The following is a 122648-nucleotide window of genomic DNA, read 5'->3' as shown; positions in this document are numbered from 1 at the left end:
TCCTGGATCCTGTATTCACCCACCCAAAACTGCGCTATCGCATAAAAGTGTAATATGTGGGGCTCTAGTGCTGTATAATAAAAAAAATAAAAGAAATAAGAATGTATTGTATTATCCCCAACGATATCTCTGCTATTGATAGAATTGACCACGAGACTTTTTATATAAAACGTTTTAAGATAGAAAGAAAGAAAAGATTTTATTATTGCACACAAACAGTATAACGTGCACATAGTAACAAATAAAGAATAAAAACATAAAATTAAAAAGAAATATATTATACCTATTGTGCCAACAATGGGAACAATCATTCAGCTTTTTACTGCAGTACCAGCCTGATACCGCAGCGCTGATTTTCAATGAGGCACCCCGGGTGACGTACGGACACTAAGTAGGTGTATTACGCAAGTAAAGATAAAATATAAATACGTATACAAACATAACATAAACAACAAATACAAGTGAAACGAACAATTCAGAACAAGTCATGAATGCTCATTCAGATCATTATGATGGCTTGTTTTGCCACATCGTTTTCATGACGTCACTTGTCTAATATCAATATCAAAATAATATAATAATCTCGAATAAAACCTATCGACCCAAATAGACTACACAGTAAGACTAAATTATAAAACACATACAACATTAAATTGCTTTCCACGCTTGTGTAAAAAATCGAAATCTATTTTCTAATCCATCTGGACTTGACTCGTTCTTATAGAGCGTCAGACGTTACCTGCACTGACGAGGTGCGTCGGCGCCTGCACTCCGTCACTGGTTGCTTTTAGACGGAGGAGTTATAGACGTCAAATTTGACGTCTTTATGACAGATTATACTAATATATCTTGATGTTTTAAACTAGGAGAAAAAACCTTGCCGCTTCTTGTTAAAAGAATCAGTTTAAATGTATTTAGGGGGGCTAAGTTCATGTTATATATGTGACTGGCAGGTTTAGACCTGTCACAATAAAGACGTCAGTGCCAAAGAGAATATAATCACTACGTTTTAAGAGACAGGACTTAATACAAAGAAATAAAATCGAATTTACATGGCGTATCAATACCAATATCACGGAAGAATACGTCAGGAACGTCAAATAACAATACTACCAACTGAACAAAATACATAGTAGTGAGCACTTTTATCGATATCGATAAATTCTACTGGGTGGCAATCGACGCTAATGCTACTTTGATAAAATTCATATAATGTATTTTCGAGTCCATATTATCAATCCAACTCACAATATACAGTGAACATTTTAGCACTATAATTACAAGGCTGGACTAAAATGAGGACTCGAAATAAAATGAAAAGCTTTCACATGTTGAATAATAATTGTATTTTAAAATAAAATCCTTTATTCACCATGTAGGCGAATATAGTTGCACTTATGATAGGTCAAGGTACAATGAGAATATTTAATTATAAAGTCAAAGGATGGTGACACTTCTTTATCGCACTTCTCTTGAAAGATATTATCATTTGTGCAATAATTGTTTATAAAAACATGGCACGGAAATTCAAACAACATTTCATCAGGAAGTGGATCAGCTTTCAAATTTTTCGATGGTATAGCTGACTTTCTAAGGCGATTGTTCTTTTATTAAAATCTTTGTTATTAAAGTGAGAACCACACACATATTTCAAAGTATGCAGCTTTTCTATGGGAACATATATCAAATCTTCTTTTCCCACAATCTGAACTCACTTTCGGCATCTGGAAATATTTTTTAATTGTAAATAAATTGCTTATTAAATTATATTTAAGCCTAAAATCATAAACAGTGACCAGGCACATTGATTGCTCAACGCATTTTTAAGTACACACACACACCAGACACACACACACACACCGACACATACACGACTTTAGTATTTTTTGTCCTGATGATCAGTCATCGTCTTACTAATATTATAAAGCGTGTGCATGCAATTGTATGTTTATTATTCGTACCCGCAAAAAATCTAAAATGATTGCGATTAAACTTGGTATGTAGATAGTTAGAATTACTACTTTTATCACTATGTTCCCACAGAATCTGGACCTAAATGAGTGAAACTACGGAGGGCAAATCGATTAATAAATTTAAACAGGTATCGATATCGATAATCATAACAACATCACTAGTAACATAATGGTAATTAGAAAATGAGAATTTTTATTATTTCTAAGCTACTTTATTTGCGCGATGACTAAAAACATCTAATTAATGCTTACCTGACGTCATCCAATGGAAATTTCGCCATATACATTCTGCTTTTGTGATTTATTCGACTGGCTCGATCTCCACAAATTTCACACGTAATGAAACGTTTTTTTGGTGGCATGTCTTTAAAACGTATTCACTTACACCAACAAAAACACTTTTTGGTATATTTTTACTTGTTTGAATAACAAATAATACAAACATAAATCAATAAACACAAATGTATTCAAAAACGTCAGGAAATAAACAAACAATAATAATGGCGGTGAGGAATAGAAAGAGAAACTGTACTGAGAGAGAGAGATAGCAGTATCCGCCATTAAATGCCATGTCAATTCCATACAAAAGATTTTTTGTTCCTTGTTGCGCTAGGCTGGTCAGTGCGTTTTTAACTGTCAACGAGTTTGCATTACATAATTACATATTTAACAGTTCAGCAGTGGGCTTCTTTGGCTGATGATGATTAGGTAGTGAGAGAGTGGCCGAGATCTTACACGTCAGACCAAAATGATATTGATGTGCACTTTGTTTGATTTAAATACAACTAAATCAACTGCCTCAAAAGGAAGTAGAAAGGAAGTAGACATGTTATTCATAGTGTGTTAGCTGAAGAAATCAAAAGGTGTGGAAATAGTTCCAGAACTCTTCATTGAAGCCTTCTGAGATAGAATAAACGAGATCTTACAAAATAAGGCAGTTACAAAAATACCTATGTGAATTGAAAGCGGTAGTCATTCAATAGACGTAATATATTATGTCTACAGCATGAATAGGGCGCGCAGATTCAATCGGAATGGGTAAGGTCATGGGCCTCATTTCATCTACGGGGGCATATCCGTCTTCTTGCGATTCTAATCTACGGGCATTCTAATCAAAGAACAACTTCTATAGCCGTATAGGTAGAAGAGTAAAAAATCGCCTTTTAACATATTACACCGCTACCAAAGTGTCCTCCGATTAGAAACCCCGCAATTGCAAAAGACGGATTCGTCCCCGTAGACTGGATAGGGCCGCCTGTCTTCCAAAATTACTGGTTTATAGAAAACCAACACGAACCGAGATTTTGGCGGCACATATATACCTCTGTCTATCTCTAATGTAGGATATTTATCTATAACTCCGGAGCATCTATGATTCCAGTATGAGTATTGGTATGACTCAACTTATTGGTTAATAAAAACCGATACGAAGTGAGATTTTTAAGGCACATTCTATCTATCTCTAATGTAGATTTTTTTTCTATAAATCCAGAGCATCTAAGGTTCCAATATGAGCATTGACAGTGGATCTTCTATTAGTGACATGCTCCATTTATCGTCTATAAAAAACTATAATAATCAGTTAACTAGAAATAGAGGTGCAACATCTCTGTAAAACATATTGCGTTAAACTAAATACTTGGCGCACGTTGTTTTTTTAAGCGGAACATGGCGTTTTGTATGATATTTTTAGCGTCCAACGCTTGTTAAATTTTTGTTACGATCGTTCTGTTGCTTATTTATTGGTGTTAGTTAATGTTTTTATTTCCAGAAGCACATTAAGTTGTGATTGTATCAGCTTCCTAAATATCTGTATTAGGATGTCTGAATAACCAATCTTACTCAGTTTAGTTTTAAACGGATTTATTTAGAATCCATTTATTTTAGAACATTATATTCTATAATGTAATATTAACATTTAAATATGATAGTAGCAAGGCATTTATGCTTTATGTTATTTTTGCAGTATGTGTAATGCAATATGTTTAAGGAATTAATTAGAGTATTTATTGTCTGCAATTTGAAAATTAATGTTTTGTTGGTTAAATTTGTCTTTTACTTATATAAATATAAATATTTCATGTGATAATAAGCCTTAATTAGTATTCGAATTAGTTGACTATAATTATTTTTTTTTGCTTTGAATGACAAGACGAGCTTGCCATTCCCCTGATGGTAAGCGATACGACCGCCAATAAAAAGTAGAAACACCATACAACATCTTGAATAACCAAGTTTTTGTTTGTTTGGAATTCCACTGCGCTCGCCATCCTGAGACATGAGGTGTTAAGTCTTATTATATCCAGCAATTAGTATAACCTCTAAAAATTCATCTTCTATAAAAGCCCCGCGAAATTACATAATGATAATTCTTGATGAAACTCCCAAATTCCCGACCCTAAGGGTTGACTCATTTCCCGCTCTATAATTAGACCATAAGCGTCATTCGCCGCGTCAAAACCGGGCACTTGCCAAATTTAGGTATTACCACTGACCCGGTTCCTATCGAAAATGAGAATAACAAAATATAGATGCTGGAATAGGTCGCGTTCGGGGAAGAGTTTAATGATTGCTGGAGTTTGCTGCTCCTAGACATGATTTCAATAACATAGGTAATCTTTTATATATTTTTAAGCTTTAATCTTAGTTGGAGAAACCTTATGGTGCTTAAAAGGAGTAATATGGAAAATATTAGTTTAAATTATCAATATACTTTGCCCGAATACATATTTATCTGAAATTCTGTGAATGTATGGTATTACATCTCCAAAATTTATGTATAACAAAAATAGTTTTCTCGTTGCAAAAATTCAATCTGTAGGCGTACGTCTATGACGATTTTCACACTGTTCTTATTACGGTAAAATAATAATATAATAGCTGCGATAGCATTGTTGGGCGTGGAACGGATTGCCGAGACGAATGTCCGCAGGTTCAAACCCAAGGGCACATACCTTTGACTCTTCTAAAATTATGTGTGTATTTTTTATAAATTATCGCTTGTTTTAACGGTGAAGGATAACATCGTGAGGAAACCTATATTCCTGAGCATGTAGGTTTCTCAGGAATGTGGGATAGAAGTTCTCTATAGGATTTTCGAGGGTATGTAAAGTCTACCAATCCGGATTAAGCCAGCGTGGTGGACTAAAGCCTAACCCCGCTCAGTAGCAGAGGAGGCCCTTGCCCAACAGTGGGACAGTGATACAGGGCCGATATTATTATTATATTATAACAATATAATCTTGTTTTAAATAGTAACGATTAAGCTTTTATAATTCTCTATCGTATTGCCGGCCTAAAGGTCAAGCACATGATCCTTGACTCCCCACAAGGTCTCTCTGTGGTGAGGAAATAGATGCCATTCAGATTGAGTCCTAGAATTATAAACATGACTACATAGTGAATAAGATTTAGTTTTGACATTGTGTTGTTTATTCTATTTTGCAATTAGTACCTACCTCTAAAGGGACTAGATGTTAAGGCGGAGGTAGATATGTCAGCAGATATTCTTGCACGTGCCACCTACTGTCATGTGTATACGCTAATGCGCATGCTTAAACTTTTTTTATACAAGTACGGCAGAGGCATCTGATGGTCAGTCGAGTGGGGTCCAATAGAATGTCGTCTGGCGAGGGATGGCTACCCCTCGGCATTCGACACAATTATGGCCTTTTGGAACTGGATATAAAGAGGCTGATCCCGGAACACGACACACTTACGTGGGGCATTATGGCGGGCTTTAACACCTTGTGTACGGTGGTCGCTATGCAAGCGGATATAAAATATATCTTACCACTGTCAAAGTTGATATGCATACTACATTTCAATTTATACTATCTTTTACTATAGGAAAGTATTATGCCACTCACACGCCTCTTGTATTCTCGAATATGTAAGCAGAGGCAGAACTGGTGCACCCACTTTTCGCTGTGCCTTGAATTCCTGAATATGAAGGCATAGGCACAACTAGTGCACCCACTTTTCGCTGTGCGTATTCCGTCCCATGATGTGATAGGGGGCGAGCCTATCGTCATATCGGGCACGAATTTCAGACTCCAGTCTAGAGTAGAAATACTCAACATTACTTTCAGACCCCGAGAATGGACCCGAGACCTCAGCACAGTCGTACCGAATAGTACTATGGACACCCACAACAACAAAAGCAAATAAAATAGCAAACATTTCACATTTTCCGAAATTCATTTATCACTTCAGAACAAAATAGTATCATGTCTAGTCTAAATTATGTTCTAAATTCTTCCTGTAAATATAATCGATCGATTTCTCCGATATTAATGTAAACACACAGATCTCAACATTGAGACATCGTATTTATTATTACAATTAAGTTTGCTCATAACATTTGCCATCGAAACTCAAGATTGATTTATAAAAAACATTCCGCGATACCATTTGTATGACTCAAATATTATGAGCATAAATATTTTTATTTTAGGATGTTTTTTCAGGTTACACAAATGAAAGACGAGACTAGCAAGGGTCTGGCTTGATGGTAACCAGCATAATGGCAACATAGAGACACATTCTATTGTAAATTATCTAAATTCAATAATTAATATAAGTAGCACTAATTAAAATATGTATTGACCGTGTCTTTATTTACCAAATATATATCATGAGAACACAATTGGCGACATTAACTATTAACCCAATGCAATAGCCTAGTTGGGTGTGGAACGGACTGCCGAGACGAATGTCCGCAGGTTCAAAACCCAAACACACTCGGATTTTTATCTGTTATGTGTGTATTCTTAGTAAATTTTGGCTTGCTTTAATGGTGAAGAAAGACATCGTCAGGAAACCTTCATACCTGAGAAGTTCTCCATAATAATAACGAAGGTATGTGAAGTCTACCAACTCGCATTAGACCAGCGTGATAGACTAAGCCCTAATCCCTGTCGATAATAGAGGAGGCCGTGCCCTATAGTAGGACAGTATACTATATATGTCTGATATTATATATTATTTATATAGAACCCATTAAGGGTACAAGGATAATTCTATTTTTATAGAAATTCAGAATTTGAACATCTCTAAGCATACTAAACAGAAAACACAACAAAGTCGCTGCTGTTATCTACGAATTGTTTCTATCGAACAAGGAATTGACAGTAATAAATAAATGACCAAACACATTAAGGGATCACCTGTATTACTCACAACAGAACTTTGCCAATAAGCCAGTGCCAGCGGTACTATGATGACTATTATATGAGAAATGTCACCTGTACTTTACGTATAACTAGATTTAACCAGCAACTCCGCCAGTATTAATATCCATTCCTAGGTTATGAAAAAAAAACACATGATAATAAAACAGAATTGGAATAGTTTCAGAGGTTATAACAATCTACATACTATATTTTTTTGATTACGATAAATTTTACAAAGAAACTTTGACTCAATATAAATGATTCATAAAAACTTCTATTTTCACACTCCAAGATTCACAAGTTAACCTCTGAAATACGAATTCCGTCCACAGCAACGGATTATGCAATTATGTTAACGGTTAATGAATTGCTATCGTCAATAGCATATCTGCCAAACAGGCATCCCGCCAATACGAGAGGAGCAATACGCTCGCAAAAATTCTAATGGGCCTATTTAGATCTTAATCGATTATTGGGATTCATTATGCTGTGACAATGTATCTGTTGCTATAATAGACACGATTAAATAGGTTGATTGGGGCTTATCGGACTTAAAATAAATTCTGAACGTAAATGCTAAACGTAGTCCAGTCCAGTGCTATGTATATACGGTTTTAACGGGTCGGCATAATTGATCGATTTCTTCTTCTTCTTTAGGTGCCTCTCCATTACTGAAGGTTGGCAGTCAGTTCCTTGAACCTTTCCTTGTTCATGGCTAGACGAAACAGTTCTTCGACTGTTTTTATAGTCCACTCCCGTATATAGCGCAGCCACGACTGACGAGGGGTAATCATCTCTCATCAGTCGACATTCTACACTACACTTACCATCAGGTGCAGAGGGATCACTTTGTCGTGTTAGTATAAAAAAAATCTACCACCATATCGTGCACTAATTCTATGTCCAGATAACTCAAGTTTTTATCGCATTTAAAACCTCGGAAGCATTTGCATTGACAGTCAACATATGTTATATTAGATCAATGAGGTGATCAAATGCAGTATCGGTATTTACTGTCTTCAGAATTATAAGTACACAACACGATAAGCTAGTCCCAGAAAACGGCTCACTAGATGCAGAAAAAAATCATAATTTTATTTAGAATGATGGTAATCTAATACAAATATATCTGGTGTCGTCGCACCATAATATTATTGTTTATTAAAGCCGCGCTGCATATAGGCTTGTTGCTCGTAGTCTGAAGTTGGCTTTACCAAAAGATATCACTCGGAAAATCATCATTTCGTGCATGTCAAAATCGGCATTGCATCCTCAATTCCTTTGCCAGTTTTAATATTCATAAGCAGTGACACTAAAAGGTGACCCATGTACATACGTATGCTTTCGCTAATTTTGGAACTATTTATTGTTACTGGTTTATTTTATTTCTGCACTATATATACATATGTATATCGGCAGACTTAATGCCAAAAGCATTCTCTCCCAGGCAATCTAAGGGTGGTGCAAAGATAAATAAGATAACATGGGGATGATCATGTAATATAACGTAATTAGCTTGTAGTTTTTAACACTATAGACTCTAATTCCCTATGTTATACGTTATTTTGTCAATTTATAAAAAGCACGTAACACGTTCATTATAAATTGGCGTACAGAATACCTCGACTGCCTCGTTGGCATAGTTGTATTGCATGCGCGGTACGGCAGCGCTCTAAAGCCCTGGGTTGGAATCCTGGGTCGGGTACAGTGATATTTGGGTTTTTCTGCTTATTATTATGCCGTAGTCTGGAATTTGTGCCCGATACGACGATAGGCTCGCCCCATGTCACATCATGGAAAGGAATATATTTGGCGAAAAGTGGGTGCCCTAGTTGCGCGTCCGCATACCTCTTTGGGGATAAATGCGTGATGTGTGTGTGTGTGTACAGACTACTATTCCAGATAACGTAACTCGACCGCGATATGAGCTTACACTGTCATAAAGAATGGCGCTTCAGCATTCATTTATTGAGAAATCCAGTAGCTGTGATTTGACTATTCTTTTCTAGCGATATCCCAAATCTCCAAGATTAAATACTAAGCAAAACTCATTTACTCATGTGGCAAAACGTCGCGGGCCGAAAGGCCGACAAAAATAAACGCAATGAAAAGTAACGTTGGGTAACAATCAGAACATTCTTGGCAACCTGCGGCGTTTAATGTTTTCTTTATGCCGTGCAGTTGCGGTTGCGATGGCGACTGTGCTGACTTTGCGATTATTCAAATAGTTTTTGGGATATAGAACGGTGTCGTATCGAAAATCGTTTAGGAATATGGGAACTGGTACAATTTTTCTTTTGTTTTTTTTCGCTTTGTAAGACGAGACGAGCTTGCCGTTCGCCTGATGGTAAGCAATACGAGCATCCATAAACAGTAGAAACACCATCCAACACCTTGAATTACAAAGTATTGTTTGGTATTCCACTGCGCTCGCCATCCTGAGACGTGAGTTGCTAAGTCTCATTATATCCAGTAGTTACACTGGCTACAATGTCCTTCAAACCGGAACACAACAGTAACTACACACTGCTGCTTGGCGGCAGAAATAGTCAATGCGGTTAATTAAAGGTAGTTAACACAAAGCACAAAAGCGGTGTATTTCATTCAATAATCGGGAGTAGTTTTCAAATGAATAGTATTATTACCGGCCACAGTATTACACCTACGTGAGGTTACAGCATACTGTTTAATAAAGCTGTTACAGATAAAGGCGAAATATTTATTCCTTTTGCCTGTTTGACATCAATTCCCCGCGGAAAAGGATGTTTTTTTTTTTTATTATGGCACAAAAACGCCACTACACCTAATGGTAAGTGGCCAGATAGAAAATCGACAACACGCAATTATACCTGATAGAAATCAAATACATACTGTGATCCCGGAATGCAACACTTACGTGCGCCAGTATGGCGGGTTTTTGCACCTTATACACTATGGAGACTTTCCCGCCCTCACAACCAAACTTTACAATTCCTGGAAGCCAGGATTAGCAGTGGCACGCATTTTATGACACCGAGCAGTAAAGCTCGGTCTGTTTTTTTTTTGCTTTGAGTGACGGGAACTCCATCCAACACCTTGAATTATAAAATATTTTTTGGTATTCCATTGCGCTCGCCAACCTGAGACATGAGATGTTAAGTCTCATTATGTCCAGTAATTACACTGGCTACAATGTCATTCAAACCGGAACACAACAGTGACTACACACTGCTGCTTGGCGGCTGAAATAGACATTCGGGTGTTACCTACACAGGCGGACTCTTATATATGAGAGACCTACCATCAGTAAAAGTAGTCAGTACCACCAGTAAAGAGTCTCCGGGAACATAAATTTGTCTTAATCCCGCAATGAAATTAATTAAATAGAACGATAGAAAAGAGGTGGAAATATCATACCTTTTGTACTGTGGTTGCTGTCCAGGCGGATACAAACATCCTACCACCAGCTTCCTTCCATATCACAAGCACGTAATTCATTCATATGTCGACCTCTTTTATGCAACTTTGTTACTAACGATAAATATACAATGCTGTCCTATTATTAATCTAAATGTGGGCCATTTGGTCTGGTTTTTGGTGAATGTTCCAGTGCATGCAATGTTAGGCGCCGTGCGGGCTGGAATCCTCGTACAAGTTTATAGAAAAGCATAACAGTAGTTTATTCGTAGCATTTTAACTTGCGAAGACATTTAATGATGAAATTATTGAAGAAGTCTCATGTACAAAATTTCTTGGCTTAACAATAGACAATAAATTAACCTGGAAAGAGCATTCGTTAAACTTAATCAAGAAACTAAATAAATTTTCTTTTGCTCTTTACAAACTTAATAAAGTAGTCAACCAAGCCGTCGTAGTTACTGCCTATTATGGGTATGTTGACTCAATACTGCGTTATGGAGTTATTTTCTGGGCTAACTCGTGTGAAAAAGAATCCATCTTTAAAGCTCAAAAAAGGTGCGTTCGAAGCATATGTGGACTTAAATCAACCGAAACATGTAAACCATACTTTAAATCGCTTAAAATATTAACTTTACCCTGTCTTTACATATATGAGATCGCACTGTTTATAAAGAAAAACAACAACATGTTTAAAAAAGCATCAGAACAACGTCAAAAAGTCAAAGATCCAATTATCAATATAATTTTGCCTTTAAGAGAGTCTAAAACTGCTCTGTTGCATAAAAGCGTCCTCTGCATGGCTCCAAAGATTTATAATAAATTACCATATAACATAAAAAAAATAAATATAATACAATTCAAAAGACAATTGCATAATTTATTAATAAACAAGTGCTACTATACAATTGACGAATTCCTTGCTGATAACTTTAAGGCAAAATAATTAATACTAATTACATTTGAAATGAATAATATTATTGTAAAATTCCATTATTATAACACAGTGTACTTGTAGCACTAATGTAGATATTATATAGTGTTACATAAAATTGAGCTATTTTGGGCATGTGTAATACCTTTGTCACTGTGTGTATGGAATAATTGTGTACACCCGTGGGGGTCAATTTTTGTAGATCTGAATTATAATGATACCAACTACTGTACCAAGAATCACACAATAAAGATTTGATTTGATTTGATTTGAAGATAATGTCCAAAATCAATAAGAAATGTTTATTGGGTTATTGTACACACACACTCACGCCTTAACCCCAAAGGGATAGACAATGATGTGATAGAGGGCGAGCCTATCGCCTTATCGGCAAAAATTCCAGATTCCGAGCTAATACCAAGTGTAAAACATAATATCACTATCGACCCGAGGATCGCTCCAAAACCTTACTGCAGTCTTACCATAGTAAAACTACACCAAACAGGCAGAATGTTTAGTATAAGAAGAAAGCAAAGGACTTCCACGCAGACGCTACCGCGAGCAAAACCCAACGATGCATAATTTTAGATAATTTAATTGCAAGCAAACCTGACTCACAGCACTCCAGTAATCTATTCCATTTGAAGTACACTCGAGCTCCAGACATCTATCATGCGTATCTGATGCTTAATGAAGGTACCGGAGACTGCCTGGCGGCGTGCCAGCGACGGACAAATGACGTGTCACCTACTGGATATCATAGACTACTGCTCAAATAGATTGACTGTCAAACAACGTGACAAATCTTTGAGATACGGTTACGAGTCTTTGATAGTCATTTTAGCTAAGGTAGAAGACCAATATTTTATAAGCAGTGTCATTAGTTTAGGGGCAGCATGGGCTGTGGACTAGAAGGCCGTAGATTCGAATCTCAAGTTGGTCAACGAGAAGTTGTTTTGATGATTGAAATAATTATGTCAGTTCTATTGGATGTTATACGACGACACCGAAATAGGAGACTACAAATAAGTCTCTATTAGCTTTTTACTGGTTACTATCCAATAAGATTCAAAATACAATATTTTAGCAGTGCATATTTGATATTATATTATTTATCGTTGTACTTAATTTATTCATTGAACTTTTTACCTTCCTATCATTTACTTTTCGATGCATACGTTTAAGCAATAAAGGCTATGGTTGCAGATTTTAGATAGCAACATAGCTCACATTGTTACTCGGAGAGAATATGTATTGTATAAATATTTGGCATCGGAAACAACAAACAAGTGACATTTTTAATTTCAACGTTCGGGCAGGCAGTTAAAATAGATATTTTTTTCTGATTGAACATTATTTGTACTGGTCAACACAAATATCAAAAAACCCACCATACCTTGGCCCAAAGGGATAAACAAAGGCGCAAATAGAGCACCCACTTCGGCGTAAATATGTATGGGGCGAACCTATCGACATATCGGGCACAAATTCCAGACTAGATGCACACTAATAAAGAAAAACCCAATATCACTTTCTGAACTGCGATTTGAATCCAAAACCTCGGAGTTGACTACGTCACTGACGCAGCTTACGGAGTAGTTATGCTGCTATAATTGTGGCATATAATTAAAACAAAATGCTGACGCCACTCTCATTTTTAATCCTAATTTTAATGATATTTATTTATACATGAGAACTGACCCAACTACTAGATTTCTTTCTCACTTAAATACTGAATACCTCTTGTTTGATAAATAAAATGGCGAACCAATAATAATATTATAAACGAGAAATTAAGCCTATCAGATAACTATTACGATTTTTCGACCGAAACACTGAACCGATTTAGATGACTTTCGGTACAAAGTAAGCTTCCCAAGAAAGGACATAGATTGCTAATTAATATTTACCACAAACTAAATTCCATACGAAACGATCAAGGAAACAATACCAATCTAATGTCTAATAAGTATTTTATAGTAACACATCAAAATATGACCTACACTTCGTACGAAGTTGTTTCCACATGCAATAAAAGCTATACAGTGAAACATATTTTTTATTCGTTTTATAATGTCCAGGAATGCTTGCTGAGATATGTTGTTCCATTCACCTCGCCGTCCTTTCGGCCAGGTGGGCGAGTTCCAGCGAAAATAAATATGCATCTTGTTCTTTGACGTTGGCAATTATTATATGCGAAAGTGACTTTGTTTATAAGACTTATAACTCAATGAGGTATGTAGAATGTGTTAAAAAGACTAGACAGGTGCTTGGTAGTGTAATTCTTGCCGTTTTTGATAATAAAGCAAGTCGCTTAACTCGTGAAAAGCGTCACGCTGTTCATAGCACAATACTAAATGATATTGAATTCGCTTGAACACCACCATGATGTTTGATGGTGCATCTCACAGTACTGTAATTTATTTTCCCCTTCGAAAAAGCGGCGTTAGACAAAATATCTGTACCAACTCCAATGAAACTGAAAATGGTTCGCCTTCAATAACTAAAATATTAATGTGAGATGTATTTACTCATGAATTCATGCTTTCCGAGTAATTTGCTTTTACGACAGCTGAATGAACGATGCGACGGTATTTCGAAGTCGCGGATATTCTTACCATGTTACTCATTCTAATTAAATGTCCGTAAAAATATTGATTATATGGAGTTTTCAGTTAGCAACATGATTTTTTTAATAATATTACTACGGACCTAGTATTTCTGTTAGAATTTGTATGAGGTTTTGACATTCCTTGTGGTGTAGCGGGTGACAAACAGGCTGCAAGCAAAAGAAAACATTATTATGTTTGCAACAAAATCGTTTTAACTCTAGATTAGCTAAGTTATCTTAATAAAAATTAATGTGATACGTAATGTCTACCTGGTTATATTTGCGATCGCTCGAGCCTCAAACTCCTTTCAAAATAGTCAGTGGACTCCAAAAATAACCCCATTTATCCCACAATCTGGCGGACAAACAAATCAAATATATCAGAAAGGATGTTTTCCCGATGAATCATGTTTGTTATGCCCTTGTTTATTTATAATTCATAACGTAAAGGATACGTGCGTAAGGCATGGCGAACCATCTTGGAAATTTTGAATGCAATCGTTATTATAAATTGGACATGGAGAAACATAATTTTGTTATTACAATGAGAACGTAAGGTGAACGCTTTTAACATAGAGTTGACTTAAGATAGATTTAGAGGCATCGGAAATAACATGAAATATCTTTATTACCCGCCCAAAAAACCTGATTATGATTATACAACCTAGCAGATTATAATAAGAAAGTTCTGCATGATTATATTCCTTGAACTAGAACAATAATATGTGGAATAATTATTCTTGGACGACACGAGCATAGTTATTCCTAGTGCATTTTATATTTTTTTTACAAATAATAAATTCATACTGGCCGTTAAAAAGATTGACGAAAAAGGTTTGAGGTTGAATTTGTCAATATTAAATCTTAATTTTTAAAAATCATGTGCTGCTAACTGGCCACATTAAAAATAAAATCATTATTCTACATAATTTGGCGGGAATTTTGAAATATTAGCGCGCAAATATTTTCATTGATATACTATTTTCCATGCTTCTTGGCAAAACAGTAATAATTTAAACAAGCAAATGGTAAGATCTCTTGCTACTGAATGGAAACACCGGGCAAATGACTCAGTGGTCGTAGGTATGTTACATAAAACAAGGTTTTATTTATACATTAAAGTACACGAGAAATTCTGTTATGAAACTGTTTACATTATCTGTGTGTTTGATGATTATTGCATGAGATATGGATCATATATTGAAAAATAATAATTTGCAAAACTATTAGGAGTGTTGTATAGATATTTTTTTACGATTTTTCAAACTTTAGCGCAGTTTATTAAGGCCCTTCGCTGACCTAACGGTTTTGAGGGATTCGTGCTATTCTTAGCGGCGCGCAGATTACGGGTTATGCAACGTTTTACAAATAATTTTATTTAAAAATTTTACATTAGGTATTTTTGAAAATTTTATACTACCAAAATATTTCATATCAAATTATCTATCTAACAGTCTTTATTGTTAATTAAAATGATGTTTGATTTCGGTGAAGATGTACGGAGTCAAAAATGTTACAAATATTTTCATTATGTTAAGTTATTTAAACAATATCCACATTTTATAGTAAAAATGACATTTAGTAGAAATATATAATATGATGTTCATTTTTAATTTCTATGTGTATTATACATTTCGAATAGATAACTTCTACATTACGGCTAGCGCGCCGTTTTACGTGCATCGAGCATTATTGCAATTCCTTCGAGCCAAAATCGGCAAAGACATGTATTTAGTTAACCCCAAACTATGGAGCTTGATAAATATTTATAAACCTCTAAATTGTCTTTCACTCGCAGTGAATTAATCAGCAAATTATAAATGGATAGGAGGAGTTGTGAATGAGTTACAGTCTACCTTCCTCCGCAATTAAGTGGGAGGGAATATGATGAACTTAAGAGTTAATAAATATCAAAGACACATTTAGATAATACACACTTAAGAAGCTACGACAGCCTAATTGGGAGCGAAGCGGACTGCCAGATAAAAGGTCGCAGATTCAAAACCCAAGGGCACGCAACTCTGACTTTTCTAAAGTTGTGTGTGTATTTTTTCTAAATTGACGCTTGCTTTACGGTAAATGAAAACATCGTGAAGAAACCTGTATAACTGAAAAATTCTGTATTAGAATTTTGAGGGTTTATGAACTCTGCCAATCCGCACTAGGCCTGCCTGTCAAAGTTCGAGTTTAGTAAACGGAAAAAAGGGACAAATGGGAAGTCGTATCCATCTGTGATCATCTGATAATAAAGGTCCTTCCGCAAATGAGCACCCGCTCTGTCAGACTAATAACTATGAGCGTTGCAAACATATAAGAAGACGAATAATGATTGGAAACCTATTTGTTTAGATTCGACGTAAAACAAAAAGCAACAACGGTTATAGTAGCGACATCAGTGACATTCTAATACAGCCCTTCAAACTCTAGACAAAATTGTCTTTATTTTGTGCGGGCATGAGAAACTGACTCAATTACACCTGATGGTAAATGTAGTAGGATCCAATAGAATGTAGGTATAATATATGTATATGAGAGATGATTATCCCCTGGCAGTCGACAAAATTATGCCGGCCTATTGGAACTGGATATGTCCATTGACCTTCTTAAATCAATTTCTCTTACCAAAACATGTTATAAATTGTAAGAATGGTATAAATTCCAAATTAATGGAAGGTAAATTCTTATATGCAGACTTCAAAACAATCTTAATCGTATACGTGATATTTGTAAGATGTCAAATAGACAGGCCCACATATTTCTGTAAATATTAGTGTTATGACGAAGCGTCTGGTTAATGTATGGAGCTATATTTTTCGACAAATGGGTTCGCTGGAGCTGAATGTCTCTAATATTGAAACTGCATGAGAGTTTCGAGACAAATGTAAGTATTTAACAACTTTATGTAATATGAGGTATAATTTGCTCATTTTATTTTATTTTAAAGTTTTTTTTTTAATTATACATATATACTCTTTAATAAAAAACATGCAAATAAAAATATTAAAAAATGTATGACCCTCCAATGTCGAAGCTCAAAACCCAAGCCACTGACAGTTACAGGATTCAAATTGATTCATTAATTTTATAATTGTAATTACAGAAGCAGCTGCCTTGGTGACGTGGAACACTGCGGCGAATTTCACACCTTGTTTACGATAATCGGTTTTCACTAGCAAACCCTTTATTCGCACTATGGATAGCTTTATAGTCGTTAACAATCAGAACTAAAACCAGAACTATTCCAATAACAGGCAAATTATGTATGACATAGATTTCTTCGAAGTCTTGACATCTCCTGTCAAGCACTCATGCTGAAGAAAACTAAAGTCAATAAATGGCTTTATCAGATGATTCATCGTGCATTGTTCTTGAAAATTTAAGGTCATTAAACCAAGAATACTGAGGTTTAAGAACCTACACTCCATATCCTGATCAAAATACATCCACAAAGTATTATAATATAAAGTTCTAGGCGTCAGTGCGATATCCTGACAGTAGGCTGGCTTATGTCCACGAGATTAAATGAATGATCAGTCATCCGCCAAGCTCCGCAATTGATCTCTCTAAATCAGCGGCCAAAATTCTTGGGTCATCGCCCCGAGGAGAAAAATTTACAAGACTTTCTACACCTATATTTTATGAAGCTTCCATCCTTCTCAGGCTAGCCAGAAAGCAATTGGTATATTGAAGGATATAATTCCTAGCTTTTTGCTATACGATGCATGTCGTTTGTTCTACGAAAAACAAAAAAAAATAATTGTCATTGGAATAGAGCCTAAGTCGTCAAAATTCACAAGCCGCAATGTGCGGAGACGAGTCTGGCGAATTCAGATGCATCAACAATCCTTCGGAACGGTCTCACGCGCAAAATAGCAAGCCATGACAGGATTTAGTGTCTGTGTATCAGGAACCATAAGAGATAATAGGCCGCACATCATAAAACCCAGTAACATTGTCAAAAGACAAAAAATGTTTTTACCTTATGACAATTTTATATATGTCCTTTTCTTCGTTGATGTAGTTTGCCATAAACCATTGGGAAATGCGTTGCTTGTAGTTTTGCCATGTATGAATTGTATTATCAAAACTGGACAAAATGCCAAAGTGAGATTTTTTTTTAATTTATACGCTAGGAGTGAAACGTCGGATTGCAGGAATCGTACTGAGTTTATTTGTTATATGACACGATATTTATAACAGCGAGTGGATGAAACCACCCGCATAATGTATAACAGGGTGATAGCGTTTCTTCATCTTTCATATTATCGGTTACAAAGCCTTTAGGTGCTGTAATTTAGTTCGGCTCACATCCATTGTTTCTCTGATTCGACAGCTCCATTTAAATAAACATTTCTCTCATGTTAACAGGTATTGATTTTACATCGGTACTAAACCGTTTACTATGACTTTTATTTGGTATAAAATTGTAATTAAATATACAAACGATTTAAAATAAAACTGTTGTATGTATTGATTATGTTTAACAGAAAGATGAAATAAAATTATATTAGAATCAGAATATCATTTATAAGTTCCTATATATTCTGCCAGATGATGTGCAAATATAAATCTTTGTAAATTTATAATATAAGTCAGTTTACAAAATCTTAAAGAAGATATTCTTTATTTAGTTCTCTTGTCTTCCCTAAGTATCATATAGTTTTATTAAAAAATGTTGTCTAGTCATAACATAATCCAATAAAAAATTATGTGACAATAATTATATGTTTATTACTAGTAGTACTAGGGATAGTGAAGTCTATTGGTTGAAGAATTTTAACAATCATTTCCAGATATCAATACAACTCAACCAAGAAACTTTTACTCGTATTTAATATTTAAATAGAGAAAACAATGAAATTTAATGACAATTAAAGTATAATAAATAAATAAATTAAAAAAAGCCTTTTATTTCTTTTCACAAAAGTTACAGATTTGAAAATATTATTTACAAATCCAATTTAATATAAAAAAAATATGAAATAGTTTACCTAGACTCTAAAGTATTAGTAACTATTAATTCCATAGCATTTGCTACACTCGCAATGATCGATAGGTTTCTGTTTCCAGAGAATACACCAAAATAATTAATACATTTAGTTACCTCTCGAGCAGTATCCAATTACATATTTCATATCCCGCATGTATTTATACTTGATATTACTCCTCAAATCTATTAGCGAAAGATAACTGGAAATGATTCCCGAACCGCACAGTCTTGACCTTCCCAGATAATGGGACTACATTCCTATATACGCCCTCGAGTTTACGAAATTAGCCAAACGGATGCTTATTCTGTATTATTCTATACATGAATATAGTATTCCTTGTTGTATCTGAAGGAGATATCAACGGAAATTCCCATCTAAATATTAAATACATTATGCAATAAATTAGCAGCATTTAAGACAATAGTAATTATTGTATCCAGTAATAATAAATCCAGTTTCGCAGTGTAAGAATGGTATTTTATATTTATAACTCGATATATCCATTTAAATAATAGATTAAACATAATAAAACACAGCCGATGATCATCTCATCCAACGATTTCGGAACCAAACATACGAGTCTACGGCGAAAATTATTACAAACTAACATGTGACGAAAAGCTTTAGCCGCATAAAATACTTAATTTCGACATAATTATATAATAACTATCAAATTATACGGTCGTAACGCGTCCCGATGTTTATTATCATTCGCACATCTCTCACTGATTTAATGGAAGATCTGCTTCCAGTAACCGTTGGTGATTTCCAGCGGTGCGTTCCAGGTTTTATTTTGTAAACAGTCCGCAGCGGCGGCGACCCAGAGGATGGTCGCTAGAATGCATTGAATATTTTCCGTGGACGCCGGAGCGGGATGCGCGCCGCAGCGGCCGCCGGCCGAGTGAAAGCTAAGCTCGTCTGAAAGTGTAGCCGAGCCCCTGGCTGGCATCCGCCTAAAATGGGGTGATCGCGAGCGATGGTATCGTATTGCTGGTATAAAAAGCATCGAGGCTCCCCGCCGCCGGTCAGAACGGCTTCAAACGTGAGTACGCGCACACGTGCTCGGAGTGTGCGACTATTTGTGAAGTGCATCGCGAGTGCCCGTGCGCAGCCCCGCCAGTGCATACTACCGTGACGTTGCGAAGGACGCAGCCCGTTTATCGTGTCCCTTGGATTTGTTGTGAAGTGGTCTAGAGCCTGAGGGGCTGGTGGTGTCCGGTTCGTGGTTCACGTATGATTCATGATTGTTGGAACGCACTTACAGCGATATCGAAGTGACACAAGATCCGTCGGTAAAGCCTGATACTGATACTGATAAACTTTTGATAACTTGACTTTGTCTCAACTGATTTTTATGTCCCAATAAACAATACAAGTGATCATAAATAAATTGAAATTGATCAGAGAAATGTATTTGATTTTTTTTATGATAGAACGATAAATTGCAATTGAATATTATAAAATAGAAATTATAAGTTGAATAGAAAGTAATTAAGCGAAAACAATAAATAAAAGTAACAACAATCGAAATCATATTGACCCATCGACCAACACCATAAAAGACTATAAACAATCCAGTGACGGATAAATCGGTTGGCGTACTTCCAGGCTCACATTCCCGCGTGACGTAACATCCGCGAAGGGCCGTTCGGGATAAGCTAATAAAAACACGAGCATAAAAGTCGGTATTACGCAAACCGGCGGAGCTGGCAACGTTCCCAGACGGGCACTACTCGGGTTACAGCCACAAATAGGCGCACGCGCACCGAACTTATGTACCGCCGTCGCGACGTCGGCCGGCCAGTCGATCCTAACGCGCGTGTTGTGTTCGCAGGAAGGCTCCAGGGCTGTGTTCTCGTGTCTCGACTAGCCCAAAAGTCTCGTTAGCCCTCCGAAAATGCCGAAGCCAGTGGTCCAAGAGGGTGAGGACCCCGATCCGACCCCATACCTGTTCGTTTCTTTGGAACAGAAGCGTATCGACCAGAGCAAACCCTACGATGGCAAGAAGGCATGCTGGGTGCCTGACGAAAAGGAGGGCTTCGTGCAGGGCGAGATCAAGGCCACCAAGGGAGACCTGGTGACCGTCAACCTTCCCGGAGGCGAGGTAACTTATTGATTTCTGTTATCATTCAGATAATTGAAACAACTTAGGGAATAACTTAGATCCTTATCAAGTAAATGGATAAGGTAGGGATATATCCGCAATTAGTTAACAAATAAATAGCTTTTCAATTTAGTGTCAGAGAAGCAATAAGATCATAAAAAAAGTAAATATTTTAAGTTGTCAGAATGTAAATACCTGGACAGCTGATACAATAAATAATGACAGTAACCCCTGATGGAAAGGGAGTTTATGAAGAGTAACTCTTCAAGGATGATACTAACATGTGACTTTATGTAAGCATATACTTAACATTTCTATTAAATGAGCAGGAAAAGACACTTAAAAAGGAACTCCTCTCACAAGTAAACCCGCCGAAATTCGAGAAAGTCGAAGACATGGCAGATCTGACGTACCTTAACGAGGCTGCCGTCCTTCACAATCTACGACAACGATATTACGCGAAACTGATCTATGTAAGTTGGCGCGCCAAGCGCCTGTTCATTACTATAGCACTAACTTAACGATGTTTCCCGCAGACAAAAGACTTCAAGAAGGATCAGGTGGCCCAAGTCAACCCACCTAAGTACGAAAAATGCGAGGACATGTCCAACTTGACATACCTCAACGACGCTTCAGTGTTGTATAACTTGAAGCAGAGATATTACCATAAACTTATTTACGTAAGTGGGGACCCGCGAGTCAAGAGTTGGGGCCTTGGAGTGTGCATGTTCCTCACCTCTCCAATCTTTCATCGTGTAGACACATTTCTCGATACGCTTGGAACTAAACCAAGTTTTAAAGTACAAGACTTATCTATTAACGGCGCAATTAATCTTGGAATGATTTATCAATTTGTGATCTAAAATTAGACCGATCTGCACGCCAGATGTGTCTATTTCGGGACATTTTATTATAATTGGTATATTTTGGTATACAATCAAGAAGTTTCTCTCTCGTTGAAACTAATTGGGCCCGCATTCAATGATCAATCAAATCTTTCGGTCAATTAAATATTGGCAAATGAAATATTGATGATCTCTTTATTGATATATACACGAGTGCCGATGAATTACATGCATAGAAATAAATCATTTAATAAGAATCAACAACATTCGAAGTAAATGTGTCTACCCATCCAGTGCCCTCTTCCACTTTTTAAACCAATTTCCTTCTTAGAGACCGTACTTGAACCCTTCTACCAGGACAAGTCGGTGCAAAGGACCCTGCAACAACCAGGATGTTTCTTCTATCGTTTTAGCGTTCAGTCTTCGTGTTTAGAGATAGTTTTATGTTGTGTTTTAGTTTAAGAACAATACTTTCTCGGTTACGTTGAAAGTATCTTCTATCTTCTAGAGCAATAAGGGTATCGCTACTTTACCCCTGCTCTTCTTCTGTGTTGGACTCGAAAGTCCGTCTATTGTTTTAACAGGACATTTGTTTGTGATTTAACATCAGAGTTTTGTATAAATTGGCTTTAATTGATATAAATTGCATCGAAATTATTGAAAAAACAAAATATACAAAGTTCTGTTTGTTATGCAGAGATTCAAAGTACTTGTACAGTACTGTCTCTGCTTGTGTGCTTTAGTTTAAGTGTTATTGTTTTAATATCATTCATACCATACACACTTTTTTTCTGGGACCCTGTTTTTCAAAGTTGTTCCATTGTTTCCCTACATGTAAAATCCTACCTTATATTTTAGTAACCTACCCATATTTTTCTCACGGACCCAATTTTTCATACCCGTCTTTGTATTCGATATACAACTTCTATAAATATTTTTGGACCCTCATAATTTTAGTGACAAACCCTACATAAGCTCACGAAACCGATTTTAATAACCTGAAGTGGTTTAATTATCGTCTTTTTTTGTTGGCTTGTAGCTATAAAGAAAGGCCCTACGAGTCATTCAATTTTTTTTCACGGGCCCGATTTTTCATACCTTATAGGTTAGAATTAGACATTTTTTACGGACCCAATTTTTGATACACGATATATAAAACAGTTATATAGTCCCTCTAAGGATACTCTACGTAAAAGGCGGACCCTTTTTGATACAATATTAAATATGGGGTTCTTAATATCAGGGATAATCCTTGCAAAATACTTTATAGTCTCCCCGCAATAGTTACCACCTGCGTATTATATTTGTGACCCCTATTTTTCCAATCTCAAAATCCAACTACCCTTAAAATTCACGGACCCAATTTTTCAAACTATTATAGTTTTTTGTCACATTTTTTGTTTTTATCAGGAACCCAATTTTTGCAACCTACGACAATGTTTCCCACGGTCACTTAAACTACTCACACACGGACCCTGTTTTCGAAACCCAGTGTCCCTATGATCCGTCCCATCATTTCATTACAATCATCTACCCCATCAAGCAAAATCTCTTCATTATTTAACCGTGAGTTATTCAACAGACGTACTCGGGTCTCTTCTGTGTGGCCATCAACCCTTACAAGAGGTTCCCCGTGTACACGACACGATGCGCCAAACTGTACCGAGGCAAGCGTCGTTCGGAAGTGCCTCCTCACATCTTCGCCATTTCCGACGGTGCTTACGTCAACATGTTGACCAACCACGAGAATCAATCTATGTTGATTACGTAAGTATTGACTTCTAAACTCAAAAAGTTATTAGATATACTTAAAATAAAAATTCTAATTTGTCGACAGTAACGTCAAAAACAAAAAACTTTACTATGAAGTTTATAAAAAAAGTGGTTAAAGTGTGTAGTAAAAAGTTAGTACGATAACTAAAAACCTGTATGTAAAAGTCCTCGTAAGAAGTAATAGTGACCAGTAACATCAGATTAATCGGCGAAAAAATCTATGTATTTAGCGTCAAAAACAGAGACCGCAAAATCCGTAAGATGTTAACGAAACTTACTTTTAAACCAACAGCGGTGAGTCTGGTGCCGGAAAGACTGAGAACACGAAGAAGGTAATTGCTTACTTCGCCACCGTCGGTGCTTCTCAGAAGAAGGACCCCAGCCAGGAGAAGAAGGGCTCCCTGGAAGACCAGGTCGTCCAAACTAACCCTGTGCTTGAAGCCTTCGGTAACGCCAAGACTGTGCGTAACGACAACTCCTCGCGTTTCGTAAGTATCCAATTTTCATATTACTATACTTATCATTTAGCTTTGAAGTTATATGGAACTAAATATTTCTTTACAAACTATAAAAGACTTAATATTAACAAAGAATAGAGATTGATCATCTTAGTTCTCATTAATTTTCAAATTTAAAATCATAGTTTAGTTCAACAAGCATCTATATTTAAATTTACTTTTCAAAATAAATTTACTTTTTTTTCCTAACTCCCTGTAAATTGTAAATCACGATTCGCAGACTTTAATTTTTTTTCTACCACGATGACTCTACCTGTATTTTATCCTTCCCCAGGGTAAATTCATCCGTATCCACTTCGGTCCCTCCGGAAAACTGGCTGGTGCCGACATTGAAACCTGTAAGTATGTCTCCGACCACCAACTCTTAAAGAGTTTGACATGATGCTGACCTCATGATTCCTTGCAGATCTGCTTGAGAAGGCTCGTGTCATCTCCCAGCAGGCCCTCGAGCGTTCTTACCACATCTTCTACCAGATGATGTCTGGTTCCGTCGCTGGACTTAAGGGTGTGTACCAACACTTTACAACAAACCAACAAATAAATACAACATAATTATAAACATGATTTCATAATAATTTAAAGATGGTAAAAGAATCTAAAGGTATAATAATGACTGCTATTTTTTGAATTCCAGAAGGACAGTTGTTTAAAAACTTTGAATGATAGTTAAATATTCTGTTATTTTGTTAAATATTATGTTGATATAATAACTTTTTTCTTAATTGTTAAGTATGTTTAAGATAGGTTGTCAATTCATGTTTGATGGTACATTTTTAGTTCATTGACTTTAATATAAATATGATTTTTAACTTGACCTAAAATACTAAACATAACTTGACAACGCCACACGCCACACCACACAACACACGAAAAAAAGTTGAGAACACTCACGACGGTACAATGATGATCTAATTTGAACTTTTACTATCTAGAGATGTGTTTCCTGTCAAACGACATATATGACTATAACATCGTATCGCAAGGAAAGACCACCATCCCCAATGTAGACGATGGCGAGGAGTGTGTACTGACTGACGTAAGTTCAGCCTTTAGCGAGCAGAAGGCTGGTTTACTGTTTGTGCCCACGGGAGCCGTTCAGCACCTAACGGCGCACATCCCAACCATCTCGCCAAAATACCGGCTAGAGATACCCCTAGATATAGTCTTAGTTTTGTACCGCCCTACAAAGGTGTTGGCCCTGTTTGTACCTTTAGTATTAGTTGTAAGACACCAATTATAGCATATGACAATGGTTGGTGTTTGTAGCCCAATGCCTCTTGTCCAATGACGTCAACGACTACAACATCGTGTCTCAAGGCAAGACCGTCATTCCTGGCGTCGATGACGGCGAGGAAATGAAACTTACCGACGTGAGTCCAGATGCAGAAGGCTGGCTCATCTCATGTCTCTTCTTCACTGTCTTTCGCTATAATGCTTGCTTCGCTTGTGGCCGCGGCGACTCGGCCAGTGCATGCGTATGTCAGATATTTTGCTGTTTGCAGAGGTAACGATGCTAAGCAACCGCATCTCGGACTATCCCCTCGTAAGTCAAGGGAAGACGCGTATACCAGGAGTCAACGACGCGGAACAGTTCGAACTGACTGTAGTAAGTGCCGAGTCTGCGCATGGAGCGTGCGTCTCCACGTGTCCACGCAATCGGGCCTTTTAATGCAAAATTCTGACATACACATGATATGCCCGCTCCCTGCAACAGTTCCAAGGGCTTTCCGCACAGGTTTTTTGATCACGGAGCTACGACAATCCCGTTCCAGCACCAGCACAACCGCATATAAACTAATATGTGCACACACAACACACACATAGGGCGATCATTTCAGAGGGTTACCAGGAGAAGAGTATGGTATTAACTATGTGGTTTAATTGGCAGATATGTGTTTGTTGTCCAACGACATTTACGATTACTACGTCGTATCCCAGGGTAAGATTACCATCCCCAACGTCGATGACGGTGAAGAATGTCTGTTGACTGACGTAAGTGGTAAAATTGGAAATATGGGTGGAAAGAATCAACTATTATGACATGGACGATAATGGTTATTCTGTAGAAAAAAAAGATTGTAAATCTGTTTGCAGCAATTTGAACTTTGCAGGCAATCAGATATCAAAAAAGCTTTATAAATATCCAATGATCGGATACGTAAGGGCAGCACTTAGACAACACGAAGAACAAATTCGTTTCTCGACATATTGGGAACTTCCCTGTGCACTGAGTGGATACAATAACTGTCTCCTGCTTTAAAATATCTAACGCTTTCTTTTTCATCATACTAACACTTGCTATATCATCGTTTTTCTGGTTTTCATATTTTAAGCTTTTTCCACATAAAAGAATTGAAAATTAACGCATAATTTTTCTTGCAAAATTTTAAAGTAAAATTTCATTATATTTGAACACTAACTTATTGTCCCAAAAAATTATTTAACAAAAAATATTTGGTAAATCCCGATATTAATTAACGTAAACTACCTTTACTCTCAGTATATTTTGGTACAGTAAAATCTCACTATTGTACAAGTTATTTAACCCTTCTTTTAACCTCAATTTTCTTCTTGAAAACTTACCATCTCAGCATCAATAACCCATGGTAATACGTATTTATAACATTATAGCAAGCCTTCGACATCCTCGGCTTCACCCAAGAGGAGAAGGACAACGTATACAAGATCACCGCCGCCGTCATGCACATGGGTTGCATGAAGTTCAAGCAGAGGGGTCGTGAGGAACAGGCTGAGGCCGACGGCACTGAGGTTCGCATCCTTGTATCTAGTAAATCCAAAACAATAAAAGTTAAATAAATTTTTTCGACTTCAAACATTAGTTTAGAATCTTTGATTAGAATAAAAAGTTATTCAAAAATTATGATACGGAGAAAAAAATGTAAAAAGAAATACTAATAAAATATTGCCTGCTCTTTTACAGGAGGGTGACAAGGTTGCCAAGCTCCTCGGTGTTGACTGCGCTGACCTGTACAAGAACTTGTTGAAGCCCCGCATCAAGGTCGGAAACGAGTTCGTCACCCAGGGTCGTAACAAGGACCAGGTCACCAACTCCGTCGGTGCCCTCTGCAAGGGTATCTTCGATCGTCTCTTCAAGTGGCTCGTCAAGAAGTGTAACGAGACCCTAGACACCAAGCAGAAGAGGCAGCACTTCATCGGTGTACTGGATATTGCCGGTTTCGAGATCTTCGACGTGAGTATCGGGACTTAGGAGTGAGGGTAATAAAATGTTACTGAGATTATCAGTTCACTTTAAAATAGTGAATAATGCAAAAGTATTCAATAGAACTAAAGTATTTTAGAGTAGTCAATCAGTATTTCGTATGATATTAATGCGAATTTACTTTCTTAGTACAATGGGTTTGAACAACTTTGCATTAACTTCACCAATGAGAAACTACAACAATTCTTCAACCATCACATGTTTGTGTTGGAACAAGAGGAATACACCAAGGAAGGCATTCACTGGGAATTTATTGACTTTGGAATGGACTTAGTCGCCTGCATAGATCTTATCGAAAAGGTACACCGAGTGTGCGTTAAGCTCGGTTGAAAAGTTCCCAGTTCTAAATGTGTTTAAACTATTGTGCCCCCAACTAATGGTGATTATAGATTAGCGTACATCATTAACTGTATAGACATATCCATTCACGTTGTTTTCCTATTCTTATAAAAGTTCAACGGTTTCGAGCAACTCTGCATTAACTTCACCAACGAGAAGCTCCAACAATTCTTTAACCACCACATGTTCGTACTTGAGCAAGAAGAGTACAAGAAGGAAGGCATCAACTGGACCTTTATCGATTTCGGAATGGACTTGCTCGCTTGTATCGATCTTATCGAGAAGGTAATTTTCGGGTTAGGCATGGTCGATACACCCGTCGGAGGCAGGGAGCTCTCGTGGCGGGATAACATTTGGTCGGACATCCAAGTCTATGGGACGGACTTGGTCTCTTCTCTAGGTTTTCCAAAACGGCGGAACGAAATCCGCAGTAACGCCTTCGAACCTAACTAAACAACCCCATTAATATCCCTGCAGTTCAACGGTTTTGAGCAACTCTGCATTAACTTCACAAACGAGAAACTGCAGCAGTTCTTTAACCATCACATGTTCGTACTGGAGCAAGAAGAGTACCAGCGCGAAGGCATCGAATGGACTTTCATTGACTTTGGCATGGATCTCCAACATTGCATTGACCTTATTGAAAAGGTAGATGGCGTAAACGCAACACGGAACGCTTGCCGCACGCCACACGGGCCCTCGAATATTGTCGACTAAATTTACAAATTTTCTATCTTTTATGATATCAAAATTTCCAATCGGCTTCAGAACCAAAGACCCTATTCGAGCGACTCAGTCAATGCTGTTTGCCCTTTGTGTTTTTATGTGTGTTTTCTGTGTGTTTTTTCTATCAGAACTTCGTCCCACTAGGCAGACCAAATCAACGCGAACACTTACAAAGCCAATTCAAAGTTATTAATCAAAAATATAACAATTATCTTTTCATGTCTCGTCGCGACCAGATGAACGGATTTAATCAGCTATGTATTAACTTTACGAACGAGAAATTACAACAATATTTTAACCATTTCATGTTCGTCCTAGAACAAGAAGAATACGAAAGGGAAGGGATACAATGGACTTTTATAGATTTTGGTATGGATCTCCAAGCGACAATAAATTTAATAGAAAAGGTATTAGAAAATGTTTAAAGCTTGAAGGTAGGCGCGGCTAGAAGAGCTTCAGGCTATTAAGTCATCGCCTGCAACGCAAAACTGGCTGTCTGTCCCTTGCCCCGCGGTAATGTTCTATCCAAAACGTCGCTTGAACCGCACATGCTATAAAGCAAGCGAATTCACTGCATTCGACAAGTAATGGTCATAAATTCATAGTCATCTCTTCCCGTAAATATATCGACACCGCTGTAAGGTCGCGCACAAATTCCATAATCTTATTGCTAAAATCTAAATTATGAAGTAAATAACATATCTAATTTCAGTATACTTTACTATATTGGTATTATTTTAACCGCTTTTCGTCTATGTATTGAATAATTAAATCTACATGACTATAATTGGCTTATTTTACCAACACAACGCTGTTACACTTTTCACTATTGCATGACGCTTGTATGATAACGCAAAACTTAACAACTCTTATTGTAAAAATCCTTAAATCAAAAACACACTTTTATAAATTTTCTTTTCAGTAAGTAAATTGATTACACAGTTTCTTATTTTGTTAATAAACATTATTATTGCAGTTATCATGTTCCTCCATATTAGTACAAAGCCCAGAGACGCGCCGCTACACAATGTTCGCGGTCTAACTTCACCGGTCCGTTTTCAGCCTATGGGTATCCTCTCCATCCTTGAGGAAGAGTCTATGTTCCCGAAAGCCACTGACCAGACCTTCATTGAGAAGTTGAACAACAACCACTTGGGCAAATCTGCTCCTTACCTGAAGCCCAAGCCCCCCAAGCCTGGTTGCCAGGCCGCTCACTTCGCCATTGGTCACTACGCCGGTAACGTAAGTATCGACTACCTACGAGTTAACTCTCTAGGACTTCTTACCAGGTTGCATACTAATAAAAATCTTCTTGGAATAGGTCGGCTACAACATCACCGGATGGCTTGAGAAGAACAAGGACCCCCTCAACGACACTGTCGTTGACCAGTTCAAGAAGGGCGCCAACAAGTTGTTGGTTGAGATCTTCGCTGACCATCCTGGTCAGTCTGGTGACGCTGGTGGCGGCGGTGGCAAGGGTATGTATCATTTTAATACGTGATTAGGGATAAACAATGAAATTGAAATGTAATATTACTTTGATAATCCATACTTTGATCAAATAGCCCTTTATTATACAAGCAACGTGGAAGATGACCAGGTATCATGAGCTGTAAACTACTCCTGTGAACTTGCATCCATCAACAACGACATATGGCTATCTATGAACACCTCAAGACTATTTCATCTGATACCAATACCAAGATTGCGATGATACTTCGGCTCTCTTGGTCCATTACGTATACTGCTAATTTCATTTTTTCCTATTTACTGATGCATATCATCATAGATACCGAAACACCCTTTTATTCCATTCTGACATTTTATTTTAACTGAAATAGGCGCTGGTGGCAAGCGCGCTAAGGGTTCCGCCTTCCAGACCGTATCTTCACTCTACAGGGTAAAAAAAATACGACATACGAGATTTGCTTCTGTGGCTCCTCGTGGCTTAACTGTTATCGTCCGTCTATATGTTTAGGGCTGGCGTCTATTGTTCGGAGCATATGTTATGCATCTAGGCTCTCGTACGATAGCGCCGGCCCAGCACGCTTATCATTAATACCACGTTAGTCAATGTATAGTTTACAGCACAGCTCATGTCGCCGCCACTGTGTCCCAGGTGTTTGTCGTCGGGTGTCCCACTGTCCAAATGTCTATTATTGTGATTGTGATTGTCCTGCACTAATTCATTGCTTGTTTAATATACGTCCATAGGCGGTCGCGGTAAGAAGGGTGGTGGTTTCGCTACTGTCTCCTCCGCCTACAGGGTATACATATGTTTCAAATTTTATCTAGATTATATTTTTTGTTGCTGTTATCATAAAAGATGTAGATACCTACTTGGGTGTAGCTCTACATCGCGTTGTGTTGTTTTACTTGTAGGGAATCATCAAAAACCTTCATTGAAAGGGTACTTTACCAGCATATCATTCATTATGGTACATACTACGTCAAATGCACCATCATTCATATTAGATGCACTATTTTGGTCGTTTGAAAGAAAAATACAAATTCAAAACGAAAATTCAGCAGCAAAATAGTTTACTTAAAAAACGTACGATGCTACGTTTGCCGCTGATCATACTAATGTGTCCGTGTTGTATGTCCTAACATTGTGTGTTGTGACCATCTCATTATATGTACTTCTTTGTTTGTCACGTCCATGTGTGTCGCTTTTAAATGTTCACCAAAGATTGTTTCAAATACATTGAAATAGTCTTTTTGCAACTCTTAGCTGTAGGCTCTATGTCGCTTATTGTGAAATTTGACGACTTAAATGTTAAATGTTTTGTGGTTTGCAAAACCGATGGCTTACCGTTCCCCGCTGACTCGTGAACTCTCCACAGGAACAACTTAACAACCTGATGACAACGCTGAGGTCGACACAACCTCACTTCGTGCGTTGTATCATCCCCAACGAATTGAAGCAGCCTGGTGAGTTACATTTCTGAACACCTATATAACAAAGGATTTTTTTCACCAATATAAGAATTACCCTTTTAGATAAATTCAATGTTTCATTTTTATTACTTTAAAACATGTATAGCAAAGAAACATAAATAGGAAAAAGTAAAGAAATTAATCATACCAATTTAATTATAGTATTTTTTTTTTGCCTTTCATAATAATTGATAGCTAATAAATGGACCGTAAGAATGAAAATCAACGCTAAACCATATAAATTATATCCAAAAACCACTAACACGTAGTTCTAGAGACCGTTGAAATGTAACTAGCCCGTAAGTTGTACTCGGCGATGTCCTGTACCGTTCCCTCGCCCTCCAGGTCTCATCGACTCCCACCTTGTGATGCACCAGCTGACCTGTAACGGTGTGCTTGAGGGCATCCGTATTTGCCGTAAAGGTTTCCCCAACAGGATGGTCTACCCAGACTTCAAGCTCCGGTAAGATCAACACTAAAATAACTCTTGAAATCATTCCAATAGCCGAAACCACTCACGCGGCAAATATTCGAGCCATCGTATAACATTTTTGATGTCATTGGATTAAATTTATTTTGATACATCATATTTTGTGTTGGAGTCTAAACAAAATTCTTCTCTGGAACGATCGAGTTATTCTCGTACGGTTGCCGTGTCGTTTGCGTCATGCCAACCCTGAGTAATATTTTCTAAAAATGTTTCGATGACTCTTCACACTTCAATTTATTTTGAGTCCAGGTGTTAATGTACAGTGACACATTGTAGACTAGTTTATTTATAAGTGAATCTTTATAAAGCTTATATTTGATGAACAGTTATATGATTCTTGCGCCAGTCGCGATGTCGAAGGAAAAAGATCCTAAAGAAGCCTGTAGAAAATGTCTGGAGGAAGTGGGACTCGACCCCGAAAGCTATCGTATTGGCCACACAAAGGCAAGCCTTGATAATGGAATGGAAACGCATGTTAAAATTGTGGACGAAACCTGAACAAGAGATACATTGTAGTTTGAATTAGTTTACGTCCACTAGATTTGTTAATAATTTAGCTGCACTTTGTGACATCATCTTATACGATGTACCATGTGGTAATCAAGCCCATTTGTATCCATGTTTTGAAGTAGTTACCAGACACATGCTCACGGCAGATGCGTAGATGTTTGATACCCCAGTTATCCTCATGTTACCTTGTGATACCCAACACGTATTATATAGAGTATGTTTTAAGGCATTTTATATAGACATGATCCCTCATTGTGTGCCCATGTATTTTGATAATGTAGCTACAAGATCCTGGCACCTCAAGCCGTCGAAAAAGAGTCCGATCCTAAGAAAATCGCCCAAGTGATCCTGGAGGCTACCGGTTTGGATGTCGAGTCATACCGTCTCGGTCACACCAAGGCATGTCTCGGAACTAGTATTGTAGTTAGCAGCTGAAGGTCCCAGAGCGACCCGTAGACGGGGTCGCCGGGCTTACGCTTGTCGAATTACTAGCACCTTATGAGACAGGTGTCGTAGTTTGGCTAAACTGTACCCGCTTACCTCATGGAGTCCTAGTTACTTAGACTCTATATCCTTATCCTGACACGAACATGTACATAAATACAGTGTTTATTATTATTATGTGTGCTCCCCAAACGCAGATACAAAATTCTGTGCCCGAACCTCGTCAAAGAACCAATTACACCGGAGAAAGCCACAGAGAAAATTCTCGAACATACCGGTCTGGATTCGGAGTCTTTCAGGCTCGGAAAGACCAAGGTATCGCCACACGCATGAACACACTACACCGCACTCAATCTGTCTATCCTTATGCATGAAACTGTAAAAATGTAACCTGCATAATATATTTATCTTTCTTGTGTGTTATTTAATACTTTATTTTAAGAATCTGTTACTAATACTACTCGATGTTCAATCTTAGCGTGTATTCTTTCTTCGATTACAAAAATCTCTTCCTCTGAATCTATTTTTGCACCAGTTATTAATACTGGAGTTTTGGAATTTTGATGAGTTATAAATTTGGCTCGCCCTACATTCCGACACGTGTGTGACACATAATGTATGGAAACAGGTGTTCTTCCGCGCTGGTGTCCTGGGTCAGATGGAAGAGTTGCGTGACGACAGGCTCGCCAAGATCGTCTCGTGGCTCCAGGCCTACATCCGTGGTTACCTGTCCCGTAAGGAGTACAAGAAGCTGCAGGAACAGAGGTAATTACAATCCAGTGACTTGCAACTTAGCCACTCCATATTTGGCCACCGAGGCTACAAAATTTTTTTGTCCTTAGGTTGGCTCTCCAAGTTGTCCAGCGCAACTTGCGCAAGTACCTGCAACTCCGCACCTGGCCCTGGTGGAAGCTGTGGCAGAAGGTCAAGCCCCTCCTCAACGTCACCCGCATCGAGGATGAGATGGCGGTGAGTATCAATCATCGACGTCATTAAAATGATTGAGCACTCTGACCCAATATGAACAAGTTTGGCACCGGTGATTCACATCAACGCAAATAGAACCGACCGCGCCCACCTGTCGGTTACGCGACACCGCACCACCTGCGCCCATTTCTGGACTCCGCTGCCCCCTCCCCTCCCCGCTCCCCGCTCCGGGCGGCCGCCGCCCGCGCGTTTTTTCCATGCGCTGTTCCGTGCGGGGGCGGCCCGGCGCTCCGCCGCCCGCTGGAAAACTCCAGCGGCGGTCAGTACCGGAGCGGTCGGCGGCGCGCGCACCAACCCTTCCGAATATCTCGAACGAACCGAACACTATTGCATTCCTATTTTTTATATTTGATGTTTTAACTAATTAAAAATCAACAATGGCCGACGTGGTTCATAAATCCGAGTGGAACGGGAACGGTGTGGATAAAAGTGCTGAAATATTACAGAAACTTGAGGAGAAGGCACAGAAGGCCCAGGAGGCTTTCGAGAGGGAAGAGAAACTCCGCAAGGAAGTCGAGGCCCTCAACGCCAAGCTTCTGGAGGAGAAGACCGCCCTGCTCGCCAACCTTGAGGGAGAGAAGGGCTCTCTGTCCGAGACCCAGGAGCGCGCCAACAAGCTCCAGGCGCAGAAGGCTGACCTCGAGAACCAGCTTAGGGTGAGTAACTTACAATATCAGTTTAACATATTAAACCTTTCATCGCCACTTATAATTTTAGTAGTCGTAAAGTATCAAGTGTTTAGTTTTCCGGGATGTGTAATGCGAACTGAAATAGTCGAGATTTAGGTTGCGATTTCATGTTTACTCCTAATTAGTTTAATTAGTTTTGATATAATCTCATTTCTTGGAAGAACATCACACGCCGCTCACCAAATATGTTTATGCACACACAGTTGCGCACTCCATCGCGAAGTTGCCTTACGTGATTCTTTAAATAAACATCGGGTTTGTTTAGATGGGAAATAGCTCGTTGAGGTTTAAAAATATTCTTTACGTCTACAAAGTTTTATTGCAAACAATTAATTGCGCTTTTATACGTCGGCATACGAAAACCAGATGCAATCGATAAACGATTATTTTAAATAAACACCCAGTTAATGTAATGCAATAACATAACTTAACTTTTATCGTAGGACACCCAAGACCGCCTCACTCAGGAGGAGGATGCCCGCAACCAGCTCTTCCAAGCCAAGAAGAAGCTCGAGCAGGAAGTCTCTGGCCTCAAGAAGGATGTCGAGGACTTGGAACTGTCCGTGCAGAAGGCCGAACAGGACAAGGCCACCAAGGACCACCAGATCCGCAACTTGAACGACGAGATCGCCCACCAGGACGAGCTCATCAACAAGTTGAACAAGGAGAAGAAACTCCAGGGCGAATCTAACCAGAAGACCTCTGAGGAGCTCCAGGCCGCCGAAGACAAGGTCAACCACCTCAACAAGGTCAAGCAGAAGCTCGAACAGACCCTCGACGAGCTTGAGGACTCCCTTGAGCGCGAGAAGAAGCTGCGCGCCGACGTTGAGAAGCAGAGGAGGAAGGTTGAGGGCGACCTCAAGCTTACCCAGGAAGCCGTCGCCGACCTCGAGCGCAACAAGAAGGAGCTCGAGCAGACCATCCAGCGCAAGGACAAGGAGATCTCCTCCCTTACCGCCAAGCTCGAGGACGAGCAGTCCCTTGTCAGCAAGCTCCAGAAACAGATCAAGGAGCTCCAAGGACGCATCGAGGAGCTCGAGGAGGAAGTCGAGTCCGAGCGCCAGGCCCGCGCTAAGGCTGAGAAGCAGCGCGCCGACCTCGCCCGTGAACTCGAAGAGCTGGGTGAGCGTCTTGAGGAGGCCGGTGGTGCCACCTCCGCTCAGATTGAGCTGAACAAGAAGCGTGAGGCCGAGCTCAGCAAGCTGCGCCGTGACCTCGAGGAGGCCAACATCCAGCACGAGTCCACCCTCGCCAACCTCCGCAAGAAGCACAACGATGCCGTCGCCGAGATGGGTGAGCAGCTCGACCAGCTCAACAAGCTCAAGGCTAAGTGAGTATTTTCAGTATTTACAGTCGTCCATTAATGCTATCAAAATAGATTAACGATCGTAAATCTTTTATTGAGGGTGTAAAGTTTAGAACGCCTTTATTGAAACTTGATGCGAAATCCAGGGCAGAGCACGACCGTGCGTCCTGCTACAACGAGCTAAACAACACGCGCGCCGCGGTCGATCAAGTAGCGCGGGAGAAGGTAACATGTCATCAGTAGAGGCATGTGTACCGCCTGGGGTGTTCCCTGCATGGACCCACTACCTAAACACTTTACTCGACATACACTAGTGTCAACCGACACGCTCCTGTAATTGGTCAAGTATTATTCTAAATCTGTGTAATATTCTATCCATCAGGGCTGAGAAAGAGCGTGCTCAATACTTTAGCGAAGTCAATGACCTCCGTGCCGGTCTCGACCATTTGTCCAACGAAAAGGTACAAAATGAAAGATGAAATGCAAATGGAAAGATATTAAGCGCTTCGCAGCTTATTGACAAGAAAAAAATGTACACAAATACATCATACACTAAACTCATTGCAAATATTAACGATGTCCTTAACAATTCCATCGGACTATACAAACTCATAGCATGAAGCTGACCAGCTACAGCTTAACAACGAGTGGACACTAATTATAGATTAGATTATTGTTATTTGAATTAATTACCGTTAGAATTAATAAAAAAATAAAATAGCATGACTAGGTGATAATATAAAATAACTGTATGAGGTAGGTGGAACGTTTGAAAACTAACAAAAAATATAATATTTTCATCAACATTCTGAAATGACACTTCCAATACATAGTTTATTTATTATAGTATTATTTAAAACCAACAACCCCTTTCTACCATTAACCATACTAAACCATTATGAGACTAGCTAATAAATAAATTTGAACATAGGCTGCCCAAGAGAAGATCGTCAAGCAGCTGCAGCACCAGCTCAACGAAGTCCAGAGCAAGGCTGACGAGGCCAACCGTACTCTCAACGACCTGGATGCCGCTAAGAAGAAGCTGTCCATCGAGAACTCCGACCTGCTCCGCCAACTGGAGGAGGCCGAGTCCCAGGTGTCGCAGCTTTCCAAGATCAAGGTGTCGCTCACCACCCAACTGGAGGACACCAAGAGGCTCGCCGACGAGGAAGCCAGGGTATGTATAGTTTCAATATTAATTAACCTTTATTTAATTTTGAAAATAATAATATCAGGTACTTGGTAATTAAACAACAACCTCTATTATATTCACAATCTCAATTAAATTGTTAATCCCTATAGTCAAGTTTTGAGTGCCGATAAAGTACAGCTGTAAAATAAATAAGATAAAACAATTAATAATGATCTAAATTCCTTTGTCCACAGGAACGCGCCACCCTGCTTGGCAAGTTCCGCAACTTGGAGCACGACCTGGACAACATCCGCGAACAGGTCGAGGAGGAAGCCGAAGGCAAGGCTGACCTTCAGCGCCAGCTGTCCAAGGCCAACGCCGAGGCCCAACTGTGGCGCTCCAAGTACGAGTCCGAGGGCGTCGCCCGCTCCGAGGAACTCGAGGAGGCCAAGCGCAAGCTCCAGGCCCGCCTTGCCGAGGCCGAGGAGACCATTGAGTCCCTCAACCAGAAGGTTGTTGCCCTCGAAAAGACCAAGCAGCGCCTCGCCACCGAGGTCGAGGACCTGCAGCTCGAGGTCGACCGTGCCACCGCTATTGCCAACGCTGCCGAAAAGAAACAGAAGGCCTTCGACAAGATCATTGGCGAATGGAAGCTCAAGGTCGACGACCTCGCCGCCGAGCTCGACGCCAGCCAGAAGGAATGCCGCAACTACTCCACCGAACTGTTCCGCCTCAAGGGTGCCTACGAGGAAGGCCAGGAACAACTCGAGGCTGTCCGCCGCGAGAACAAGAACCTCGCCGACGAAGTCAAGGACCTCCTCGACCAGATCGGCGAAGGTGGCCGCAACATCCACGAGATCGAGAAGGCCAGGAAGCGCCTCGAGGCCGAGAAGGACGAGCTCCAGGCTGCCCTCGAGGAGGCCGAGGCCGCCCTCGAACAGGAGGAGAACAAGGTCCTGCGCGCTCAACTCGAGCTGTCCCAGGTCAGGCAGGAGATCGACAGGCGTATCCAGGAGAAGGAGGAGGAATTCGAGAACACACGCAAGAACCACCAGCGTGCCCTCGACTCCATGCAGGCTTCCCTCGAAGCCGAGGCTAAGGGCAAGGCTGAGGCCCTGCGCATGAAGAAGAAGCTCGAGGCTGACATCAACGAGCTCGAGATCGCCCTCGACCACGCCAACAAGGCTAACGCCGAGGCCCAGAAGAACATCAAGCGTTACCAGCAACAGATCAAGGACCTCCAGACCGCCCTCGAGGAGGAACAGCGCGCCCGCGACGACGCCCGCGAACAGCTCGGCATCTCGGAACGCCGCGCCAACGCTCTCCAGAACGAGCTGGAAGAGTCCCGCACTCTGCTGGAACAGGCCGACCGCGCCCGCCGCCAGGCCGAACAGGAACTCGGCGACGCTCACGAACAGCTCAACGAGCTCTCCGCACAAAACGCTTCCCTCTCTGCCGCCAAGAGGAAACTCGAGTCCGAGCTGCAGACCCTGCACTCCGACCTCGACGAGCTCCTCAACGAGGCTAAGAACTCCGAGGAGAAGGCTAAGAAGGCCATGGTCGACGCCGCTCGTCTCGCTGACGAACTCCGCGCCGAGCAGGAACACGCCCAGACTCAGGAGAAACTCCGCAAGGCCCTCGAGCAGCAGATCAAGGAACTGCAGGTCAGGCTGGACGAGGCCGAGGCCAACGCCCTCAAGGGAGGCAAGAAGGCCATCCAGAAACTGGAACAGAGGGTCAGGGAGCTCGAGAATGAGCTCGACGGCGAACAGAGGAGACACGCCGACGCACAGAAGAACCTCCGCAAGTCCGAGAGGCGCATCAAGGAGCTCACCTTCCAGGCCGAGGAGGACCGCAAGAACCACGAGCGCATGCAGGACCTTGTCGACAAACTGCAGCAGAAGATCAAGACATACAAGAGGCAGATCGAAGAGGCCGAAGAAATCGCCGCCCTCAACTTGGCTAAGTTCCGCAAGGCACAGCAGGAGTTGGAGGAGGCTGAAGAGAGGGCAGACCTCGCCGAGCAGGCCATCAGCAAATTCCGTGGCAAGGGACGCGCGGGATCCGCAGCGAGAGGAGTCAGTCCGGCGGTGAGTTCATAACTTTTATATAAACTATACAGGCCCGTAGCTAGGAATTGTACTGGGTGACCTTTAATAAATAAAAAATGCTTAACTTTAAATATTATATGAAATGAACAGGAAAATTAAGTGTACCTACATTGTTGATTGATTTTGTGAAAGCTTTATTATTTGAAAATTTTGGGGCTTTGATAATCTCACTGTGTACGGGCTTAATTATTTATTATTGATAGTATAATCTCACTAAACATATGCTCTTTGGTACAGGCGTCCGTTAAAGGGCGTCCATAGACAGCACTGGAGTATTATGTAAGTTGGCAACTATTGTTGCGCTCCCCCACGGCACTGAGGATCAGTGCTGGATTTAGACCTAGTCCCCTGACGTGGATCTTGCATGCCCCGGCATGTGTCCCGCATGACCCCCCGTGGGCCTGTGAGCGCAGATGATGACCTCTTGTTCTGTTACAGCCCCAGCGCTCGCGCCCCGCCCTGGCTGACGGATTCGGCACCTTCCCACCTAGGTTCGACCTGGCGCCCGAAGATTTCTAAACGTTCCACTACAAGAAACATTGACGGACTGTACAGATTTTTCGTTGAAATAATGTAACATTTTTATACATAGAATACGTGTTACTACCGCGTGTAACGGGAAACTGTTAAAAACAAAATGCACACATTTTTTGTAAGCCAAAAAAAAATATACAATCTAGTGATCTAATCTTTTTACGAAAGGATATTTTGTAATTTGTTGATATTTATTTATATTATTTATTGCCGTGGAGTATGTATCGTGGGGGCGCGGGCGGCGTGGCGGCGCCCGAGTACTCCGAGACACACCCGCCAGCCCCGCACCGCGCGCCGCACCGCCGCCCGCGCCCCAATTGACATCTAAATAAACGATATCGTTGTCATAAAATATTAACAAGGCATTTTATTTGATCTACCCCCGCTTCTACAAATCCTACACATTCTAAATATACACTTAAAATGTCTGAAAATCACATACCAAGTTTACACATACTTACTCATACACATATACTAAACACATAAACTCACGCCTGTCTCGCTGAAAGATTCGGCAGAGGTGCGAATTCTATTCTACGCTTTATAAAACTTATTTCTTTCCCAAGGGAATGAATTTACATAAGCCATATCATACAAATACTTACACATTCAAACACATTATGACGAAGAAACTTTACCTGATTCCTGTCATTTATTGATATTCACCTGAACATTAATTATAGCATCGTATTACCGACATATAATCAACAGTTAACACAATTCAATTGATATTTATAAAACAAAACAAGTAATAGATACAGGTTACTAAAATAGGTCGTGTATTAATGCTAATCCCAGCCAACTCAGGTGTTTAAAATACACACGAATATCCACCTCACCTGGATATTGAATCTAGAGCGCCACGGTACACAACCCACGTAGCTGGCATCAAACCAATGAGGTTACAAAAAAATGGAACCGTCACATTACCTGACACTATTTGACACACATTCTTTCACAATCTTCAAAATTAGGCCCAATTATAATATTATTGTACTTTGTTTCTTATAATACGATGTTCAACCGCTTTAGGAAAGCAGTGTTTGCTTTCGCTATGAACAATTACAATTTGTCATTCCGTCTACATACTTACCAAAATGTACACGTGGTAAAAATACTGTTTTTCCAAACGAAATATACATTTCAACAGTATTTATTCCAGTACACACCATTATACATATCTATAATATCCCTCAAATGTAATAAAGCGACATTTAAATTCGTTCCAGAATGTTCAATCATAAATACCTTGTCACTTTATTTCTAAATATATTAATGTAGACAGCTTTAAAGGCCTAATTAATTAACACATCATTCCATCTATTTCTGTTTGTCGACAGTCAACTAAAACACCTGACAGATATAAATATACCGCCCACTCTTAACTTCTGACGCTGGAATGGCGAGAAGCAATCAGGCCGGCATAATTATGACGATCATAATTAAGTCTCTCTGGTTGACATTATCTTAGATTTCGTCGAATTTAACATATGGTGCTATGAAGGTTTGCTGTTTCTTGAAGAACTCGGACACTAATATTTAGTGCATCTAATTATTATCATTATTAGTAGCTTGTTCTAATGCATTTAATGGTGTCAGTTGTAGAGCATATCCATATATAATAATATGTCTCGTGTATTATATACTGTCCCACTACTGGGCAGGGGCCTCCTCTACTAATGAGAAGGATTAGGCCTTAGTCCACCACACTGGCCTAGTGCGGATTGGTAGACTTCACACACCCTCAAAATTTATATAGAAAACTTCTCAGGTATGCAGGTTTCCTCACGATGTTTTTCTTCACCATTAAAGCAATTAATTCACAAAGAATACATACATAATTATTTTAAAAAAGTCAGAGATGTGTGCCCTTGGGATTCGAACCTGCGGACATTCGACTCGGCGGTCCAGTTCTCACTCAACTAGGCTTTCGCCGCTTCTTTAATCCATATGGGGTTACTTAAACTCATTGTAATATTTGAACCAATTACTTTTAACATCTAGTCAAGTGCGGTAACTTTAACGTGAAGGAAAAATAAAAAGAATAACAAACATTAAAAATAAAACTATATTCAATAAATTAACTTAATCCTAAAGTCGTAACACTTATCATAACCTCCAAATTTGAATTAAAATTATTTGCAAAATGACTAGCCAATGCAGGTATCCTTTGAAATCGCCTGCACTATCAGCAACAGGAACCCTGTAGTCTCTACTGCAGAAGTCCAATGTGGAAGTGAGGAAGGGCTGGAACTTGTTCATGAACTCCTGCCAGGAGCAACCTTCGAGGGGACAGAGCTCTGTTGGCTTCTCGTTGATGAAGATCTGGACCCTGTAGCTCTGGGGTCCGGTAGCTCCACATCTGAAAATATATTAAAATATCAAAATCGGGGCTTAATATCGCTCGAAAAGAATTTTGTTACACCTTGAATACCCTAATAAAAAAGGTGTAAAGCTTTGTACTATATGTGTATGTAAAAATCTAAAATACACTTTTTAATGTTTATTTTAAAATAATTTTACTAAACAAATCACACTTCATAGATACACTTAGCATCTTCAAACTGCATTGTATCAAAACAAGCCATTTTCGCTGGATTGCCATTATTACAATTACAAAATATTGTTCATCCAGCAAAGTCAAAGATGGTAATTTACCTATTGAGAACAGCAATGATGTTCACTGAGAAAGCGCCAATATAACTAGTCCTCCACAATCTATTAACATCCCTAGTCGCACCCCGCAGCGGCGTAGCATCCTTGAATATACCCATGGCACAGAACACCATCTCGAGCATCGTGTCGTGCGTGAAATAGGAGACCACTTTTCTACTACTCTGATTCTCCACTACAGCTTCAAAGGTCTTGTATAAGTCTCTTAGAGGTGCCGCTCCAAGATTTACGTTGACCTGAAATTTGAAATGTAATTTTTTATTATATCACCCGGTAAATGAGAAGACCGATTGAATGAAGTGACCTCCAATGACCATAGTTGTATGTTTTTCCAAAATAATTATGTACTGCCATGTTTAAAGGAAAGCAATAGGAGTTAAGCAAGAGGTGTGTCTGAGGCATCGAGATTTTGCCTCTATTTAGTACAGAACAAAGGTCAAATTCCAATTTAAGGTAGTTCAGATTTATGTCACTTTGATCTTAATTACCTAAGACCAACCTTGGGACCATGCCCAGAATCTCCAAATAAACTATGCTACAACCAGATCTATTAGCCTTGATTCTCGCACATAATCAAATTTCAACAAATCCAAATTATAATAAACCTACCCAGGACCCATATCCATTCCTATGATAATGCCTGACGTCATCTCTATACTCCAATACCACTAGGTCCTGTTCGGTGAAGGCGGCGCACCATGGAGACCGAAGGTTCTCTGTCCATGAGCGGTAGAATCTGCACAACTCGTAGAGTGAATAGACGTCTTCTGTCGAGAGTTGGGTTGTGATGCCTAGGCGTTGCTGGACTGCGTTTTGGACCTAATAATTAGAATTATAATTAACCCTATTATTATTATTATTATTTATTATTATTACTTCTCTCTGGTCTCCATTATTTGCCTCTCTCTGCTAGGGAAAGGCTACCTCTAGGATTACGATGAGATAGACCAAGGTTCATCTATCAAAATGATTTTGTATCGAAGATTCTCAGGAATGCACAACTTTTATTATTAACCGTGAATCTTAACGTTGGTATTCTTAAGGGACAAAATCAACGTATGCACTAAACCAAAATTATTAGTTTCCTGGACAATTAAAGAGCACTATGTTTTGAACTATATTAGGTAAAATACTAATATTTTCAAAGTATATGTTAGATTATGACAACGGATATTAAAAGTAACAACAAAGGCCAAAACATTATAATGGAATTCTGACAACATGAGTCTGTTATACGCTGGTTTTTTTAATTGATACTTACAGCAACATACTCAGCGGTTCTGTGATAAGCAGCGATCTCATCCTCTAATGCTTGGCCGTTTTTCACGTCTTCTTGGTATCGATCGCAGTTTTCATATGGCTGTAAAAATTTAGTTCAGTTAGTAACACACAAGTATTGACTTACACACTTTGTCCCCAAGGGGGTAGGCAGGGAAGAAATTACACCCCAATTTCCGCCAAGCTTATGTCATATGATAGGATAAAGATTAACGCGTGACTCTATCGCCATATCGCACCCGAATTCCTATACTGTGTTAAATATTTTTTTTTGTATACAAAATCTTACAAATATTTTAGTTCCCAGTCTGGGAATCGAAGCCAGAAATATTATCAAATATCCAATTCACAGTACTATCTCAATATAAGCGTTTGATATAAATGACTAGCGAACCGCCCCGGGTGCAATGCTGACTATTTAATGGATGTTATTATTATACATATAAACCTTCCGCATTCCGCAAAAAACCGCATCAAAATCCGTTGCGTAGTTTTACAGATTTAAGCACACATAGGGACAAAGAAAGCGACTTTGTTTTATACTATGTAGTGATAATATCGATAATAATAAAAAAACGAAGACACGAGTCAAACTGAAGTGTTTAAGATAAGTGTTAAGATAAAAATGGACTTCGTCACATCTATGATGACTAATAATTTGTAACATCACTGAACACATTCAACCTTTTACATAATATATACTTTTAGTTAAGTTTATCTGATATTTATTTATCGTACGTTCTATTTTATTTTATGAATTAATACAAAAACTCCCAAAAGAAAGTAAAAACTCAAAAATACACTCACTCTAATAACCTCGTCTTTTTTCCGCTCTTTGTCCGCCTGTAATGTCAGATTTGTGCCATCTGTCAGCCCATGGACAAAAGCCATGGCGCTGGTAATCGTCCTTTGCTCATTCGTAGGTCTGAAGTAGTAGTCCTGGTCAGAACCTTCTAGAAGATGAGGGTATTTCTGCCTGATTCTCTTAGCTATGTCATACAACTCTTCATATCCAGTACCAGTTAAGAAAGACTGGGATACGTCCATGGTATCGTTCCAATTCCACCTTCTGAGTTCGTCTATGTCCTAAAATATTTGCTTGTTTGGATTATCGTTATATTGCACTATGTTCGGCGCTTTTGTCAAACCATATTATGGCCAGCATCAATTTGTACGTGTGATTTTCACTCTTCGTCAGAAAAAGTCGATAGGTATTGCTTGGTCCCAAAGGTGACAATATTTTGATAAATATGACAAATGTAGTGCTGGGATTAAAATGATTTGTGTGAGAAATAATCCAGCTAGAATTGAATCATTACTAATACAAATCGACTTAACTGCTTATAGACAGATATTAACTTCTAACTACTGTCTACTTTCACTGTATATCTGACAGGTAAAGGAGGGAGATAACTTATTTATCAGCAGCTAGAATTTTACACATTTATCCGAAAATATTAATTAAATGAGCGGCGATAGCCTAGTTGGTTGTGGACTGCCGAGACGAATGTCCGCAGGTTCAAATCCCAAGAGCACACAATTATGACTTTTCTAAAAAAAGTTATGTGTGTATTCTTTGTCAATTATCGCTTGCTTTAACGGTGAAGGAAAACATCGTGAGGATACCTGCATACCTGAGAAGTTCTCTATTTGAATTTCGAGGGTGTGTAAAGTCTGCCAATCCGCAGTAGGCCAGCGTGGTGGACTACGGCCTAATCCCTCTTAGTAGTAGAGGAGGTCCGAGCTCAGCAGTGGGACAGTACATAATACAGGTCTGATATTGTTATTACTATTATCCGGAAATAATCATTCTTGACTATCCATTCTTACCCACCTGAGCGCACATTTGGCCTCTTCCAGCATCATAGCTAGCAATGATCTCGTTCTTCAGGTTAACCATGGCCTTCATGGCAGTTGTGACGCTATTTCCAGGATTACGGTTGCCATGGCGATTTATGGTCCATATGCTGACAGCTTGGCAATCTACAAAAAATTCATCAGAGTCACATTTCAATCTATTGCTAAGTTTAAACTACCAAGCTCCACTAGCAGCAATATTTCAATAGTTCTATATACAAGTAATTAGCTACAAGTCCTCCAAGCTTCAAAATTTACAGAAATCAGCTAACCATAGTTTACATAGTTAAAATCGAAGTCTCTTAATACAAGCATTAATATTTAGATTAAAAGGAGACGCCATACCTTTAAGCGAAATGTAAATTATACATGTTAACGTAATAAACATTTTTATTTTTTTTAGAAATCGCTTGCGAACGTCGACTTCTGCAAGTTTATTAGCTAATCTAAACATCGTTTGAATTATCGTCAAAACACTGGCAAATTGTTGCCTAGAAATACTGCATTACTAAGAAAATAATGTTGAAGCAAATATTACAGCACTGCTCTATCAATTAAGATTATATATCTAAAAGGTCGCGGATCACTAAAACTATAACGAAGACCTATATTCAATAGGGAACTTCTTGTGACTAACGGTAATGAAGATTATCTAACAGGAGGCAGCAGGATTAGGTCTCTAGGTGGACTAATCAAAATTAATGGCAATTTTAGGAACACACAAATGTGTACTCAGATCTAGCGAAGACTCCACAATAGGTTCATCTCATATCTTATTATCTCTTGCCGGTAGTCTCTTGATATCAGTTCCAATAAAGCCACTTAACCAAGCTATCGATAAAAACTAAATAAATTCAGCGTAGAGGTGTTATATCTCTGCCTTCCTTGTGTGATATTTATGAGCGTGAATGCACTTGATAGTTAATCAGTTGATTCAGATAGTTTGAATGATTAGATTATTGTTGTCTTTCACTGATATGTTGAAGAGGGTGTCAATTATGGTATTTAACTAGTCGCAGATATATAAGTACCTATGTTATAGATGCTTATGTATGCATTTACTGTTGATATTGATGTAAGTCGTTCACCCAGATTAGGTCGATGACAGGCGAGATACGTGACGTAAAAATTAAGACAAAAATCTTTTTGCAATACGACTGATAAAAATCTAGCGCCCTTGTACGTTGATACTTTATAGAGTGGGCTCTATTAGTGGAATTGGAATCTCGCAAAATAATGATTTAAAGTGGTATATTTGTAGATGTATTTCGTATAGTCAATGACTTAATTGGTGGTAGGTCTCTCAGGTGAGAGTCCACCTGGGTAGATACCATGGCAGTGTCTATTTCTGCTTCCAAGCAGCAGTGTGTAGTCACTGTTGTGTTCTGGATGAAGAACATTGTAGTCAGTGTAACTACTGGACATAAAAAGAATTATTATCATCTCATGTCTCAGGATTTCGAGCGCAATGAAATACCCAACAATACTTTACAATTCAAGGTGTTGGATGGTGTTTCTACTATTTTTTGGTGGTCATATCACTTACCATCAGGCGAACGGCAAGCTCGTCTCGTCATTCAAAGTAATAAATAAAAGAAACATCACCGGAAATCGACAACTCGAACTACATTCAGATCTAACCCACCTCAGATATAAGCTTTGTTTTGTAACCGTGTGGTTACAAAACAAAGGTTATAAATTTCAATCTTACTCCTTACCACTATGCGAAAGTTTGTGAATATGTTTGGATGTTTGTACCAAATAAACACACAAACTTCTGAGCGGATTTGACTGAAATTATGCACACAGTAAGACCATATCATGGATAAACACATAGCCTACTTTTTATCCGGTTAATTTACTCCAGTGGGAAATGGCTGGATTTGAATACAGACGATTAACGTCGTACAAATGGTGCTATAGTTACAGTGTGTTTTAGGGACTTTTGGGAAAAATGTTCACGCGGGCGGGCGATGCCTGGAAATAAGTAAGCAATCACTTATCAAACAAATCCTCATTTTATTATTTGTCTTATTAAATAACTGATACTGCATTAATCAATGACATATAAAATTCTTAGTTAATGACATACATATAACAGGCCAAACATATTTTTTTGTTTTAACATCTAAACTCGATGCAACTGGTTTCCGTGATCCATAAATAATCTAAGAATTGCACCAGTGACCTTATAAGTAACTAATTGATTGGTCAATCGCGCTGCGCAAGAGATAGCAAAAAAGTTTTTAGTTGCCGAAAAAATTCAAAATTTCAAATCGGCTTTAAACTTTTCTACTTTTATCTCTCTTTGTCATTTTTTATGTCTCTATGGACATTCATCGCCACGTAAATAAACTTCGGAGGGTAAACTTTGTATTAGATGAAGAAAAATGAATATTACGGTTGAAGTAAATTTGTAGAAGAATTTTGAAATTTTAAATTTGGTCTGTTACTTTTTTGGCCCACTATACCTATCATAACTAAACAATGAACTATCAAAATAGTTATTTGCTACAGGCATAAAAAATATTTTGCCTACTCTATAAGATTTATGATTTTTTTTTAAATAATAATCTAATTCATAATTTTTTTACAACTTTAGTAGTACAAATGGAAAGTTACATTAAACGATTTAAATACAATGTAGGCCAAACATAAGGTCGAATATGTTTTTTTTTTATCGGACCCGCAATCAACAGCTGGGGAAACCGACAAATGGGATACTGGAATCCCTCGGCTTACCGACGGCAGAGACCTGGAGGAAAGTTGGGAGGGGATTTCTGGGGACGGGAGTGTCGCGACTGGACGGGCGTGTGGACGGAAAAGAGAAGGAATCCTCTTATGATGGGACCAGGGGAGAAAGCCAGAGAATATTCGCAAGCCCTCATAGGCCTCAATGTGAATCGGCAACCATGAGGTATACACACTTAACTCTATGCCTAGTGCAAATGCCCACTCTGCATGGACGTGCATTGGGTTTGAAGACCAAATATGTTGCAACACTCGACAGTCACAAGAATTATACCGGCCTGAAGGTACAACAGTTAATTCTGGAACAACACTTACATGACATTATAATCTAAAATATTTCTAATCACTTACTTTGCGGCACAGCGTAGTCTCTAATATCTCCTCTGACGGTTTCATAAGGAGTCTTCGAAGAGTACAGGCCATAGGGGCACTGGGCACTCCAGTAACAGCCCTCGACCGAGAACAGAACAGCACAGAACAAAAGCAGCAACATGACTGAGACGTTAGCGACACATCAAATCACCGTTATATGGAAATTTGAAACGGTAAAGCCGCGTTCACATGTTTATATAACATTAATAAGATTGTTATTTAACACAACGGATAGACGAGACGTGTATGCCGCTTGATGACTTTTGAAGTTAAGCTATGTAGTCATAGTAGAATGAATGGCCTTCTTGACAGAGTTAGTACTTCTAATTCCAAAATCTGGAATGAGAGCATGCTAGTACATTTTGTGTGGTGAGTGAAACTCCTAAAAGCTCAAATACTTCTGTTGCTTTCTTTTAAGGCTATTACGAAGGTTAAATCTGGTGACCAACGTACTCAGGCTGTATTATAAAATAAACACATTTGCTTATAAGCAGCCAAAGCGGAAACAATACAATAAGTGACCTTGCACTGTGACATCACATCGAGAAATAAATATCGTAATGTGCAATTATTATGACTACATTATCTAGCACATAGTCCTTGAACTTACGTCTATTTGACAGAATTAATAAACATAACAAGAATGGAACTGACAAATGAACCTCTCAACAAGTGATTTGGTAATATACTAACTTCAAGCGGGTTCGTGACAACCGATCGCTTGTGAGGCGCGGCGCGGAGTGAGACGCGGGCTGTACTTGACTGTATTTACTGCAAACTCAGTAAAAACAGTTACAATTGGCAACTTTGTTACTCACTTTAAATGATTAGCTCACATCTTGTCATAACGCAATGATGATTTTATATTTACGCGTATGTTAAACATTAAAATAAAAATATTTTACGGATTTTATCTCGATTCTTTATATTATAATATTTAATAACGGGATACCGTATTTATAGTGATAATAAGAGTAAGATGCGTGAAATGAACTATCTTACAAATTGGGTAACCGATTTTGATGATTTTTATTTTATATTTTAGGTACAAAGTAAAAACAATTATCTGCAAAATAGCTAGTTTACAAGAGATCGAGTAGAAAAAGAAATTACATATTGCATAGCCTCGTTTAATAAATACTATAATGCAATAAACAGAAAATGATGAATTTATAGATGATTTACTTTACACAAATACCAGTTAAAACCATGTATAATGTATTTATTAACCATACTTTAATTTAATGTAACCTTAACAAAACCATAACATTATGACAATATGGTTTCTTAGTACGTAAACATACGATGCGGAGCTTCCCTTTACAATCGGATCTCAATTTTTACCGATTTTTAACAATCCAAAGATCTATCGTCAAGTCTGTCGACATAATACGAAGGTACTACGATTAGTAGTTATATTATTGAAATTTAAAATAAAGTCAACCAGTGAGCAAGTCAGGTCAAGCCAATTTAACCAGTAAGTATAAACATTTATATTTTAAAGAAATTAAATACAAATATACTGCTTATAATGCGACTTTCATGACTATGGTTTACGTTTGTGTGTGTGACAGGATCTGCTTGAGTATATCCGGTGCCAATAGGCTGGCATAATTGTGACAACTGTCGCAAGGTAAACGTCTCTCGTCAGTCGACATTCTATTGGACCCCACTCCACTTATCATCATTAAGTAGGGTCACGTTACTGCGCTCATATAACAAAAAAAAATTGACTCGTCGACAATCGCTTAAATTATTTTATTTAGATAAACAATGTAATTTAAAAAAAAATAACAGAGTGATAGCATCTTTACAATATCATGACAATCTAATCAGTATATCGCCGGTAGTCGGCTGTGTGATGCGATACTGATAACGCACCACGCCTCTAATTCATGACCTTACTAACGGATGATGTGCAGATATTCATGTAGCTTACCCCCTCCAGAGTGGGGTTGGCCCCACATATTTTCTCATGTTGCTGAATGGATTTGGTTTTGGTTTAAATTCATATAGCTTACCCCGTCCAGAGTGAGGCTGACCCCACATATTTTCTCCGTTTGCTACATAGATTTGGTTTAATTTTTAAGACCGACAGCCTGACGCCAGTTCCCGCGGTTATAGTGTAATAAAAAAATACACAAAATGCCTGAACTGAGGGTAGAATGTAGGACTTTCAACTTTACAGCCTGTGCACAACGATACTAAACCGATAATTAAATTATATTGAGCCGACCAGATACGCGCAAAAGCAAAAAATAAAGACTTTCCAAGTAACTCAACTAGCAAGCTCAGTGTCGGACGTCCTCGAGGTGAACAGATGACCTAATAAAAGTAGCAGGAAGTCGCTGGATGCGGTCCGCTTTCAATAGGTCGATAAGGAAATCTTTGGGGGAGGCCCATGTTCAGCAGTGGACATTCTGGCTGATGATGATGATGAAGTAACTCAACAAATATATAAACTATCCAAAAATAATAATAATAATATTAGCCCTGTATTATATACTGTCCCACTGCAGTTCACGGACCTCCTCTACTACTGATAGGGATTAGGGCTTAGGCCACCTCGCTGGTCTAGTGCAGATTTGTAGACTTCACACACTCTCAAAATTCCTATAGAGAATTGCTCAGGTATGCAGGTTTCCTCATGATGTTTTCTTCGCCGTTAAAGCAAGCGATAATTCACAAAGATTACCCAAAAAGTTAATAAATCAAAATTACCCCACCCTGTATAGTTTGAAATTGACCCACGCACACGAAATGTGGGCTCGTTCGATAACGTAAGTCCTAGAGTAGCCAGCGACAATAAACTTTATTGTTACAATTATGAAGAAAACATAAATGGAATCATGCGTGCAATAAAGATAGCCCTGCGACTGGCTCATTAATTTAGTTTCTAAGAACGATCGCAAGATCGCTCGTAGTTTTGAAAAGACATTTGTCTAGTTGTTGAAAACCATTATTAAGTGTTGAAAATTTATCTAAAAAATGTTTATGTTAAATTATTATACTCATTTCATTCCAAAAATCATTACAAAATACATTGAATAATTACTGTCGAATGGCTCGCTCCGGAAATATGGCGTCGATTGCGTCACATGATGTCGCGAATTTAATTTAGCTAAAAATAAATACATTTTATTTTGGAGTGTCATGTAAAAATATTTAATATTCTTTGTGTTATGTAATATTGCAAATTACTGTTAAACTTGATTTGCGCGGATGGCAATAAATAAGTAATTATTTTGCATGTTATTAAATAGCCTAAATACTCAAACACAATTGTTGTGATATAATGTTTATTATTTATCAGTCTACATAAAATATATTACTAACATAAAAAAATCTAAGGTCAGGGGGACCTATTCCGTCGATGTTTGCGAATCCGTCTTTTTGCAATAACAGACGTTCTATTCAAAGAACAGCTTTCATGACCGTATAAGTAAGAGAGTCAAAAATCGCCTACTTACCTCTACAACTATCAAAACTATCCTTCGATTAGAACGCCCGTAATTCCAAAAAAGCGGATATGCCCCCATAGATGAAATAGGGCCCCCTGACCTTAGATTTATTTGTGCTATGCTGATTTATATTGTTCGTAATTTTTAAATACAATGCAAGCGTGAATCCTCAAATTATTCATCAAAGAAACATCTACCTACATCTTTGACTGCAGTGCTAAATCAAATAAGATATATTTAGAATGATGATGACCCAAATATCTTGTGTGGGTGGGTACTATTTGTGCAACACGTTGACTCGTGATCACTCATTCTTCTACTTGCTGCAAGACTGTGAAGAAACTGTAAGAAGCTTTAATTATCTGAAAAAAAAATAATGGATTTATAATCTCAATAAGACAATATTCGACTAGTGGGCAGCTTATATCTTAGTATTCTTCTTTTCTACAACACACACATCACGCATTTATCTTCGAAGAGGTATGCAGAGGCGCAACCAGGGCATCAACTTTTTCGTCCCATGATATAATAGGGAGTGAGCCTATCGCCATATCGGGCAAAATTCCAGACTCCGGACTGATACACACTGAGCAGAAAAAATCCAAATATTACTTTGCCTGACACTGGATTCAAACCCAGGGCGTCAGATCATGCAGTACAAATACGCTAACGACTCAGTCTACTTTTCTACTAACATAAATGCTAAAGTATGTTGAAATGTTTGAGTGTTTGGAATAAACAAGGAAACCGATGCATGGATTTGGATAAAGTTTTGCAATCAAATAGACGTAGTACTGGAAAACATAGTTATAATTTACTTTAGCAAAGGCCTTCTCGCCAGGGTGGAGTCACGAACAAAGCCTATTAAGGGGATATTATACACACTTGACTAAATCGTAAGTAATCGTAGTGAGAAACACGCTGTTTCATCTCATTCAGATCAAGTTTCCAAATCTGGATATCTTAATGGAAGTCTATGTCCAGTTTTAACTACATGTGGCTGCTTGTGTCCAGAAAGGCAAAACATCATTAGACAATATAATGTAGTCTTCAGTACGCTTTGCACAATACTAACAGATGACCAAGCTGCTTGGTGTAGACACACTGCAAAGCCAGGATAGCAATCATACGTGACTCGTCGGTCCAGGGTTCGGTGACCAGCATGGAGATACCAGTATCACGAGTCCGCCACGGGTGAATCATGAGATTTTATGTCGTATTGTATGAGGGAGATTAAACCGATTGGTACCATATATTATGATACGATTACGTTGGATTACTGATACTCTTGTCACAGTGCAATCCGAAAAACGAACTGCAACCACTTGTTTCATCAAGGAGTGAAAAGAGATTTTAAAATTGTAATGTTCTCATATCATGATGGATAAATTTGGGTATACTTTAAGACAGTCTTTCTTTAAGTGAATGTTTAAGCTGCCTTATGGACGCTAGAGGCTTTCAAGAGAGCGGTAAAAGTTGTAGAAAAGGTGGAGCGACGATGAAATGATTGTTTTTCGAATTACTTAAATTAACAAAGTCATTTCAAAGGGTGCTAGAAAATTAATTCTCAAAGTAAGTAGTGAACTAAATAAGTTTGAGAACCTATCGTTTAGGGTTTTCGTTCGATGTTCTTGCAAGGAGTCAGACAATGGCGAGGGTAAGCATATCTCAGCAAGTCTGCTGAGATATGCTTACCCTCTTAGAGAGTAGTCACTCTACCCTACCCTGAACCCTACTCCTCTTAACATTAGATCTATTGAGGGCACATTGCCTTACAAACTGTTAGTAAAAACGCATGTAACCTCTTGTTGAAAACTGACAGAGTGATATTCGATCATTGTCAAGGGGCCTATTGTTTATTTTCACGCGGATCTCACAGGTGTTGGTCCCAAAGGGCTGAAGCGAGTGAGTCAGGCTTACTCATCTCATTCGCCAACGCTCACAAGAGGCGGCCGCTGAGTACCGCGAGACTTACCCCTACAATGGAAACTGGCTCAAATTAAGATATGGGTCTCAAATGCTTACAGAAACAAAACATGCCAGAGACAGCGTACTGAAACCGCCTGCCGTGAGGATGGCCACACGACGAGACCTCGCCATGATGACTAGCAGACTCCTTCGCAGTGGAATTGGGCACGCATACCATGGACATTCATATGCGGCGTCTGCTATATCTGAACTCTGAAATTCAAATTCTGAGGTAGTAGTTTGATAGATGTAAGGGACAATATAAAACATATATAAACACTATGGCAGTAGGTAATAATTAGTTAAACATTAATTTGGGGACATAATTTTATTATTATTCCGTTTTCTCTTATATCCATCCCATGGTTGTCTGTAAGAGATTGCCTTGTGCGATAAGACCGCCATTTGTACTTTTTTCTCTTTTCAGTTATATTATTTTTATCCCTGGTGTACAATAAAGTGTAATAAATAAAAATAAAAAATAATTGACAATATGACTGTTGAATTTGGTCGTATTATACGTATACACTATATAAGTAATAAATAACTTTATGAAGGCGCTAAATTAAAATCAAATTTATAAGTACCATAAACGTAATCTCACCTCTTCAGATAGATAGTCCCCTTGATAACAGTACAGGAATACTTGCATCATCATTCCTAACAGATAAGAAAACATTGCGATCAAACGTATCGGGTTGTCATGGGTTTCCTAAACAAACCAACATTTATAAATTAACTCTATATGGTGACGTCACGTGTCTGATGTTGCTTCTCTTTTTCTATTTGACATTAACAGCCTTCAACAGATAGCAAAACTATAATTTGAATATTTATGCTAATTGCTACAACTTTTAGTCATTGTAAGCAAACGAGCCAGTGGTCCACCTGATGGTAAGCGAAATCCGCCGCCCATGGACTCATGGCTTACTAAATGCTGGCTACTCAACGGCTTGCATGTGGCACAGCCAAGCGGTTGCTGACCGAGAATATTTTTGTGCTGAACTGGTGCTTGTCAGCATTGGGGCGCCTTATGTACATACATATATCTTCATTTAGTTTATGTATAAAAATATAAATAAGTATTCATAAACGCTCATAAAAACAGTTAAGAAAAACAACGTGAGAAATCTTGCATGCCTGAGAAGTTTAATATAAATATTTTGAGAGTATGTGAAGTCCACTAATCTGCACTAGACCGACCTCGTAGTCTAAAGCCTAATCCCTCTTAGTAGTAGAAGAGGCCCGTGCCCAGCAATGGGACAGTATCTAATACAGGGCTGATATCATTATTTTAAGTTCTCATGAAATAAAAAAGGAAATTCAACTGGAGGAGATATCTTCAACCAAAACTCTATCTTCTTACCAATGCAAGAGTATACGCAGTAACGCAAATAATGACAATAGACACAGTAAACTGCGCCAGTATGTGTCCAGAGAAGCAAGTTTTGATCTTCGCTGCTGACTCCAGAATGCTCTGATGTTGTAATATACAGAGACGAAGACGCTCATGTACTATCTGCTTGTGCTCGGGGGATACCAGGTGCTGTAAGGAAAGGTATGTCTAAAGTTATATTTAAGTATTATTTTAAAGCACTGTACAGACAGATGAATGAGTTGGATCGACCAGGAGAGCAGTACTGTCTTGCAAAAATCAATATGAAGTGATCTTTTAATGTGCATACATTCATCTTTCTTTTGGTATTATGGTATGTTTGCAAGTATATTTAAACTACAGAAATGTCTACCTTCTCATCAATCGGGATGTCATGACATAGAGTCCTGAGGGATAATGCCAGGAGTTGAAACCTGCAGCGGCACACTGCTGCCAATGACGTTACCAGCACATCCAAACTTACGTTGAGAAATGCCAAGAGGATCACTGCGACGCTCTAATCGAGAAATATTAATGTAAACATTACTTTAATTTAATTAATTGATAAGTATTTCTTTTAAACCGTCTATGAATAATATAATAACACTAAAATATATTTACCTGGTGTAGATATGTCAGTTCGTATGCCGGAGATTTTGAAGTATCGTATGGATACCTGAATTATAATACCCAAAAATAAATAAATACAAAGTTAATCATTTTACAAACGAATGACGAGACGTGTAATCTGCTCGTCTAATTATTAACAATAGAAATAAAATACAGAACTTAGATTTTTTCTGCTTACCCTCCTAGAACTTTGAATTAGATATTGCTAGCTTCTGCACTGTCCTTAACACTCTGAGATGCTTAGTAAAAATAGTAATAAGAAGAAAGACTTAAGATCCCGCACGAGAGTTATAGCTAAGATGTACGCGTACCAGGCTCGCAAAGGTAAGCTGCCTTTCTCAGCACTGGCTGCCCATCCGAAAACTGTGACCACGGTGAGCAAACCGTATAAATATAGAAGACGCGACGTCTCTTGGTTAGAGCTGAAAAAAGAACATAACACATTCTGATTAACAATTATATAAAGCTGAAGAGTTTCTTTGTTTGAACGCCCTTATCTCAGGAACTACTCAACCGATAAAGACAATTTTTCTTTGACTAATAGGAAGCTGCATTACTCCTTAGTGCTATAGGCTAGTTTTGATCCCAGAAAAACTTATTCACTCGAAGCCGCGAGCAATAACAAATGTTCCAATAAAAAATTTTTTTAATGACAGTACCTTAGCAAGAGATGCCGATCAAGAATAATACTGTTATTTTTTTTATACCTCTACCTGGTGGCAATGGTAAGTCCGGATAGAGTGTCGACTGTTGAGAGATGATCATCCCTCGCCAGTGACAGAATTACTCCGGCCTTTTTGATTCAGATATACACAAGCTGATCCCGGGACAAAATAAACTTACGTGAGCCGCTATAGCGGTTTCAACACTTTGTACGGTGGTGGCGGATATAAATATCCTACTACCAGCAAATGTTAGTATAATTACTAGCATGATTTCTTCATTAGAAACTTTATATGTCAATGTAAAGCGAAGCGAAGTGTGGAGAATAATACCTTTTAACAATAGCCTTTCCTTCGATCCTCCTCTCTGATCTAAGAACCTCATCACCTTCATCGATGATTGCGAGTACAGCATCTCTCCGTACCATCACGTTGATGATCTTGGTGATGAACGCCATGTTGGTGAACAGGAGGAAAGAGGTGCCAGTCATCAGGGTGATGTCCCCCCATACTTGGATCAAGTCTCCGGTTTGGACGATTACATAAATACCTTGAACGCAGTATAGGTATTATGAAATTACTCAAGATATTTGGGAAAAATAAACAGTAATTAAAAAATCTTTTTAAAATCAATTTATTAGAAAATGGATAGAGTTTTTGGGAAAATGATTTTCTTTACTAAAATAAACTTCAAAACCTATACCTAATTTTGGATAAAGGAAGAATATTTGGTTTAAACTTAATATTATGTAGAAGCGTTTTAAAGTGTGGAATTTGTTTAGTTATTTTTGTTAGCTTAATAATCTATATACTAATATATAAAGCTGAAAAGTTTGTTTGTTTGTTTGAACGCGCTAATCTCAGGAACTACCGGCTCAAATGAAAAATTATTTTTGTGTTGGATAGCCCTCTGTTTGTGGAGTGCTATAGGCTACATATCATCACGCTATAACCAATAGGAGCAGAGCAGTAATGGTTTATCTCAGGAACTGCCGGTTCGAACTGAAAAATTCTTTTTGTGTTGGAAAGCCCTTTGTTCCTCGAGTGTTATAGGCTATATATCATCGCGCTTTGACCAATAGGAGCGGAGCAGTAATGGCTAATCTCAGGAACTATCGGTTCGAACAGAAAGAATATTTTTCGTTGGATAGCCCTGTTCCTAAAGTTGTTCCTGAAGTGCTATAGGCTATATATCATCACGCTATGACCATTAGGAGCGGAGCAGTAATGAAACATGTTGCAAAAACGGGGTAAATTTATTAGTTTTGAGAGCTTCCGTTGCGTGCGCTACGTAAATGGTTAAAGTTATGCAACAGTGATGTATGACGGGATTGTTCCTCTTAAAAAGTTCTACAAAAATATATTATAAAACAAATTCCCCCGCTGCATCTGTCTGCCTGAACGTGTTAAATTCAAAAACTACCCAACGTATTTAGATGAAATTTGGTATGGAGACAGTTTGAGACCCTCACCCTGGGAAGAACATAGGCTCCCGGGAAAACATATAGCGTGATTTTTATAACGGAAAACTTTAGCCCGAAAAACTTTATAACGCGGGCGGAGCCGCGGGCAAAAGCTAGTAACTTATATAAAAATTATTTTGTCTTACCCACAATGAACATGAACCAGAAAAATGAGTAAAACGGCAGCAACTTCTTCTTTCGACCTTCAAAATTGTCTGGCACCAGAAACCCCACCCACCTCAGCAAGTTCAAAGACAACCACAGAGTACCGTTGGCGTTGTCGATGAATATCTTCATACCAAATGGTATAGAATGAAAACTAGAAATGAGAAGTTATAATTGCAGCGTTTTGACTGTAATTTTTTTATTATTATATTACACTATATTGTACACCGGCGGTGTATAAAAAAAGTATAAATGGCGGTCTTATCGCACAAGGAAATCTCTTACAAACAATCATGGGATGGATATAAGAGACAACGGGACAATATGGGGCAGCATAAGATATTTTTAACTTTCTAATTAAGGAATTGATTTAATTACTATTTCTTTATTATACCTGTCTTTATTTCATTTATTAGATAATATTTTGAGAAACTAAGGAACTGTAACATGTAAAAACTAAATTCCGGGGAATATGGTAGAAATTTAGCTGCAGCAGGTCCACCGGAACCAGCAAAATGAGAGAGAAAAAATGTTTGGGAACATCTGCTTTATTTCAATGCCTTAGGTAATTATCAAAAAAATAGATGTGACATGTTTAAAAAAGAAGTAATAGTAATATAGAATACCTGAACAATAAAGATAATTCCGATTATATGTCTATTTTAAATGTATATCTTATAACTGAAAATGGATGTGCAAGGCGTTATCGCTAATTCTGTTTCCAGCAGTGGGACAGTATATGTAAGACTGGCGGCATTAGCTACTGACGCCAAGGTAAATTAAACATTCATATCGGAATTCTAGAACGAAATTCTAAAGGGGTAATTTTCAGTAATTGATCATATGGTGAGCTGATAATAATTGCACACCAACGCTGCAAATTACAATTAGTAATTGCAGCTTTGAAGACTATCGCAGCTAGATAGAATGTACTATAATTTTACGAAGTTCATGGTCACTTTAAATACACACACACGCATGTTATTCCTTAAGGGGTAGGCAGAGGCACAACCAGTGTATTCTTTCCCATTTTTCGACGTGTGTATTCTATCTCATGATGTGTTAGTGAACGAGTTTATCGCCATATCGGGCACTAATTTCTGACTCGGGGCTGATACTGAGTAGAAAAAGTTTATGTCACTTTGTCTGGTCCGGGGATCGAACCAGAGACCTGAAGGAGCCATGCTGTAATACAACTGCGCCACTGAGGCACACAATTAATTACTATGAGTCTATCAGGAGTAAAATCGTAAACTGACTTTTCGCACTTTTTTTTTCTTATTAAATCTTACATATGTATGATGTATTTCTAGTATTTAGTTACAAGAATAATTACATATATATTCTGGAAATATACCACGTTATACTAATTGGCCTATTTTTACTGAAAGTTGGTGCCCTGGTTGCGGCTATACATGGGGGATAAATGCGTGATGTGTATGTTGGTTGTTAATTAAAATCAGTAAAAAAAACAAAACAAAATTATAAAATTATTTAAAAAAAACGACCAAAATAATTTGATTTAAATTTTATTAATCGGTGTGTACATCTACATAATTTTTGAAATTCTGAATTTCTTGCAGTTAATACTATATTAACTGCATATAATATGCATGCAAATAATATTCTCCATCAATCTTCGACGCTCTGCAGTACGGTAAAGAAAGTGTAAGATACTTTTATTATCTGAAAATAAAATATAAACATCTTGCGCTAATTAAAACAAATAAAAATTGCTTTTTTGTATGTATATAAAGCATTCATTCGATTGTGATGAAATATTAGTGCATTTTTTGGGTGTAACAATAACTTTCTTAAATTATTTACGTAAGTAACTTGCGTAACTTACAAATTGATAAGAAATATCATTGAAAGTGAATTTTTGATGATCGTCTTACATATAGGCACATAAATACCATTTTCCTTCTTCCTAGTACCATTAAAAAATCTCAACTCACAGAAGTAAAGCAAGCAAGTGAAAGCGTGGCGATCCCACCAGCTGTGAGCTGCGCCACACGCCGCGACCGCACCATCATCAACAACAGACTCCGGCGCAGCGGCAGCGGTAGTCGATACCACGGGCACTCGTATACTGCCTCCGCTATGTTGGAACTCTTCAATAGAAAAAGAAGCTACACTACTACCTACTCAAAATTTCATCACGGGAAATGTTGGAATTGTCAACATTAGTCCATAATCGTTAAATCAATTTAGAACTGGATCGAATTGACAGTTAGGACCCATTGGAAAACCATACTATCCCTAACTTATGTAACGCCCATGATCTATGATTCAGCATGAAAATAAAGACGCTATAAATTGTGTCATGATATGATTTTATTAAACATCTTGCGTCAAACCCTGCAGCGAATTCCGACTTCAGTATAAATGCGTATTAGAAAATTGAATTGTAAATAGAGATTAGAACTGGTACTGCAAATATCCAACAGTTTAGAACTGTGGCTGCTACAAACCTCTTCAGCGAGTTGGTTCCCTTGAAGACAGTAAAGAAATACTTGCAGCATCATACACAGCAGGTATGCCATCATAGATATCACTCTCACCAGGTTACTTTGATGGATTTCCTGAAATAAAAACATTACCGACTAGTGGTTAGGCATGACTCTCCTTTAGCTTCCAAATCCTAATTCCAATATAATTAATATAAAAGTTTGTAAATATTTTTTTTATCTATCACTACAAAGTGAGGCACTGCACCTGATGGTAAGCGTGATGCCGTCCAGATAAAGTATCGAATGGCAGCAGATTGCTCTTTCATGCCATTCAACACAATCATGTTGGTCCACTGGATTGCTTCTTCATATTTATATATATTATTAAATGTTAACTCATATACCATTATAAAGATTGTGATGTTCTTTGAAACTTAAATGTGCCAAGACCTAAATAAAATACAAGTTACGTTTGCACCTCGAAAGTCCCTAGTGGGACAGTTAATCGGTGGTATTATTTTCATACATATAGATCAGTAAGGAAAATCTAGCATTTGGATATTGTAAGCAACAGACACTAAAAGGTATTCTCCGAATTTCCATTGCAAAATATTATTTGACTATACACTTGCAGTCTTACTTATAAACTTGTTTTAGCGTTAAAAGGTGGTTAAGAATTGCCTAAATAGCTCTCAAAAACATCACCAGTTTCCTTGTTTAGACCTCATTAAGAGGCAAGATGGCGGGTTTGGACTAACAGCTGATTGAGTAAATTTGTATTTTAACTAAACATAGCTTTGCGAAGTTTTTATAAGTAAGCTATGGTATCAATGAAAATACGTACAATTCGGAGTTGGTAGGCCGTGACGCAGATAATAACCGTCGATGCTGTGAACTGAGTGAGGATCGGCTCCGAGAAGCACTCCTGGATCTGTGAGGCTGCCCTCAATGCCGCCTGATGTTTCAGCACACAACTCCTGAGTCGCAAGTCGATGGTATTTTGTCCAGTGGTGATTAATTGATTCTAAAGATGACAAGACTGTCAAATTATCTATATCCGACATGCTTATTAGACACTGGATTAGCTTCATTCATATTTTCCTATTTAAGTTTTATGCCTTTGAATTTCCACTGTAATACCAGATAACTACTAATTTATCTAGTTTGAGGCCAAGATTATGGATCTGACTGTTATATTATGTAACCCTACTTAACAAAAAATATGGAATGGTTGTATGAGTACCTGATATGTTTTGCCTAACAGAGCGGTAGGAGCATCATTCGCCGAATTAGATATTTTCTAATTCTATATTTTCCGTACTGCTTCATAAATTATTTCAAACCTTACCTTTTTACCAAGTGGTACATTTTGGCATAATTGTGTTAGTGACAACGCCAGAAGTCGCAGTCTGCAGCGACACACCGCTATCAGCGAGGTGACTAGCGTGTCCAGACACACATTCAACAAGGCAGCGAAGATCACCGACAAGCACTGTGACAGATTGTTCTTGCTGATTTAATCTGTATGCTAGTATGAATAAAGAACGGTTTCAAGAGCGCCTACCGAGTTTACTTACTACTGGAATACCAACTAACCTGTTGTATATACGTCAGTTCGTAAGCTGGAGATGTAGACGTGTCATATGGATACCTAAAAACAATATACTATAAGTGATGCATAGACTCTATATTATTATAATTCCACTTTTAGCTATAGTGACGTGAAACCGATCCTACCATACAGATCCTGATTATCAAATGACCAATATCATGATATGAAAAATCAAAATGCAGCAGGAGACATAATGTTTTCAACTGCCACAACTATGTATGGTGTTGTAGATATCGTTAAGTGTAAAACATACCAAGCTCTTAAAGGTAGTTTATTATGTTCAGCGCTGCCGGCCCAGCCCAATACAGTGACTCCAGACAAGCATAGAAACAAATACAGATGTCTGGTAGTTTGATCGTCGCACCTGGGGACAGTATCTCATTATTATTTGATAGAATATAACAAATAACATCTTCTACTATGGGAGATATTTTATTACACTCGTTAAAGCTAGGAGAACTATCAACTTTTGTCGCAGAGATTGATTATTGTGGCTCCAACGTTAATACGTTCAAGAAAAGGAAACCGCGATAGTCTAGTTGGGAGTGAAACAGACTGCCCAGACGAATATCCACCGGGCCGAAACCCAAGGGCATGCACCTCTGACTTTTTAAGTCGTATGTAAGTTAACGCTGGCTTTAACGGTGAAGAAACACAGCATGATTATCATCATCATCATAAATGAACTGCTCTAAACAACAATAAAAAACCAATTGTATTTTTTTTTCTCTTCTCACTTTATCATGTACTGTAGTCTTTACCCTAAACTGATTGAAAAGAGCAACACCAGTGTTTCTTGCCCGTTCTTCTCTGGTGAGAACTGCTTTACGAACTGATGGCAGAGTTAATATTGACGGAATCTAAATAATGTATAACATTTTACAGATTCAAATCAATAATTTCATTTCATGAGGAAACCTTAAAAACCGAGAAATTCTTCAATAATTTTAAGCGTATGTGAAGTTTGCCAATTTGCACTAGGTCCGTGTGGTGGACTAAAGGCTAATCCCTCTTGGTAGTAGAGAAGTCCTGTGCCCAACAGTGAGACAGTATGTAATACAGGACTCATATTATATTGTAACGTATTACCGACTGCATGTAAAGCACACCCACGCCGCTGTTTTGACCTTCATCTTACCTAAAACATCTCGAACCACACTTACTCTTTCATAATCTTCCTCCCTTTCGCCCTGGCCTCGCTTCTTAACTCTAGGTCCATGCCGTCGATCACCGTTTGTATGACTCGCCCTCTCATCACCACATTGATGACCTTCATCATCATCGCCACGTCACTGAGCAGAAGGAACGCCGCGCTCGTCATCAGGGAGAGATTTCCCCACACTTGGATCAGATCTCCAGTTTGTGTTATCACATTTATTCCTAAAGAGTTGGGTTTGCAATTTGTATATGAAATATGAGTTTATCGTGCCCCGTCACTACAATACACTAAGTGAAAAGAGCTAACAACATGGAAAAAAACAATTACGTTGGTTCCACAGCCTATAAGTATGGTTATGGGCTCCTTTTTCCGCACTTAGCCCGTAAAAAAGTCGGGCTATTGTGCTAAAGTAAATTACACAGCCTATAGGTATCTGAAAATAATTTAATTTATACGGAAATAACATTATAGGCTAATTTACGAATAGTTGGTAACAACTAAAGGAACGGTCAGGCGATTTTTGATAAAAATTCAATTAAATCCTACCTCAGCCTAGTATTTTTCTTTTAATAACAATTATTAAAAGAAAAATACTAGGCTGAGGCCTGACGCGATAAACGTCTACCACCACTCATAGGGTAATCAAGGCCACAAATTCACTGTCTACCGCATCTTTTGTTTGAGATAACTTATTGAATATCGTTTTGGGGACTGATATAATGGTTACATAGGTATTTATTATTGATTGGACTACATCTAGCTTGAAATTGATCTCAGATCTCCCTGACTTACCAACGACAAACATCATCCAGAAAAGCCAGTAGATATTATGGAAAACAGTAAACTTAATGCAGCCATTTGGCACTAAAAATCCCGTGAGTTTTAACATCGTCAAACAAAAACGTAAAGAGCGATTAACATTTTGCACGAAAATTCCCATATTAATGTTTGATGGAGATTATTAAATTAACAGTTTTTATTAGAAAGCAGGTTAAAGGGATTTTTATTCGATCACTGCAGGATTCATGGGTGTTTTAAAAGCCCTTAAAGAGGGGAATGAGGATTGCGGTCGTATTTTTATAAAATGTAATTTGTGTTTTTTTACGCAACTTGTTATTATATCCGGTGGTTGACAACATTTGGAACTTTAGTTGCCATCAGATACATCCAGATACCTTGAACACTACAAGATATAAAAATATATTACCATCTCTATAATTATAAACTTCTTTTCGCAAATAAATAACTTAACTATTGGAACTGTAAATACACAGACTGATCCAGGAACGTGACAAACTTACCTAAGCCACTATGGCAGGTTTTAGCACCTTGTGTACAGTGGTCGCTATCCGGGCGAATATAAATCATATCCTACCACCAGCAAACGTACTGTGCTATTAATACATCTTCATATTTAAAGATCCTCATAACACTAATGCTCAAAACTGTTTATTACAGCTGATGTTCAAACAGCGTCCAAATGAATAACAGTGTAAAGGCGACAATTAAGCAATTTGTCGTAATATGTGATACAAGACACAAACCAATGTTTTACAAAAACAAATAGGTAATTGAACTGCTGGTAATTTGTAGTTTGGACATTTTGAATCTTAGTTTATCCTAGACTAGGTGTCGCTTACGGCTTCACCCATGTTAAAGACCTGCTCAGAATTAAAATGGTATTGAGTATTTTTTCGTGATGAGTTTATATGTGCCGGATTTCATCCAAATCTGTACAGCAGGTTTTTGTGTTTACTTCTATCAATCAATTAATAGTCTCTTATGATTACATGGTTTAATTTGATTAGACTTTAACTAACTTAAACAATATTTTTAGTGCAGAAAAATTATTAGTGGTCGAAAATAAAACAACTTTTTATATCACTACGACTTTAGTACTCAAAACAATAATTATATTATCAAATTTATTAATTTAATAAAGCATTTTATTTAATCGTAAATACATAAATTACTTCTTCTCTTCAACTTGTTGAAGCAATGTAAACAAAGAATATGATGCCTTGATGATCTATAAACAAAAATAAACAGTAAATTAGTTACATTAAATTAAGACGCTGTAAAGAACATCAATATACTATGAAATGAACAATGGCTGAGATTGAAATTAAAATAATTTCAAACTGATTGTATGACGATTTTGATTAATTATAACAAAACATGTGAATTAATAATCTGCTCATATTTAGACGTTGATATTTTTATATTATACTAGCTTTTGCTCGCGGCTTCGCCCGCGTGAAGGTGTTTTCCAGGATAAAATTCCACTGTTTGATAAAAGTCTTGCTACATATTTTCCCGGTACTTATAGGTTCAAACTAATTTTATCCCCAATCTATAATTTCAGTTCAATCAGTCGAAAATCTAAGAATATTTATACAAACTTTCATCCCCTATTTTATCCCCTAAGGGTAGAATTTATCAAAATCCTTTCTTAGGGGATGCCTACGTCATAGTAGCTTTATGCATGTAAAGTCTTAGCCCGATCCGTCCAATGGTTTGGGCTGTTCCTTGATATATCACTGTCAGTCACCTTTGAGTTATATATTATATTAACAACTGAAGTTAGCTAAAATTGAGTTTCTCGAAGCCGAACACTATTTATGTACTATGTATTTTGAGACTATGCAATTTTGTCGCGTTCGCGATTCACTTTCACTTTTGTTGAGTTTCAGAACGCGATATTAGATCCTCCAACGCGCACGCGAATTTGAACTTTATGCAGCGGTAATAAATTACAAATTGACTCTCCATTTTATTTAGAAAACGTTTGTATGGGAAATAGAAAAATGCTGTTTTGAGGATTTTCCCGGCAATTATTCGAATTTTTCTCACCTTTTAAACCTTCCCTAGACCTCCACGAATAATTCAAGACCAAGATAAGATAAATCCGTTCAGCCGTTCTCGAGTTTTAGCGAGACTAACGAACAGCAATTCATTTTTATATATATAGATTATTGGAAATTATAATTATTTTTATCTATATTTATGATTATAAATAAAGGCATAAGTAACGAATATTATTATTATGAATTATGATAAAATAAAAAAAAAAAAATATAATATAACATTCGCTGACAGAAGTAATATAGAATATTACAGCCATAAAAGAAGCCAGTGAGAGCGTGGTGAAGCCCCCAGCAGTGATTTTGGCGACGCGCCGCGACCTCACCATCACGATGAGCAGAGACCTTCGGAGAGGCACAGGGTACAGGTACCAGGGGCTGGAGTACGCCGCGCCAGCTACCTGCGAACTCTACGATGAAACGTTAACAATCAGCCTTAACAGTTTCCTGAATTTTACGTCTTTACATATATAGGTAAAGCAAAGTCCCGCTGCCGCGCCAGTCTGTCTGAATGCTTTAATTAAATAACCACTTAAAGAATTTGCATACAGTTTTCACCAAGGGGAAGGTTTATAATTAATGAATGTTTTGTACGACAGAAAACTCGGTAAATGTAGTGAATGACGCCCTCCAGCTACGTGGAGTGACGATCTACGAAAGGTCGCTGGTAAGAGCTGGATGAGACGGACCAAAGACAGGGTAAAATGGCGCATATTCGAGGAAGAGGACTGATGGATATAGGTCCGGTAGTAGACAAAGATATAGGCTGATGATGATGATGACAACAAAAAAAATTAGGCATATATGCCGCGGTATTCGTGCAAAGCTGGGTCGGTTCACTATTGTATTATACTAGCTTTTGCTCGCGGCTCCGCCTGCTTGAAAAATGTTTTTCCGGGATAAAAGTCCCAGTTTATATTTTGCCGGGATAAAGAGTAGCCTAAGCAGTAATGTAATTTTCTATTAATTAAAAAAAAGGCAACATCGGTATAGTAATTTCTGAGATTAGCGTAAGACCATGTTCATTCATGATTACAATGTAGGCTACTATTTATGTTGGGAAAGTACATAGTTAGATTTTTAAATGAGGATAACACTTTTACGCGAGTGAAGCCTCGAGAAACACCTAGTATGATGTATAGTTTAATATTTTTATATTTTATGCAATTACCACTTCAGAGAGCTGGTTCCCTTGGTAGCAGTAAATAAACACTTGAAACGTCATATTCAGCAGATATGTCCCCATAGATAGCAAGCGAACAAGGTTTCCAGTCATCTGAAAAAAAACTTTGACTTTTGTTTCGTGTAAAATAAACATAATATTACTCTTTTCTAACGTGGGAATTATAAAAATGGCTTTAAAGAGAGTTTACAATAAGGACATGTACCTAATGATACTGCTCTATTCTTACATAACCTCTAAAAATTGTCAAGGATCAAAATGAAAAATGAGAAACAACTTTATTAAATCTATGTGTAACTATATAAATTATATACAAATTAATCCCTATTACACTTGGTTACATCAAACTTGAGAACGACTTAACCGATTTCATAATAATTTTCTAGTTTTCTAATAATTTGTAGAAGCTTACTGTGTTTTTTTTTAAATTGCCCATAAAATTGGAAAATTTTCTAAAAACTTAACGATTTTTGATTTCGTTTGATAAATTTGAATTTTGAATATCACTTTTGTTTATTAATTTTTTATTGTTTTGAATGACAAGACGAGCTTGCCGTTCGCGTGATGGTAAGCGATACGATCGCCCATAAACATTAGGAACACCATCCAACACCTTGAATTACAAAGTATTGTTTGATATTCCACTGCGCTCGCCATCCTGACAATGAGATGTTAAGTCTTATTATGTCCAATAGTTACGCTGGCTTCAATGTCTTTCGCACCGGAACACAACAGTGACTACACTGTACACACTGCGGATTGGCAGCAGAAATAGACATTAAAAGAAGTATAGACAGTAAAATATACAGTATAATAGACAGTAAATGCTGCTGATTGGCAGCAGAAATAGACATTAAAAGAAGTATAGACAGTAGAATATACAGTATAATAGACAGTAAAACCTTAGTTTCCATATTGGTTTCGATTAAAAACTAAATAAAAAGACCCGTTAACTACCCTTAAAAATAATTATTTGTACAACGTACAGAAACCAGCTGAAAAGCCGTCACGCATATAATGATTAGGGAGACAGTGAACTGCGCGAAGGTAGGCGCTGAGAAGCAGGCCTGGAGTTCTCTAGCAGCATCCAACGCCGCCTGGTGCTCCACCACGCATTCTCGTAGCCTGGCAGAGACAACAGCCTCTTGCTCAGAGGTTAAGTGGTTCTGAAGACAAGACTTTGAGTTAAGACCAGTATTTCGAAACGGAAAATTCGTTACTAAGCTAAATGGCAAAGTAGTGTAAGAGGTTTTGTATGTAACTTAATCGGAACGGTTTGTAGATGTAATAATATTTACGTTACCCTTATATTTTATTGAAACGTTAGTAGCTATAAATTTTCGTAGTTTTCATGTTTTAGCTTTCTACGATAAAAAAATCTGATAATTATAGAACAATAACATAAAGTTACCTTGTTTAATTCGTGCTGAACATCATCCACAACACATCTAACAAAAACAACGCCCTCTATACAACTACAAAGGAACTTTTTGCTACGTAGCCCTACGGATCTAGAACCTCTACGTGCGTAGCCACGACATTCTACGTGCTCGTAGACGGTTTCTCAAATGAATAGAAAACGCTCTGGATTTTATATAGATGGCTTTTATGACTACTTAGAATAGAAAATACTAACAATGTAGGATTGATTTCAGATATTTAAAGGCGTTATTAAATTCAAAATTCAGTTTTTTTGAGTAACCTACAGATCAAGAAATCAATCAAGAAACACATGCGTAGGTACAATATTTTTTTTTTATTTACAAATGTGGTTTATTTATTTGTTAATAATATTGCCGTCAATTATTACCTCTACAAATTCAACAAACACTATTTAAAAAATATGAACTTTGATAAGTCTCTATATTAACTCGAAGTAGTCACTAGGTATTTCAAAGCTATCTATTCAAGTATGCAGGTTTTCTCACAATGTTTTCCTTCACCGTTACAGCAGGCGATTATTCACCAACCATACTAGTGACTGACTTTTCTTAAGCTATGTTAGTACATAGCTTAAGAAAAGTCAGAGGTGCGTACCCTTAGGCTTAGAACCTCCAGACATTAGACTCGGCATTCCATTCCACTCCCAGCTAGATTATCACTGGCCAGCTAATTGCCTTTCACCTGATCGACTCCAGGCAGGTCTGCTGATAGCGCGAGCCCCAACAGCTTCAGCCGGCAGCGGCACTGCGCCACCAGCGCGCTCACCAGCGAGTCCTTGCACACGTTCAGCCCTGCGGCGATGAACAGAGCCCCGATCTGATGCACGTACGTCAGCTCATACGCTGGGGACTTAGATGTGTCGTATGGGTACCTGGTGGGAAGTTCGGTTTTATGAAGTAGCTTCTGCTCGCAGATAGTCCAAGGTCATTAACAAAGAAAAAGACATACTTTATTACGTAGTTTGTAGAATAAAACGGGAAGATGTGTTTTATGATTTTTTTTTTACTATTTTACATAATTAAAACTCACTGCATTTTTCGAATACGCACACACTTTTTTTGGTAGGAGGGTATACTCAATATTATCTTTCTTTTTTTTATACGAGCCGTAACCCCACTGCACCTGATGGTAAGTGGAGAGGGGTCCAATAGAATGTCGACTGACGCGACATGATTACCCCTTGCTACTCGATACAATTATGTCGGCCTGTAAATAAACTAAACGTGTACAAGTGATTTGAAGCTATGAATTTGTTTAGCTATTTTTTAACTTAAATCTCACCACGCTCGTAGAGGCAGTTTGTTCTTCTCAGCGCTGGCTGCCCAGCCGACAGCGGTTACCAGTGTGATGCAGCTGTACATGCCCAGCTGGAGCTTGGTCTCACGATCACAACTAAAATAATTAAATAATTTCTACGCTATTGTACTTATGTTGACTCAATGAATGAGCAGATTGCAAGAACTACATAATAATAATACCTACCCAGCCTACTGCTAGGCACGCGCCTTCTCTACTACTTACTGATAAGGTTTAGGCTTTAGTGCACTACGCTGTCCTAGTGCGGGTTGGTAAAATTCACATACTTTCGAAATTCTAATGGCGAATTCTCAGGTATCTAGTCTTACATCACCGGTAAGGCGAGCGATAAAAGACAATGTAACTTAGAAAAGTCAAAGGTGTATGTATGCCTTGGGTTTTAAACCAGTGGTCTTTGGCTCGGCAGACCGTTTTATTCCCAACTAGGCTCCTACCACGTCGTTGAAAGGATTACATGGCCACAGTTTTACAAAAGACGGTCGTGTGTTGCGTTTCGTGCAGAGACATAAGTCATTCTTCAATCACTCATGTGTCTTCCTTTTCCTCAAAACTGGGAAATTACCCATAATTCCTGTAGTATGAATAATGGCTATGATCGGTGATCCTAACATTTATCAGACTTGCTAATATTAAGAAATGTATTAATGATCGAGAAGGCGGTTGGGCCTCTACCAGCCTCTTTGACCGAGATTCTTCAAATTGTTTCTGTTAACTTGTGGTACTATATCTGTCAGGGGGCCATATCCGAACGACAGACTCGTCACTAAAAAGTGTCATTACGATACATTTTTTGTTGTTCTATTAGCACTTTTCCCGCTCTCACACCCGCCACTACAACTCCTGTAAGCCAGGATCAGCAGTAGCACGCATTTTATGACACCGAGCGGTAAAGCTCGGCGAGTCTCAGGGAAAACTAATTTGTGATTATCCCGCAACGATATTAATCAATTAGACAGATAGGGAGGAGTTGGAAATATTAATTGTCCACTTCCCTCGATAGAAAATTCTATTAGCGTAGTAAACGATCGTAAAGGTGACATGGCTACGGGCCCTGATTAGGTCAGTCGATGCACTAAGCAGATATTATAACTTCAATTTCGCTCCGCGTATACAATTCATAGGAATATCGTGCTTGGAATGCTGCTATGCAGATTGTACCTACGGATTAAAAGGATTGCAAATATATCTGTTTTGTCAGTGGCGTGAAATAACGTAATATATTTCTACTCACAAAATATGTGACACGTCCTCAACCGAAAAGTTAAGTAGATATAGTAAAAAGTCAAATTTTCGGATGACCAACACCTCAACCCGCCCTGTGACCACGAAGGCTGCAGTCTTTAAAACGTCGGAAGAAAATTATGATATAGAAACCGCGATAAAATCCATAAAACAGTTTTATTTCAATGTTAAACTTTCGCGTAAACTTAAAAAATCATTATTAAAATGTCATATTATGTCTAAAGTAAGCCCGGAGTTTTTTTCTACTTTTCTTCTTCGGATAATTAATTAATTAATTGCTTAGGTAACTAGTGAAACGCTGATAGGTTAGCTAGATTAGAGCCTTTATTGTTCTCACCGGTGAGGGTCGCGACGCGTTCTTTCTATTATAATTAATTTCAATAATTACCGCTTACTATAACTAACTAGACTTGTGTTTACCCCATCTATAAAAACCACCTACGTTCTGACAATTTCCTTGGCTTCTGCATCGCGCACACTGGTGAGCACCGCATCAGCATCATCGATGATGCGCTGGATCCTCTCCCGCCTGCTCAGAATATTGATAATCTTCGCAAACTGCGCCACGTTGGTGAATAAGAGGAACGCCGTGCCCGTCATCAGCGGCAGGTCGCCCCAGATCAGAAACAAGTCTACTACTTGGATGATAAGGTACGTTCCTAAGATCAAAAGTGCAGGGAAATAGATAAACACTTTCAACATTATGCATACAGGATTGAAGAATATAAGTATCCACAAAAAATATAATTACAAAGCGTGTTCATAGTTTTATGCTCACTATTCTATAGAGTCTTCAGTAATAACAAATAAATTCAATTCAAATTTATTCTTGTTGTGTTTTCCTATGGCAGGCAGAACTCCTTTTTGTGGCGAACAAATGACAACATTAAATAAGTTGACCAAACGCTTGCAATTTCTTCTCTTCGAGAGACATATTCACTTCACTTCACTTTTGCGCATACTTGATATTGATTCACTTGTATCTTCCTATATTTATAATTGTTTTAAGCCTCGGTAAAAATCGCCTGCTCACATCTCAATTTGTATAATATGCAACTCGGGGGAACCTATTATTAAGTCTTCAAATGTTATTCTATAGATATTAAGCTAGTAATTATTGGTTCTCCTAAGATATAATGAAGAAGAAATCATCCTCCTTTTGGAGTTTTTTACAATACACAATATTTTATATAAATAAACAAGTTTTTGCTCAAGATGCTGAAATACCATGCCTGACTGAAGTTGCGCCGAGCCGCCGACGGCCCACTTCTTGTTGCAATGCCGTTCAATTTGATGTTTATCAAACTACATATTAGAAACATTTAACACACGAACAAATTATAACTTTTAGATTTTAGATGCAAAATAAATTATACTAACCCAACAAAAACATAAATGAAATCAAGGAATAACAGTTATAATAAAACTTGCTCATTCCTGTCAATCTTGGAGACCAAAATCCAACCAGTCGTAGTGCAGTGAGTGAAATGCTCACAGATGTGTTGGCGTTTCTTATAAAAATACCCATTTTTAAACTGCCTTCCTCGAACACAAAGTCAAAATGCGAAGAAAACAGTAAAATCAAATCAAAGCCGCTGTCTTCGAAATTCTTAATAACGTGGTACAGAGAGTGTAAACATTTTATTTGATCGAAAATATTTATTTTAGTATTAGCGTAATAAACTGACTGACTGACTGACTTCAAAGCAATAAAAATAATAATAATAATATATACTCAAACTTAAGATATCGGTAAGTGACAAAAATGGTATAACGACATAATAGTGTGCACGACAGTCAATATAATTATGGTGGTTGGAATTAATGAATCAAACTTCTTCTAAGATCAAAATTAAAGAAAGAAATAACTTACCTATTTCCAAAATGATTTAGATAAACGAACCGACGGGATATTAGACAACCCATTTAAATTCCGTTTTACTTTTTTCATTCGCTGTGTTCCGGACTACATAGATCTATAATATGTATCTGGCTATGGTAGTTTAATTATGCATGAATGAAACACAATATCTCTAGTTCAGAATAACCAAGAAAGGTGGAAAAGGATATTTTACCGAAGGCCGCATAGTTTGCTAAGTTGTACCGCCGACGGCATTTTCGGTGGAGACTATCCCGCCGTCACGCCCGCTTTTTTTTATATAATTCCTGATCAATAATATACCCAGAAATGTTATCAAACATAAAATAATTTAAAATTAAAATAATTTATAGATGTTTTAGATTAACACAGAGTTTGCGATAGTTTCTTAGTGAAATATAAATGAAGTAAATTTCCTAGTGCGGTACCGGTTTAAAAAATCTTAAATTCCCGTCACGTTCCATTTATAAAAAATTTCATACTGTAGTATTGATGATGAATCAGCATACAACGATTTAATTGCCGTTCAGATTTTATAAAGCTTGACCTCTGCCTAGCTCGGTGTCAGGAAGTTGGCAGTGTGATACCCCCATGCCTCTCTCTCTCCGGTCATGTCGGATCGCAGTCTCACCGGACTATGGGAGTAAAGGAACAGAGAGTGCACCTGTGTATTGCGCACACACTTTTGCACTATAATATCTCCTGCGTATTTCGCCGCCGTGGCCAAAATTCTGTTAAACAAGAATCATAGCCTATCAAAATGTTACGCGCCTCTTCCCACACATTCGATAATTGTCGGTTTGCGTCGCGCTGCATAATTATGATATTACTGTAATAGTCGAGTACACTTTCATAAACAATTTCAGTGGATTCAAATGCAAACGTGTTATTATGGGCTTCAAGGTAGCTTATGTTGATTTTAATAATTTTTGTAGAGCTATACCCAAACGCAAATACATAACGTAGAGATATTAGAAAAAGGAGCAGTTATATATATTTTTTTTTTTGTATATCAATGTAATAGTTCTGAAATGAAATAGCTGGAGGTAGGATTTATTTTATATCCGTTTGGATAGCGACCATCGTACACAAGGTGTTAAAACCTGCCATAGTGGCCCACGGAAGAGTGTTGCGTTCCAGGATCAGCCTGTGTATATCCGGTTCCAACAGGCCAGCATAATTGTGGCGACGGTCGAGGGGTCTCTCCCCAATCGACATTCCATTGGACGCTTGACTCCCACCAAATGAAGTGGGGTCACTTTGCCGTCATCATATAAAAAAAGCAAAAAACAGCTTGAATTAATAAAGTATTTTTTAAAGAGATACATGTTTGAATGAGATTTTTATATATTGGTCGTTTATACTTGAATTAACCTATTGTTTTAAACCAAACACAATTTGCTAGAGACAAAACCGAGTTTATCATATTGTAGATACATAAGAAGCAATTAATGAAAAATGCATCATTTGCTAGCAGTATCAAGAAATAATAATTGTAAATTTAGGATAATACACCCTTCTCACAAAAGTTTATCATTTCATAATGGTTTTCAATAATTAACTCAACTTTAATTCAAAACTGATTCTTACAGTTAAAATAAAAAGGTCTCTCCGGCGGGGAATCGAACCCCGGTCTCCCGCGTGACAGGCGGGGATACTGACCACTATACTACCGAAGACTTGTGTGATGATGTCTAATTATACTTTATCATTTTTTGTATTTAAAAAGAAAATTCTTCTAGTAAAATGACAGCTTTCTTTTTAAACCATGGCAAACGTAAATGACTACTATTATAAAAAATATATTACAGCGATTGATGATTCCATGGCGGCCATTGAACAATAACCCGTTTAAAGGTCTCTAAACCAAAATCGTCTGATATGTTGTATAATGTTCGGATATATTATTTTAAGTGAAAATTGTCTCCACAGAAAGAATTTGTATAGGAAACCGCACTTTTAAAGAATGCTTTACGATCAAACTGGGAAAAAAAGACTTTATTATATACTCATAGCAATTATTATACTTTGTGATGTCTTAATCACAATATCTCTTAGTTTAAATATTGTCAAAACAACGAAAAACGAAATTATGACTCGTGTTATCCCGTCGGCAATGGTTTCACTACAGTAAGTATTTTTATACCTTACTAGTTGACCCGACAGACGTTGTCCCGTCTTAACTATAAATTTGCAGCGCGCATTCTGTCAATCGTTGACAGTTATTTCAAACAAATGACAGTTATATAAAATTAATATATTCGTTAAGTTTTCTATAATTTTCTAATTTTCCGCGCAATTTTTTGATTTTTTTCTTTCATAAGAACCTTCTCCTGACAATAACAAACACAACAAAAAAAATAGTCAATTCGGTCCAGCCGTTCACGCGTGATGGCGTGACCAAGGGAAATAGAATAATAAATAAATTTATAGACGCTAATATTACAATTATTTTACACAATAATTTCTATTTTCGCAATTTTAACATGAAACCCATACCTGGTAAATAAATAAATATACAAAATGAAAAATAGGAACTTATTTGGAATATACAAATAGATTGACTATCTCAGAACCTCGGAAGATGTAAATAAAAAATCGTAATCATAAAGAAATTATTTACTACAACTTACTGCTTTCGTAAAAGAAACGGAACCTTGACAATTATCATAGTTCTGTCTCTATTATAAATAAGAAATATATCTAGGTAATAGGTATTTATGAAACGGTCTGCAGAGACAGATATGGCCTAATATCCGGATAAGGAAATACCACCACAAATCTATATCAGTCTATCATTTCTAACAAAATTATGCAAAAAAACAGTTCTGCGTCATAGTTTGAAGGAATTCGTTGCCAAAGAGATTAAATTATATTGGTCATCTATATTGCCAAAGCTAGCAATAGGGTAGCAGTCCCTCCCTCCGCCACCTGTCTACTCTACTGATCATCTCAAAAACAACTACGAATTTTCTGAGGTAAATTTTGTAGACTATCATCACTGGTGATAGGTTTCTCTTATGTGAGAGTCCGCCTGGGTAGGTACCACCGCAATGTCTATTTCTGCCGCCTAGGAGCGGTGTGTAGTCACTGTTGTATTTCTGTTTGAAGGACATTGTAGCCAGTGTAACAACTGGACAAAATGGGACTTAACACCTCATGTCTCAGGATGGCGAGCGCAGTAGAATACCAAACAATACTTGGTAATTCAAGGTGTTTGATGGTGTTTCAACTGTTTTTGGGCGGTGTATCGCTTACTATCATTCGAACGGCAAGCTCGTCTAGTCATTCAAAACATCAAAAAAATTAAAAAGATTATTCAAATAAGATCGTTAAACTTCTGAAAGCTACATTTACGAAATGCATTGACCTTCACGCATCAAATCGTGTAAGAGTAGGGTCCGTCACCAAAATATTCTATATGATAGCGCCCGCATGTCTCCGAAGTCAGCTTATCGCGGGAAGGGACGCCGGCGGCCTACAGAACCCTCGACCGAATTTGTTTTTTAAGAATTAGAATATTAGATAGCGAGGATTAAGTACGATTTGTTTATGAAACTATAAATTAATTTAGATGCACTTAACTTGATTTCTCAAGCTATAAATAGTATACATATGAAAGATGTTTGTTACAAGTAGAAGCCTAATTATCGATATACATATGATAAGCCTATATTTACGATACACCGGTATGGATTTATAGGAAGACAGATCAAGTCCTGGATTAACTTTTTATAAACTTTAACCGCAAAAAAGGCCATGACATGACATGAGAATTTCGTGGGAGGACTACTAAGTGGTTTGAACTGCAAGAAAGATCTATCTTTTATTTTTCAAGGCACCTCTAACTTGTTGCAGTTACTTTTAATTGTTTATCGATAATAGATTATTAAACACTGTAAAAAATGTAAAAAGTTGTATAATTGTAAAATGTAGGTAGATATTGTAACTTTGACTTTGCGTATGAACAACACCTCAGTCCCCCCCGTGAGCATGAAGGTTGCAAAGTCTTCGAAACGTCGGGAGAAAACTAAAATATAAAAAACCGCGATAGAATCCGAAAAGTAGTTTAATTTAAAAGGATAGTATTATTTAGAATTTTTATTTACTTAGTTGAAGTATTATAACATTAAACCTTGCTCTCAAGATAGTATAACATATATTTGATAGTAGTTATCGACCATTTTAAACGTTAACCAAATCAACTAACAATCGCAAATGGCAGCAAAAATAAAATCGTTTTATATCACTTATCCTCACAATCAGGGATTCTCCGTGACGCCACGAGTCGATCCATCAGCCAGATCATTGGGCAAATCAGAGAACATCACAGGCGGCCGAGTGGGCGGGTCCGCGGGACCGGCTATGTTTTATTTATCTGCTTAGGTTAAAGCACCGATGTAGGTTATAAGGCTAAGGATTCATTGGATTTCTAGTTCTTTCTAAAGACGATATTTGACAATATTTTAGGGCTTTAACGTATTCAACGTGGTTATTTTGACTTTTGGTCGTAATGAGTGGTTTCTTTTTGAAATTAAATTAATTGAATCAAAATAAAACTTAGCTTACATTACGGAGGAATAGTTAGATATTCTATTTATTAAAGATTTTCTAAATCGGTCCAGTCAATCTAAAGATACATACTTCTCATTTTACTTCAATTTACCATTGGTGTGGGCAGGTTTACAATTAACACTTAACTATTAGATTGCAGTTAATTCAAACATACGTGCAATATTAGCCAGAGGCCTGAGCAGGGTCACAATTCATGCACCCAGTTTTCACCGTGTGTATTTCGGTCCGGTGTGATGCGGCGAGAATATCGCCATACCGGGCACAAATTTCATACGTTTAGCGGATATTGAGAAGAAAAATTCAATGATTAATATGTAGTTAACTAAATGATTTTGTAGTGAAGTTTATATTTTTGCGATAAATATTAATTAAAGCTAACCTAGTAAATATTAGTCTATGGTGCGCCGAACATTTGGCGAGCATTTTCCTCACCTGCTGGACGGCCTTTATTAACAATGATAACGCTGCATAGGACTTTAGGTTACGATTTACAAAACTCAATGTTAATCTAAATGAGGTTCCAAACATAAATATTTTTTGCGGCTTTACTCGCGAGAAAATGCGACTGACATAAATGTCCACTGTGTGCTTTCCCGGTATAAAATTTAGTTTATATGCTTTCTATGGTTCATGCTTACTTCTAAGGCGCTCCATACCAAATTTAATTAAAATCAGTTGAGTGGTGTGGCCGAGAAAGTATAAGAGACAAAGTACTGCGTAGCACTCCACAGGGCTCGTTACCCTGAGACATAAGATTTTAAGTTTTTTTTTCCGGGTACATCAAAGTGAACCTACTGCACGTGATGGTAAGTGGAAAAAGTTCCAATGGAATCTTCACTGACAAGAGAGAATTACCCCTCGGAAGTTTTTTGTTTTTTTGAGATCTGCCATGGTTCACCGGGGGTACCCTGCGAACGGTGTACAGGCGATCCCCCGACTTAGCAACCACAGCAGTCCCTGTGAGGATTTGGTAGGCCCTACCGTTATCACCGAGGGTGCCAACGGACGGTACGCTGGCGACCCACGGCTATCCGGTATCAGGGACTGGGAGGAAGAAGGGAGGGGATGGGGTAAAGGAGAAGAGGAAGGTAAGGAGCCATCTTAAAATAGTTAGAAGGGAGAGGGAGGGAAAATGTCCGCACACCCTTATAGGCCTCAATGTGTATTTAGCAACCATGAGGTATACACACTGAACTGTATGCCTAGGGTTGCCGCAAATGTGTCCGCATGCATGGGCGTGCATTTGGTGTGGAGACCAAGCGCACAAAAATTGCCTCGGGAAGGCCCCTCGGCAGTCGACAGAATTGTACCGACCTTTTTGAACCGAATATATACAGGCTAGTCCCGAAACATGACACACTCGCGTGGGCCACTATGGCGTGTTTGAACACCTTGTGTTGGTGGCCAACCAACACAGTGGTAGCTATCCGGGTGGATATAAAATATATCCTACCACAAGTCTCATAACACAACAGTGCATGTACACCGCTGCTTGGCGGTAGAAATAGACATTGCAGTAGCTAGCCAGACAGGTACGAGAGACCTAAAAGTTTTCACTTTAGCTACACTTGCTGGCAAGCTAGTAAGTCAATTAGATGCTAAATAATCAACACTGTCCATAAAGACCAGAATAATAGAAGAATCATGACTGAGTCACTTGTATAGAAAGAAATTTGGGGGTTAGGAAAATTAGGTAAAGATAAAGGGTTATTCGGACTTTCTGACATCTCAAATCATTCCTAACTGACGTCGTCGTAATCCTGGTGTGTTTCTACAAGTGAGTAGATATAATTCAGCTAAACGTTAGTGGCAGGCATATAAACAGAAGCAACACCAACCAGTACCTCCAACTCTAAAGAAAGGCATGGTACTGCACGATGTGGTTGATTCGACGCGTTACCCTTCTATTTCCCCCTACTTGCCAGCCCGAGCTGGTTACTTCGGTTTGTACCTTGTCTTTTGTATAAATTTTATCCCTTATTTAAAATGTCCATAGTTATATAAATAATTTTAATAGTTGTTTAGAAATAATAATTATTCTTATTCTTTGTTTTGACGTATCATAAGTGCAACTTTGTTCGCCTACGTGATAAATAAAGTATTTTTTTTTTATTATTTTTGCGCTGGAAATGTGACCTCAACTACAAACGCGGTATCGCAAAAAAAATTGGTGTACCTACGCATCAATTATTTTATGGACACTAGAAATGTTACTTTACTTTTGGTTTTAAACCTCAAGGACGACTCTGCGATAACATTAGAATCACCGGTCTTACTAAACAGCGCTTATTAAAAATATCGTTAATATTACTCTACCTGCAAAAACTTCAATCCATTCTACTAAACAATAGCACCACCAGGGACCAATGTACATCAGCCTTAAACAACAAGACATCGAAAAGAAAAGTGGAAAACGGTTCCACTTGTTGCGAGAGGCGGGGCGCCACGCCCCCGCCGTGGCAGCGGTGGCCGACGGTGGCTGCCGGTGGCGTGAGCGGCAGTCGGCAGGCGGCCGGCAGTGCGGAGTGCTCATCATGGACTCGCTGCTCAGGCTCGACATGAGGGTCCTCTCGCCGGAACGCTGACGGTTACTGCAACGGAAGGTAAGCACATTCATAGCATTGAAATTTTAATGCGGATTCAAAATTATATTATTACTACGCAAAGTTTCTAGAATCTTTAATGGGTTTAGAAATATATTTTGTACATGACATAGTTATATTTGAAGATGTTGATGCCAGGAAACTATTATCTTCCAGTTTTTAAACAATGGAGACCTTTACAAAGAGAAAACATGCTAGACATAAATTAAGATCAGAAGCACCGTTTTTTAAATCATTTTAATATTTAACCATGCAAACAAGAAACTATCTGGTGTATGTATTTGGTATTGAAAATATGAGTATTCAAAAAATCAAAAATATTACTGAAATTTTTTTGCAAAATGAGAACGATTTAAATGAGAGCGCTGAAATCTAGACCACCTGTCTCGAGTTTTCGAAAATTAGTTACATGAGCACACGGCTTTATTAACACAGAACAGAAAAGTACTCAAAAACCGTATTCAATTCAATCAGCCAGTCTCCGGCCATTGCTGAACGTAGGCCTCCCTAAGTGAGCATCAACCATCCCGGCAATCAGTATCAATAATCAAAAATCTAATGAATATCGTCAAAATTGTACCATCATTTTGTTATCTGGGTCAACTATTTTCATGAGATAAGGCAGTATAAAATCACCTCTAACATATATTTTAATTTATCTCTGTAGCCTCAAAGAGTTAACATAGGTGCAACTACTGTAGAGATGTATATATTGCTCTGGGCATCAGACCCCGAATTTCACAATCAGTTTACTATCAGTTAAAATCCCAAATTAGGAGTTTTATAATTAAAATGACAATACGAAAGTTTATGAATAAGAAAGAAATATGTTATACTGCATTGTTTCTAATCGACCAGCTGTGTTAACCGCTGCTGGTTTGAATGAATGGTGATAACTGGAATATACGTTTTACTATATTTTACAACTTAGACTATAACTTTAATGATGCTGCTACTTTTTAGCCGATAAAAGCTACATGAATATTCGTAACTTAAATTCGTAAATCTTATTAAAATACACATATAACTTTATCCCCGAAGTGGTAGACAGAGGCGCAACTGACGCATACACTTTTCCGCCGTGAATATTCCATCCCATTATTGTGGTAGGGGTGAGCCTATCGCCATATCGGGCACAAATTCTGTACTCCGGGTCAATACTGAGTAGAAAAACCCAATATCACTTTCTTAACACTCAGTCAGCATTTTTAATTTTAGTCGTACCTTAATACAAACCCAATGTCACTTTCCTAACACGGGGATCGAACCCGAGACTTCAGTCAGCATTTTTAATACAACTACAAAATAGAAGAATTATTGGCAATTGTCCTATTAAAATCTTCAATCATATCATATTTTTCAAACTTGTGCACCATATTAATAAAAAACATTCTATAGTAAAATATTTGATCGCACTCGAAATGTACCATAAAATAAATTGGAATGTATACTAATATTTTACTAAAGTAAGAAATTGCGATGTTCTAAAAAAATCCACTTTTATCAACACACAGAACGTACTAAATAATTTTTATTCAACCAGAACAAAGAATAACTTGTGGAATTGTACAAAGTAAGCTCGTGGAATTTCTGGAATGCTAGCGGGGTTACAACATTTTTTCCTTTCTCCGGAGTAGCACCTCTAACGTAAATTTTTAGCCCATCCTCGGTTACAATGTGAAATCGATAGCAAAAATATTATTACATCATGTAAACGGTGGATACATATCATATAAAATCTTATGGCAAAATTAAGATGATAGTTTATGAATGTTCGTGGTTGTCTCCTGGTGTATGCAGTTTGATTGTAAATTTAATTATCAAGGCAATGATAGTCATATTAAATCGCTAAAGTGTTGAACGTGTGGTAAATACAGAGAAACAAAGAAAATTATTTAACCTAACTTGTAAAACCTAGGGAACAAAACTTACCATCGTCTGAGATTATTTAGTCACGAGAAGCGATTACAATAATAGAAATAAATCCTTCATTAATATTCCTATTCCATTTAAAAACATGTTTAAACTCTGAATGGAATTCATAGCCTTACAGCTTTTGATCGGTACACGTTCCCACTAAGTCGTCGGTATAATATTCCATTTTCCGTAAACAAATAAATGTTAACTCCAAGTTCGACGACTCGCATCCTTTGTAATTTTTCATCGACATCTTTCTCGTCTCCCATTTATTCTTAGAATTCTGTTGTGTATTAAATTCATTGTAACAATAATTCTATTGGGAAGGCAGCAATATTGTAGAAGAAACAAGTATTCATGACCGACTTCTCTGGTTTGATATGACTTTTCTACTTCAGTCTATTCTGTATACTATCACTCATTTTTAGTGACGGAAATATCACAAAGAAACCAGCAAGGAACCTAAAATAACCTAGGTAACTTTAAATATACTTTGCATTCTAGAAAGTACGTATGTAATTTGTGCCAAACCGCACTAGGCTCTTTTCAAAAATCTATGTAATCCGGGTAATTGTGCATTTTTTTAAGTTCTATGTGGATTTCATGCTGTTTATGTCTCAGACGCTTCTAAATCCCTATTACACTACACGGTGTAAAAAACGATTATAAGATTACTAGCATTTACTATCAGGCTTACTGGTAAAGTCACAATTCTAAAATCTTTTTGCTCGTAAATTACTTTTAAAATATCTTTAGATACAGCCTTGTATTATCAACTACGTAGTTTAACAGAAATCATCCCACCTCTTCCTGTTCAATACCGTTTTCTAACTAAAAAATATCAATTGAGACGAAACCTGTTCAAGGGTCTACAAACATGTTGTTTGTTCCAAGTTCGATTACCTTAAAGCATAATAAGTTTACAAGGAGTCTGTGAACTCGATCACGTCGCTGCAACCACAGGGTCAAAGTCTCGAGTCTATCCCAAGTTGGATCAGTTGGGAACTATGTTATGATAACTAGTTGCCACCTGTTTGCCCTTGAAGTGTTGTGGTGAGGAATAACGATCGCTATTTGTACATTGATATTTATATTTTATTGATTAAGGGGTTGATGAATGAAAAAAAAGACCTAAATCATTGAAGTAGAATATTAGAGTTGATTACGAGCTGGTATTTCGTGGACGTTTTCAATTCGTATTCCGGATTTACGTTAGCCTTATAGAAACTCACTTTAGATACTGTGTTTTTAGGTTTTTTTTTAATTTAGATGGTATCGAATCCCGCTATAATAATCCGATACGAAATGGTTAATCAATCATCGTCTATGAATTTGTAGAGCGTACACGGTTTGGTGAAGATATATTAATACCTGGAATAACTTACACACTAAAATTTGATAATCAACTACTTATTCTGTCAATTACAAATAAAAATACTGATAATTTGAAATGCACCAGTGTTGAGTTCTTAATGCATTTCCTACAATAAAGCCAAAACATATTTAATGTATTGACTAAAAGACGCGAACCTGGTAAACCCAAAAGCAAAGTTAGTTGACGTCAAAATGTTTTGAAAGTGTTTACCCCGTGAGCTGATTGTCTACTTTACTTGCACTTGTTAATAACTTATATTTTTGACTAGCTTTTGCTCGCGGATTCGCCCGCGTGAATAAGTTTTCCGGGATAAAAGTCCTGTTATATATTTTTTCGGGATAGAAAGTAGCCTATCTTCCCAGGGTCTTGAACTATCCCTATACCAAATTTCATAAAAATCTGTCTTATACATTTTGAGAAAATCGATAACATACAGACAAAAAAGGTGACTTTGTTTTATAATATTATGTAAGATACAAGTTTTACCATTTAAAATGTTTATTTTTATGTTCCGGTATCAAATTTATTTTGTATCTTAAGATCGAAAGGTATTCATAAGACAATTCGCTCGAGATGCTATTCACGCCTATAAAATAGTAATAGCATTTAAAATGTGGATTACAAATTATCACACTGCGCTCAAGTTTATATGTTTACCCCCTTATTTACACACGTTTTTTATCTTAGGACGGAGTAAAGCTGTGATAACAAGTCTGTTTCTCAGTGCTGACGACATGGCAGCCTTCGCAGTGCATAGACATAAGGCCGTTGTGATTGGCTAATATTCTTGTACTTCAATATTAGCATTAGAAATCAGATTAGTTATCAAAACTTCACTCCGTCCTTAGATAAATAATGTTTTTTCTTTCTTTTTTTTTTTTTTTTTTTTCTTTTTTTTTTATTTAATTCACAAAACTGATGTTCAAACATAATATAACATGCTATAAGTAAAAGGAACGAAACAATACAATAATATTTTGACATCTACTAGATGTGAATCCGACATGCCTTAGGTATTCTTAGTAAGACACTTAAATAATATTAATCAGGTTAGTGCTTAAATTAGATCGTAAAATTATACAAATTACTAAATTTTCATTTCTCTAACAATGAATCCTGATAATTTTGATGCTCGTTTAATGATTTGATCATAATGAGTCCTGAAATTTAAATTGCTATCTACTAAAATACCGAGGTCTCTAATAGTTTGGACCTCTTGAAGCGGAATGTTGTTTAATAAGTAAGAAGTGCTATATGAATTACTTTTCCTAGTAAATTTGATAAAATAACATTGTTTATAAATAAGGGGGTAGTCTTTTAATGTTTCATGCCATTCATAGTCGGCTTCAGTAAAATCAAATTACTGATTCGATCGACAGTCCACCAGACATGTATGGATAAAAAATTATTTTACGGCTCAAAATCAATGTCATACATATTTTAAATTTCAACTTTTTCGTAATAAAATTTAATTTAAAATAAATATACCTGAAGATACGTTAATACACTATTATTTAAACAAAACACTGCACAAAACATTCGACATGTATTTAGTTGACTGACGAGAGGTCCCAAATCTCAGTGCGACAAAGGCAGTAATGGGAGTTATGTGAGGGACCTGCCTCTTGCCCTGACCTCCGTTCCTCGCATTACCGACACAACGTTATTGTTTGGCCCAGATTACAGGTGCAAGCGAGAATAATTAATCAATATTTATGTATACTTTGGATTATGTGATGTTATATTATTTTGTGTTCATTTGGGCCTACATTTAGTGAGCCACCGAAATTAAATAAAATTATACAACACATACGGTAACCACATCACCGCCTATCAATTATATTATAAATATGAAAGTTAGTAAGCGTTTCTCAGTAATGAAAGACCTACTCTTATATATAGAGGCCCATATAGGTAACTAAAGGGCCTGATACAAAAAATACTCATGTGAGGACCCGGGCGTAAGCAAAAAATGTCTCCGGTTTTAACTCTTTGGTAGTAACATGGTTTGTAAATTTTCACAGAGTGCTAACCTAAAAAAAGAACCTAAAAGCCCAAAATTGCTTCACTGTGACACCTAATCTTCAGTAACTACATCATCATATTTATAACTAGGTAATTTTCTTTTTCTGAATCATAAATCACCGCTAACTCTCATCTCTTGGGCCAAAATATTTTATGTTTACAGCAAATGCGTTTCTAAATAATATTTTAATTAAATTAACGGCATTAGATTATTAAAACGTTACACATCGCCCCGCGCGTATCCGTTATATTATTTTCATATTTGCATGCTGTTTGATTAAATAGTATTTTTATTTGCCAGCGAATAAGTAGGTCATGTTATGGTATCTCAAGGCTGTTAATTATGCAAAATGCTTCTTTTATTCGAAGTGTATGTTTCATTATGATTTCTTATGTTTACGCGTATGTTACACATTAAAATTAAATTATTTTCGGATGACCCCCCCGTGACCATGAAGGCTGCAAAGTCTTAGAAACGTCGGAAGAAAAGTATAATATTAAAACCGCGATAAAATCTGTAAAATAGTTTTATTTTAATGTATGTATTTCGTAATAAAGATACTTTTCATAGGTTAATTATTTGCACAAAACCAAAAGTTCAACACTATTTGTAAAGACTTATTTTCACAAAGAATTAACCGGTTTTGACACGATTCATTCGAGATCTTCTAAAAGAGCATTTATAATATTTAACCTAGAAAAGAAATGGTAAACTCACCGGTTAAACCTGTACCAGTGATGAAACTGTATTCAGTTTTATACAAGCTTTTCACTTTGCGGCATATTTTATTGACCTTTCGACTCCTTTGAATAATTTTGCTTTTATAAATCAATCAATTAGGAAGACAAATACAAAACTGTAATAAGAAAAAGAAATTGATAGTCAAATTAAACTTCGTTTTGTTAAATGCATTAGCAGTTTAGTTATTCATATTAAACGATTCCGTATTTTTTTTGGACTATTTATATTGGGAGCGGAATTTTTGTGGATGTATATTAGTGGGATACAGTGATTAAGAAAGCACGTGGTTAATTATAGACCTAATTCGCATTGAAATACAATATTTTTTGGGTCTTATCTCGTTTTTTTATATTATAATTTTCTCCCTATCTATACTATTATATAAAGCTGAAGAGTTTGTTTGTTTGTTTGTTTGTTTGTTTGTTTGTTTGAACGCGCTAATCTCAGAAACTACCGGTCCAAACTGAAAAATTCTTTTTGCGTTGGATAGCCCTTTGTTCGTGGAGTGCTATAGGCTATATATCATCAAATTATACCCAATAGGAGCGGAGCAGTAATGGCTAATCTCAGGAACTACCGGTCCAAACTGAAAAATTCTTTTTGCGTTGGATAGCCCTTTATTCGTAGAGTGCTATATGATATATATCATCACGCTATACCTAATAGGAGCGGAGCAGTAATGGCTAATCTCAGGAACTACCGATTCGAACTGAAAAATTATTTTTGTGTTGAATAGCCCTTTGTTTGTAGAGTGCTCTAAGTTATATATCATCACGCTATGACTAATAGGAGCGGAGCAGTAATGAAACATGTTGCAAAAACGGGGACAATTTATTAGTTTTGAGAGCTTCCGTTGCGTGCGATGCGTAAACGGTTAGAGTTATGCAACAATGATGTATGACGGGATTGTTCCTCTTAAAAAGTTCTATAAAATATATTATAAAACAAAGTCCTCCACTGCATCTGTCTGCCTGAACGTGTTAAACTCAAAAACTACCCAACGTATTAAGATGAAATTTGGTATGGAGACAGTTTGAGACCCTGGGAAGAACATAGGCTCCCGGGAAACTACTACTTTTATAACGGAAAACTTTAGCCTGAAAAACTTTATAACGCGAGCGGAGCCGCGGGCAAAAGCTAGTAAAATATAAAAATATCCCTATAAAAATAGTTTTATTTCAATATCTAACATTCGCGTAAACATAAGAAATCATTATGCTTATTCGTATTGTTATAACATAATATTGAACTGCTATTTCCCATCGGTAACACGCCCTTTTGCTGATGGTGGATATATTTTATTCGCCGGATAGCGACAACTGTACACAAGGTGTTAAAACCCGCCATAGTGGCCCACGTTAGTGTGTCGCATTCCGGGATCAGTCTATGTATATCTGGTTCTAACAGGCCGGCATAATTGTGTTGACTGCCGAGGAATAATTATCTCTCCTCAGTCGACATTTTATTGGAAACCACTCCACTTACCATCAGGTGCAATAGGGCCACTATGCCGTGCTCAATGTAAAAAAACTTACCACCTTAAACGATGTTAAACCTAACGTTTTATAGATATTTTGAAAAAAACACGCTTCTTTTCAAGCTATCGGTTTAAGCTGTTCGTCATACATCCAGTGTTAGTTTTATAAGAATGTTTAAAAGGAAAGATCATTTGATATACATTTTTGAAAGATTCGTGTTCAAATACAGCAAAAGTGTCTTAACCACAGTATACAGTAGCAAAATCTGTTTAGCGAGATTGGCAGCCGATGAATAGCGATGGAGTTTACGCGCGTTTTATCGACAATAAATTTTGAGTGTCGCATAAACAGCACGCCGAATGACACTACGGTTCGAGATTTGTTTTATTTTTGGACGATTTCGACTTAGAGTTATCGAAATCTGTTTAGTGAGTTAGTTAATTATCTTATAGGCTCCAAGTTTACTTACGTAGCCTAATAATTTTACTATATTTCTTACCAATATTGTAAGAGCATAAGTTTATGAAAATGGTTGAATATACAGACGTTTAGCAGAAACAGCTGAATGGATTAAAATGTAATTTGATAGAAGTTCCGGTATAATAAATAGGCTAATTTTTATCTCTATAATTTACAGCCATAGAAATGGTTGTCATGAATAGATGGCGCTGGCATCGGATAGTATTTTAGGCACTCTTGTAGCGCGAAAGGCTTTTAGGTTGTGCGAAGTAACGAGCAACACCTACTTGTAAAAAAGGACTTAAATATGGAATGACAAATATTTGCATTCACTTCCACTTTCCCATCATTGTTATATATCATATCATCCTTGCTCTGATCCCGAAAGTCTAAACTCTACCAGGTGCAAACTTTTCAGTGTACGAGTTACAAAGGTGATAGGTTCTAAGTGATAAGCCTAGAAATGCTAGGCAGCTTCCAACCCCTCTCTCCCCGAGATTAATTTTTTATCACACACACACACATCACGCATTTATCCTCGAAGGGGTATGCAGAGGTACAACTAGGACACTCACTTTTCACCAAGTGTTTTCTATCCAATGATGTAATAGGGGGCGAGCCTATCGAGCCATACCTATTGCCATATCGAGCTCAAATTCCAGACTCCAGGCTGATACTAAGCAGAAAAACCCAAATATCACTTTGATCGAACCCTGGACCTCAGACCGCTGTCGTACGGCGCATGCAGCACAACCACGCTACCAAGGCAGGCAGTAATTGTCCATCAATTAAGCACATTAATTGTTTAAATCCTTGTGAGTATTTTATTACCCACTCTTACAATAAGAAACGTTTTATAGTCGGATTAGGCTTGATTCGCAGTTAATTAGATCACCGTGGAGCCGACTCAGCTGTGACAGTAATGAATATGGGCAGCTGTTTAACTGTTTCTTTATACGATCATACTTTACTACTCTACGAAATAGGGTTGATCTAGTGTGGTTAGTATAAAATATCTTGTGATGTGTAATAGTTTATTTTTTTAAATGATTTAATAATATAAACATTAACTCTGTATTGTATACTATCCCACTGTTGGGCACGGGCCTCCTCTACTACTGATAGTTAAGGCCTTAGTCCACCACGCTGGCCTAGTGCGGATTAGCTAAAATTTGATAAAATTGTTTTAATGAACTTCTCAGACATGCAGGTTTGCAAACATCGTGAGGAAATCCTCACGATGTCTTCCTTCACCATTAAAGTAGTTGTTGACACAAACAATTCAACTATCTGAATTCCTGTTCCTTTGTGGCGATAGCCAAGTTGGGTGTGGTATGGACTGCTAAAATGAATGTCTGCAAATTCAAATCCCAAGGGCACACACACACCTCTGACTTTTTAAAATGATGTGTGAATACTTTATGAATTATCGCTTGCTTTAGTAGTGAAGAAAAACATTGTGAGGAAACCTGCTTACCTGAGAAGTTTTCCATAAGAATTTTGAGGGTATGTGAAGTCTACCAATCCGCACTAGGCCAGCGTGGTGAACTAATTCCTCTCGGTAGTAGAGGATGCCCGTTCCCAACAGTGTGACAGTATATAATACAACGCTGATATTATTATTACCTATAAAATCCCCGTACGAGATCACCAAGTAACCTCTCCAGCCTCGTTTGCCGGCCTACAACTATTAACTACCATTCTTTCTCCGTATTTATTACAACACTTATAACTTTGTACATTTTTCGTGACAAAACTTAACCAAACAATTCGGAGGCGGTAAAGCCACCAATTGCCCCGTGGTCATTTTTCATTATTTTTGTTTGCGCAGCAATCTGTTTCTTGATCGCGACGTCGTATTTGCCGTCTTGTTCAAACAGAGTAAATTGTGTCTTCCTAGCCTCCTAGCACTGCTTTCTAGTTAATTGGAAATTCATCGCGGATTTTTTGAGGTTGTTTGGTGTTTATTTTGTCGTTTGACTAGCTTTGATGTTGTGTTGACGCTAAACAAAATGTGAAGTGAAATGGGACACTTGGTTCTCGGGTCTTTATTTGGTTTTAATCTAAAATTCTTATTTTACTTATTTTAGTTTACTTATTATTATAAATTGCTGAATACTTTAAAATAAAACAATAACTGTCCACAGCTAAGATAGACAAACAGGATGTGTGAAGAACCAACGAGAATGGAAGGAACTTCGTAAATCTCCAATAAGTCTTCGGAAATAGTAGCACGAAGTTTGTTGCAGGGGGAGAGTCCAGGGCCGGAGCGTCGGGAGCGCGAGTGCGACCCCCAAGCCGACATGCCGCCGTCGGACGCGCCGCCCGCGCCCACCGCGCCACCTCCTGATCTTCCTGCTACCACCGTCAGTACTTAACTTTACAACTTATTCTTACTTATAATAGCGAGTTAACTTTACTTACTTATAATAACGAGTGTTGATAATATTTGTAAAGATCCCACCATATCACTCCATGTCTAAGAAAATACCTCGATATGAAACGGTAAATTTTTGTAGTAGCACTGTAGTTTAAACAATATAATAAAACTACCCAATTATAAAACAAACATTTACTTTACTGTTACACAAAACTGTTCATATTATATTTAAAAGGTGTTCACAAAAATTGATATCAAATTATTTTGACATAGAGTCCCAAACTAGCTTTATTAATCCGCCTCTGACAATCACGCATAAAAAATTCTTGTAAAGCAGGCTCAGAAAAGCCGTTCGGTGGTGGTGTCGCTTACGCCGGCGCGGCAGCGCGAGACCTGGGCGAAGAAGGCAGAGTTCCTGCTGGCGGTGGTGGGGTTCGCAGTGGATCTTGGTAACGTGTGGCGATTCCCCTACATCTGTTACCAGAATGGAGGCGGTAAGTATTGTAACATTACATAAATAGGCCCGCAAGAGTAGTTTGGGTATAACTATAGAAGCGGTAAGTACTGTAACAATATAAGCCCACTCGACTAGTTTGGGTATAGTCATAGAAAGCCGGCTTGAAATCATCATTTCGATATTGAGTATGGTACGGTCAGCGATCTTGCTAACTATAAAGCCAAAAACCCGCATCAATTTTCCTATATCTCTTAATTAAACATGACTCATTAAAAATCTTCATCAACGTCTTACGATGTGGAGACCTATCATGCTCTGAAGAAAGATTCCATCTACAAAGTTAGCTCTATATAACAATTTCCACCCTCCCTTCCCCTGTAGGTGCGTTCCTGATCCCGTACTGCGTTATGCTGCTGTTTGGCGGGCTGCCGCTGTTCTTCCTGGAACTGGCGCTGGGCCAGTACCACCGCTGCGGCTGCCTCACTCTCTGGAAACGGATCTGCCCCGCGCTTAAAGGTAAGCAAGCCAGTATAATTGTGCTGACCAGCGAGGGACATATTTTAGCATCATGAGGCGGAAGAAATGAAGCAAAATGACATTAGTTGGACATCTGCCAAGTGCCCAGCCTTTCGGGGATAACAGTTGTAAGTGTAGGTAATCTAAAAGATGTTATATTTTTAAAACGGTGAAGGAAAACATCGTGAGGAAACCTGCACACCTGAGAAGTTCTCTATAGGAATTTTGAGGGTGTGTGAAGTCTACCAACCCGCACTAGGCCAGCGTGGTGGACTAAGGCCTAATCTCTCTCAGTAGTAGAGAAGGCCCGTGCCCAGCAGTGGGACAGTATATAATACAGGGCTGATGATGATGATGAATATTTTTAAAAGGAATTGCGTAATGCAGATAATTTATCGTTATGATTCGGACTTCGATAACAGATAGGTTTCAAGTACCCAGCCACAGAATTTCGACGATTTGGGTCACATATTTACCAATTATGATGTGAGGGAACAAAGTTCTTTATAATTGGCAATATCCATGTAATATACACGATACAGACAAACTTTGTATTTAATTTGGGTTAGCCACCTTCACCACAACATCCAAAATATGTCTTTTGATATCAGACCTATTTCAAATTAGTTTCTTACTGTTATTCATTATAAGAGTATATAATTCGAAAATCGAGGTTTTTGTTGTGTCTAGGAATATAAATGATTCTTTGAAAAATCATGACAAAAAATTACAGTGGAGCCTTGAGCAAGCTATACAATATGATATATCAATGATAAACTAAAGCACATTTTTTCCTATTAATAAGCTGTAATAAATGTATTGTATGCGTAAAGAAAAACACAATGAAACCGGATCAAAGTGAAATATCGAAATCTCGGTAGACGATTTGGCGTAACGTTAAGCGTTTAAAGACCGCTTATTAGTGATTGATGTAAACTATCGATATCGATAAAAATTAATATGAGTATCTTATTTTTCTCTGCTATTATATTGAGACGTGTATTTGCAACAATTATCGTAAAATATTTTGATATTTACAAGGAACAAATACGACGACCTACAAAAATTTTAAGTTTCTTCTATAGTTTACGCATATTTCATAAAAGACGAGTTTAATCTTTTTTTTTTTTTTTTTTTGTTTTCGCGGAGAAAGTGTCTTATGACTACCGCTCAGCCTTCGTGGGGGGCGACTGAGCGGTTATGTTGGGGTCACCGTGCCTTACGACCCGGCATTGCGCCGCCTGGATTTGATGTCAACCTTCAGGCGACCGCCGGGCCGAGTCCCTAACCTATGTACAACGCACGGCATACCAACTAAAACTCCGCGGTGGCCCTCTTCGGCGCATTAGGGACGACTGCGAGCTTCCTCTGACGGAAATGTCTAAGTCTGCTTCCACAGCCGCCCCTGGAGTTTAATCTTACATATATCACCGCAATTTATAATGTAACTGTCATTACGCTTGATCTAAAACGTACGATCTTGTACGAATGTCGTTTAGATTTAGATATTATAAACATTCCCCTAATAATAATAGATTTATCGTTTAGCCAATGTTATCGATGAATCGACATCACTAAAGCTAACAAAGCTATCCCAACACTCAAACGGTAAGTAATTGTCGCGTCCCCCGAGAACGCGCCGCGGCGCGGCGTGCCGGTCGCATCCCGTTCATTCCTTCTCGTTGGCTATTAACTTGAAGCTTTATGTGATAAAAAACTAAACACTTGAATGGACTTCTTGGTTCATTTTTGGTTTTTATACATTACCACGGGACTTTTTTGAGTCTTATGGTGGAAGTTTAAGGTGGAAACCTACCAGTAGTAGAGGAGGCTCGTGGCCAGCAGCGGGTAGGGTGTGGTAGATGGCTGATATTATAAAATGGTGATAACCAAATTATGTCCTATGTCGGTTATCGTATTAAGTTTACCGTAGAATAGTTTGTACACTGACTTTGAAACTCTTGATTAATTTCATAAATTTTTACTAATGTTACAAAGATTAAATAAAAAAATTTCATGTTGGTAAAAATTAGACGAGGCTATAATTTATGATTCCCTCTTTATTTATCTTTTGGGTATTGGAATTTTACTGAAAAAACTTATAATGCGATACATATAATTCAATTTACACGTCGAATCTGACATAGAATATTGTATTAGTGGACCAGTGAAATGTTAAGTGTGCTGCAAATGAATGCAGTCCTTTGCAAAAGTGTCTACAAGTTAGATATCTCGTAACCGAGCGTCTGGGTACATATCACCGGTATGTGGGTTTCAACAATCCTGTGTTCCGGTTTCAACGACAATGAAACTAATGTAATTACTGGACATTGTGGATACCAAATATGTGTTCAGTACACAAAATAACTAATCCGTCAACTTGGGCCTTAAGAATTAAGTGATTAGAAGTATTTAGAATTAAGTAACTTTGTTAATCATACATTGTCATCCAAACTAAATATGTGTGAAAAATTTCATCTTAATCGGTTGAGGATAACTGCTTTAAAATGCATACAAACATTGCGGGTACCATCGCAATGTCTATTTCTGCCGTCAAGCAGTTTAGTCAATGTTGCGTTCCGGTTTGAAGAAAATTGTAGCCAATGTAACTACTGGACACAAGACTTAACATCTCACGTCTCAAGATGGCGAGCGCAGTACCAAACAACACTTTTTAATTCAAGGTGTAGGATGGTGTTTTTTCTGTTTATGGGTGGTCGTATCGCTTACCATCAGGCGAAAGACAAGCTCGTTTCGTCATGCAAAGCAATAAATAAAAGCTTGTAAAATGGCGGACACATCACTTACCCTTTCGAAAAATTCTTACACCCTACAGACTTCGAAGACCATAAAAACAATACTCCTTAACTAGAACAGCATCCGTAATTACTTCTTGCATCACAAAGCCCTGCTACTGGTACGAACGGTCAGCCTCATAAATATACAGCAGAACACTTGAAGACAAATGGACTGCTCTGAGTGGATGAGTGTGCCCTTGTTAAAATGTATGAACGGCCTCTGGTAAATAAATTCCTGTTTGGATTTTAATAATCGAGAGTTCGTTTCTGTGGTGTCATTGAGAAGAGTAATAAGAGTTTGTTGAAAACTGTTAACGTTTCTTACAAGATGTACTTTTGTTTCTTGACGCTTCATGTGTATTCAGACTTGTTTTGTTGGATGAAACAGTTTGATTTCTTTATATGTGCACGGTGATCTCTGTCCAAGCGTATAGAAAATACATCATGCCACCAGCAAAAGAAAAAGCTATATTTAAGCTTGTTTTGACTACCTACATTCCGGTTTTAGATGATAGTCCAATTACGCTAGATTAATTCCAGCGACTGTTTTAAGATACCACACATCTGTCAATGGCCGCCATTTACATCTCTTATACGCATAGGTATGAATCAGTAATACTATTGTACTGGTATTGAACATTAAAACCTATGTAGGCATTTACGACATCCTATATTATGCAATTGACAAAATCCCGGGTCTCCTCACATATCAATAGCAAATGACCAGATAACTACCGTGTCACGCGGCAATCACTCCAAGGCTACACGCAGCACGGCTCCAATGAATGCCAGTCGATGAAGGGCAGAGCTAATATTTGCTCCGCGGATCAGACGGCCGCGTCGCTCACAACTATTGCGAGCCACACTCAAATTTCCCACTAAAACCCACACTTATTAGTTCTAACGTGTGCTAATGTTAAAGTTATCTTTCGGATTTAATTTGGTTTCAGAAATTTGAATGTTTTTCGAGTTTGGAAATACGAATTATGGAGTATTTTAATAAAACAAATACGCGTAAATGTATTTAATTTGGTTAAGATTTAAAAGCGCCACTTTGCGTATAATCTATATCTAAAAATGACGCCTATAAAAATTCTTAATTTGTTTAAAGAATTGGTGAAAATCGAGGTTATAATATATTTTTGACTAGGACGATAGTATATCGTATAAAAGACACGTAGGTATTAGATATAAAAAGGTAGTTAAGTAAAGAAATAATAAAGCATACGTAGTTAGAAATCGATAAATACATGCAACGCGTCTTACCCGTAGATTTCTTTGTGTGACCAGTAATTATATTTAAATAAATTACTGCGACCTACATTAGCATTCCTTTTGTAAAAGCATTTAATAAATAAGTATAATAGTTTGCTGAATAAAAACCTATCTGAAAATAGACACAAAAATACAATAACAGCTTTGACATCGCAAAAATTTTCGTTGATAATATTTCGCAGCGCGTGATTTATTGGCAGTATCAGTAAGAGCGCCGTTGCGACGTCTACCGGCTGTAATTTGACCAATCACGGCCTTACGACTTCTCCAAGAAACTCACAAATGGACCGGGATATTTAAATTTTCCAAACTTGCGAAGAAGTTTTTGTAATCCATTTTTAACAATGATTCTTTTGATTGAGTTCAACTTTTGGGAATTTACTTAGTTGATAACAGAATTTATTCTGTATTGTTCATAAATTATTTTACATTACACTTTTAAACTGAGCATCGTGTTAACCGTGGTTTTAGTAGATGAATATAACATTTAAATTCAGACATGGTTTAAATTTACCAAATAAATAAGTTATTTTGAAATTATTTTTTAATGCTCTCACAATTTTAACTAAATTCCAATCAAAACATATGCGAAAAGAAAATGTTTATAACCGGAATCGAACCCGCTAATTCAGATAGCAGAGCGTGTAAACGATCACATATCGCTGTTATCACTCATAAATGTTCCTCCGAGCCTCCCCTCGCATCAGAGGGCTCCGAACTCGCACAGAAAATCATTTTCCCGCAGTTTGCCGTCAGCATACAGGATTGATTGACTCTTACGGTACGACTCGGAACGAAAATTATGTTTTTTAGATAAAATTCATGAATTACATGATTCTGCAACTATCACAATATTTTTCTTAATACACGCTTGGTGTATTTCATGGTGATCACTAACCTTTCATGCCAGATGATTTTAAAGTTTCTAAAAAGTTTATAAAAATCTATTAAGAGATAGTTATATTATGAAGCCCGTATCTGAAGTTAAATAAATTTAAAAGAGAACTAAAGTCTTTCCTGTACTAATTAACTAGTCTTACATAAATTATTTAAATATAATTAGATAATTTTTATCATATATTTCAAAATCCAAAAGACATATTAAACTATTTTTCATATCTAGCAAAATGTCTTATATTTCCACATGGACTGCGATATTTACTATCTATTCCTTCCTCAAAATTACATTCACAATACAACACAATTTGTGTAGCGTGCAGTCTGTCCAATTGCAGTATCCGAGCGTTCGATTCTACATCTGTTATCATTGCTAAATCACGCCATCTCGCCGCGCGTAAACTAATTAGCGAATACGACGCGATATCATTTGATTACCACCGACGACAGATGGCGCTGATTCGATTTCTTCAGCGCGTCAAACTTCGCAACAAGTTTGTCCCGCGTCAGCAATTTGATTAATTTCATTTTGAATGCTTGATTTATTGTATCTTAATAAATGGTCGAATGCTGTTTTATTAGCTTGGATGTGGGGAAATCAAATTAATTGGAAGTCCATTAACACTAATTGGGAGGGTGGTGAGCCCATCTAATGTAATTCTGTAGAGAAATAAACAGAAATCTCTTCATGAAATGCAATGAATAAATCTTAACCAAACGCTCAACTTAAATGACAATGGCTTTAAACAATTGTTTTATCGATTTAAAACATTATTTTAAAGAGTTAGAAGCTTTTATTCTCCAGCATAGATTTAATTGAGTTATTTCGATCTTCCACCTAACGTCGATCTTTCAGAGAGCCTAAACCTAGCCGACTGTTTTTCCGATAACTCACATAAAGGGTCCTGGCAACGAATACACGTATTCTTACCGTTTACTTAATGCAATGAGACAAAAACACGATAATATAAGGACACCGTAATGTCTGTCGCAGGTGTCGGCTATGCCATCTGCATGATCGACATCTACATGGGCATGTACTACAACACGATCATCGGATGGGCGGTGTATTACCTGATCGCTTCTCTCGCGTCTATAAACTCTGTGCTGCCGTGGACCAGCTGCGACAACGAGTGGAACACGCCACTGTGCACGCCGGTCACCTCACCTCAGACTAATCCTAACTCTTCTACACCGGCGAAGGAGTTCTTCGAGTGAGTATTTGCACTTACTTAGTAATTATTGACTCGTGCCTGATTGGGTATCATTCTAAGGTATTAACAATATGAACTATATAAACATGCGGAGGCTAAATTATATCTTGCAAATAAATGCCTCTGATAATAACGGGAGTAATAATAAAACACTTATTTTTCATCTTCAGAAACCAAATAACAATAATGTTATCAAAATGTGCACATGAAGGGTTAATAACGTTAGATGCCTAGCTTCTGATGTTACCAAAATTGTAAAAATTGGAATGCAATTTTTTTTACGATTTTCCTAGACGTAATGTATTGGAGCAGCACAAGTCTAACGGCCTGGATGACATGGGGCCGATCAAGCCGTCGCTGGCTCTGTGTGTGTTCGGGGTCTTTGTCCTCGTCTACTTCTCCTTGTGGAAAGGGGTCAGGAGTGCTGGCAAGGTAAGAGTACGACATTAACTATTTGTTACATAGTAATATAACACATATGTAAAAGTTATTTCATAATTAAATATAACGGACTTTAATACATTATGCGTTCTTTTTCAATTAACTCTATGCGCACAAAAAACGTAAATAAAAAGGGGTGAAAAAGAAATTGAGCACATTATTCTAAATTTGTGAAGGTGGTGTGGGTGACAGCTCTGGCCCCGTACGTGGTGCTGCTGATTCTGCTGGCGAGAGGCGTTACGCTTCCAGGAGCGACGGAGGGCATACGGTACTATCTCACCCCAGAGTGGCACAAATTGCAAAACTCTAAGGTAATACACATTTTTTACAGTGCAGTTATTCACAGAAATAAATAATGGTTAGGTTATTGAATATAATTGATTGCAACAAAATTTACTTGAAACGATAACACACATTTAGTTCGTCTGAACATTTATAATCGTTGTTTATTCTCCTACATCCAGCCCTTCACTTGCTTGACTAACAGGTATAAAACCATTTAAACCTCTAGGTATGGATTGACGCGGCATCCCAGATTTTCTTCTCGCTCGGTCCCGGTTTCGGAACTCTACTGGCGCTCTCCAGCTACAACAAGTTCAACAACAACTGCTACAGGGACGCGCTCATCACATCTTCTATCAACTGCTTGACCAGCTTCCTTGCTGGTTTCGTCATTTTCTCGGTTTTGGGGTTAGTCCAATATTTCTTTAATCACTACTTAATTAAAATCAATATACGTCAATGGTTGCGTTATTGTCATGTATTATATATCTATGTATTTGCAGCTGTTTCAATACCATCTAAATACATTGCAATTATTTTTATTTAAAATTATAACAATAAAAAAATATTAACCAATTTCTATAAAAAGAAAAATATATTATTACCTATATATAGGCAAGGGAAGAAAGTCTAAGCAGGTAAATACATATGCCATAAATACACAAAATTAAACCTAGAACCACTTCATCACCAGGTACATGGCGCACGTTCAGAACAAGAGCATCGAGGAGGTTGGCCTCGAAGGCCCTGGACTGGTGTTCATCGTGTACCCCGAGGCCATCGCCACCATGACCGGCTCCGTGTTCTGGGCCATCATCTTCTTCCTCATGCTTATTACCCTGGGACTTGACAGTACTTTTGGAGGTAATCTGTTATAGTATTTTTGCGTGCACATTATGACGGGTCATTGCAGATCGACTTGCTTGAGGGTTATTATAATGTTGCGTACCAAATGCATAACACTGCTGAAGTGCTAAAAATGGCTACCTCACGAAGATAGAATAAAGAAGGCTGGGTTTTTTGGAAAATTTCTACTTAATTATTTTAAAACAAAAGAAAACATAAAGCTAGAAAAAATGGATGCTTAAAGATTGAAGGGTCGGCAACCACGGAAGACACATTATACTTTTAGTATATCGAAGAAATTTGAATAATAATATATCTAAATTATTACTTGATATTCATAATTAAGTTAATGCTTTATGTTTTAGATTCATTCAGCCTTAACACTAGATATCTTACCAATATTGTCCCCTAGGTCTCGAGGCAGTCACCACGGCGCTCTGCGACGAATATCCTCGAGTGTTGGGCAGACATCGCGAAGTATTTGTGGCTGTACTGCTTCTGTTCATCTATATTTGCGCTCTGCCCACCACCACATACGTAAGTAATATCTTAATCAGATTTACTGTCCCTCTGTTGAGCCCTTTCAAAGATAGGAAAATACTTGAAGAGTATTTTATATCAATTCACAATCTTTTGGTGTCATTATCAGTTTGCAGGATGCTAATACAAAGAACTAGTTAAATTAACTTTTTTAACGATAGATATTTTCATCTTCTCACAAGACACTAGTTCCTTAATAAAATTATATGAAGATTCAACTTGAAAATATTGAAAAAACATTACTTAACTTAAGTTAGATCTTTTAGAGTTTATGAAAAATCAGAGCCATTTACAACCTTATTTAATTTAAATGAATCATTGTCTCTGTGTCTGTTTTAAAGGACATTATAGTACTGCAGGAAGTCGATTTTTTAAGTATACATATAGTATTTCCAATTCCCGCAGTATACAGAAACATATTAAGTAAGACATAAGTAATGCTCTAGTCAGCGCGAAAAGTTACGCCCGATAGAAATTTCTCATACGCGATAAAACATTATGACGTCATAAGCCATGATTGACAACCTATTTGGACATTTCGCTTACCCTCATGAAGTAAGCATAGATTTAATAGAGTTCTTGATTCAAAATTATTGCACTATATAATCACACAATAATTATAAAAATATAGGAACTCTACATTGACTCTACCTAATAAACTACCCAATACTCAAAAAAACACACATCACGCTCTTATATCTAATAGGGATAGGCACTACACAGAGATACAACCAGGGCATCTACTTTCGACCATGTTGCTCCGATTCAAAATGTGCTTTTTTTATAGTGTCTTAATTAATTTTAGATTTATCAGGGTTCATAGTTTTACAAAGGTACGCATATGTTTTTTTAACAATTGAGGTGTCGGAAGGGAGATAGGTGAGGTTCGGCTATTTGATACGTAGCTCGCACCTTCTCCTCTGATTGTACAATATTGTGGATTACAGTATATCCCATGATGTGTTAGGAGGCAAGCCTGACGTCATATTCACCACAAATTCCAGATTCCGGACATCAGAGTCCTACCACACACGTAATAATACGCCACTGACGCAATTATCAACACACAATTCTTACAAAATCAAATATGTAATAATGTGTGAAATTTTATTAAGAACATTGAAATTATTTCCCTAAGTTACACAATATGGCTCTATCTAATTTCGTATCAATAATAATATAAACTATAATATCCTTAGAGGCTAATAAAACAAATAAAACCAAAGACAATTGAATCTAAACGGGGCAGCGTTAACAGCCCTCCGCGAGGGTGCCGCAATAAATGACCCACGTCTGTTATCTAAGAATATAGACAATTTATTCCACTGCATTATTTATACCACTCGCCTGATGACCTGAGAGCGGTGGTGATTCAGATGGATCGGGAATACATTTAAGAGTATTGTTTTTGGTGTAGTAGTGTGTGTTTCAGTGGCGTTGGGGCCATTTAATGCGATTCTTGCCGGCGCGGCGTCTGTAGAATTTCTGTAGAATCTACTTATCATTAGAATGATTTGCAGACAGCATTTATGCATATTAGTACGTATATGTTGTGTCGGGTTAACTTTGGATTTTACCTTTCGTCACTGGTGTGTTTTTCTGTTATACCAGGTTAGTGCTAGGATCCACTTCGCAAGTGGGATAATTGTATCTTCATTGAGAGAAAATTTATATTATAATTGTTTATTTTAAATATTTGCTTAAACACGCTGTTGAGAAAAGGTTATCCAGCTTTAGTTCGTTACGTTTCAAAGGTGTAAGAAAGATTTATTTTGACGCAAAGCTATGATAGGTCGAGTAGTAACTATAACAAAAAATGGTAAACAATACATTTGGCACACATAAAGTAATATATTGTGAAACATATTCTTAGACAAATGTATACCTGTACAAATCATTATAATGAACGACAAATATGTAACGTTAATAAGAAAAGCAATCAATATTAACTGTTTAGAAAAATAAAAAATTTAAATATAGTTATATCACATGTACTCATTGATAACGTAATGTATGCCAGGTGTAACCATGAATGAGAACAACTACTTTTACCGCTTATTACGAATCAATCCGTCCGCAATTAATGGCTTCGAGTCGCAGCGATCGAAACACGGTAACTCGATGGTTAAAGGGCTAAAAGCCTTTTTTGTGATGCGTAGAGTTTAAAAATTCTAGTTTCCTGAAAGTGCAGGATCAGCATCACAAAATAGATGTGAGTTATGACAAGAATACAACTTTATGAGCTAACAATTTTAGAAATATACGTACAGTAGGCTTATTAGCATTTTTATTTATTTATTTATTTATTGCAAAGGCACACCAACAACATATTATTACATTAAGCAATTAGGTGCACCAACAACAGTCAGTAACAGTATTATTATATTATATGCAATATAACAATAAGGTAAAGCATTTATATGCCACTAATAGATCTACACAGCATTTACCACTGACATACTTAATAAAAACTAAAACATAATATTAATAAGGTAGAAGATAATATGAAGTACTAATATGAGATTATTGAGTAACTACTGTATGTAATAATTTGTAATAACAGTAAATTAATCTTTAACGTTGCGATTAAATTAAAATCTACACGCAGAATTATTAATTTATTTCTTTCGGATGATAATTTAAGTAGAGAAAAAGGGTACACGAAGTTTAACATCGTTGCCAGAATAAAATACCACATCCTTTTGGTTCCATGCAGTTCTGGTGAAACACTAACCTGCTAGTTCAACGTGAGACATTCAAGTTCCAGACTTATGTCTTCCCCTAAATCCTGAACGGTTGGATAGAGCTTTCATAATTATTTTTTAATTTGAAACAATAACTTATTCCTGTCTCTCAGGGTGGTGTATACCTCGTAGACCTACTCAATGTGTATGGCCCTGGATTGGCGATTCTGTTCGTTGTATTTGCTGAGGCTGCCGGCGTGTGCTGGGTGTATGGCGTCGACCGGTTCTCTGAAGATGTGAGGACCATGCTGGGACACACCCCTGGATGGTTCTGGAGGACCTGTTGGTCTTACATCAGGTAATAGACACGCTGTTCAAATATAAGTAATATATTGTTTAATCCCGTCCGTAAATGTGCAATATTTCAATTTAATTTTTAATATTTGTTTTTGTTGTACACTTTTTCGAAAATGTTAACAAAGCTGATGAGTTATTGTCATGTCGTACCTACTGCAATTTTATGTGAATTTGGAAATAAATATTCAATAAAAAATATAATCAATTAAAATACAGACGAATTAAAACTGTTTTTTATGTAACATACAAGCTGCTAGAGAAATTTTCAATGAATTATTTATTTTAATTTTAATTGAAATATTATATAATATATAATCATTGCTTATTTTGCCTTTCATCTAGTCCCGTATTCTTGCTGGTGCTGTTCGTGTTCTCCGTTCTGGCACACGAGGAGATGCTCGGCGGGGAATACACCTATCCCTCATGGTCTATCACCGTAGGCTGGGTGATGACCGGCACCACCGTCTCGTGCATTCCTCTTTACATTATCTACAAACTGCTCATCACTCCTGGCAATTGCATCAACGTGAGTATAAATTTCCATGTTCAGGACCTAGAAGAAAAGTAGAACTTAAGGTAGAGTTATGAAGTTAATAAGTCATGGGTATCATCGTTCGTTTAAATTTTCAGTGTAAAATTGTTAATAATTTGAACGCACATGGAATAAGTTCATGAATACTGCCACCTGAAGTTCTTGCATTGAAATTAGATTTTATTGCATAAAATATCATCATTAAGATTTATTGTTATCGCACTACTCTACTCTATCGCTCTAGTAAATTTGGTCACATTTAAAAATATATTATAGTTATATTATAATTTTTGTAACATAGATATCATCTGTAAAATATACTACCTTATACAGCGCATCAAGACAATCCAACGTCCGGAAGTGACGTCGATACCTCCAGCGGACTCTACCCTATGCAACCTGTGACCGAGCTCGTACTGCGCCGCGCCTTGGGACTCCAAACCGCCAGCAATCGAGTGGCTCGTCTAACCTAACCTAACCTAACCTTGCGATTAATTTGGAAATAATTCCCAATACGTTTTTTGTAGATTAATATAAACCATATTATTATTAGGTCAATATATACACATCATAGACAACTTATTTCAATAACTTAGGTAATAACATTCGAAAATGGGCGAGACAATCTACATTACTAACTGCATATCTGCAACAAGCATTCGATTTTATCCGAATACATTAAGTTATAATTTTAAGCAGTTGGTGTAGAAGTATGTAGTCATATAGTGCAAGAATCAGGCTTGGTAGAGATTATTTAAAATTGTAAGTTATGAAATCGTAGGTTAATATTTATAATCTATATAATATTAAAATAGATTTTCATGTTTCGTATATAATGTTCAAGATTTAAACAACATATTAGATATTATTACATAACAATAAATAAAATACATTTCATATATGTTATAAAATATATAATCAAATATATTACTATACATTAATCATGACATATAACATTGTAGTATGGCTTCAATATATAACTTATATATTAAACATATATTGGATATCATACAACGAAAATATAGATATAAGTGGATGTACATAATGATATAAAACATATTGCTGGGAGGACTATAATTGTGAAACACATACATTTTAGGTATAAAATTATGTAAAAATGCTTGTAAGTGTAACAACATACTATATTAAGCAAACCCCTTTGTATATAGTTTAAGTATAAGAAATACAACGATTCCTGTACTCTTGGGCAATGAGTATAGAAATTTTGTATTTAAATATAACTATACTATGTATATATTAAGGGTATAATGAAAAGGATGTTAATGGGATCACACTCATAGGTTTTCTAACATTTTAGTTTCATTGAGCGTATCAATATATACGAAAACATAATATGTACTTATGTAGTTATAGCGTAGTAAATAGAAATCAAGAGATTCCAATCATATTTATTCTATTATTAAATTAGTAATGTACTCATATATGTTCTTAAGTAAATATATACAATATGCTTATTTAAAAATTACTTGCTCATATATACTTAGAATATAATAAAATATTAAATAAGAAGCATTTATGTTAATCAATATATTATTGTACATACTGTTTCGAATATTTTATGAGATCAATCTCATTAGATGACCTGTTAGTATGTAGTATTTGACAATATAACTGCGTGTTGCGTATATTAATCGATATCTTATAATAAGTAGAGGTTTTTTCAAGTATTTAACCATTGTAGTTGTCATTTTAATCGCCTAGTAGTAGTGGAATAATCATTTTGAAATATACATTCTATGCACGTGTTTACGAATCTCTATTTTTCCTGCAATATTTTGTATTCAAGTACCTCGATCTCATTTTGAACGTATAAAGTAATGAAATATCAACTTTATTTCTTTGTATCAGCTTTATATTTTGTCGTACTAATACACCAAAGATGTATCAAATATTCATAAAATAAGCGCTAAGTGTTTTTATAAAAAATATAAAACCCCAGTTCATATACCCACATAGTTATATACATTTGTTATTTGATTTTATTGTATTTGAAGGTTATATGTTATTGTACTTAGCAATGTTAAAAGTAGCTCGTGTATTGTGGTGTGTTTAGGTTAATAAACGCAAATGATTAGACACGCCCTGTAACAGCCATTGCAGGACTATCTGAACATTTGCTTAATCGTAAATTGAGTTTTATTTTACCTTTAATATCCTAATAGTAGGTTTACTCCTTGTAGGTTAAAGAGGGGTAGGCTGTAATCTAGGTAGAAATTACAATACCAGATACGTTAACTGCCTTGCAACTGAGGCTGACCAGCTTAATTCAAAAAGTTGTTGGCAAGAGCATCGCCAGCCGATAGCCCAGGGGACGGGCATGTTGATATGGGATAGAAAAGTATGAATTATAGGTAAAGTCGAGAGCACATGTACCTCCCCCTCTTCCGCTTTAGCAATAATATAGATCAGAACGTAATTGACAGTACGGGATATTAGGAATGGAATTAGTGAATTCATTCGAATTTTAGAACCTCTAGGGGGAGCAGCTGCACCTTCCTGACTCCCCTTGGCGACGCCATTGGTTGTTGGTAAATTTACTACTGCTTATGATCTCGCCTACAAGGTACAGACGAAAGGTCGCAGGTACTCGTTCAACGCAGGCCGTTTATAACAGGTCGGCCTGGAATTCTTTAGAGAAAGCCTTTGTTTGGTGGTGGACTTCTAAGGGCTAACAATGATAATAATTATAAGGTGTAGTAACTTAGGAGTTAATTGTACCATTGTTATTAAAGAAATAATACTTTTATAAAAGTTATCACACTTCTTTTAATTATAAAATAACCGTAGAGCTTCGGTAGACTTATAAATGTCAAAGCCATCTCGATTGACGTTTGTCAAATTGTTAAAGGTTATGAATACTCAAATTTAAAGTGATGGTAAAACTCAGTAATATTTAATAAAAATGAGCACATTAGTGCACGAGTGCACGTCACCACCCACTCGTTTATGGCGTCCAAGACTGTGAGCTTCAACGCGCATTGTGTAAGTTATTCTTACGTTTATTTACCTTAACAGTTTTAGAGTCTGAAAATTAGCGAGAGGCTATTTCAAAGGAATCCCAGAGTTAATTCGATGTACCTAACTACAGTAATTGAAAAAAAAACAACGGTCGAAGCATGAAACGGCTTGTTGCTCAGTCTAGTGTAGCTACACAGTACAGTGCCGTAGATAACGCTAGACTAAGTCTAAGCTGAGTTATAAAGAAACCTCTACCATCTCAGAACCAATAGTATATCCCGAATAGAGTATATTATTATATAAAATTATTTCCCACATAAAAATAACCTTTATACAATGTGATCAGAACCTATGCGACTCTCACTTGGAGTCGATAGCTAAATGGGTGAGCTGCAACGGCGAGGTGTGGGGCGTGGGCCCCACGGCCGTGTTCGCGAGTGCGGCAGCCCTGCTCCTCTACAACGAGCTTGAGGCGACCATCTTCATGCCGGGGGACCAGGCGCACGTGTCGCTCATGGAGAAGACCTTGATTGTGAGCGATGGTGTTTTAGATAATACTTTGTAGGGCTTTTGTGTGTTCTTGTCTAGGTATATACGACCGCATTATGTATCTCTGCCGCAAAGCACACTTATGTTTCAGTTCGAAGTAACAGTGATATTCAATGGCTAAAATGAATGATAATATACATTTGTTTCGAAAAATCCGTCCAATTTACGATCATGCGGGCATAGTATTAATAGATAAGTAATATAAATAATTTACAACTAATTATCAGTTTCTTCTGGTACCTAACTGTCACACCACGTGGCCGCTTCTTCTATTTTAAATATTCCAGTCAACAATGGTGCTGGGCATGCTGGCGCTGATGGTCCACCTGTGGGTGTGCTCGATGCGCTTTTTCCAGTACTACCTCGACACGCTCATTAGAGATGTTAGTATCATTACTTAACAGCTCTTAAAATATTATTCAATCTTACCCAAAATGATTTAGTATAAGGCGGTATATTTAAAACTGTTACATACGTATTGGTTATATACTATTGGCGCTAGAGTCTATTTAATTTAATAGGGTCTCTTCCTTTAATCGTATGATCAGTGATCGTTTTATAAGAACTTAATTTCCAGTAACTGCTACAAATGAAACTGTCAATTATAAGCAAAGTTGTTGACATGTTTATCCGTGCATTGCAGAGTCCAAGCATGCTGCTAGAAATGACCACGGCCGGCCTCCTAGGCAGTCAGACGACGGACATGGTGCCGCTGGGCCCGCTCACCAGGTTCCTACGGCAGCAGCAGCCGCAGATCCACATCACGGTCTGCTGGTTCCTATCGCTGTGCTACGCGGACTATGTGAGGAAGCATTACTGCCAGAGGTTCAACATGCCCTATCTGGAGCAGTGGTTGGTGTGCTAAAATTGATGAATGAGATATCCAGAATTTATTTTTATGCTTGAATGACGAGACGTCCTTGCTGTTGGCCCGACGTTAAGCGATACGACCGCCCATGAATATTAGAAATACCATTCAACACCTTGAATTATAAAATATTGTTTGGTTTTCCACTGCGCTCGCCATCTTGAGACATTAGGTGTTAAAGTCTTATTATGCCCAGTAGTTAACACTGGCTGATCTCTATGAATTTCAGTTATGATGATGGACATAGTGACCTTATTTGTCGTATATTACATGACTTACAGATATCATTGTCTGTTCTACCCAAATAAAGGCATCTTTGATACCATGACACCAATAGTAGTTGTGAGCAGAACGACTATGTAATGTTCGTATTTGCTGGTGGGGCCAGGCAAACGCAGCTGCACGAGCGCGCCACGCGCAACATCCACCACGCCATGCAGAAGGCGCACAGCTTCGTCGGCTGCGTGCACCAGCGACTGCGGGGGTACACGAGCCCCGCGAACAACGCCCAGCGCCCGACCTGTGAGGCGCATACGTAATGATACCATCCGAATATTACATTTTCTTTAATTTTTAGGAAAGTAAATAAGCAGGGCAATGGTAGCGGCGATAGCCTAGTTGGTTATGGAACGGACTGCCGAGACGAATGTCCGCAGGTTCAAATCCAAACGGCAAAATATGTGTGTATTCTTTGTGAATTATCGCTTGCTTTAACGGTGAAGGAAAACATCGTGAGGAAACCTGCATACCTGAGAAATTCTCTATAGGAATTTTCGAAGGTGTGTGAAGTCTACCAATCCGCACTAGGCCAGCGTGGTGGACTAAGGCCTAATCTCTCTCAGTAGTAGAGGAGGCCCGTGCTCAGCAGTGGACAAGTATATATAATACAGGACTGATATTATTATTAAATAAGCAGGGACGCTTTTAAACAGCGGTTATATTAGAGGTATTTTACTTGTGATTTAGAGTTTAGATACTAACGATACTAAACATAAGAATATGGCCAGCCCGGTAGAATTCTGGGTTAACATTTTTTATTTTTTCTGTAGCTGAATGATGAGATGAACATACCGCTCCTCTGATGGTAAGCGATACGACCGCACATAAAAAATAGCAACACCATACAAGACTGAATTACAAAAAGTACTGCATGGTACTCCACTGCGATCGTCATTCTGAAACATAAGCAGCCCCGGATCTTGAATTTTTTGGAGACGGGGTAAAATCTGGATAATGCCGCCCCCGACCACTAATATTTTTACTTTTGTCATCATCAAGCAAGGCATCATCAGGCAAGGGTTCTGGCTTCAATGAAAAGAATGACGCTAGTTTTATAATTTACTATGCTCTACAATGTTTCCTAATAATAACAGTATTTTCCTCGTTGTAAGAATGTTGCGTTGATTTACAGAACAGATAGTCATATTAGACACAGAGCTGAACTCCACATACAATACTTGTCCAATATATCGTGTTCCCCAATCTGTAGAGCCAATGTTGTGCACTAGAGTGAGAGCGGTCCCGGCAAGCGGTCGCAGGAGGCCAGCGCCGCCGCCAGCCGCGCCTCCTGGGGCCCCTGCTCCACCGACCCCTCGGGCAAGGAGCTGTGCGTGCGACTCGTCAGCCAGTCCAGCGAGAGCACCGCAGATGCTATTGAGAAGCTTAGAGCGTATATTACGGTGACTTATAATTATATAAAGTGTACTCTTTTGGCCTTGTCTTACTTCAGTGCGACTTCGGGGTAACCGGCTATCGTGCGTGAAGAACAATTTGGCCTAGTTTTTATCACTGGATATCTCGCCATCATCAAACCAATTTGGGGATCAATCCTGGGTAAATAAGGCCACAGAAAATGTCGCAATTTGGCGCTTTAGAGCAGAAATAGAGACATATCAATTCTGGCGAAATCTGGCCAACGATAGACCTAGCAAGTGAAAACAGATCTACCCTTAAGGATTGTGTTGCTATGTGCGTAGCACTATCCAGTCATAATAAATTCAATAGGTAAATTAATGTAATAATCATATCAACTTTGTATATTTTCCAGGCGAGCCGCTGCGCATGTTGCGGTCCTCCAGACTCCGCGGTGCGTAGCGCTGGCGCGGCGACTCCCCAAGGAGCGGAATGAGAGCCTCGCTCCTGTCCACTCATGGCTACACCAACCTACATACATACTTATGCACTGTCAATAAAATTGTTTCGAGTTATTCGCATTTTATTTTAGCTATTGCTGGTAGCCAATTCCTGTGGGGTAACTGGCTTAATTAATCCATGTACCTCAAGTGAATTTGTTACAATGGCGCACACAATTCTGTTTACGTAAGTCTTGAAATGTAATTAAAGCAAGATTCTTAGTTACCTAGAAAGTTTGGTGTTTACTTCATGAGGTTGTTACTTATCTGTGTAATAAAGAATTTGATCACTGAGACAACGTGGTTTGGAATAGACCATGATATTACGATAGACCCAGTATTAGAATACCATAAACGAACATTAAATGTAACTGCTCGTTGCACCACTGTTAAGTCCTTCGGGAATACAAGAGCAATTGCGTGGTTGTATGATTTCCAGATCAAAACTATAAAAAGTCCCACACCCAAAATCAAAGACAAATAAATAGTCTTTATTCTGAGCAATAATCGATCAAATCCTCAGAATCAAATCCAATGTCACCCACTTGACACGTCAAAATAATCATGGTGACATAACTTTAGTTAGCTTAAAAATAATAAATCTACAATAACTTCAGATATGTAAATTTACTGTACTGTATTTGAACATTAAGTTTTGTGATGTGGCACAGCTCGTTATGGAGCTATTTGAAAGTTGAGGGAACCGAGGTAAGTAGAAATAACAATAGGTTGAAATATTAGTATGTCCGACCCGCCCTAGCTTCCCACGTGTAACCCTTATTATTTATAGCCAGATAATGTCTGATGGTTCGCTCGCTACTAAACTTCGTAGATAATTTTGGAGTCCATAGGAATGTTCCCTATACAGCTGAACATTTTTTTATACACCTATATAGAATTTTCTTTGTGCATAGTTATAGCTGCAGCAGAAAACATTGTCTCATCACTCGTAATGTTTATGGCCTAACAACACACAGATATATTTCTTGGATAAGTTTATATACTCTAATTTGATGCATTACAGAACCATCATATACCTTTCTTTCGAAAAATATTCTGACGAAACTCTATTTTCAAAAGGTTAATGTTTTACGACTATAAAGACTGCTATTGCCCTTAGAATAATTATAGAGAAGCCTATATTGGATAGCGAGCACTATTTCAACTCATTGAAAGTGAATCCGTTGGATTAGCATCAGAGACCAAAAAATTAAAAATGTAATCTATATTTTATTTTATTTCACAGTAGCCCAGATAAAATAGTTCGTTGACGATCGTTATTTTCCAGTTGTTAGAATGGGCGAAATGTGGCGACAGCGTGTTGTCCACAGCGCCCACGTTTCTGTGGGCGGCGGGCGCAGCGGCGCTGGCGCAACGGCTGCTCAACACGCTGTTCCGCAGGTTCATGTTCCGGCGAGTGCCCATGTGGGAGTTAGTTTTGCAAGTTAGTTTACATTCCTTCTTACTCTGTTTCTTCTTAGTAGTTAGGTTTGTTAGTCGGAAGGTAAACGCCGAGAAAAAGGCTCGTCCTAATGACGTCCATGTATGTCTGTTAAATTATATCAATATAGATTTCGATTCTTTCTTGACTTTATATGTACGTTGTTGTTTTTTTTTTCAGAATCTGTTGTTCATCTGGATCGTGATATACAGCCTTCATTTCTGGTTTGTGTTGGTGAAGATTGTTAAAGTGGTCGTCGAGTATTGTTATACAGAGGTAACGATCAGTGATACTGTTTAAGTTATCTATTACATTCAATTATTAAACCTATCCAGCTTTAGCTTATATGATTTTCCTTCTCTCGGCTACCAATTGTAAAACAGACGTATCTAATTCAATGGACATAAGAGTAAAAGAGTACTACCAGCCATTTTACTATTACATCTTTCAGCTATGTTTTAACTTCTGCTGTCAGGCCCTAAGCCAAGGTCCGCCTTCTTCTTACGTCTTCACTTTGCTCGATCTCTTAGTTCATCCTTAGCGAGACAAGACCATTAAGTGTCATGTCATTGTCGAAACCAAGGCTATTTAAGTGATGTTTATATGCTACATGTTCAGGATGATAACGCGCTGGTGCCGGAGGACGTGGAGGGCTGCGAGTTGATGAAGCAATGGGTGATCTGGATGTGCGGAGTCGCGCCCCTTTTTCTGTTCATCTACACCAGACCCAGGCCGGAGGCGCCGCCACTTATGATATGGTTTGTGGTACATTTTCAAAACCTACATAAATATGATTACGCTTGCGTCTATTAGAAGTGGGCAGAGACTAATACTTTCGCTTCATCTGGCCTTTAGGTGTATTATTCTCATGGATTTCAGTTACTTTACTATACTCCTGAGTCACTCGCTTTATAGATCCCAAAGTGTCTAAACTGGACTCAAATATAATGTCGAACAAGTAGAGTCGTTGTGTGCGCAATTTAAAAAACATATTTCATCTTGTCTGCTTGGATATACACCGGCTGATCTTGAAGACTCCAGCGCCATCTATTTAAAAAATCTGTTTTAAACAAAACATTATTTCCTAGTGGAATAAATTACCGGGATTAAGAATAGCCTATATGTGTTAATCCAGGACATGTTATAGACGAATTGCCGTATTTTATCCAAATCCGCTTGGTTGTTTCCATGTTAACTTCTAACAAACATACAAACATTGTCAAAATGTTTCGCATTTATAACATTAGTATGAGTAAGAAGAAGACTTTCCCGCCCTCACACCCACCACTACAACTCCTGTAAGTCAAGATCAGCAGTGGCACGCATTTCACGACACCGAGCGGCGAAGCTCGGCGGGTCTCAGGGAAAACTAATTTGTCAGTATCTAGTAAGAGTTAGAAGTGAGATGGCTATAATTTCAGGATAACCACAAGCCCATGGCAGCGGCGGGAGATGGGCGCATACGGGTACTACCTGAGTCGGCCGCCCGCCCTGCAGTCCGCGTCGGAGCTAACCCCACGGCACCAGGCGCTCGTGGAGCGGCGCGCCTTCAGCGACTCCAAGATCGTCGTTAAAACACCCGCCAAGAAAAGACGATATTCTAAATCTATATAAATGTTTTAATAAAGTATGGTGTTTGTTTTATTTAGTTTTTGCTCACGGCTTCAGAATGAATGTTTTGTGAATGCTTTTCCAGTCCCGCTATATATTTTCCTGGGATAAAATATATAATATAAATAGTATCTTACTACCCAGGGTGTTAAACTATCTTCATACCTTTCATCGAAATGCATTCGGTAGTTTTTTTAGTTTCTCGCGATCAGACATACGCGGCAAAGGATTTTGTTTTATAATATGTAAGGATGGAAAATTTTGCGCCAAACAATATCTTATCTCGTAATCCGCTAAACTATACTGCATCTTACTAACGGGCAAAGATCTAGACATTTAAATTTGATTTTTATTAACATAATTTAATTATTTTACCTTTCTCCTTCTTTGTGTATTCTTCATTCTAATACAAAGAGCATTACAATACTATGGAAAAATGATAATAAAGATTCTATGTAGTTTTTATTTATGTTCAGTAAGAGTATTTAGCAGTCTATAGAAGATACAATAATATAATAATAACACATAACTCTGACCTTACAGTAAGATAGGTTATCTTGGAGCGTAAAGGAAGTACGATTCCCGTCTAACAGATATAAATCTGAATCCTATATTTGAGGACCACAATATCTTGTGTCCCAGTGCCAAGGATCTTATACCCAAAAAAATTTGGATATAACTTCCTTGCCCAATGCTTAGAAAGAACTCCTTTAAGTTTTGAAACACAGAAACGCTTCTGTGTGTTTCTTTGAATGCGCTTGTGCATTATATTGAGAAAGATGAGCACGTAAAAATAATTTGGAGAGATGTGTGGAAAATGTATATTGGAAATTCTTGTTTATAGGGTAAATACGCCACTAAAGGTACAATAACATAAATTATTTGGGGAGTTTACATCTTATTTGTTACTACAAAATGTGTAAAATTACTTTTTAAGATGGCAATACTAAAAAAAAAATCTCGGTCAACAAAAAGGTTTTTTTATGTTTGTGACCCACTGGCACAAAATAAATTGTATTAAAAATAATATGAATATTCTTAATTTAAAAATCGATATAACCACAATGCCGTCAATAGATGTCACTGATTACATAATTACATCGCGACGTCAAGATTATCGCGGCCGGGTATATAAGTAGGGGCGCGTGGCCTAATGTCATACTAACCTTGCGTAGGGTGTACCGTGATCATGAAGGCGGTTGCCCCGGGCCGGCGCCGGCTATTGCACCGCGGCCGGGAGAAGGCCGGCCTGTGACTATCCCGTCAGGGGTACGTCGTGCGCGTAATTTTTGATAGTGGGACTTGCGTTCTTGCGCAGTCCATTATGTATAACCAAAATTTAAAGACAAATAAGAGTAATAAATAAAGAAGAGAATATCCGCCATTTTTGAGGTTTCTTAAATTTGTAATAAGGTCCTCCAACTAGAATCATGAAGCTGATGAAACGGAATGCTCAAAAAATACACAATACCTCGGAAAAATTATGTCTGGTACGAAGAAAAACCCACTGAAATAAAAAAGTTTGCCTTTACGCCATTCAATACGTAATGAGACAACCAACATATTATTATGCAAAATCAATAAACACCGGTGCCCCCGGTAGCCCAATACGCTATACCTATATCTTTCTTTAAACATGCATAATTACCACCAAACATGCATTATTTTTTAAATGAAACTTATTTAATAGAAAATACAAACAAGCAAATACATGTCTTCGTGCATTCGCAGTTATTCTACAAAATGCCTCGTTAATTTATAGTGCATAAAGCGTTAACATTTGGCGACCATCTACCGCCGTACCTCTGCTACATGCTAATTTAATTCATGTACTTTCACAGTTACGACCTACATTCCCATACCACGAGTTTCTTTCGAATCAATTGCTGTTAGCAGTATATTTGTACCCGCCTGGATAGTGACCACTGGTACACTAGCATCAAAACTCGCCATAGTAGCCCACGTGCGTCGCGTTTCCAAAATAGCCTGCACATACCCGTCTTAAACAACCATTCAGGGACGTAGCTACCGTAGAGCTAGGCAATGTTCACTGAGGCCCCCGAGGCCTTTGGGTCCCTGGACCTTGACCTGACTTTAGGTTACCGTCTGAATACGAATAATTTCTCGCATCAGGTAAGACCGTGATTGGTAGTATTTACACACGCTGAGAGGGGGGGGGGGGCTCATTTTAAACTTGAGCCCTTGGTCTCCTAGGCACGCCATTGCCGTTGTCGAAAGGCGAGGGCTAATCTTTCTCAGTCTATTTCCTATCCGCTATCAGACGCCCTTTACCATTTGTGGCAGTAAAGTTGACTTTATTATTGATTAGTCTTTCTTTATCGATTGATCAAGCGATGCTCATATGCCATACCTACCAAGTATCATGCAGACTAATGATAATACAACTTAAGTTATACTTACCTATACCCAGAAGCAAAAAGCATAATAAAATATACACTAATCATATACATATATTCTTCCATTACCAGTCTTTGGCCATTCTAAGTATAAATGAAAATCTTGATCCCTCGACACGAAAACCCAAAAGAAATAGGTATTCGTGCATCACACAAACATGCTTCAGTGGAGAAATCGAATTCACGACTTCTCGTTTCAAAACCAAGTTACCCATTGCAGAGGCCGAAAAATACATAAATGTGGTTAACACAAAGCCAGTGACTTGCTCGTGTCATTTAATTGCACAAAAGCATAAAATTCACACACAATAAGCATAATACACCCATGCATCCTACACCGCTAACTACAAAGGACATAAAATAAAGATATTATTGTAAAAACAATATATTTTAATAACCATAGCCGAGTGACTAACCATGACAGTAACTCGCACGCACCACGCGAACTGTACAGAAACAAAAATAACATCATATATTGTTTATTTTGACTAAAATCACACTGCTATAGATAAAAAAATAGTGAATTAAAAATTCAATTTTTTTTTTAATCTTTACTGATGAGATCGTATTGAAAACCCCATCACAGTTTTCAAGTCAATAGATGTACACGGCCACGGCCGGCGTCATTTTACCGACTGTCAAGAAACACAAAACTAATATTTGGTCTGCATATACTGCAAATAGTTATTTTCCCGTGACACTAATATACTTGAATTCAAACAACAAATTGACCACCACATCATTTTATGTAAATACATAACATAACAAAACAGTTTACATAAAACACAGCAGAGCAATTCCAGTCCTAACAATGGATATAAAAATTTACACAGCCAGCGCCAAACTTTATGACCTATGTGACAGTGGCGAAGTGTGGATTTTTTCAAAAGGTAACCCGAGGCAAAAATAATTAAGCCTTAGTTAATATATCGCGCCGAATTTACCAGAAAACAAAAACTAAGTCTATCAGAAATAAATCTAAAAGGGAAGCCGGTAGGAATCGAGTTGTATGGACGCTTCACCACTGCTATGTGACGTCAATTCTGCTCCCTTCAGTAACCTTTCAATCTCTAGTAAAAACGTGGATACTAGTGGCGAAGGGCTCATATAACCCGGTTCCTGCCGGCTTCCCTTTCGTAATTTATGTTATATCTAATTATCATTAGGACGGTTTGCAGACCGCATTTATGCACATTAGTACCTATATGTTATAGTAAATAGTAAATCCTTTATTTGCAAAAAAGTTGGTACAGTATAGAATCTTAACTAGTCATTTCTGATCAATCAACTTTTGTCAAATTTATTGAGATGCTATTTTTTTGAAAATAGAATATTAATTAATTAGGTTAGGGCAAGCATTACTTATAATATTTTGTAGTTATGTTATGTCGGGTTCCCTTTCAGAAAATTTCACCCTTCGCCACTGGTGGATACTATTTGAAACTAACTTCCGAACACACATGCCCTTTATCTCTAAAGGTGTAGGCAGAGGTGCAACCAAGGCACCAAGTTTACGCCGCGTGTTCGCATGTGATAGGCGCCCTATCACTCACGATCTACCATACACGAGTCTATCACCATATCGGGCACAAATTCCAGACTCGAGGCTGATTGATACTGAGTATTAAAACCCAAAAGGCTTCCCGACCTGACTTCACACCGGTCATAAAAATTGACGACAGCTATGTTCAGTATAAAAGCCGGCATCCGTTCGGATACTAACAGTGCGGTGCTACGTGGCGCCTGTCGCGGTTTTCTTCTTCACTTCGAAGCTCTTCAGGGGGTCGCTTTGACGAGCCTAGAACAAATGGATTATTTTTATAATTATATTAGGCAACAAAAATCAAATAAAAAAACAAAAATATACAGTCGAATTGAGAACCACTTCCTTTTTTTGAAGTTGGTTTAAAATAACATAACCATACTCCAAAGCTAACGCTATGCATAACTATTTATTTAAGGTGTCTTGCATGTTGCGTTTATGTTTATAGGATATTGTAGTGATTATTTGTGTTTTTCACATTATCCATCTAATGTCTCATCATCAAGAGTGACTTTATATTTCAAATTTCTGGATGCCATTGATGCGACAGTCATACCATCATGCAAACAACCTGGTTCACTATTCTAATACAAAAAGTAAAAATGGAATGGAATAACAGTCTCTTAATTCATTATGGAATCTTACCTTATATTTATGTCGTTTAGCACTACCAAAGTTGCCAGGCTGTTTCCTTTTCTTCACCACGGGCTTTTCCACCACCGTTTCTTCGTCTTCCACAGGCTCCTCGCTCCTCAAAGCAGCTGGCAGGAGATACTCGGGAATGTGGGATAAATGTTGCTGGACCTTCACAGTGTGCAGGGCCTTGTCGCGTCTCAGTGCTGCTAGATCTGCTGGGTTTTCTTCAAAGTAGCCCTGAATGAGATGATGGATTAGTCCAGGGCTTTGGGGTGATTGAAAGGTGACAATAGATGGGACAGTCAGAGAGAAGATTAGTCGTTCATCAATGTTTTATGTACAATGTGTGTCATCATTTTAGGACTAAAACTGTTTTCTGGATAACAAAGTAAAAGCATAGAATAATTTTTGAGACTTTTGTTTCGTTTACAACAACTTGGAGAGTGAAACATGCCTCTTTTTGTGATTTTAGAGTTATATAGGTAAATTATTCAACATCCGTATCAAAGGCAAACATAAGCATTTATATTCTAAAGACAATTAGACCAAAAATTCCTATGATCATATTAATTTTCATTCTCTTAGATATGAAATTCCAAATATTAGCCACCCTATCTGTCAATATGCGATAGCACATCACGTACCTGCAGCTTCTTGCAGTTGAGCAGCTCCTGCTTGATCTCCTTGAGACGAGCCTCGCGCACGGCGATGCGTGTGACGGCGCGCCACGCGTCCCGCGACCGGTACCGGAAGCCCTCCACCTCCTCCAGCGCGAACTCGTACTTCCTGCACGCAATTCAGTTATGAGTTACCCAGAGTGGTGTTAAATATTAAATCTAACATTGACACAATATAACATGATTTACCGCCATTTTGAATATACAAACCCAATAACATTTTCGATTTATCTCAAAAATGGACCAATCAGAACGTTTTTTTGACACGCTTACAAATTAGTTATTTCGATTTGTTCCTTCTCCAAATAGGATTGAAGATTGAGATTGAAATTGCTTATTGAAAACGGCTATAAATCAATATCTCACTGACATTTGACTAATTATGACATACTCACTGTAACACTTGTTCTGTTTTGAATCCATTTGTAAGATGTGCCTCCACTGCATCCATGAGCGGCTTCTCGCGTATTGACACGAAAGATAGTACTGATCCCTGATAAAGAACATGTTACAAATTGTATAAAAGATTTTACGTTGCTTCTAGCACTGATCAAGAGATGCAACTTACAAGCTATGTTGTGTAGTATAGTGATAGTATATTTAAGTTATGCAATACCTGTTAGCGATTTGCAATTTTAGGTAATAGTAAATAGAAACATATGCATTTTCAATGGCTGAAATTTTCTTCCCATATCTCTTTTATGTGCATATTATCATGCATGGAATGTATCTGATGTGTTACCTGGTTGTTCCCCCTGGCCGTGCGCCCCGCCCTGTGCACGTACGAGTTGACGTCCAACGGGAAGTCGAAGTTGATCACATTGGCAACATGTTGGAAATCGATACCACGCGACACGCCCGACTCCTTGTCTTTCTTCCGCTTTGATTGTTGTGGCTACAAATGCAAAAATGGAAGTCTTGTTTAGTGTGGGACAATTACAAATCAGCATCCAGCACCTTCCCACTATAGACGTGTTAAGTTCCTAAATACCGGGACTCTTTACACATTATTTATTATATTACCATTCCACAAAAACAACACTTAGATTGAGTTAGTTGAGTTAACCAAGTGTTAAAGGAGGATCTAATTTAGATTATACCTAAAGCTCATAACTTATGACCCTGTAACCACCATGATGGCTGACAAAACTTAACAAAACAACAGTCCAAAACATTATTAAATGTGATAAATGATAATTATTACCTTCTTCTTCTTTCCTCTCTCTTCAAGTGGCAGTATGCCCCCATCAGGCTTCTCCAACGCCTTCTCATCAGAGGCTATGATGATCTGGTACCGTCCCCTGTTGAACTGATCCACTGACAGACACCGCACTGCTGCCGGCAGCTCAGAGTTTAGCACGCATGAACCGATCTTGAATTGTTCCAAGTACAGTTTTAACCTGGAAAAGCTTACAATATTAGTAAACAATAACAACCATGATGATAAGATTCGAGTCAAGCCTACATCAGACTAGAGTAACTTATTCAAATAAAAAATCTTGAACATATTTAGTTTGTCCACTGTAAATCGGATAAATACGCTCACAGTTCACTAAGTGAGTATGCCATGAATGAACAGAACAATCATTAAACATATTTTTGAATATCAATACTTACTTATAACACCTATCCACAGTCCGTACAAATATTATGCTCTTCCCCCTGATGAGGTTTAATTTCAAAAGTGCATACAATATGGCCGCCTTATCATCCTCCTCTGCAAACAAATGGTAGTGCTGCAGTTGTGATGAAGGTGCTAATTCTGGCTCCTCCAGTTTGAGGGTCACAGGGTTACGAAGTACGATCTTCTTGAGACTTAAAACATCTCCTGATAGTGTTGCTGAGGCTAGTACAGCTTGATATATTTTCGGTAAGTGACTGTAGAAAATATTATGATTCAGTCAAAATATATTTTTTTTGAGTATAATCTATACACATAGCTCTCTGCATTTCATCTGGTTGCGAGAGAAAACATAATCCATGAGTCTACAGAAAATATATCTTCCTATGAAGAATTTTTGAAACAAAACCTGTATTTTCAGATTACATTTTCAAGCAAATTCTTAAATTTTACATAATAGTATAATTTTATCAAAACAGCTCTAATAAGATAGGCAGACTTATGATTCAGAATATTTTACAGGTTTACAAAAATGTTGCCCTTAATAAATAAATATTTGTACCATATTTACCCCAACAACTCCTTAATTTCATCTTCATATCCAAACGAGAATATTAAGTCAGCCTCATCAACCACTAACATTGCCAAGTCATCTTTTAATCTCATATTATTTGCTTTTAAATGTGCAAGTGCTCTTGACGGAGTAGCCACTACAATGTCAGGTTTGTCAGCAAGCATTGACTTTTGTGTCTGTGTGTCACCGCTAGATGATATGTCTATACACCGCACTTCTCTTGCACATTTTAATGTTAAATCACCAATCACTGATGCAATCTGTAAATTATGGGTGAGTTCTACAATACATTTTTATATCAGAATACTAGCAAATGATAACACTTCAAGTGTTTCATGTTGCCCAAAATCCACTTTAATTACAGTTCCAACTCACCTGTCCGCACAACTCTTTACTTGGCGATAATATCAATGCCTTTATAGACTGGTGCGTGCTTGTGTTCTTCAAGTTCAATATCTTTTGTATTACAGGTATTGTGAATGCTGCAGTCTTGCCTGACCCTGTCCTGGCCCTCATGAGCACATCTTTACCCTCCAGGAGTAAGGGTATGGCTGTTTCCTGGATAAGAGTGGGTTGTGGCCATCCTAGTTGGGATATTGCCTGCAAGACACCATCACTTGTGTAGTAATCATTAGAAACCCACCACGTCTCTTTTGCATTGGAAAAAATATGAATAAAGATAGATTTGTATCATTAGTTATTACCCAAAATTGTTTCGAATCTTATAATAAAAGGCTTATAGCACATAATTAAGAGAATTTTTCAATTTGGCGTCCAGTTTCTTAAAAAAATACCACGAGGTAAATCAAACATTATGACTATTTGACACAACGTGTACTACGTGAAACATTTTGTTTGATAAATTTAACTACGGAAAAGGTAATTTAGAAACATATTATGTTGTAGTTTATCATATTTACCTTCAAAATACGATCATCAAGTTCCATTTCATGGAACATAACCTTTTTCTCTTCTGCCATTTTTTGTTGGAATTATTCCATAAATTAAGTTAAAATTCAATATAATTTAACAAAGCTATATTCAGTTTTTAATACTATAACATTTATTCTATATTACGAAAATATTTGATTTTGAAATTACGACTTATTTTACTTTACACCCTTGCATTACACGCGAGTGAACTTACACAACAGAGACCAATAAATTACACAAGTCAAAAACATTTTTGTATCTGTAGAGTGTTGATCATACATTTTTTAAATTTTAGAATTTAGACCGAGCTTATACATCCAGAAATTCCGTTTTTGAATTCAGATCTGACTCTAAATTACTGGTAATATTGCCCTATATTCAAATTATTCTAAGTACCGAATCCTATACAATTCCTTGTTACCTCATACATGAAGATTTTTTCCGAGAGTGAAGGATTCTTATTTTCTCAAATTGATCTAAATAAATGTCGTTGATGAAAGTTCTCTTTTTAGATCCGCAATTAATTCTACTTCACTTAATTTATAATGAAAGCCGTAATGAGACGATGTATATTTTATTATCTATATGTCTTGGAATTCTAAACAAAGTTTATATTTTGATTTTGACGTGTTTTATTAAATTTTATCATACGATAGTGTCTTGTATAATCTCATTTATATATTTTATTTATTTAATATT

General features: G+C 37.6%; 8 protein-coding genes and 2 non-coding genes across 62 annotated transcripts; 5 read left to right on the top strand and 5 right to left on the bottom strand.

Moving 5' to 3' along the window:
• Window positions 1-20881: 20881 nt before the first annotated feature.
• Window positions 20882-40126, top strand: LOC115447480 (myosin heavy chain, muscle). 49 transcript variants are annotated; one of them, XM_037438692.1, is made up of 25 exons: window positions 20884-21183; window positions 21720-21863; window positions 23611-23795; window positions 24094-24289; window positions 24594-24657; window positions 24726-24824; window positions 25586-25689; window positions 26951-27088; window positions 27261-27530; window positions 28377-28547; window positions 29688-29867; window positions 29947-30103; window positions 30467-30525; window positions 31472-31559; window positions 31911-32028; window positions 33207-33324; window positions 33638-33774; window positions 33852-33978; window positions 34443-34652; window positions 35129-36015; window positions 36374-36452; window positions 36923-37168; window positions 37378-39213; window positions 39472-39513; window positions 39673-39741. In XM_037438692.1, the coding sequence occupies exons 1-24, from the start codon at window positions 20977-20979 to the stop codon at window positions 39493-39495; spliced, it is 5844 nt and encodes a 1947-aa protein (XP_037294589.1). In that variant the 5' UTR covers window positions 20884-20976; the 3' UTR covers window positions 39496-39513; window positions 39673-39741. The 49 variants fall into 49 exon arrangements, with proteins under 49 accessions (XP_030030421.1, XP_030030422.1, XP_030030426.1 ...); XM_030174561.2 differs by lacking the exons at window positions 25586-25689; window positions 28377-28547; window positions 30467-30525; window positions 36374-36452; window positions 39472-39513 and adding exons at window positions 26208-26311; window positions 27690-27860; window positions 30840-30892; window positions 36138-36216 and having other exon boundaries at window positions 20882-21183; window positions 39673-40126; XM_030174562.2 differs by lacking the exons at window positions 25586-25689; window positions 28377-28547; window positions 30467-30525; ... (1 more) ...; window positions 36374-36452; window positions 39472-39513 and adding exons at window positions 25252-25355; window positions 27690-27860; window positions 30840-30892; window positions 32382-32499; window positions 36138-36216 and having other exon boundaries at window positions 20882-21183; window positions 39673-40126.
• A 1692-nt stretch (window positions 40127-41818) lies between these two features.
• On the bottom strand, window positions 41819-49462 carry LOC115447498 (multiple inositol polyphosphate phosphatase 1). 3 transcript variants are annotated; one of them, XM_030174591.1, is made up of 8 exons: window positions 49393-49462; window positions 48679-49035; window positions 45554-45702; window positions 44527-44805; window positions 43703-43801; window positions 43051-43260; window positions 42427-42677; window positions 41819-42130 (listed from the first exon to the last, which is right to left on the bottom strand). In XM_030174591.1, exons 2-8 carry the CDS (start codon window positions 48818-48820, stop codon window positions 41878-41880), a joined length of 1383 nt encoding a protein of 460 aa, XP_030030451.1. In that variant the 5' UTR covers window positions 48821-49035; window positions 49393-49462; the 3' UTR covers window positions 41819-41877. The 3 variants fall into 3 exon arrangements, with proteins under 3 accessions (XP_030030451.1, XP_030030450.1, XP_030030453.1); XM_030174590.2 differs by having other exon boundaries at window positions 49310-49449; XM_030174593.2 differs by lacking the exon at window positions 48679-49035 and having other exon boundaries at window positions 49393-49437.
• Window positions 49463-52058: 2596 nt separating this feature from the next.
• Window positions 52059-59170, bottom strand: LOC115447488 (odorant receptor Or1). The gene is made up of 10 exons (XM_030174574.1): window positions 59050-59170; window positions 58405-58577; window positions 57129-57345; window positions 56445-56555; window positions 56125-56179; window positions 55877-56020; window positions 55495-55674; window positions 54733-54840; window positions 54186-54341; window positions 52059-52522 (listed from the first exon to the last, which is right to left on the bottom strand). The coding sequence occupies exons 2-10, from the start codon at window positions 58553-58555 to the stop codon at window positions 52469-52471; spliced, it is 1176 nt and encodes a 391-aa protein (XP_030030434.1). The 5' UTR covers window positions 58556-58577; window positions 59050-59170; the 3' UTR covers window positions 52059-52468.
• Window positions 59171-59971: 801 nt separating this feature from the next.
• On the bottom strand, window positions 59972-73224 carry LOC115447477. The gene is made up of 17 exons (XM_037438470.1): window positions 73077-73224; window positions 72139-72355; window positions 70419-70529; window positions 69850-70008; window positions 68681-68918; window positions 67683-67787; window positions 66766-66921; window positions 65621-65676; window positions 64440-64588; window positions 63652-63868; window positions 62742-62852; window positions 62473-62527; window positions 62225-62368; window positions 61721-61900; window positions 60898-61008; window positions 60382-60537; window positions 59972-60109 (listed from the first exon to the last, which is right to left on the bottom strand). Exons 1-17 carry the CDS (start codon window positions 73222-73224, stop codon window positions 60056-60058), a joined length of 2367 nt encoding a protein of 788 aa, XP_037294367.1. The 3' UTR covers window positions 59972-60055.
• A 1958-nt stretch (window positions 73225-75182) lies between these two features.
• Window positions 75183-75254, bottom strand: Trnad-guc. Its single transcript has one exon. It is a non-coding gene; the product is annotated as a tRNA-Asp (tRNA).
• Window positions 75255-80657: 5403 nt separating this feature from the next.
• Window positions 80658-106118, top strand: LOC115452555 (sodium-dependent serotonin transporter). Its single transcript, XM_037438435.1, has 13 exons — window positions 80658-80753; window positions 90999-91115; window positions 91467-91623; window positions 91968-92102; window positions 98067-98286; window positions 98580-98718; window positions 98904-99038; window positions 99239-99417; window positions 99704-99873; window positions 100268-100392; window positions 103253-103437; window positions 103779-103962; window positions 104302-106118. The coding sequence occupies exons 2-13, from the start codon at window positions 91053-91055 to the stop codon at window positions 104371-104373; spliced, it is 1764 nt and encodes a 587-aa protein (XP_037294332.1). The 5' UTR covers window positions 80658-80753; window positions 90999-91052; the 3' UTR covers window positions 104374-106118.
• Window positions 106119-106788: 670 nt separating this feature from the next.
• LOC115452557 lies at window positions 106789-110571 on the top strand. The gene is made up of 7 exons (XM_037438436.1): window positions 106789-106971; window positions 107294-107479; window positions 107784-107879; window positions 108140-108348; window positions 108753-108899; window positions 109875-110043; window positions 110412-110571. The coding sequence occupies exons 1-7, from the start codon at window positions 106936-106938 to the stop codon at window positions 110490-110492; spliced, it is 924 nt and encodes a 307-aa protein (XP_037294333.1). The 5' UTR covers window positions 106789-106935; the 3' UTR covers window positions 110493-110571.
• Window positions 110572-111025: 454 nt separating this feature from the next.
• Window positions 111026-113567, top strand: LOC115452558. The gene is made up of 5 exons (XM_030181122.2): window positions 111026-111204; window positions 111785-111940; window positions 112118-112213; window positions 112556-112695; window positions 113359-113567. Exons 1-5 carry the CDS (start codon window positions 111157-111159, stop codon window positions 113549-113551), a joined length of 633 nt encoding a protein of 210 aa, XP_030036982.2. The 5' UTR covers window positions 111026-111156; the 3' UTR covers window positions 113552-113567.
• LOC115452556 (probable ATP-dependent RNA helicase DDX56) lies at window positions 112677-122191 on the bottom strand. Of its 3 annotated transcripts, XM_030181117.2 has the most exons (12): window positions 121937-121996; window positions 121392-121616; window positions 121014-121276; window positions 120439-120699; window positions 120026-120221; window positions 119564-119716; window positions 119217-119314; window positions 118789-118930; window positions 118154-118381; window positions 117689-117763; window positions 116382-116411; window positions 112677-112984 (listed from the first exon to the last, which is right to left on the bottom strand). In XM_030181117.2, the coding sequence occupies exons 1-10, from the start codon at window positions 121994-121996 to the stop codon at window positions 117698-117700; spliced, it is 1692 nt and encodes a 563-aa protein (XP_030036977.2). In that variant the 3' UTR covers window positions 112677-112984; window positions 116382-116411; window positions 117689-117697. The 3 variants fall into 3 exon arrangements, with proteins under 3 accessions (XP_030036977.2, XP_030036975.2, XP_030036978.2); XM_030181115.2 differs by lacking the exon at window positions 112677-112984 and having other exon boundaries at window positions 115213-116411; XM_030181118.2 differs by lacking the exons at window positions 112677-112984; window positions 116382-116411 and having other exon boundaries at window positions 116693-117763; window positions 121937-122191.
• On the top strand, window positions 114707-114871 carry LOC115452561. Its single transcript, XR_003939488.1, has one exon. It is a non-coding gene; the product is annotated as a U1 spliceosomal RNA (small nuclear RNA).
• Window positions 122192-122648: the final 457 nt, after the last annotated feature.

Source organism: Manduca sexta, chromosome 14, assembly GCF_014839805.1.
Source record: "Manduca sexta isolate Smith_Timp_Sample1 chromosome 14, JHU_Msex_v1.0, whole genome shotgun sequence".
Taxonomy (NCBI): domain Eukaryota; kingdom Metazoa; phylum Arthropoda; class Insecta; order Lepidoptera; family Sphingidae; genus Manduca; species Manduca sexta.
This window is presented reverse-complemented; position numbering and strand designations above follow the sequence as displayed.

Coding starts and splice junctions, on each gene's coding strand:
- LOC115447480 (XM_030174566.2), top strand. CDS start 20,977: ATGCCGAAGCCAGTGGTCCAAGAGGGTGAGGACCCCGATCCGACCCCA. Junction 27,089..27,260: donor CTGAGGCCGACGGCACTGAG/GTTCGCATCCTT, acceptor GCTCTTTTACAG/GAGGGTGACAAGGTTGCCAA. Junction 34,653..35,128: donor ACCTCGAGAACCAGCTTAGG/GTGAGTAACTTA, acceptor CTTTTATCGTAG/GACACCCAAGACCGCCTCAC.
- LOC115447498 (XM_030174591.1), bottom strand. CDS start 48,820: ATGTTGCTGCTTTTGTTCTGTGCTGTTCTGTTCTCGGTCGAGGGCTGT. Junction 44,806..45,553: donor GAGGCCAAATGTGCGCTCAG/GTGGGTAAGAAT, acceptor CAAATATTTTAG/GACATAGACGAACTCAGAAG. Junction 42,131..42,426: donor ATCATTGCTGTTCTCAATAG/GTAAATTACCAT, acceptor ATATATTTTCAG/ATGTGGAGCTACCGGACCCC.
- LOC115452558 (XM_030181122.2), top strand. CDS start 111,157: ATGTGGCACAGCTCGTTATGGAGCTATTTGAAAGTTGAGGGAACCGAG. Junction 111,941..112,117: donor TGTGGGAGTTAGTTTTGCAA/GTTAGTTTACAT, acceptor TTTTTTTTTCAG/AATCTGTTGTTCATCTGGAT. Junction 112,214..112,555: donor TCGAGTATTGTTATACAGAG/GTAACGATCAGT, acceptor CTACATGTTCAG/GATGATAACGCGCTGGTGCC.
- LOC115452555 (XM_037438435.1), top strand. CDS start 91,053: ATGCCGCCGTCGGACGCGCCGCCCGCGCCCACCGCGCCACCTCCTGAT. Junction 99,039..99,238: donor ACAAATTGCAAAACTCTAAG/GTAATACACATT, acceptor TTAAACCTCTAG/GTATGGATTGACGCGGCATC. Junction 99,874..100,267: donor ACTTGACAGTACTTTTGGAG/GTAATCTGTTAT, acceptor ATTGTCCCCTAG/GTCTCGAGGCAGTCACCACG.
- LOC115452557 (XM_037438436.1), top strand. CDS start 106,936: ATGGCGTCCAAGACTGTGAGCTTCAACGCGCATTGT. Junction 107,480..107,783: donor TCATGGAGAAGACCTTGATT/GTGAGCGATGGT, acceptor TAAATATTCCAG/TCAACAATGGTGCTGGGCAT. Junction 108,349..108,752: donor ATGCCCTATCTGGAGCAGTG/GTTGGTGTGCTA, acceptor TGGTGGGGCCAG/GCAAACGCAGCTGCACGAGC.
- LOC115447477 (XM_037438470.1), bottom strand. CDS start 73,224: ATGGGTATTTTTATAAGAAACGCCAACACATCTGTGAGCATTTCACTC. Junction 68,919..69,849: donor CTGAAGCTGTTGGGGCTCGC/GCTATCAGCAGA, acceptor TTTGCCATTTAG/CTTAGTAACGAATTTTCCGT. Junction 65,677..66,765: donor CACTGGCTTCTTTTATGGCT/GTAATATTCTAT, acceptor TTTTGTTTATAG/ATCATCAAGGCATCATATTC.
- LOC115452556 (XM_030181118.2), bottom strand. CDS start 121,996: ATGGCAGAAGAGAAAAAGGTTATGTTCCATGAAATGGAACTTGATGAT. Junction 121,617..121,936: donor TTGATGATCGTATTTTGAAG/GTAAATATGATA, acceptor GGTGTCTTGCAG/GCAATATCCCAACTAGGATG. Junction 120,222..120,438: donor ACTGTGGATAGGTGTTATAA/GTAAGTATTGAT, acceptor AAGCTTTTCCAG/GTTAAAACTGTACTTGGAAC.
- LOC115447488 (XM_030174574.1), bottom strand. CDS start 58,555: ATGAAGATATTCATCGACAACGCCAACGGTACTCTGTGGTTGTCTTTG. Junction 54,841..55,494: donor CTGCGTATACTCTTGCATTG/GTAAGAAGATAG, acceptor TGGTTTGTTTAG/GAAACCCATGACAACCCGAT. Junction 54,342..54,732: donor GGGACTATCTATCTGAAGAG/GTGAGATTACGT, acceptor TTTGAATTTCAG/AGTTCAGATATAGCAGACGC.